The sequence below is a fragment of the Poecilia reticulata genome, chromosome 10, assembly GCF_904066995.2.
Source record: "Poecilia reticulata chromosome 10, P_reticulata-male-v2, whole genome shotgun sequence".
Lineage (NCBI taxonomy): Eukaryota > Metazoa > Chordata > Actinopteri > Cyprinodontiformes > Poeciliidae > Poecilia > Poecilia reticulata.
Genome location: NC_088839.1, coordinates 3379343 through 3518815, shown reverse-complemented (window position 1 = coordinate 3518815; position 139473 = coordinate 3379343). Strand labels below are relative to the sequence as shown.

The window sequence follows — 139473 nt, the reverse complement described above, 5'->3', positions numbered from 1 at the left end:
ATCCCTCTCTCTATACGACGAGAAATGGCTATCCCCCACTGCCCCTCCCCTTCACATCAACCCAAGACTCAGACATCAATCTTTCTCGTAAGCTCATCAATTTCCGAGGGCACCGACAATTGGGCCACACTGTCCCATACCATGGGGCAAGATGATCTGCAATACCTCAACGATCTTGGTAGTTCAGTCTCCAGCTGCAACCGGCTGCCCGCTAATCTACGTCAGTGTCTTCGCAAGGATTTTCCGACTCCTCAGTCCCAGTCCACTCCCAATTTACTAGAACAATTTCTTCACTTCAAATCAAGGCGAATGCTCTCATTCCTACCTTAAACATTATCCTAATGGAAAGTCATAATTTCTCTCTTACGGATTCATCCATGGGTTTTCTCTCCTGCATAGATATTCCAAATTCAATCTATTATCGTCTTCATCTTCAATCGGCTCCTTAAGTCCTAACTCAGTCGACTCACTTGTAGCCAAGGAAGCCAAAGAAAGGTTAGATAAGATCATTAAATTCATTCGCTCAGCAAGCCAAGACAATGGCCTCTCTAAAGCAGATATCACCCGCACATTCAAAGTCTTTTTCATTCACCCAGATTCTGGTGTTTATCAGCATGTCTCAGGAAGGAGCTTCCACTTCAGTTTGCCTCACTTTCGTTCTTCATGTAACCCCGAAACCACTTCATTCTTCTCAACTGAAGGACGTTTCTAATAGTTCCATGAACATCATTCCTCAGAGAAACCCTACATTTTCAGCCAGCGCCCCTCTTGTTCAAGGCTCACTCACCCTCAATTACTCTTGCAAGGGCAAGTTTTCTCTTCTACAATGACTTTCTCTTTCAACCCGAAGACATTCAACTCCCTCAGAGGCTTGGTGGCCATTTCAGAAACAATAGCTGAAGCAAAAGGCCTAAGAATTCTTTTTTTCTCACATTTTGAACTCATCATTATGGCAGCAAAACTTTGGGGACATGAACGGCGTAAGAAGTTTACTCATCTATTCAGACTCATTCAGGTCTCAGTGTGGCATCAGTTCCAGGTCCGAGCAGCTCACATTCCAGTAACTCAGAACATCCTCGATGTTCCATCGTTTCCTTCAAATTCCGACTCTCTGCTTCAGATTCAGAAACTCATTAATCTCCAATTCCACAGTCTTCAATAATATCCCACTGACTCCCCTGTTCCTTTTCTTCAAGCATAATCCTTTATCCACCCATGCTTGTCAGGTTTTCATTGTTATAACATTTAGATATCGGTCTTCAGGGAAGTTAACCGATCAGTTTACTTTCTCTCACCTATTTCATCTCTTTCATCCTCAACCCATATGAGCCCATCTTCACGTTCAGATCAGAAATTCAGCAACCATTTCATCTCAAGGTCCACGCCTCACCTCAGCATCCTGTAATGCAGCCACTTAAGTCAGGCTCAAGCTATTTAAGTCAAGTCCAGCATCTCTCTCAAACCTTATTCCGCCTATTCTTTCACGTAGGAGCCACCACTTCAATATCCATTCAGGCCATCTCCTATAAGACAGTTCAAGTTTTAGTTTGTTGGTCATCACAGGTGTACCTTTCATGCATCCGTATAACCTCGGTGATTTTTCGCAAACCCATTCTTTTCTCATCTCAATTTAAATCAGACACTTTTAGGGCTCTTATGTTGGCTTGGGAATAAATAAGAGGAACCGCCTCCCAAAGACATACCCCCACTCAGAGTGTTCACATCCCAAGCCCTCCGTCATTCTCCCAGACGACCAAATCAAGATCCTCCATCCTCTCATCCCTCCATCCCTTCATCCCTTCATCCCTCAATCCTTTCATCCCCCATCTCTTCATCCCTGTCCCCTTCATCCCTAATGCATTCATAAATAAATCTTTAAACGCATAGGTTTGTGGCGTGGTCCTTGCTAGTGAATTGTTTTCAATGATAACTGTATAGATCATTGTCATGGTTTCAAAGTGTATTTAAAGCAAGGTCTGGCTGCAGCTGCAGTCAACTACAACACACCCCTGTGTAAAACTCATTAACCTACTTAACTGCTAAGTCAGGATGCCATACAAATGTTGATAAGTGTATGATGATCTACGTCATGATTCTATGTTGTTGATTAAATAAAATTATATGGTAATGACGTGTCTGACAGATATAGCCGTGAGTTCGTGCTAAGCGTATGGCGATCTGACAGCGTATGGTGATCTGACAGAACACCATTCTTTGTTCTTGTAATGTTCTGAGTAGACTGCAGTAGCTATGATGATTTTATTTAATTATGTACATTGATATTTTTTAAATTAACAAATAAACAAAATACAAGAACGAAAGAGCATGCAGAGCATGCACATTACTCTTTCATTGTTTTGGTTCAAAGTGACAGCTGTAATGTCTGCCATGGTGTCAGACTGCCTGGCTTCATGTAGCAGGAGAGAGGGTGAGAACAGTCACGGTGAGCTCTTTGTGCTTGGTTACTTCTTGCTTGTTGCTCCTTGGTCAGTGTTCATAGTTGAGCGTTATTTACCATCAGGGCATTGCCTCAATTGCTATGTTTAATGGTTTTGTTATCTTTTTAGGAATGGCATGAGACCACCGTGGATTGTAGCACAGAGATGGAACCAAAGCAGAACAAAGAGTTTGTTAATATCTAGGTGTTTTTATGGCAATATGGATCTTTTAGATCAATTTGAGAAGTAATTTTGATCATATTTCACATTTTATCGGATCATGTAGCGCAGGGCGCTGGTCTTGTTTCTTGACTCGGTCTCGACTTCCCTCGGTCTTGCTCTTGACTTGGTCTCGGACCCTAAAAGTCTTGGTCTTGTCTCGATACACTCTGGTCTTGGTCTTGTCTTGGTCTCGGGTTAGGTGGTCTTGACCACAACACTGCCAGGAGGTTCTGAGAAGAAGTGGTGGTTGGTGTAATGCTGAGAACAAAATCATGAGATTTGTGTCACTCCATTCACTGAGGACTGATTTCTGCATTTTGTCCGGTTCCTGCAGAGCCATAAGGGCTCCAATGACCTCTGGCAGTACTCAGCTTTTAACCTTGTAAATGTTTTCCTTTCTTTATGTCACTGTGTTTCTTCTTCTTGCCGTTTCTGTCTTTAACAGTAACTGACCACAATATTCCTTCATTTTCCCAAGCTTTCTGACCACCATTGAGACCAGTCTGCTTTTCAGTCTGGTTCTGAAAGTTCTGCACCCTCAGTGCCTCCAGCTGTCACTGCAAGGCAATCCTCACTGAGTCAAGGCAAAGTTGGATAGAAAAAAGGGACAAAATTCCTGCACAACCATATGAGCGGCTCCTTCAGAAAACAATCACTTCAGCTTATTTACGCTGAAGTGGCTTCAACCTACTGATTCAGGAGGCTTCTGATTGTATTTGCAGTCAGAGAAACTTTCACCTTCCAATCACTATTATATACTCACTCACTATAACTATATCTGACTGACTGTTATAACAACAATACGCATACACATGGTGAATGTGTACTATGTGAATTCATGAAAGGACAGAGCCTGAACAGAAGCGTAAAGTGTCAAGTGCCATATTGAAGGAAAATTCAATTCCAGGTCACATCACTGAATAAATGCAGAATTCACTGGAACTCCTCTCCTGTCAGCTCCTGTACGATTATCCTGATTGTAGAGTAAGGTTGTTTTTTTTTCTTGCTTCACAATTATTTTATATGCTTTGATTTTTACTGATAAATCTGGTGAACATCTTCCCAGATATCTCCAAGACAATACAGTTTCTGTCCATAGAGCTTATCACGTTCACATTGAATGTGTTTCACGTTCTCATAAGAACAGCTATTACAGTCTAAAACAAAACACAACTCAGAAAAGCTGAGTCACTCTTATCTATGAACCTATGAACACTTCAATGTTCATAGGTTCATTGAAGTGTTTGATTTAGGCTCCTATTTTGTTGATTTGAAAAGATTGCACCCCTCTGAATGAAACAAAAGTATTTCAATGCTTTACAAAGATGCTAAAGCCAAAGAAAATGTTGAAGTGATTTCCAGCCACTGTTTGAAACAGTCTTTTTTTTTTTTACTTTTAGACAGGAGGACCTATTACAGAGTTCATGGTTTAAAACCACAGGTGATGAAGGAATAAGCAGCGAACAGAAAGCACACTTCAGTAATTACAATTACTGACTTGCCCTTGTGAGCCTATCGGAAACCTTCATACTGGACTAAATAAATGCTTTTAGCTTTCCTGCTGTTTCAGCCTCTCAGGTCAGGTGGTTTTACTTAAGAAATGACATCACAAAAATCAGAAAGTCTCAGCGATCAAACCATTCTATCTGGACCGAAGTAAAGTGGACACAGCTTGACACATTCTCCACATCTTCCTCTTGCTTTTTTACCTTGTCTGAATGAAATCTGGCATCAGGATTGACTATAGTTCTTCATATTACAGCAGGTTCTCTCATAGATTACTGATGAACTCATATAAACACAGAAATCCAGTTGGGTTTCATAAATAAAGAGCAACTGAACAATACTGAACAGGGAGGAGTCCATATTCCAGATATTCTATCTGATAATAACTTGTAACGTGTGCTTTTCAGTGATTTTGTAGTTTGTTATTCTGTTGCTATGGTTTAGAAGTAGACTTCTGTTGGCTTGTATTCTCTCCAAGGTAATATCTCTCCTCTACTCTCGTCTTCTTATTTCCCTTTAACCCCTTTCATCACCTTTCTCCCTTTCCCCCATGTTTCTCTCTCCATGTCCCTCCATTTTAAACAAACTGAGAAGCAAAGCGTAGAACAAGAGGCTGGTTTTTACCAGGATGGGTCAGAATAGTGACATATGTAAATCTGCATATGAATAAGCACATTTAGGTCTGGTTCTGCTTTGCATGTTTTAATGCTACACTCTAAAAACTGTTTTGGGCTGTAGTTGAATTTATGGACTTATTTATACCGTAATCTCAATACTTTTGGCTTAATGACAATGACATACTTTTTTGTGTTGAATTAACTTAATAAAAGTTTCACATTTTTAACTTTACGAAACTTTTTACTTTGACTTTACTTGTAACCAGGGTGCTGTGGTGGTGCAGGGGTAGAGCACAACAAACATAAGGAGACCTTAGTCATTGTTGTCGTCCTCCGTCCCTGCGCCACCGCCAGCTACCACCAGAGGGGGGTTTCCCCAGCTCCCTTCCGATGCCCCACCCCACGGGTGTGCCACCACGCACCTGACGATCATCAGATCATCACCAGGAGCTTAAGAGGAGCCACCTGACAACACTTCCCCGCGGTAACAGAAACTAGTAAGAAGGCCTTGCATTGTTAATTCTGCGTGCTCTAACGAATCCATCTCCTCACTCCAGGTTGAACCGAGTCCGAGAGCCGGATCGAATCCGAGACCTATCCATCCGTCAGCTGGACCCGGATTTCTCCGACGAGCACCCTCGGGCTGGTCCCTCTCTCCCTCAGCTCCCCGAACTGGCATCGTTCTGGTTCCTGCTCCCCAGCCCTGACATTTCTGCTCTGCCTCCGGTCCATAGTCCCCCGGATCTGTTTGTTAATAAACCTTTGATCTCGAGCTTTCTCTTGAGTGTTTTGCTGCATGTGGGTTCAGTGTACTTCTAAAACCATGACAGAACACTCTGGCCAAGCGAACCTAACAGACGCACTCAGTGAGACCCTCGCAGAGCAGCATTCACTAATCCAGTCTCATGAGGCTGTGCTACGATGAGTAAACAGCAGAACGTCACGAATCAGCGTCTAGAGTACTTGGCATCTCTACTCCAGAAGCAGAAGCCCGAACAGACGCCCTCAGCGGGTGACAAGGCGCCTCCTCAGCCAACTCCTCAACCCAGTGTGAGTGCCGATTACAGGGCGCCCACTCCGGATAAATTTTCCGGGGAGGCCGGAGGGGTTGGTGGATTTTTACTTCAGTGTTCGCTGGTTTTCCACCGCTCCCCGCCCTCCTTCCCAAGCGACGATGCCAAGGTATCCTTTGTTTTAGGTCTCCTAACGGGAAAGGCGCTCAGGTGGGCGGAGGCAAGGTTTACGGATCCCACAAGGTTTGGCTGCTCCTTCTCAGAATTTGTGGATGAGCTCAAGCTGGTTTTTGGGGACACTACCGATCAAGCAAGTATTTCCCGTCGTTTATGGTCCCTTAAGCAGGGGCAAAGAACCGTGGCAGAGTTCTCGATTGAGTTCCGCACTCTAGCAGCGGCTTCAGACTGGAACGGCTGCGCCCTTAAGAGCGCATTTTTTCACGCACTTAGTGAGGGCATAAAAGACGAGCTGGCTCCTTTAGATGAGCCCAAGACATTAAATGAGTTAATAACTCTCGCCACCCGCCTGGATAACCGAATCAGGGAGCGCCGAAGCCAGAGGCAGGAGAAGCAGCCTGTCAGATTCCCTGGTTTAGCTATTCAGCAGGTGTCCCAACCCGCGCGGCCTGGGGATCTGGCACCCGACCCAGAGCCGGAGCCCATGCAGATTGGCCGTACGCGCTTGACCCCGGAGGAACGGCAGCGGCGCAGAGAGTTAAATCAGTGTCTGTACTGTGGCAAGCCGGGCCATTATATTGCTTTGTGTCCGGTCCGCCCAAACACGAAGGTCCGTCAGTCAGAATGGGGAAACTGATGGGCCGAACCCGCTCACCAACCCCTTCCCGTTTTTTACTCCCTACGATCCTGCAACTCAATAACCAGTCTTTGTCCCTCTCAGCACTCATAGATTCAGGCAGCGAGCAAAACCTCATCGATCAATCCCTAGTCGAACAGTTTAACATCGAAACAGTAAGGCTTCCCGTTTCATTCGATGTTGACGCATTAAATGGGGGGCGTCTTCCCAAGATCACTCACCGGACCCAGCCGCTTCAGTTAGTGGTTTCCGGCAATCATTGTGAGACTATCTCCTTTTTTGTTTTCCCCACCACCCAGTCACCTCTGGTTTTAGGTCTCACCTGGCTACAGCAGCACAATCCCCACGTGGACTGGGTTAACAACCGTCTTGAGTCGTGGTCCGCTAACTGCCTCTCCTCATATCTCCAATCCGCAGTCCAGCCAAGTTCTCCGCCGGCCAGCGATGAGGGGGCGGATCCCGCTTACATCTCCCTGGTTCCGGAGGAATACCACGACTTAAGACAAGTGTTTAGTAAGGACAAAGCACTCTCTTTACCCCCCCATCGCCCTTACAATTGCGCCATCGACCTTCTGTCGGGCGCGCCTCTTCCTTCCAGCCGTCTCTTCAATATTTCTCTCCCCGAGCGTCAGGCTATGGAGAATTATATCAGAGAATCCCTAGCAGCCGGCATCATCAGGCGCTCCTCATCTCCTGTGGGGGCGGGGTTTTTCTTTGTTAGTAAGAAAGACGGGTCCCTCTGACCCTGCATCGATTACAGAGGGCTCAACCGCATTACTGTTAAAAACAAATACCCGCTCCCTCTCATTTCATCTGCCTTTGAACCAGTGCAGGAAGCGGCTATTTTCTCCAAGTTAGATCTCCGCAACGCATATCACCTCATTCGTATTCGCCATGGAGATGAGTGGAAAATGGCTTTTAAAACTCCTATTGGACAGTTTGAATATTTGATTATGCCGTTCGGCCTTTCTAATGCTGCAGCAGTTTTCCAGTCTCTGATCAATGATGTCCTGCGCGACTTCCTGAACGTTTTTGTTTTTGTTTACTTGGACGACATATTAATCTACTCCCGTAATCTCTCTGACCATCGCACGCATGTCCGTCTCGTTCTCCAGCGCCTCCTCGAGAACCGCCTTTTTGTCAAGGCTGAAAAGTGCGAGTTCCACAGGACCTCGATCAGCTTCCTGGGATACATCCTTGAGGCGGGGCGAGTTAGATCTGATCCCGAGAGAATTAAGGCAGTGATTGACTGGCCCACTCCCAACTCACGAAAGCAGCTCCAGAGGTTCCTGGGTTTCGCAAACTTCTACAGACGCTTTATAAGAAACTTCAGCCAGACTGCCGCCCCGCTAAACGGTCTCACTTCCCCTAAGGTTGCCTTCTCCTGGACTGACGGTGCGGATCGGGCCTTTAACAACCTCAAGAGGAGGTTCGCTCAGGCTCCCGTTTTGACCCAGCCGGATCCCCACAGACAATTCATTTTGGAGGTGGATGCCTCAGACACGGGGGCTGGAGCAGTTCTCTCTCAACACGCCACCCCCGACGACAAGCTGCGCCCGTGCGCCTTTTTTTCCCGTAGGCTAACCCCTGCGGAGAGGAATTATGACATGGGGGATAGGGAGCTCATGGCGATAAAACTGGCCCTCGAGGAGTGGCGCCACTGGCTGGAGGGTTCCGAGCACCCGGTCTTAGTTTGGACCGACCATAAGAATCTTGCTTACCTGCAGACTGCAAGACGTCTCAATACTCGCCAGTCCCGCTGGTCGTTGTTCTTCTCCCGGTTCAACCTTTCTATCACTTATCGCCCAGGATCCAAAAACGTCAAGCCTGATGCGCTGTCCCACCAGCACTCTCCGGAGGATTCTGAGAAGGGACCCACCACCATCCTTCCACCTAGTTGCACCGTGGGTGCGCTCAGCTGGGGGATTAGGGATCTGGTGAGGCGAGCTCAACAGAACGAGCCCGGCCCAGGGAACGGACCTCCGGACAAGATGTACGTCCCTTCTAAGGTACGGTCACGTTTAATTAAGTGGTTCCACACCTCCAGGTTCGCCGCCTATCCTGGAGTCAGCAGGACGATAGCGCTCATCTCGCACCGCTTCTGGTGGCCCGCCATGCACAGGGACATAAGGGAATATGTTCTAGCCTGTCAAGCATGTGCCCGCAACAAGCCGTCTCATCGCCCGCCGGCCGGCCTTCTCCAGCCACTGACCATCCCAAGGCGCCCCTGGTCACATATTGCAATCGATTTTGTAACGGGGCTACCCCAATCCCAAGGTATGACCACTATACTCACTATTATCGACCGCTTTTCGAAGGCTTGCCACCTTGTTCCTCTCAGAAGGCTCCCGTCAGCATTTCAGATGGCGCAGCTGCTCGTTAAACACGTTTTTCGCCTACATGGAATACCTACGGAGATCCTGTCTGACCGGGGACCGCAGTTCACGTCACAGGTATGGAGGCAGTTTTGTCGCGCCCTTGACGCCAAGGTGTCACTCACTTCAGGTCACCACCCCCAGTCCAATGGCCAGGTGGAACGCCTCAATCAGGAACTCAAAGCAGCCCTCCGATGTGTCTCTTCCTCCAACGCTTCCGACTGGTGTAAATTCCTGCCTTGGGTAGAATATGCCCACAACTCGCAGGTCTCCACGGCAACAGGACGATCCCCCTTTGAGGTTTCGTTGGGTTACCAGCCTCCCCTCTTTCCGGAGGATGAGAAGGCCATCGCTGTTACCTCGGTGCTTCAGCACATCAGGCGCAGTAAACACATCTGGTCCTCCACTGTCGCAGCTCTCCAGCGGACCGCCACCCTCAACTGCCGCTCGGCCGATCGGAGACGGACGCCCGCGCCCCAGTACCTACCTGGGCAAGAGGTATGGCTCTCATCACGTGACATTCCTTTAAGATCTGTCTCTAGGAAACTGGCTCCCCGCTTCATCGGCCCATACGTCATCGAGTCAATCATCAGCCCCACGGCCGTGCGCCTCCGTCTCCCTCCCAACCTCCGAGTTCACCCCACGTTCCACGTCTCCCAGATCAAGCCTGTCATCACTAGCGCCTTATGCCTTCCTGCCAAACCCCCTCCACCCGCCCGGGACCACAAAGGAGGTCCGGTCTACACAGTTAGCAGAATTATGGACGCCCATCGCCGGGGACGGGGGTGGCAGTACCTTGTGGACTGGGAGGGTTATGGTCCCGAGTACCGTCAATGGGTTCCCCCTTTCATTTATTTGCGATCCTTCCCTGATCGCCGATTACCACTCATCCCTGCCATCCCTGTCCTGACTTCATCTGGACCGCCGGGAGGCGGTCGTTAGGGAGGGGGTGATGTTGTCGTCCTCCGTCCCTGCGCCACCGCCAGCTACCACCAGAGGGGGGTTTCCCCAGCTCCCTTCCGATGCCCCACCCCACGGGTGTGCCACCACGCACGTGACGATCATCAGATCATCACCAGGAGCTTAAGAGGAGCCACCTGACAACACCTGAATCCATCTCCTCACTCCAGGTTGAACCGAGTCCGAGAGCCGGATCGAATCCGAGACCTATCCATCCGTCAGCTGGACCCGGATTTCTCCGACGAGCACCCTCGGGCTGGTCCCTCTCTCCCTCAGCTCCCCGAACTGGCATCGTTCTGGTTCCTGCTCCCCAGCCCTGACATTTCTGCTCTGCCTCCGGTCCATAGTCCCCCGGATCTGTTTGTTAATAAACCTTTGATCTCGAGCTTTCTCCTGAGTGTTTTGCTGCATGTGGGTTCAGTGTACTTCTAAAACCATGACAGTCATCAAGATCGCAGGTTCAATTCCCAGCCTGATGACTTTTGCCGCATGTCTAGTACCACTTTCCTGTCTAAATAAAGGTCACCTGAGTGGAAAAATAATTAAACAAGAGATAATTTATTAGTTTACTTCTTTATTTGAAGTAAACTAAATTATTGGAGTAAGACTATCTTAAATTTGTCAAGTTAAATCAAGTTGGATAAACTTCACTGAATTACTTGTTACAATTCAATGAAGTTGGTTCAGCTATTTTCTTTTTCCAGTGTACATCTACTACATGCTTAGATACACTGCTTGTGGTTCATTTAGAATGAGAGCAGGAGTCAGAGCAGGTAACAGGAAGGCTAAACAGATCACAGTAAAGCTGCTCTGCTTTATCTCTTTACATTTTCAACCTTTAGCTGTCCTACAGACAGACTGTCCACAGTGAAGACACTGTGGACAGTCTGTCCACAGACTGTCTGTGGATGGACTGTCTGTCCACAGACAGTCTTCACTGTCTGTGTCTTCACACAGACAGTGATGACAGTCTGTCTTCACTGTGGAGAAGACAGAGACTGCTTTAGAGATGCAGATCATGCTAACTGTGCTAATAGTAGATGCTAAACAGATTGAAACTTCAGTTTTTACATTTTTAATTTTGGTTTTAAAATAATAGTAAAACTGTGTGTGACACCAAATATTTTCTCACATATTGTATTGAATGAATGGTTAATGATAGGAAGGCAAGAAAAATACTTTAATTGCTGTTCTATTTTCTATTTCATATTTCTATAAGGGTTCCAGCAGTCAAAGCATTGCACATTTTCAATCTTCAGTTCATAGAGGAAATTTTGTTCTTGACTTAATTTTTAACCTGACCTGGTGTCAGCTGTGTGGTACTAGAGCTGAACAGCTGTTGTCCACAAGTGGCTTTTTTCTAAGGTGTGTTTTTTCTGTGTGTGCCACTGGCTTTAAAACAAAAGCTGTTTCGTGAGGCCGGTGCTGGGTACAAACATAAGAATGAATCAGGAAGGAGTGGAGGAAGGGCCAGACAGATCAAAGTGTGAAACAACCTGATGTAACTAAATCTCACAAACCATTTCACGTGAGTCTTCTCCCACTCAACCTCTTACCTTTCATACCCACACCTCTTATTTCCCTTCACACCCTTTGTTCCTAACCATTCATCTCTTGTTCCTCCTTCCCTTTTCACTCCGTCTCCCTCTCCAGTCTCCAAATGTCACGCTGAACGTCTCTCCCTCTTTATCCTCCTCAAGATGTCCTCCGCCTCCTCGCGTCTTCTTCTCGTTACCATTTTATAGGCTTGTTAGTTCCACTTGAAATGCTAAATGACAAACAATCTAAACCCAGTGAGCCGCTACCTTGCTACCCTCAAAGAACTGCAGAGTCGAAACAAACAGGATGTGAGCTGAAACACTCACACAGTCTGCCCACACCCTCCCACTTTAAAGCCTCGTATAGGATTTGGACACTTAAGATATGCATGAGCTGGTAAATGACAAACGCCAAATCTATTCCCTACCTTGGATTCATAGGTGGAGGGGAGAGTGAACTGGTTGGAACTCTGTTCCTGTTCTTCTACTTTCACATTTGGACCTTTCTGTCTGAAGTGCATCTGAAACACTCCCAGAAATACACACTTCCTTATGAGCAGAAACATCTTTTCTAAAACAGTCTCTGACTGGAAAACCCGTCACATTAATCAGCGTCTCTAAAGCTTCCATTAAGACTAATGGATTAATGGCTGAAGAATACATTCTGTGTTTGCTAGTCGAGTCAAGGGGATAAGATGCAGTTCTAAAGAGTAAACTAAAATCCTGGCAAAGGCAGACGTCCAAGCTTCAGCACACACACACCCAGAACGCACTGCTTGGCCATCAAACATCTGCTGTTACTGTCTCCATGTAGGCTCAAGGCTGCGGTGACTACTGCTCCGTGCTATCAGTGTCATCGGCACCCTGCGTGAGTGTAAGTTTGGAGTGTGTGTTTGTTTTCTGTGTGAGTATGGGGGGTGAGGGGGGTGAGGGGTGAACAAATATGTCCTTTTGAGTCAGAGGCTGCAGAGCTAATATTGACCAGCAGGTCAAATTAAGCACAGTGGCGACGGCCGCAGAGCACAAAGAGCCAGTGACACATCTTATCACCTGGATGAATTAACCTCCGTCTGTCAGACCTGTCACCCACACGGCATGGCGGGTGGAGGGGGGGCACTCCATACACAGACATGCTGCAGCTGTGCAGGACCTGCATGAGGACCAGGCTTCAGTTTTATTTTATAGGCTGCTCTTTACCCTTGCTTCATCTTTCTCATCACCACATGCAAATGACAGCAGGGGATAATCACTTCATCTGTTGCTAAATGGGCTTTTCTTATATATTTATTTAGTTATTTTTAACCTGGCCGTACACAAGCCAAGAAAGAAAAAACACAAAATGATTACCAAAATGCAATACAAAACTAGTACAGAGATAGAGAGACAATACTTAAGTTCCTGTCAATGGCGAGAACACAAAGTGTAGACTGGACAAAAGTGTAGGTAGAAGCACAAGGTCATTATACTTTCACTGCGTTATACATAAAGCATCATCAAAATAAAAGTAGCAGAATCTAAAAAACAAAGCCAGATTTGCACTAATTATACCATTTTAACCTGGAAGTTGTTGCTTTAAAAAAATATTGTAATAAATGAGCCTTTAGGTCAGGGGTCCCCAAACTTTTTCCTGTTAGGGGCACATAACTTTTCCCTTCTCTGGTGGGGGCCGGAGTCAGTTTGTAACAGAAAAAGTGTGACGATTGCAGGAGTGCCTAAATGTAAAAATGTATTGTTTCCAGAAAGCTCAATCAAATAATCTTCTCTGGGTTCTTCACAAAAAAAATCCAGGAAATAACACTATGTATGAAGTAAATACCGTATTTTCCGGACTATAAGCCACACACACCCCAAAGTTTTTTTTTTTTTTTTTAAACAGTAAACATACACATATAAGCTGCACCGGACTATAAGCCGCAGATATCTCTGCCACTCTAGATTTTCCACAGCAATGCAGCAGCAGCAGAGGGGGGCGGACACCCAAAATTTGAGTCATAACAGGTCAATTGAATATCACATTTATTACGGTTGAAAAAGAAAAAATTGCCAAGTTTAGATTTAACAGAACTGATTACCGTAGTTTCCAAACGGTAACTGTAACAGTAAAAGTGCTGATCCTTCGTGTTGCTACTAGCATGTGCTAAATAAAAATGGGCACGTTCTTCTTCTTCTTTAGATTTCAACAGCAGCTTGCATCCATTATTGTTGCACTACTGTCATCTACTGGATCCTAATATCTATACCTCAAATTCTCATAATGATCCCAGTATTATTTAAAATAACAAAAAATCTTCTTTTCCCCCTTAATGCTAATTAACTGATCAACAACATTCTCAAATTTCAATTCCCTATTAAAACCTAATTCCATTTAAATGGGCAATTTTTTCTTTTAGTTCCAATTTTGACTTCCAATGATTCACTTCCTGCTAAAGAGCCCCCTGGTGATTGAAGAAAAATGTTTATATAAGCTGCACTGGGCTGTAAGCTGCAAGGTTCAATGCTTAGGAAAAAAGTAGCGGCTTATAGTCTGAAAAATACAGTATAGACTGTAAGGAATTAGTCTTCTGTTTTCTCTGACCCATAAGTTATAGCCTGTCTGTAATCCTGACCTGGACTGTGACTAGGAACAAACTACATCCAAAAGTCTTTAAATGATATTAGTTTTTCTCTCTTAACAAGCCAGAGAGGTGTTTCTTTGTGTACTCATGAAGTGTAAGGGAGAATTGAGGTGTTAAAACAATGTGTCTAACTTGAGTAACATATGTTATTTTTAAGATGTACGCAGTGGACATGGAAACACCACAATTTGAGTTTTTAAAAACCAAAACCTGATTACTTGTGTATAACAGGTGCAAACACAATGTAAAAAAATTTAATGTGTGCAAAAAACAAAAAAGAAAATAAAATAAATAAAAAATCAATCAAAATGTGCATGTTGACCAGGTTGGGTTCCATGTGTACAATGGGAGATGTTGCTTGTTGTTCCAGCACAGACCGATGGTGAGGGGACACTAGAGTTGAGCATAGATGCAAAGCTATGAGCGTCAGCTCTTCTCATTTGGGCTGGGACAGAATATTTCAGAGATTTTGCATTCATCAAAGACCAGAGTATAAAACACCCTGTCACCAAGACCCGTCTATTTCAGTCTCTGCGTTGTCCTTGATTCCATTTTCACACAAGATGCCACAAATTTCGACTCCCCAACATTTGTGAGGAAGCAGTTTTTCTGTTTGTGTTTCCTTAATGAGTGAGAGGGAAAAAGTGAGCGTTATTCTCAATCAGAGTTAAGAGTCAAATGGATAATTATGACACAATTCACCATCATTCAACTACTGCACCCAGTTGTCCCAGTGTCAGGTATGATAAGCTAATTGGAAAACAACGAATGTGGGAGGGTTGTGTAATGGGGAAATTATTAAATTACACCAAAGCTAAATGATTTCTTCCATGAAGGATTACCTCTTTGCCTCTTTTGTCCCAAAATCTATTACTGTAATTTCATGATGTCTACTTTATGTACAGACTGTGTATTTATTTTAATATGCTGTTGGAATTTTGAGGTCGAATGTTTCCAGCTGCCTGATATGGAGGAATAAAAACGACATAATAAAAAAAATAAAAGAATAAATATATAAATAAAAGAATAAATGTATATGTAATATATAAGAATAAATATATATTTTGATAAGAAATAAAAGCATAAATATATATTTAGTTTTTCCTTTTCCTTACACATGAGTTTCCGTCAAATAATGTATATATTTTCTTTTTCATTTCTCCTAGACATGCGTTTTTGTCAATTGTATTTCTGCTAAGTGTGGTCAAACAGCATAGCAATCATGTCAATGTGAGTCTGTCCAAATCTCAACTTTATCAGTGTTGCAAAAAAACAGTTTGATGTGAACACCGGTTCTGAGCTCTCCAGATGCCTAAGAGTTGAAAATTCAAAATGCAACCTGAAACCGGTAACTTGGAGAGCGCTGCAAATGGATGTACATGGGCCTATCAGGATAACAAATTTTGGTAGACAATAAATTCTACCCGGAAGTTATTGTGATAAACAATAATATTGTTGTTTGGAGACCATTTTCAAGTATTGTAATGGTAATGGCATGATAATAATGCAAGGACTCACCCTTTAAGATCAAGAAACCATCATTTCTGGCAAAAATTTAACACTGAAATGAGAAGACATTTTAAATATCCAAAATAAATGAACAAAACATCAGAAACAACAAATAAAAAAGACACTGTATACAAAATAGTTCTCAAAATAAGGGGCTAGTTGAGACCAAATCACCAGACTGTAGACATTTTGCTATCCGGAGAGAGCGAGAGAAAGAGAGAGAGATAAAGACAGAGGGAGGAAAAAACTATTTTCTAAATGGAAATTATGGAGCTCATTTTAATTTATTATGTGATTAATTGATTTATTGCTTATTGTGCCAGGCTTAGATGTACAGAAACAAAATCCAAAGACACAGTTCAGGTGTCCAGCTCAGGCCAGTCGGTCTCCAGAGTCAGGCACTCAGCCAAGGATCATCACTGAGGTTCAAGGATCCATGATGGAAGTCAAGAAGGTGAACAGGAACTTACAGAAGACTCTGTAGGGTGACTGGGTGGGCCTGCAGCCTGGTGGGAGTCCTCTGATGGGCTGGATGGGCTGACCGTACTGCAGCTCACTGAGCTGTGGAGTAGCAGAGGGAAGATGAGGGGATTGCAGAACAAAGGTTTACACTTTCTTGTGGTAATTGCAATAAGAGTACATTATAATTTTATGACCATATTCTCACAGTGAGAAATGTCATTTTCCGATATAAACTCAGACAGACAGGCAGAATTCCCAGGTCTGTGTATTATTAGAGCCTTTCTGAATAAATTTGAGGCGTTCTGGGTGTTTTCTAGGCTGGTTCCTGAAGCTGATGTGTGCTCGCATCAACAACATTTTGTGCTCGTTTTGATTGCATTACTTGGACGTGTCACAGCCCTGCTCCCCCGGCTCCTCTGTGTCCCTCTCATACACACACCAGACAAATCAAATTAACCTAAATGCTGCTGAAAAACAGCTAACAATTGGTTAAAGACTACATCTGGCATTAGGTGGACAGAATCTGAGTTAGTAGTGTGATTTACTTTGGCAATGATAAACTTAAAAGTAGAAGTCTGGTGCACCATGTGTGAATTTGTTTAAATAGTAGTAGATCTTCATAGCTTGAAAAGGCTGCGTTTCTTTAAATATGTGGAATTAGTTAGTTAGTTGTGAGTTGGAATATCCAACTCACAACTAACGTCACTGCAGTTGGAAACACATTAAAACCACCGGGATAAGTTTGTTTTAGTCTATGGCCTGTAAAGAACGCACCGAGCGAGCTGAACGGCCAACAATGTCACACGCAGTGACGTTGGTTCCAAAGCTCTGTCTGCCAATAGTAGAGGAGCTGGACAGCTTTCCTTTTTAACATATTGATGCAGCAGAAATACAGCAAACAAAAAAAGACCAAGCAGAAATACAGCAAGCAGAAATACAACAATCAGAAAAGGGAGAAGCAAAAGAAGATAAAGCAAAATATCTATTTTTCTTGACAAAAATACATGTTTTGGGGAAATGAAAAAGAAAATATATACATTACTTGACGGAAACTCATGTGCAAGCAAAAGGAAAAACTAGATATATATTTATGCTTTTATTTCTTATCAAAATATATATTTATGCTTGTATTTATTCCTTTATTTATATATTTATTCTTTTATTTTTAATTATGTCGGCTTCGGTCCTCCATAACCTGACTCAGGGCCACATGCTCGAGTCCAGCTCTCCGGTCTCGCGTCTCCACCCAGTGACCTTTCTGCCAGTTTTTGCATTTTATATTTTTTGTCTTGTGTAAAATTAATTCATACAATCTTCACTGCTGCCACATATTTAAAGAAACGCAGCCTTTTCAAGCTATGAAGATCTACTACTATTTAAACAAATTCACACATCACATAGGTGCACCAGACTTCTACTTTTAAGTTTATCATTGCCAAAGTAAATCACACTACTAACTCAGATCGTGTCCACCTAAGGTCAGATGTACAGTCATGGCCAAAAGTTTTGAGAATGATTCAAATGTTAATTTTTACAAAGTCTACTGCTCCAGTTTTTATAATGGCAATTTGCATAAACTCCAGAATGTTATAAAGAGTGATCAGCTTAACAGCAATTAATTGCAAAGTCAATATTTGCCTAGAAAATGAACTTTATACCCCAAAACACATTTCAACTTCATTGCAGCCTTAAAAGGACCAGCTAACAACGTTTCAGTGATTGCTCCATTAACACAGGTGTGGGTGTTGATGAGGACAGGGCTGGAGATCAATCTGTCATGATTAAGTAAGAATGACACCACTGGACACTTTAAAAAGAGGCTGCTGCTTGGCATCATTGTTTCTCTTCTGTGAACCATGGTTATCTCTAAAGAAACATGTGCAGTCATCATTGCACTGCACAAAAATGGCCTAATAGGGAAGAGCAGCTAGAAAGATTGCACCTCAGTCAACAATCTATGGCATCATCAAGAACTTCAAGGAGAGAGGTTCCATTGTTGCCAAAAAGGCTCCAGGGCGCCCAAGAGAGACCAGCAAGCGGCAGGACTGTCTCTTAAAAGTGTTTCAGCTGCGGGATCGGGCTACCAGCAGTGCAGAGCTTGCTCAGGAATGGCAGCAGGCAGGTGTGAGTGCATCTATACGCACGTTGAGGCGGAGACTCTTGGAGCAAGGCCTGCTCTCAAGGAGGGCAGCAAAGAAGCCACTTCTCTCCAGAAGGAGCACCTTGCCATAAAGCGAAGGTGATAACTAACTGGCTCAGGGAACAAAACATAGAGATTTTGGGTCCATGGCCTGGAAACTCCCCAGATCTTAATCCCATTGAAAACTTGTGGTCAATCATCAAGAGACGGGTGGACAAACAAAAACCTAGGAATTCTGACAAAATGCAAGTATTGATTGTGCAAGAATGGACTGCCATCAGTCAGGATTTGGTCCAGAAGTTGATTGAGAGCATGCCAGGGAGAATTGCAGAGGTCCTGAAGAAGAGGGGTCAACACTGCAAATATTGACTTGCTGCATTAACTCGTTCTAACTGTCAATAAAAGCTTTTGTTATTCATAATATGATTACAATTGTATTTCTGTATGTGGTGGAAACATCTGACATACACACATGAAAGCAAGAGGGCAGCAGATCATGTGAAAATATAATATTTGTGTCATTCTCAAAACTTTTGGCCATGACTGTAGTCTTTAACCAATTGTTAGCTGTTTTTCAGCAGCATTTAGGTTAATTTGATTTGTCTGGTGTGTGTATGAGAGGGACACAGAGGAGCCAGGGGAGCAGGGCTGTGACACGTCCAAGTAATGCAATCAAAACGAGCACAAAATGTTGTTGATGCGAGCACACATCAGCTTCAGGAACCAGCCTAGAAAACACCCAGAACGCCTCAAATTTATTCAGAAAGGCTCTAATAATACACAGACCTGGGAATTCTGCCTGTCTGTCTGAGTTTATATCGGAAAATGACATTTCTCACTGTGAGAATATGGTCATAAAATTATAATGTACTCTTATTGCAATTACCACAAGAAAGTGTAAACCTTTGTTCTGCAATCCCCTCATCTTCCCTCTGCTACTCCACAGCTCAGTGAGCTGCAGTACGGTCAGCCCATCCAGCCCATCAGAGGACTCCCACCAGGCTGCAGGCCCACCCAGTCACCCTACAGAGTCTTCTGTAAGTTCCTGTTCACCTTCTTGACTTCCATCATGGATCCTTGAACCTCAGTGATGATCCTTGGCTGAGTGCCTGACTCTGGAGACCGACTGGCCTGAGCTGGACACCTGAACTGTGTCTTTGGATTTTGTTTCTGTACATCTAAGCCTGGCACAATAAGCAATAAATCAATTAATCACATAATAAATTAAAATGAGCTCCATAATTTCCATTTAGAAAATAGTTTTTTCCTCCCTCTGTCTTTATCTCTCTCTCTTTCTCTCGCTCTCTCCGGATAGCAAAATGTCTACAGTCTGGTGATTTGGTCTCAACTAGCCCCTTATTTTGAGAACTATTTTGTATACAGTGTCTTTTTTTATTTGTTGTTTCTGATGTTTTGTTCATTTATTTTGGATATTTAAAATGTCTTCTCATTTCAGTGTTAAATTTTTGCCAGAAATGATGGTTTCTTGATCTTAAAGGGTGAGTCCTTGCATTATTATCATGCCATTACCATTACAATACTTGAAAATGGTCTCCAAACAACAATATTATTGTTTATCACAATAACTTCCGGGTAGAATTTATTGTCTACCAAAATTTGTTATCCTGATAGGCCCATGTACATCCATTTGCAGCGCTCTCCAAGTTACCGGTTTCAGGTTGCATTTTGAATTTTCAACTCTTAGGCATCTGGAGAGCTCAGACGTGCTTCACTCTGGGGACATCCACTCATACTTTAAGGAGACTCAGTGTGGATTCAAAGTGGATGTCTGTCAGATATGTTCACACGAAGGTCAATTTTCACGAGCGCATACCCATCCTCGGTAAACCGTTCAGTCAGAACCGGTGTTCACATCAAACTGTTTTTTTGCAACACTGATAAAGTTGAGATTTGGACAGACTCACATTGACATGATTGCTATGCTGTGTGACCACACTCAGCTGTAGACATATTAACAAGAGTGCACATTTTACACTCTTCACTGTGACATTTGTTGAAGGTTGCAGTTTTCCAGCTGATCGTAGACTTCTGAGTCGCTGGACCAGAGGTGGGGAGTGTGCACAATATTGGCCAAAGCATTTTTATGCAAAGATTATTTCACCAGAAATAATTCAGTACTTATTACATAGCGTAGTCAGTTCATTAGGCAAAGGTAGGTGGGCTATTGTGCAAAATGTGAGAGCAGTTACATCACTTAGTCTTGTGCCTTCCACCTTCTCAGAGGATTTCTCTCTAGCTGCAAGCTACCCTGAATGACACTGAAAAGTTATCCCCCCTGCAGATTTCCATATTCTAATCACACTTTTAGAAAGTCCTCCCTTCACATCAAAATGCAGCATGCCAAAATCTTTAGTATGCACGCCAACAACAAGTCCCTTGAGAGGAATTACTGAGCCTATTATTGTTGCTAATTGAACAGAGCAGTTTCAGCTAGACGTGTCTCGATACAAAGAGACAAATAGGGGAGTGCAGCCGGCAGCTAAATTAAGGTGGAAAAGATGATGGAAATCAAAAGAATTGCACCAAGAACTGAGCATAAAGTGTGTGAAATTCACACAATATGCTCAGCTAAAAAAAAAGAGAGAAAACACGTTCTTATCCGGACCTCAGTTCTAATTCAGAAGTCAGAGTGAAGCAGATGCTCTTTGCTGGTCAGTGTTTATGTAGTAACATCAGATGTAAAGTGGAGGCGTTGGCTTTTGAATTATTTAATTTCTACACTGGTGAAAAAAATATTTTTAAAAATCTAAAACCAAATAAAGGTTTTTCAAAAGAGAACAGAGGGATTCTAGAACCAGGCCTTCCTGGATTTAAACCAGGAACAGATTCATTTAACAGAACATTTAATTTTAAAACTGTACTATAAATGGCCTTAACAGGGTCAAAGATAGGACAGACTGACAACAAGTGAACAATAACACAAGCAATTATTTTCTTTTGTTGAGTAATTTACACATTTCTCAACTGGTGTTATTCAGTATCTATTAAAATCCTAAACACTATTTTCCTAAATAAAATATTCAGTCTTCATGAATGTGTTTTACGAGTGAAGAATGGTTGATGTGTTCTCATTGAAAGCTGAGGCCTCGACTATAAATAATTAGTAAATGTAAATATTTCTGGTATCTCACAGAGACAAAGTGTTTGATACTACTGCTGGGAAAGTCGATGATTTTATTTTCTTCAACTACAGTGAAAATAAAATAAAAAATTCTGCATGAACAGAAATAAAAGCAAAGTGTGCAATGAAATCACAAAAGTAATCATTACGCTTACACATTTTACCACAAAGATTATTTATATTTTATGCAACGGACCAACTAAGAGTGTTTTTTCCACTTGACAGTCGGGTAGTCTCGGTTCTATTGCAGACCAAAATTGCAACATTTGTTCTAGTTTTACTGTTCCATTGTTTCCGTTTCACACTGTGCTGTGTGAAACGACCCAAGGCCTTTGAGTATCATGTTTACCCCCTCGCCTGTTGCACCAAGAACCACTGAAGACATGACACAAAAACCTCTGAAGACACTGAAAGCGTCCTCATAAAATATTAACAAAAATAAAGCAGTGTCAGATGTTAGCAGCTGCAACATTTCTCTTTCGTCTTTGGTAAAAGACCACAAACCATTTCTCACGCCAGCGCTAGACTCACATGTTTGTTTTGGTTGTATTTACCCAGAATGCCCTGTGCTGTAGTCCGCTTCCTGCTTTTGAAGTAGTGTCCAGTCCACTTGAAGTTCACATATGCATTCCAAGTGCACCAGAGTTCACTTCAACCGAACCCATATGGAGGTTTGTAGTCGGACCAGAGTTCACTTTCTTGGTCCGCCTCAGGTCAGGTGAAAGCACCTGGTGAATGGACAAGTATTAGTCATGTGACTCATCAAAGATGAGTATAAGAAGAAAACCAGAGAAATATGGAGTCACAGTAATGAGAACTAGTTGAAACGAGATAAAGGCATTCTGCTGTGCATCTTATAGAAACATGGAACTATCAGTCACGTACATTTCCACAGAGCTGAATCTAATCTATAACCCATCCTGACCTTTGTAAAGAACACCTGGAATACTTTGAATCTCCTTCAGCAGACTAGAATGTGATCGAAAGAAGGAAATATACCTTTACTAATGTCTAAATCAGTAGTAACATAGAACCATCCCAAATGATTAAATGGCTCTTTCTGAAATTTGGTATTACTTCTACATTCATTTTAGTTGTACAAAGCCGCCTCTGCACTGAATGTGCCTAGTTTTGTAAAGCTATTACTAAAGGGAACAGCCTGTTTCTGTGCAGTGAACTCTGGGAAGGAAGGGGTGGAAAATACATTTCACTGATATCTTATTTATCCTGCCTCCTCCTCTACCTCTGACTGTAGGTGTGTGTCAGGGTAACGGAGTGAAAGCTAAGTCAAGCAGACATCCTTCTATGTAGACTCAGTTGTTGTAAAGCCACACCCTCTCAATCAAGTCCCCGACTGAATGAAATCCTGCTCTAAATTGGCCCTCATATTCAGTAACATGTCACATTCCATAAGATGAGATGCTTCGACTGCTAATTGACTGTCTTTTAGTATGTAAATTTCTAACAGCAGGAAAGTTTTCACTTTGAAATTTTCCTTTAAACTGGAAGAGGTAATTACAAAATATAGGGCAGAGACTGATGGAGAGCGAGGCGGGCCGGGCCTCCAAACATGCAGACCCTGTCATCACAGAGCCAGCTGTTAGGCTGCAGTCAGATGACTCAAGTTGATCTGAAAGTCTTTAAAGAGTTGTCGCAGCCGCGCTCCAACTTGTGTGTATCTGAGCGGAATGAGGATTGAAAAGTGATGGAGAGTGACAGCAGACAGATTGCCGGCGCTCACATCTCACCCTCAGGTGAGACTGGAGAAGACAGATCACCCCCACTGATGTTTAGGCGAAGGAGGCGGAGAGCACAGCTGTGTGTGTGTGTGTGTGTGTGTGTGTGTGTGTGTGTGTGTGTGTGTGTGTGTGTGTGTGTGTGTGTGTGTGTGTGTGTGCGTGCGTGCGTGTGCGTATGCGTGTGGAGGAATGGGGGTGTGTGTTTGCGTGTGTGAGTATGTGTGCAGTGGGAGGAGAGACAGGCACACACACATATATCCTTGTACTTCTACCAAATGAGAACTTTGTATTGACTTCTTCATTTTAGTAACTGCTTTTATACCTAACAAAGACATTTTCTCCAACACTAACCATTACTTACATATTCCTAACCCTGACTTAACCAAAAGGTAATTCACACTTTACCTCTAAATCTAAGTAGTAGACCACAGTAGAACTGAGAAAAAAGTTAGGACAGGAAAATATCCCAACTTTCCACTAATGACCTCAATTTGTGTGTGAACATGATGAAAGTGGTCCCCTATAAGTAGCATATACAAGTACATACACACACACATCCAGTTCTCATGATGTAGTATTTGTTAGATAAATGATCCTTACAAAAACAAGGCCACACACACTCAAACACACACCGCATATCTTTCCATCTTCACAAGGACTTTGCATTGACTTCCATTTATGTTTTGGAACCCACAAGGAGCAGTGGATGTAAGTGTAAGATCCAAGTTTTGGAAAATTGGGCATAAGAAATGCTAAAACACACTCATGCGCACGCACACACTCACACACACGCACACGCACGCACACACACACACACACCCACCCACACACACACACACAACCTACACACACATACACCTACACACACCCCCACACAAAAAACACATCAGCCAGAACTGTCAGCAACACACTCCATGTACCATCTGCACAATGAAGGTGTATGTGTGTGTGAGTGTGTGTGCGTGTGGGGGTGGGTGTGTGCATGTGTGTGTGTGTGCGTGTGCGTGTGTGGGGGTGCACATGTAGGGGTGTGTGTGTGTGTGTGTGTGTGTGTGTGTGTGTGTGTGTGTGTGTGTGTGTGTCAGGCGAAGCCCTGCAGCTCAGGATCTGATGTCACTAAGCAGCTGACAGTTCTTAGCGACAGACTGACAGATTTTCACAAACTAATTTGACTCTGAGGAAGATGACACGAGATGCTCATGAAACTTTTCACATCCTGTCAGTGAAAATGTATCTATACATCACGTGCTGAAGAGTGTCATGATGACGATGATGGCGATGATAAGAAGAAGCTAATATGAAGGTTTTGACACACACACAGTGTGTGAGACCAGCCAGTGAACAGCCAGCGAACGTTAGATCATCTGCATACATTTAAACTTCTTTTTACTAATGTGGTCCAAGAAGTAAGGAAGAAGTCATCTGTTTCTCACATAACTTATTTATCCTAAGCATCAGTCAACCTGAAACAATATAAAGCCATCTTGATACTGTCACGGTGAAGCCATATTTTTGCAGATAAGTTTAAGCGTTCTTTATAATTATGAAAGATATTTCGGTTGTGCTGAGAAACACCATACGTGTGACCGCAGCTGGTCCTGATGCGTCTGGAAGTGTGAAGTGCTCGCTTTATTTTTAGTTGCTTCAATTAACTAGAAGGGAATGACAGAGTACCTCTTGCGCACCACTAACTTCATTTTTACCTTCTTCCACAAAGTTGCTTTGATTTAGAGCAAGTCAGTTTAATCTAACAGTGGCTGTAAGCTAAAAGGAAAAACCAAAAAACAAAAAACAAAAGACGTAATGTTTCCTTTAAAAACATCAACAGTGAGAATGAACATGCTCACAGTAACTGGTTTAATTGGAAGTCACACTTGGGAGATTTTTAATATTAATAAAGTTAATGTGTAAACTCGACTTCCACGCCTCAACCACTCTTCTAATCACCCGGCACGTTCAGTTATTGTTGCTTCACCATGCAGGACATTTACAGGTGAAATTACAAAGCTATTGTATAAGCAAAAATCCAGGCCAAAACAGAATTAGCATTTATGAATCTAACTTTGTAATGTTGTGAACTAAAATGTCAGTGAAATCCGTGCTTGCACATCCTTTGAAACAAATTTTATTTTCGACTGAGCTTGGCTCCAGCTGGTTAAGATACAAAGCAGAAATATCAATAAAGTTATCTAAAAAAGCCAACTTTACATTTTAATATGTAAATATTAAAACTTTACATTTTAATATGGCGGCCTTGCCATTGTTTGTTTTTGCCTCCTGTGCTGTTATATTATGGAGGACATTTTCTGCCATAATCCAAGAGCTCACGTTTTCAGTTTGAAAGCAGGACTTATGTCTTCTTTCAGTCCTGAATAGTGGTGATATTATATCACCACTATTGTTTAACAAGAGAACCTCACTGTTTATCTATGCAGCAGATCAAAGAGTCTATGCAGCTCATTTTTTATGATTAGGACAGCTACAGAAAAACTTTCTGCCACACTTCCTGTGCTCCTCTTCCCAACCTGATTACTTCTTATTAGTTGACAAAAGGCCTCAGGTGAAAAGGAAAAGTCGGAAAAGAGACTGTAGAGATGAGACGGGCTGGCAGATCAGGAGTTCAATGATTCTTCCTGGGATCTTCTTGTCTGATTGGAGCTGGATCACTGTGCTCTCACCGTTTACATACTTTGCACCTCTGTCCCTTCCGCTGGCCCCCCCACTATAGAACAGGTGTCTGCTGTCAGTTTCACACTGACCAGGAAATGAAAAGCTGTGACTTTTATCATCCAGTCTGGTTGTCCTTCTGAAATCTCATGTTGTTACAAGCAAAATTTTTCAATGTGCTTTTCATCTAAAAAAATTTTGGACTTTTCGTTTCTCACAGAAACATGGCAGTAGTGTATCCACATGAATAAACCGTGGGCTGCTGGCTGCTCCGCAATCACTGTCTCCCATTCAGGAGCCATGGCGGTCTTGCTGCGTTGTGAGGACTCACACAGATGAATGCAAACAGAAACCCATTCATCTTTTCAAATGGTTAAGGTTGAACGTTTCACCAAAATCTATTAATTTTTTCATCCTTCTGACACTCCGGCTGTCTTTTTGAAAGATTTTTACCGCTTTTTATCCTCTAACGGGAGAACATGTTAATCCTCCTCCTCGTACCCAGGTTGTTTTGTCTATATGTGTTTATATGTGCTTAAGTGCCAAGGTTTTTTTCTTCCTCTCAAGCTCTGCCCAGCAAAGAGCAGAGTGTGAGACAGGCTGTTTTTTCCCTCTCCTTACCTGATATTTTTTCTCTTATTTTTCCTATTTCAGCCAACTATCTCCCCATCCCATTACCTCCCCCCGTGTTGTGTGATGGATGGTTGTAACTGAAACTGCAATTTTGTTGTCTTTCTGACAATGACAATAAATTCTTTTATGATTCTGAATTCTTGGGGGATTTTAATATTCATATTGATGATGTCTCATCGAAATCATCTGCCGATTACTGAATAGTAAAGATATCAGATAGGAATATCTTTACAACCCAGAGTGATGTAAATTTTCACATAATTGGGTTTTCAAACAGATAATATCCCTGACGATAAAGCAAAGGTGTTACAAAGTAGCTGAAGGACAACAGGGTCAGTGTTTTGGTGTGGCCATCATAAAGGCCTGATCTCAGTCTGAGAGAATTTGTGGGCAGATCTGAAAGGTGTGTGTGAGAAAATTGTTCTACAAACCTGAGTCAGACCAGTTCTGTCAGGAGGAATGGGCCAAAATTCCAGCAAACTGTTGTGAGAAGCTTGTGTTTGGATAGCCGCAGGGGTGAAAGTATGGGGAGTACGGTCGGGTACTGTGTACCCCTAAAAATTTTTGCAGGGTTACACGGTATCTACAAGAGAGAGGAGTGTCTGTCTGCTGTAAAGAATCAATGGGTTCACTGTGGAGCTGTGACTGATTAGTTTTTCAAGAACAATCAACAAACGACTTAATCAGTTAATAAAAAACTTTTTCCCATTTCATATAGCCGCTGTAATTTCTGGAGGTTCAATAAACGACAAACTTGGACTAATTATCTTGTTAGTCTGTGAGTAGCCTATATGTCATTTACAACAAACATCAAACACGGTAAAGATGTTTAAGTATTTAACAAACAAATGGCTTCTACCGCAATAATTATGTGAAATTAAATTAATTTAAAAATAATAGTTTTATTGCTCTCTGGCTTCTTGCTTTGAGCTCAGAGTCTGAGAGGCTTTCACTCTATCAAAAAATTTTTTTTGGATCTTATTTAGTGGAAATATTGATGTTGATGAGACTTTCTCCAAAATGATAACCTTTTCCAACCTTTATAGCTCCACTGTTGAAAATGAGAAGCTAACATTCACAAATGACAGTGAAATAAAATCCAGTCCAACATCTGGTTTGAGGTGATTCCTAGAACCTGTTGGAGGAAAAATATCCCAACTTCAGAAGATGTGCTTTTAACTTAACAGAGCTCTGTGGTTCCTCCTGTCAGTATGAGAGTCAGGATGAGGAGGCGCCATGTTAAGCTGTGTGAAGCCGACACCCCACCCACGTCAAAAAATCCAGCAAATAGTCTGAATGTTTGGTGCTCCGTTTGTGCAGGTTTGTGCCATTAAAATTTTAGTTTGTGCAGCTTTGGTTTGTGAGATATTAAAAGTTATAATTTTTGTTATAAAAATTAAAATTTTGGCCGATGGACTGGAGATATATATATATATATATATATATATATATATATATAAAGGACCCCCTGGATAGCCAAAACATTTGACTCAAGTAGCACAGTTTAAATGCAGCTCTACCAAATACTGAGGATAAGTTTGTGGACCTCTGGTAAAAACCAACCACTTGTTTGAGAAATGATGGCTTGCTGGTGGAGTGAACTCTGTTGAAGTTTTAACAATTGGATATGATTTTACCCAATCACTAACTGTTGGCACTGATGTATGTAATGCATAATCTCGATTGTGGAGGAAGCTAGGCTATGAAACGTAAAGAGAGAAGTGCCAAGCCAAACAGGATGACTGCCAATGAGAGCTGCAGGTTAAGATATTGTTAACAGCAATGAATAGTCTGCTACATTCCTCTTGATTCAACGTAAATAGCTAAATATCTGGAAGCGTGACCAACACGGACTGAACGGCTTCCTTCACTTCCTCCACTGTCACTGTTAAAACTACAGACAGACTACAATTCTAAAACAGACCATAAAATCAAAAACATTGTTCAACATTCCTCCTTCTGTTTGCTGATTAGCCGGGATGAAATACATCCTGAGAAATCAAGCTCAATGGGTGAAATCCCAGGTAGAAAACTGAAGGGAAATGAAAATTGAGCAGAATTTCATCGGAAGTCGATGGTCAGGCAAGTAAACCTCTACATTTGAAGAAAAACTAGAACACATCCTGACATTTCTGGCCTCTGAAGGCCGACTCTAAAGGCAGACTATTCTGCACATTATGTTGAAGCCCTCCTTTTCTAATTAGCCCCCAGAAGCATCTGAGTAGCTGTTTTAACACTTCTTGTCTACTTTCCTTGAAAGCATATTGGATTGTGAGCACTGTGAGAACACAGGTGGCCGGCAGCTCACTGATGTGCCTGAACACGCCCAGACAGATGGAGCTGCTGCTGCTCTGCTCACATGTTGCTTATCTGGTTATGCTTTATGGAGCTTAGTGAAGGTTTAATCAAGAAGCATCTTCAGGTTACTGTAGTTTTATATTCTCTCTGCCTCTGTCCTCTCTCTGATTAATTCACATCACAGCTCTCTGGGTGTTTCTTCCTCCATCAGAGTTTAGTAAATCATCAATAATTAATTAGTCCATAGTTCACATCACATTCCTCCTGATTTTAAGCACTGCTCTTCTTTCCAACTCTTCTACCAGGGGAGGCAATCATCAGTGACCCTGCACTTTTTTGATTGTGCAACTGAAGGGAAATAAAGAATTTCGTTTCCTGCTTTAGTTTCTCCTGATTAGACTGTGTCAACATGGGGGTGGAGGGAGGTGGGAGATTTGATCGAAGACAAACCGTTTTTACAATACATGTCCATTGAAAGGCAAATGAACTCCTGCTGATGATCCCATGTGGAATCCCACAGCACATTTACCACAGCAGCAGACCTAGACTCATACTTAATATAGTAGCTATTGATTGGATAAGGGGGTCCTTTAAACACCCTCTAATCATCACCACCTGATGAGCAATGTGTCAAACAGATGGATAGAATATTGACACATCTCTGCAAAATTAGGAACTTTGCCAGTTTTGTGGTCGGGAGCAGGCAGGTGTGTGTTAGTGCCATGCCAAGACAGGAAAACAGCAGCAAATGCCAGAGAGAAGCAATTGTTACAGTCCATCTATTTGGTAGGAGTGAAAGAGTGATAACTGTATTTGATGGATGTCATTCCATAGTGAGAAAATGTTTTCACAAGTATAAAGAAAAATAAAATAAAACAGCTGCTAATCTTCCAAGTATAGAAATCTGTTTTGGGACCATTTGTCCATTGGACATTTGGACAAATGGTCCAAATGTCCAAATGGACCATTTGTCCAAATGGACCATTTGGACAAATGGTCCCAAAATCAGACGGTGTGATGTCCAGAGATACTGCAAAAAAACAGCAAAAATCACAAGACTCCATCTTACACTCTGAATAACTTTAAAAAACAATAGAACAAGACTGAACATGTTGGGGATAATTATACGAACTTTCAGGAGAAAGTTTCTAATCTTCTAGGCAACATGGCTGCATAAATGGTTTACAAAGCTGCATCTGAACAAACCATAAAATAACATCATTTAGAAAAACTGGACCGAAGAACTTATCTATAAGAGACTATGACATGTCTGCTGAATTTCAAACACAGCAAATGAAAGCGCATCATCTCAACTGTACAACCTGGTGGTGGAGAAGGTATTATTTGGCCTCCTTTGGGCATTCTACAGTCACTGGCTGTGTTCAACTTGGTTTTTTAATAAAAGCTAACACAGACAGAAGGTGTCTGTGTCAGACCTGGCAGGCCCAAATGTGTAGTGAGGGTCTGCTGGGAACGTCTGGCGGAGTCCCCTGTGAGACGGAGCTTTAACTCCCATCTCCGGCAGAACTTCGAACACGTTCCGGGGGAGGTGGGGGACATTGAGTCTGAGTTGACCATGTTCCGTGCCTCCATTGCCGAGGTGGCTTATCGGAGCTGCGGCCGCAAGGTTGTTGGTGCCTGTCGCGGCGGCAACCATCGAACCCATTGGTGGACACCTTCGGTGAGGGATGCTGTCAAGCTGAAGAAGGAGTCCTACCGGGCCTTTTTGGCCTGTGGGACTCCAGAAGCAGCTGATGGGTACCGGCAGGCGAAGCGGCATGCGGCTCGGGTTGTCGCTGAGGCAAAAACTCGGGCGTGGGAGGAGTTTGGAGAGGCCACGGAGAAAGACTTCCGTACGGCTTCGAGGCGTTTCTGGTCTACCATCCAGCGTCTCAGGAGGGGGAAGCAGTGCAGCACCAACACTGTTTATAGTGGGGATGGTGTGCTGCTGACCTCAACTAGGGACGTTGTGGGCCGGTGGGCAGAATACTTCAAAGACCTCCTTAATCCCACCAACATGCCTTCTGTGGAGGAAGCTGAGCCTGGGGACTCTGCGTTGGGCTCTCCAGTCTCTGGGGACGAGGTCGCAGAGGTGGTCAAAAAGCTCCTCGGTGGCAGGGCCCCGGGGGTGGATGAGACCCGCCCGGAGTTCCAACTCTGGATGTTGTAGGGTTGTGTTGGCTCACGCAACTCTGCAATATCGCATGGACATTGGGGGCAGTTCCCCTGGTTTGGCAGACTGGGGTGGTGGTCCCCCTGTTTAAAAAGGGGGACCGGAGGGTGTGCTCCAATTACAGGGGGGTCACACTTTGGTAAGGTCTATTCAGGGGTCCTGGAGAGGAGGGTCTGTCGGATAGTCGAACCTCAGATTCAAGAAGAGCAGTGTGGTTTTCGTCCTGGTCGTGGAACACTGGACCAGCTCTACACCCTCAGCAGGGTCCTGGAGGGTGCATGGGAGTTCGCCCAACCAGTCTACATGTGTTTTGTGGACTTGGAGAAGGCATTCGACCGTTTCCCTCGGGGAGCCCTGCGGGGGGTTCTCCGGGAGTATGGGGTACCGGGCCCTTTGATACGGGTTGTCAGGTCCCTGTATGACCGGTGTCAGAGTCTGGTCCGCATTGCTGGCAGTAAGTCGGGCTCGTTTTCGGTGAGAGTTGGACTCCACCAAGGCTGCCCTTTGTCACCAATTCTGTTCATTACCTTCATGGACAGAATTTCTAGGCGCAGCCGAGGTGTTGAGGGGATCCGTTTTGGTGGCCTTAGGATTGCATCTCTGCTTTTTGCGGATGATGTGGTCCTGTTGGCTTCATCGGAACGTGATCTGCAGCTTTCACTGGAGCGGTTCGCAGCCGAGTGTGAAGCGGCCAGGATGAGGCTCAGTGCCTCCAAATCCGAGGCCATGGTCTTGAGCCGGAAAAGGGTAGAGTGCCTTCTCCGGGTCAGGGGGGTCGTCCTGCCTCAAGTGGAGGAGTTTAAGTATCTGGGGATCTTGTTCATGAATGAGGGAAGAAGGGAATGGGAGATTGACAGGCGGATTGGGGCAGCGTCTGCCGTGAAGCGGGCGCTGTACCGGTCCGTCGTGGTGAAAAGAGAGCTGAGTCAAAAAGCGAAGCTCTCGATTTACCGGTCAATCTACGTTCCCACCCTCATCTATGGTCATGAGCTTTGGGTCATGACCAAAAGAACGAGATCACGGATACAAGAGGCCGAAATGGGTTTTCTCCGCAGGGTGGCTGGGCTCTCCCTTAGAGATAGGGTGAGAAGCTCGGTCATCCGGGAGGGACTCAGAGTAGAGCTGCTGCTCCTCCACGTCGAGAGGAGCCAGTTGAGGTGGCTCGGGCATCTGGTCAGGATGCCTCCTTGACGCCTCCCTGGTGATGTCTTCCGGGCACGTCCCACCGGGAGGAGGCCTCGGGGAAGACCCAGGACACGCTGGAGGGACTATGTCTCTCGGCTGGCCTGGGAACGTCTTCGGGTTCCCCCGGAGGAGCTGGAAGAAGTGGCTGGGGAGAAGGAAGTCTGAGCCTCCCTTCTGAAGCTGCTGCCCCCACGACCCGACCCCGGATAAGCGGAAGAAAATGGATGGATGGATGGATATTACTTAGAAACTGTGGAGTAATCATTACTTTTACAAAGTTAGAGCATATTTAGAAAGTCCAGAGAATACTTATTTAGACTTATTTGGCAACCCAGAACAGGGATTAGAACAAACTATTTTTCCAACACAGAAAAGGAATTAGACCAGAGGATACTTACTTATACTAACCTAGCAACCCTGAACAGGAATATCTAGTTTCTATACTTTGGATCAACATTTTAGATTCTTTAGCTTCTTTTTTGTTCTTTCTTTTGGTTTGTTATTTTGTTTGTGTTTGTATTTAATTCATGTAAAACACTTTGAATTGCCTTGTTACTGAAAATTTGCTATATAAATAAAATGACCTTACAGAACAGCATTCTGCTGATTCTGATTGGTTAACCGGGATGCCAGTCTTACCTTGGTGTTTGCAGTGCATTTTATTGGCTCTAACAAGTCCAGGGAGGTTTCACTTACTGATTTTGAATCAGCTGCAGTAGAGCTGTGTTTGTTAAGGCAAAATGGGTAAATTACGATTAAATTTTCAAAGTGAAGATACAGTGTAAAAAAAAGGTGTTTCTAATTTATGGTAAAATACCGGCAACTATGGATGCCACAGAATTCTGGAATCACAGACTTTTTTTGCAATGTAGAAAAACAGCTGTCCTGTTGATTCACTTTTCAATAAAGGCCACCAGAACTAAAAGTATGTACTGATTGTTTTGTACGTGTGAAAATTAAAATGGAACAGATTATAGCAAACTGACTATTTTTGAATCTTTGCCTGGATCTTCCACAATAAAACTGTTCTACATTTTTTATTCACCTTGTCAGAGCCAGCCTTTGCAGAGATAAAGGTCACATAAATGAATGTATTCAAACCTGAAGCCTGAGTGTACCTGAAGCAATGCTGAACCTGAAGCAATGCTGGGAAGGAGAGCAGGTCAAAGTTGGTCTGCAGTGATGCAAGAGACTGAGAAGGAATGTTACTACTACAGAAGTTGATTCTGCAAGCTATTGAATCATCGAAGTTTTTCTAATTAATGGTTTTCCACTTTGGGCTCATCTTAGTTTAAGGGATAACAGTGCATAGTTTTCTACACTTGAGGTTAGGTTTTAGTAATGGTAGTGCCTGGTAAAGATCAATTTTAATTTATCTAGATCAATTTTAATTTATCCCGATACATAAAACCTGTCAAATTTGGAGTGGGATGGGGGGTGTACTCAGTGGCGCAAAAAGTGGGCATGCAGCGCATGCAACGCATAGGGGCGCTGCACCAGAGGGGGCATCAAAATCCCGTCTGGAGGGGGCAGCGCACTGATGATGTGTTTGCATACACTTGAGCGCCCTTACGCTCCTTCACCTTGCGCCCATAACGATGTAAATGTAGCGAGTTTTACCTTTAATGTACCTTCGTGTCTGGGGAGGTGGGTAGAGCGAGCGTATGTTGTGTACGCATCCATCTGAGAAATGTAGCTCGTCAGCTCCTTCACCTTCCTTCACGTACCTCCCTTCAGGTAGGGGGTGGGAGGGTCGCTGATTTATGATGTGTTCGCATCCACCTGAATAATATGTAGTTGCGACCCTGGGTGTACCTTCTCTTCCCAAGACTGGATGTCGTTACCACAGCATCTCTGTGCATAAAACGGTTAGAAATGCACTCTAAAGCGCGGAAAGAACAAGATCTGAGAAAAAGAACTTTCAGAAGTTAAAAGTCAACACTGTCAAATCCATTTAAAAGGCCTGCAGAACAGATGTAGGTGCTGCTTTGTGAGCAACCAAGGCCATGAAAAAAGAGCCCAATCAAAACACCAAACACACATTCACAAACATGTCGCATTCTCTCATCAACTAACCAACACTGACTCACCTCTTGAGGGAAATTACAGGGCCAGCACACAATAGACCCGTATGTTTGTGCTCAGTGACAGCAATAAAAAAGTGTTGATGTGAACCTGTGGCATAGTAACTTAGCAACGATCTGAAAAAAGCAGGAATTAAAAGCCACACACACACACAGAGACACGTAAATTTAAGCCCTGTATTAACTCCGCTGGGATCCTGGGGGGGTCAATAAAATGCCCTGAGACCTTGATGCAGATCTGATTGTCCTGAGAGTGGCCTGGTTACTTATCCGCTTGCATGGAGATAGGATACAGTAATTCAGTTAGATCCCAGATAGTTCAGATAAAAGTCTTCTGCTGGGAACAAAACAAGCAGCCAGCTGTGGCAGGAGGAAGCACCCAGTTCTCAGCTCAATGTTTCCCTCCTGCTTCCTCCTTCACTTTTACTTCTTGTCTGTCTTTGAAAGACTGTCTTACATTTTACAGATGAACTCTGACTTATCCTCACTGGCATCTCTTCCCTAGTTTTACAACAGAAAGTATCTCACTGTGAAGACATTATTTAAATAAATCTAGAATAGTCAGGCATTCAGTCTCCATGGCTGGCTTACTTTCTGCACATAACATCCCTTTTATTTTAACTGCACTCTAAGAAATAATCTTGTAAATTTACAGTAACATACTATAGACGCCAGAAGTTTACTGTAAATGCACAGTAGCTGTACCGTAATTAATCCTGACAGCAGATTACTGTCAATGCAAGTACGACACGGATACTGTGAAAGAACGGTAAACTTCTGGCGTATATAGCTGCCAGAAGTTTACCGTTTTTTCGAAAGAACGGTAAAATACTGGCGTGCAGAGGGGGGAGATGGGGGTGCTTGAGCACCTGAACTTTTTGCTCCTTGCCCCCAAGTGCCCTTTTGGTCAAATTATTTTATTATTTTTTTTATTTTTTTGGTATTATTATTTCCTAAGCTCTCTTCTGACACATAAAAACATGTGCTAAAATTATTTGCTTTTGTGTTTCTTTTTTGTATAACAAAATAAGCCTTGTTACCTTTGACCTTTTGCCCGTGACGCATGAAGCAATTGCCTCTCGTGCAGTGCGATAAGGCGGCTAACTGCGGAGCTCAACGTAGCGAATGTTCCAGATTACAGAACAGTTTTTGGTGAATTAAAAAAAAACGTTTTGGTGAATAAAGTGAAGTATTCAGATGACGGAAAACGTTGAAGTATCGTTTCTGCTTCCGCTCAGAGTCGCGGTTTAAGCAGAGAGGTAATGAAATACAACAGACACTGACAGGCCTCTGCGTCTGCCTTTCTCTGAAGAACTACTGAGCAGGAGGAGACAGGCAGGTGAGGAGAAACTGTTCTTATCTATCGATTCAATATTTTTATCATACAGACATTAGGCTGTTGTTGTTGTGCTATCAACTAGCTGCTAGCTAACGACTTTGCTAGCAAAGCTAGTGTTGCGTTACTTGTTACATCCAAGTGGCATTGAGCTTTTTTCCGTTAAAATGTGAAGTTCAGGGACTTAAGATGGCGCCATAAAATCCAAGCAATAACGTGACTTAGTGTCTGTTGTCACCCATCAACCCCTCCTTTACTCGCACGCGGAGCTCCAGACATGCGCAGTGGTTTCCTCTGAGCGGGAGATGTCTGTCTAATCGATAATAGCTGCATAAATCAGAAGATATGGCAACATATAAAATCAGCAGCGCTTCGCTTTGACAGACTTCGTCCAACTTTTAGCATCACTTGGAAGGAAAGCTTAAAGAAAGGTAAGCTCCGTGGACATGATGCTAGCAAAGCTAGCTCTACAGAGGCACATGTTGCATCTGATGAAAAAAAGTTGTCACTCATGCGCTGAATTATTGTGTTGACTGAGGTGTCGCATTTATGGGACAACGCTGTTACCAAAGTCTGCAATATAGTGATATAATATTCAGGAACGATCCCATTCTTCTGGACGGATCTTTACTAAGTCCCAAAGGACTGAGGCCTCACTGAGAGCCGTTCTTTGTTCTTGTGTACACTGCAGTAGTTATATATATATATATATATATATATATATATATATATATATATATATATACACACACACACACACACGCATTTATTTAATCGCTGAATAAGTAATAGTTGAATGTATGAACACAGAGCATGCTCATTGCTCATTGATTGATTTCGTCTCCTGTCATGGTGGCAAACATCGCAGTGGGAGGGAGGGTGAGAACAGTCACGGTGCTCCTTCTGCTTGGTTACTTGTTGCGCCGTTGGACAGTTGAACCTTATTTACCGTTAATTGCGATGTTTCAGTTGTGGTTTCTGACATGGGCAATATGGGCAACCGCCCAGGGCGTTATTTTTCTAAGGATGGCAGGAAACCTCTGCGGATTGTAGCACAGCGATGAAAACAAAACAGGATGAAGTGAGTTTTAATTGATATTGGTTAAATATATTTCAGCTCTAACTATTTAATATCTAAGTGTTTTTATGGGAATGTGGATCTTTCAGATCAATCTGAGAACCAATTTTGATAGGTTAACTTAATTTTATTGTGTCATGTAGCACAGGGCGCTGGTCTTGGTCTCGGGTTCTTGACTACAACTCTGCTACATGGCTCCTTGGTTGCATGTCCTCCCCCCACACACCTTCTTTCCATCCCCTTTCAGTTGGATTTCTTTCTAAATAAATGTCACTAGTGAAGTTCATGCTATGTTAGGACAGGAGACCAGATGTTTTCATCCCTGAAATTATGATTCATAGAATCACATATCTAAGTCTAAACTGTTACAGAGAATAAACACAATAAGAACATGTTTAATCTGTGATAGTGTTAATTAAAATGGCACATTTCTGATGTATTAAAATTAAATACGATCGGTTCACTTAATGATATTAGAGATTAGGTATTATTCAGCAAGTACTTTTACTTTTAATACTTAAGTATTTTTAAAAGCTAGTATTTTTTTACTTTTACTTAAGTAAAATGTTAATGTTAATGTAAAATGTTAATGTGGTACTTTGACTTTTACTTGAGTACATTTTTGACTGTGTATTTGTACTTTTACTTAAGTACATTTTTTGAGTACTTTCTCCACCACTGTTCTTTAGTATCGCTTATGCAATAAGGGCGCATCGTTCGTCCAAAACCGATCATCTCCATAATGGATATATGTCCGATCTTCTAATTTCCTTTGCTGCATAATGTACATTGCATTTATTCTGGCGTTGGGTAAATATATCTAGAAGGAGAATAACACTTAAATAATTGTCCAACAAGAATATTAATTTAGAATTAAAAATAACTCACCCTGAATTACCATGATAGATATAATGAATGTAATAAAAGTGTCATTAATGAAGGGGAAAAACTCAATCCAGACTTTAAGTTTAGGGTCTGGTTCGCAGAGTATGAAGTTAAAAATTTTTTTACCCCAATTATTCAATGAAAAGAAAACTAACCTCATTTAAGTAAAATAAAATTGTAATCAAAACTTTTAGAATTGTAATGATTTCTTTAAAAAAAAAAAGTTTTTAAAAAATTAAATAACAAATTTTTGTCTCTTGAACTTAAAAAGTTATTTGTCAAACTTTTATTTGCACACATCATAAATCTTTTGTGATTTTAGGCCCTGCCCACGGCGTCATGTGAGAATCACAAGCAAAACTTTGAGTCACAAACAAAAATTTAGAATAGCATGAAAAGATTTATGACAAGCGTAAATAAGTTTGTTTTGCAAAAAAAAAATTTCACTTCATGAGACAAAAATGTGTGATTTTAATAAAAAAATGTTTTTTAAGCAAAACTGAGTAGGCTTTTCTCATGGTGCCATGCATTAATTCGATTTTCACTTTTTTAGTTTCTTTTTTCTGCAGTTCCACATTAAAGTTTGATGCAGCTCTGCTTTCCTGAATGGACCATCTTCATCTCCACTGCAGCAAACAGGCAGCTCTTTTTTATAGATTACAGTCCACTAAAAGGTTGCATTGTGCCCTTGTTTATATTTTTAATAGTGTCATTCTGTAAAGACAAAATATGTCTGGTGGTCCAGCTCTGATTTACACATCTTGCTAAATTGCGGGTTTGAATATTGCAATACTTTCCTATAACAAAGTAGACCTGCAGAAAGAAATTACTAATAAAATATCTTACATATGCATAGTTGTTTGCTTTATATAGAGATTCTCCTTAGCTTTGATTGTATATCTCAATTTTGTAATTTATCATTGTTTATTAAACTCTGAAAGCTGAGTGGCTTTGTTAATATTCTGTCTTAGAAGGCAGTTAGATGTGCCCTCTTTTTTTGTTGAGCACCTGCCCCTTTAGTGGCCTCTGCACGTCCCTGGTGCAGTGTGCAATCTACATATCTATGCTGTACAGATAGATATAGATATACATCTATATAAACATATATAGATATGTCTATATTGTGCCCAAGCTATCAGTAGAAGCTGAAGTTAGCTTCCAAATGTAGCATCTAATTCAGAAAATAGCTATTAGAAACACATCACACTCTGAGACTGAGCATTTCCACCTTTTCAGGAAGGATCTTTGAAGATAATGAGCTACTACACCTGCTCATTATCATCAAAGGACAAGCAGATCTACAGATCCAGACTGTGTTTTACTAAATGAACGTGGGGATTTCTTCAGATGAACCATCGGTCCAGGTTAGTTCTGTCGGCTGAAAAAAACATTTCTGTTTTAAACAAACTTGGCAATGCAAGAAGAAACCTGATGCTGTTATTCTCCTGTTGATAAAAATGCTATTCAATTGCTTAAGAACAACATTTAAAAGATATAATAAAATAAGTTCATGTTCTTTTTGACAACATGATTTAATGCAGTTTGGTGAATATGATAAACTTCTTTTCGGCTGACTAGGAAAATAAAAATGAAATATTTTCCATTTTAATGATTTTAACAAGAAAAACAAAGTAATTCACACATTAGCAGCAGTCTCAGATCTCTGCCAGATTTCTCTTTGAGTAAATCACCTCACTGAGACACTAATCCTGTGCTGCAGCACAGGCCCCGGGTTATGAAACATTTTTATTAGATGCTTCATTAGAACACGTCATAAGGAGAATAAGCCACATTAAACCAAAAATAACACCACTTTCTGAACTATTCCATCAAAATGCAATCAAACCGTGTGAAATTTAATAGAAGAAAAATTTAGGCATAGCCAAAAAAATAACTAAAAGTGGGGTTACAACAGAATTATACAAGTAGATATTATTTAAAGGGGCAGTATTGTGTTTTCCAATGCTATTTTTTAGTACAATCAATTAACTTTAAGTTCAGTTGTTATAAAAATGCTACATTGCAAAAAATGTCTCTAATTTGCAGTAAAATACTGGCAGTTGTGGTTGCCAGAATTTTACCCTATAAGTAATGTAAAATCAGTATTCATAAGATTTTACCATATAAATACAGTAAAATCCATATTTATACGTCGCTAGGTACACCCGGCATTTTGCGCAGCTGAATGGTTGCCATGGTGATTAAAGAATTTCTCAAACATGCATGAAAGAATTAAAGCAACACTCCAGCTATGTTTTTGATGAGGGTATTATTATAACATGAAACATAAATCTCATCAAAGTACATTTTAAATAATACTGCCCCTTTAAAAACATACAGTATTTATCAGTATGAAGTGTGGCGCTCTGTACCGGTCAGGACTCCATCCTTTAGGATCAGTTCTGGTGCTGATGTTCCAGCTCCACACCAACAGGAATTTATATGCTGTGCACTGACATTGTACACATCTCCCCAGAAGCATCTTCTTTTTCAGAATCAATTGGTTAGGACAACTGTATCAGAGACACGTCCGTCTTCCTTTAGCCTTTTTTTGAAGGCTAAAGGAAGAGCATTCCTTAATTGCTTTCATGCTCCTTTATCTGGTACTGTATGAACTGGAATGCTTTGGAGCAGAGTTTGCTGAAGGAAAGAACAGTAGTGAAGAACTCACTGTCTTTGTTCTGATCAAACATACTTCTTTGTTTAACCAAGTCTCTAATTGGACCTACAGGGCATGTTGAGGTGTTTTTCAACTTCTCCCATATAATAAAAATGGTAAATCAGCTATTCACATGTAAGCATCTCAGTGCATTTTCATCAGTCTGGTTCAACTGCGAACCAAAATCCCTACATTTGTTCCATTTTCAGCTGCTGCAGTTCTGTTTCACTCTGCACTAAGTCCAACAAACCCAACCCTTTGAGCAACCTGTTCTCCTCCTCACCTGTGGTGGCGCTGCACCAGGAACCACTGAAGGAAGCAACACGAAAACCTCTGAAGAAGACACAACTTTCTTCTTCATGAAATGGTACAAAAATGGAGTGGTGTCAGACTTTAGCAGTTGCAGGATTTCTCTGTTTTCGTTGGCAAAAGACCACGAGCCATTTCTAAAGCAAGAATTAGATACAAATGTCTGTTTTGTCTGCATTTACCCAGAATGCTCTGTATTGTAGGGATGGTCTAAGGTTTGCTTGGCATTCACATGTGCATTCAAACGACACCAGAGTTCACTTGAAGTGAACCCAGAGTGAGATTTTTAGGCTGTTTTCCACATCAGAGTTTGGTTCACATTCACGCAGATGAATCAGGAAACAAACTGGAGTCTGATTAAAGCAGGCTGAACAGGGCTGGTGTGAGTGCACAATTAAGCACCTAGATGTGCTAGCAACTAGCAGGAAAAAAGTTTTGTCATGGCAGGAATCTGACCACAGCTGTTCATTCAGCACACCTCATAACCACAGCATGCACTGACCGATTTAAAAATGTGTTTGCTCCTTCATTGCTGGTGTAGATCTGCCATTTACCATCGCTCCTCCACTCATAAGTTTATGCAAGACGTTAATGTCCTTTGAGGCTACATGGTAACTATATAATCACACGTGGTATTTCACCAGAGTTAAAGAAAAACTTATCCAAAAAGCTAAATCGGGGCATGTTTTCACTCAACATCAACAATAGTAAGAATGAACATTCATGAAGAGGATACAGGCTGTATCGCCTCAGCATTGATGCTGGAAGTAAAAGCTGACCTGCAGTCATATCTGCTGCTTTGTAAAAACTGACACTGTTAGGGAAACAAACATTGCAGAAACCCAAAGAAACTTCATGACAACAGTGATGACCATTAAGATTGTCATTAATGTTCATGATACATGTCATGTTCATGTCACCCTTCTGATAAAGTGTTACCATCACTTTGGTCATTTTTTGTCACTGATCAATTGAAAGCTAATTTCTTCTGGCAACTTTACAGCTTTAGTAACTTTTATTGTGAACACAATAAGAGAAATAGGCAGGCAGTGAATTGACTTGTTATTCATAGGGACGGATTACTGAGCAAGCCTATCAGGCTCAGGTGCTTAAGAGCTCCAGGGGCCCTAAAGCCTGGGGCTCTGCCCAGAGAATGTACTGTAACATAAACTTATGTTGGGTTTGATTGAAAGTTGTCCATTTGTATTCACAAAGTTCACCAGAATCAGGTCTGTTTTCCCAAAATGTTCTCCCAGAGAAAACTCGTAGATCTCCCCCTTGACAATAATGTCTGGACGATGTTTTATACAACTGCGCCCAGAAGCACACAAGACCATAAACCGCCCATGGGTTAAAAGGGTTATTTTTATATAATATAATATAATATAATATAATATAATATAATATAATATAATATAATATAATATAATATAATATAATATGTGTTAATAGTGCATCACATATAGCATTCCCTGTCTGCCTACAGGGCAAAGAAAAAAGTTCAGGTTCAGAATATTTTTCTACTATCACCCCTGTTTTCATGCTTCAGGCATTCTTTGGGGTCGTATAATTTTCTGGGATCTGTTCGGAGAGCAGCTCTTTACTTATTTCCTGAATGTATCCTTAAACTATCCATTATTGTGTCTCCTTCTCTGAAGATAAAACAATGTTCTTTACAGCTGGTCACCTAAACAACATCCTGTTGCTCATCTGACGATGTGCAACAGGATCTCATCTGATCAGCCTTTGTTTTGTTTTTGTCCAAATGATGATTTGTTTTCTCTGAAAATATTCTGTGCTTCCTTATCCTCCTCATAGTTAGACTCCATGTTTTACCAAAGTTACCAAAGAGATGGCATCTCCAGGGGTCATGGGGCAAGAGGCATGGTCCATCCTGGACAGGTCAATAGTCCAACACAGGACAACACAGGACCAAACCACACAAGCACACAAGTACCCAAGGCCAATATGGAGGGAGACTAATGAAAAAAAACAAAGAACTGAATTACTAGCAACTTTGAAGAGCATGGTTATGCCATTCCTCCAAGTTCCTTCACTTCATTGTTGAATTATCACATCCCAGATACTTTTGGTCCGGTCTTCTCTTTTTGACTTGTTCAGAGTGTCCATACTCTTCCAACCATGTTTCTGATTTGGGATTATCTTGTTCCATTCTCTCTGTTTTATTCCCCATGACTAGAGGGAGAATCCATGCTGGTATCCATCACTGGCGATGCTGCACAGCTGAATGCCTCATAGGCACTAAAGCATAAAAAGCCAGCACCTATCTCCTCCAGCTTTGCTGCTTTGCAGAGAAGAATGGCTTTGCAGGGAATGGTCATCATTCCTCCAACACTGTGGTGATCATGCAAACAGAGGAAAGAGGCTGGCAGCCTGGTGTTGTCCTGCAGTCCTGCAGCCAAGCCTGCAAATTATGACAAACAGCTCCGTTTCATGGCTCCTTCTCTCTGCAGATGTCACAGAAGTAACACTCCTTCATTCCTTATACTGCTGCCATAACTGTTTGACTGTTTGAGTCATGCGGTAACGCTCATAAACCATCATCAACATTTCCCAGCAAATCAATATGATCTCTGATCAATCGCTCCCTCTGAATCCTTCCATTGATGATGTTCTCCATCAGAGCCAAGGCGCTCCACAATTACACAGCTCACCTTTGCGAGAAACAGCCATGCTGACCTTTGTCTGATCATACTGTACAGACATTAGGCTGTTGTTGTTGTGCTATTAGCTAGCTGCTAGCTAACGACTTTGCTAGCAAAGCAAGATAACTAAAAAGCTTCTCCCCTGTATCTTTAATGATATCAGACATTCCTTAGTATTGCTAATGCAATAAGGGCACATCACCCATCCAAAACCGATCATCTCCATAATGGATATATGTCTAATCTTCTAATTTCCTTCCAAATAAGTTTGTTTTGCAAAAAAGAAAGTTAACTTCATGAGTCAAAAATGTGTGATTTAAATTTTTAAAAAGTTTTTTTTTTATCAAAACTCAGTAGGCTTTTCTCATGGTGACATGCATTAACAAATAAATTTTTGCTTTTGTTTTTTTTTTTTTCGTTTTTCTGCAGTTCCACGTTAAAGTTTGATGCAGCTCTGCTTTCCTGAATGGACCATCTTCATCTCCACTGCAAGTGTAGCAAACAGGCAGCTCTTTTTTATAGATTACTGTACACTAAAAGGTTGCATTGTGCCCTTGTTTATATTTTAATAGTGTAATTATGTAAAGACAAAATATGTCTGGTGGTCTATCTCTGATTTACATATCCTGCTAAATTGCGGGTTTGAATATTGCAGTAATTTCCTATAACAAAGTAGACCTGCAGAAAGAAATTACTAATAAAATGTCTTACATAGGCATAGTGCTATGCTCTATATCAGTGTTTCTCAACCTTTTTTGGGCCATTTTGTTCTTCATTTATTTCCATTTAGTTTCATTTGATTAATATTATCCTCTCTTGGTTTATTGCTATGTTCACTTTAGTTTCTTTCCTGTTGCTAGATTTATTTTATCATTTATTGACCATCAGTAATCTTCACTCATCACTTGCTGCTCCGTCTAATCATCATGTGTTTCACATCATGTGTTGATTTTTTCACTGTTTTTCTCTGTTTTTATGCCATAATTCACATCTAGTTCGTCACTCCGTTTTATGTCCCGCTTCTCCTGTTTCAGAGTTTTGCGCAATGTGGGCGTCTTTTTTTTTTTTTAAGCGGTCGGGAAGAGTATCGATGGGGAAAAGGCAGACTGACATAAACCTTTTAAAACAACGGAAACAATTCTGCATTCTGATTATTGAAATTTTAAAGTGCTGTGTTGTTCCAACACTCCCGTTTCATACCGGACCACTTACAGCACCGTGTTAACGCTATAAAATGAACCCTCTCTATCGTGGTATCACCCATGGAGGGATTTCTTTATTTCTTTATTTAAATTGGCTCATTTTTCAAAGGGATACACAGTGAGGGTATCGTTATTTTAGCTAGCAGGAGAACGGAGCTGCGCCAAGAAGCTAACAGAAGCTAACAAACACTGAATAGAAGAGCTGCCATCGATACCGTTGCAGGCAAGCATGTTTTAATGTTACACAATACAGTTTTACCAAGTTGCTCCAAGTCTAAACTGGTATTGTTGTGCATTTAAGGTGTAAAGTTTACCTTCGACCAAACGCCCCCCAAAGGCATCCCAGTGACCCCCTTTTGTAAAAATGTCCACCAGCGCCCCCTGCCATCCTTTGAACGCCCCCTGGGGGGCGGTACCGCCCACGTTGAGAACTGCTAGAATAGAAGAAGAGCTGCCATCGATACAGTTGCAGCCAAGCATGTTTTAATGTTACACAATACAGTTTTAACAAGTTGCTCAAAGTCTATGCTGGCATTGTTGTGCATTTAAGGTTTACCTTCGATCAAACGCCCCCCAAAGGCATCCCAGCGCCCCCCTTTTGTAAAAATGTCCGCCAACGCCCCCTGCCGTCCTCTGAAAGCCCCCTGGGGGGCGGTACCACCCACGTTGAGAACCGCTACTCTATATGGAGATGTTCGATTGTATATGTCACATTTTTGTAATTTATCATTGTTTATTAAACTCTGAAAGCTGAGTGGCTTTGTTAATATTCTGTCCTAGAATGAGGTTAGATGTGCCCTTTTTTGTTGTTGAGCACCTGCCCCTTTAGTGGTCTCTGCACGGCCCTGTTGCGGAGCTACTTACATACGTGTGATTGCATACACATCTTGATTACCTTAAAAATAATCAAACCTGTTGATTTTCAGCAGGTTTGAGTTGATTTGCTGATCTAACCCTGTTTTCTTCTTTCAGTGAAAATGAAATTACCCCATAGATGCATTTCTTGCGCTTCGGCTCACGGACCAATGCACTACATCTTTATGAGACAAAAACTAAGGAAAATTACTATTTACATTCGAGTGAGGTTTTCACATACTTTTATTTTTATTTTCTTTATTTTGTGTTCATGTTAGCTTATTAGCCCTGCGACAGACTGTCGACCTGTCCAGGGTGACCCCGCCTCTCGACGGGAACATTAGCTGGAGATAGGCACCAGCAACCCTCCCGACCCCACTGGGGAAAAGGGTGTATAGAAAATGGATGAATGGATAGGTTATCTTATTATCTGAGAATAAATGCGGTTCAGTTTTTACGTTTAAACAATAAAATATTAAAATCATGAAAAACATCAGGTTTGATGCTTCTTGGTCTACATAACACCGAATGTAGTCAGACTTCAGTATATTTAGGTGAGTTTTGACACTGTAGTTTGATATTGTCCAAAGAAAAAGTTTGCATGGCTGCCGCGCATATTCATGCCATATTTACGCAAACTTTGACGCAAAACTCATTTTTATACATGCTGACTTGTGCGTAAAATATGGTGCCGCACATTTTTTGTGCGCACGCACACTTTATGCATGAGGCCCCTGATGTTTAACTCCAGCTCCAACTAACGCTGCCCATTTCCTCTCCACGTCCACATCTGTCTGTAAAACCCTGGAATTTCCCTGAACTTCACATGTTAACTGCTCTGAGGAGGCGGCAGGCGGTGTTTGTCTGCCTGTGTGTTCGTCTATCACTTCTGCCATCCCAGCTTGTCAGCTGAGTAGTCCCACAGCTCCTCCTGCGTCCATTCAGCAGACATGCAGCTCCTAATGAAATCTGAGAGAGAGGAAACAGCAAGCTGGGAGCTCTTTGAAATCTTTTTATAGTTGCCGCTGCTTTGTAGACTTCAGTTAGCTTTAGTTCAGATCCACAGTCAGCTGCTTAAAGGAGTTTCTGTTTTCAAGTCTTATCAAATGTTCACGAATTCTCAGTCTGGAATAATCATGAGCTCCCGTTTCCTAATGAATATTCTCAACCTGCTCCTGAGATGATGAAGAGCTGAAATTACATTTATAGAGCTGCAAAAAAAATTTTGTGCCACTGATTAGTTTTTATTTGTTTCCTTGTTTATCACTGCTTAGTGGTGTAATAAGTCTTCAGATTTTTGACTCTCATTAATATGTTAATATATACTGTTTTACAGCATAGTTAGTTTTAGAATTGAAAATGTCTCTTATTATATTGATGTAAAGTTTGATTAAAACGCATTTAATTGCTATTAATTAATTACAGACCCTGTAATTAACTCAATTTAACAATTTAATTTGTATTGAGTCCCAGTACTAAAAATTAAAGATGTAAACATAGAAAAACTGCATTAGTCTCCTTTATTTTATTCAAATTATTTGTAGCATCAGTGATGCTCGCAGCAACAGGAGTAGCCATGTTTGAGTGTTTGCTCTTTGGAAAGCACCTTGTTGGGGCTGATAAAAATCTCTTCTGTTTGTGATATCCGTGTGGTTTCTCTGGTATCAATTCAACTATAGAAATCAAATCAAAGTGTCTTCGTGAAACATTGTTTTTTTTTTTTTAGAAATTTTGGTTCTATGATAAGGTTTATGTTTATTTCCTTCTGGGATTAACAAAGTACTTTGGAATGGAATTGACCCTCTTTACGTGGAGAAGCAGCAGCTCTACTCTGGGTCCCTCTGGCATGACCAAGCTTCTCTCTTGTCTCAAAGAAAGAGCCCGACAGCCTGCAGAGGAAACTCATTAGTATCCATGATCTTGTTCTTCCGGTCACAACCCAGAGCTGTGGTTCCTGTATGACCCTGTACCGGTCATACAGGAACCCAGCAGGACCCTGCTGAAGGTGTAGAGCTGGTCCACTTTTCCACAACCAGAACCAGAACCACACTGCTCTTCCTGAATCTGAAGTTTGTCTGACCGATGGACCTTCCCCCCACCCCCAAGATCCCTATAAATTAAATGTCTGGGTAGTGACATGAGACTTGTGTTCCACACAGTTTGCAGTTTCTGTGCAGACATGTAGCTTTTGTGCAGTGATTGGATGCAGATTTATTCAGAATAAAAACTGTCTTACCTAAAGAAGTATTTTCATATCAAACCACATTTCTACTCTTATTTATTTTTTTCCTGCCAGAAAACAATCAGCTACCTTCATTTCAGTCCAGTTGCATCATCAGAGCCAGTGAAGCTGTGAAAGAGTCAGTCTGAAATGACTGTCAGTCTAATCAGCAGACTAATTTCTCAAAATGAGGGACAGACATGCATTAATTTCTTGGCTTGTTGTGTTGTCAGAAAAGCACACAGCCATCATCAGTTTGCATTAAAATGGCCTCACATGTGAGGAACCTGCTGCTTAGAATACAGCACCTGAAAGAACAGTTTTCCTTTCGAACAGGACTACCTCTTTCTGTGGAGCACACTACACAGTTGTTTTTCCACCAGTGCTCAACCTAGCAACTGGAAGGTGTAACTGTCTGCACACACTGAGAAAAAACTGTTTTTGACAAAGAATGGAGCATAGAAGTTACTTTTGTCCAGGGAAAACATGATGGACACAGACTGAGTTTCTGCTGGACGTGGGAGCAGACAGTAGAAGGCTAAAGCAGAACTACTTTCAGATCTTAACCCACTGAGAACCTGAGCATGACTTAACTCTGTAAATATTGACTTTTCACAAGATTGTGATGTATTTGCCCATAAATGGCTTTGGAACTTATGAAATAATTGTGTTTGTTCTTCTGTATGTCTAACAAACATGTCTCGCCTTTTTTCCTACTTGCTTCTTCCTTGTAGACTTGTCAGGATCACGGCACCCACAGAGTCTTTCAGTAAAGTACAATACTATTGAAAAGCCAATTCTTTTATAAACTTCATCACCAAGGGAAACACATTTTATAGATTCATTTCACACAGATTGATGTTTGAAAGTCCTTTTCTTCTGTTTAATTATGACTTTATGGTTACAATGAATGAAAGCAGAAAAAAACAGAAATGTGAGCTTAATGAAAAGTATGTTTATAACTTGCTTAAATGTTATTATTTTCAAAATGTACTTTTAATCTGACAATCGAGACTCTTCGGGACATGTATGCTAATTTATTGAATATGACTGTTTATCACTTAGCAAGAGGTCAGGAGGTCAGACAGGTCGCCGGTCCATCACAGGAGGAAACAGGAGAACCAACAGAGAACAAAAACAAGGACAACATGCAGACTCAAAACCACAAGACCCGTTTCAATTCTGAGTAGTCCCACAGCTACTCAGGATTGAGTAGCTGTGGGACTACTCAATTCTGAGTGTCCATGACCCACATTTTATTTTATAAATATGGGTCATGGATACAATTGAAGGATTATTTCTTATACTTGTAAACATAATAAAGTTCTCAAGTCAAAGCACCCAGTACAGTAGATGGTTGCTGCAGAACCAACAGAGTGAGCCTGAGTTTCTCTGGACCAGAGGGCATCATGTTACTGTCAGTACTGAGGCTTCACAATGTAACTGAAGGACTTCAGGTCCGCCTCCCACACAGGTAAAAATCACATGACTCATCAAAAAGAAGAAAAACACTAAACCTTACACCTCCAACCTCAACCTGTCATATTTTTGTTGCTTTTTTGTTTGAGAGAGGTGAAAGATTTTGAAAACTGCAAACTGCTGCAGCTGAACTGATATCCCGTCAGACACCGGGCTTTTGACTGTGACTTCATCACATTCTGCAGGATCAAGAGGAAACAACAACTTTAATCCACATTATGTTATGTGTGGAATTATTATGGGAAAAAAATACATCAGATCATTAGTCAGAGAGGACACTCAGTCAGCTGTTCTTCTTTAGAGCAAAAAAATAAATAACAGGCAACAATTTACACATATGATACAAACATCTGTCTTTGTAAAATATGCCTTAAAATGTTGTTGTAATTTATGGCTCATATTTTATCAGATCAAATAGAGGACAAAATATGGAATGAGCCTGGAATCTAAAACAAAGATCTGCACATTTATGCAAATGAATGTTCAGTAATGAGCTGTTACCTGACTGAGTGACAGAAAGCGTGGCTCTGACAGGTGGCAGCACAAACGCTACAAAAGACTGTTTTTTTCAAGAAACTAAATAAACACCGTGTATAAATCTTTCCTCTATTTGACCTGAAAAGACGACAAACCATGTCACTAATTTCTTATTTTTTCTCTTTTTTTTTTTACAAACAAAATCTTCAAACATTAAAAATGATTTGTTGACTGAAAATCTTCTGTTACTTTTTTTTAACACCAATAAGTCTGAAGCATTTGATTTGCATCTGCATCAGATTTTTTCTGAGAGATTTATTATTTCCCCCATCATTCTCTGCAGCAATGACAGTGTGAGAAATTCCTGGATGACAAGAGCAAATTGTAAACCTGCTTTTATTAAGCGTCAGGTTTTAATTTAGAAAATTAGACGTTTTTCTTATATGGCTCAACACCGACATCTTGTGGTTTTGTTTAGCCATTACACTAAGACGTCATCCTTAAGGTTTTAAGAAATACGCTGGATACGATGCATGACCTCAGCAAACATCTGGAGGTGAGTTTGCGGTGCAAACCTCGAACAGGAGTTTCTGTTCTTCACCATAAACTCATCATGACAGAATCAGAAGGTTCCATTTGTGTCAAAAATAAGTAGAAGTTATATGTGTAGATGTTGTTGGTCTATGTCACTGCTATGTGACTTTGGGTGATGTCTATGGTCTTAGTGCTTTATGGATATGTCGATGTTGCATGTAGACGTTGCATATGTAGGTGATGCATATGTTAGATGTTACATATGTCTATGTTGCATATGTTATGGAGGAATTCAAAGGTGCTGAACTCATGAAATAAGAAACAATACACAAACTCCATTCTCTCCGGCTCACAGACAACCAGGAAGACATTTAATGTACATCTGCAGAATCACACATTCCATTTTCATCATCTCATTTTCATCGTCTCAGTTTCCAAAATGTCTTGTCTCCTGCTTCTGGCTTCGAGCATTTATATCGTTTTCAGTCTGCTATTGTGTATTGTAAACCGTCTGACCAATGGCGTTCTGAATCTTGCTTCTGGCTCTGTTTTTACACTGTGTGTGTTGGAAGTTCCAAGAATTCTGGGCTGACCTCGTGGAAGTGAAATCTGCTCCTTCAGAGGACCATTAGTCAAATTGTTAGTCTAAACAAGATTATTTTCCAGTTAGCCTGACTCCTTCACACACAAACCAAGATTCCTCGCTGACTGTTCCTCTCTGGGATTGTTTATTCCACATGTCTCCAATCTGAATTCTTGTCTGACTCTTAGGTCAGATCGACCCAGAAGTCGACACACTACATTCCTTTTCAGTAAAACATATCTTAATATGAATCAACATAACTTTCAACTATTAACATAATTAAATTCCTACACAATGTCTATGTTGTCTATGTGTTCGCTGCATATGTACATGTTGCATGTTATCTGTGGCTGCGTCGCGGTTATTACTCACTGTCACCTTGCCAATTAATCTGCAGTAAAGCAGTGAACCATTCGCAGTTGTTTTTTGATGTAACGTCTGTGATTGGTCAATGTTGTTGGTCTATATGGCAAGACATTTTAACATAAATTCGGTTTTACCACCCTTACATTCCAAATATCTCAAATTGTTTTGTGACTAGACGTTTTAGCGATTTAAGATATCTATAATTATATTTCGACTAGACAAATTAACTATTTGAGATATCTCTAATTACATTCTGACTAGTCGAAATGATGTCAGATTGACTTGTATGGAGACTTCAATTCAAGATATCTATAATGAATTACTGACTATCTGAAATACACATTTCAGATATCTAATTATGATTAGTCATGAAGTAAATTCAAGTTATCTCGCTTTTGATTTTGACTAGTCGTAATTCTAATTAAAGATATCTCGAATTACTCCATAATTCAAGATATCTTAAACAGGGCCGTGCAGAGACCACTAAAGGGGCAGGTGCTCAACAACAATAAAGGGCACATCTAACCGCATTCTAGGACAGAATATCAACAAAGCCACACAGCTTTCAGAGTTTAATAAACAATGATAAATTACAAAAATGTGACATAAACAATCGAACATTTTCATATAGAGCATAACACTATGCCTATGTAAGACATTTTATTAGTAATTTCTTTCTGCAGGTCTACTTTGTTATAGGAAAGTATTGCAATATTCAAACCCGCAATTTAGCAGGATATGTAAATCAGAGATAGACCACCAGACATATTTTGTCTCAACAGAATTACACTATTAAAATATAAACAAGGGCACAATGCAACCTTTTAGTGGACTGCAATCTATAAAAAAGAGCTGCTGCCTGTTTGCTACACTTGCAGTGGAGATGAAGATGGTCCATTCAGGAAAGCAGAGCTGCATCAAACTTTAACGTGGAACTGCAGAAAAACTGAAAAAAAAAAAAAAACAAAAGCAAAAATTGAATTGTTAATGCATGTCACCATGAGAAAGGCCTACTGAGTTTTGCTTAAAAAAACTTTTTAAAAATTTAAATCACACATTTTTGACTCATGAAGTTAACTTTCTTTTTTGCAAAACAAACTTATTTGTGCATGTCAGAAATCTTTTCTTGCTATTCTAAGTTTTTGTTTGTGACACAAAGTTTTGCTTGTGATTCTCACATGATGTCTTGAGCAGGACCTAAAATCACAACAAAAGATTTCTGATGTGTGCAAATAAATGTTTATGTTTGGTAAAAATGAGTTATTTAATTAAAAAATGTATTTTAAACAAAACTTTTTTTTTAAAGGAATCATTACAATTCCAAAAGTTTTGATTACAATTTTATTTTACTTAACTGAGGTTAATTTTTTTTACATTGAATGATTGGGAAACAAATTTAACTTCATACTCTGCGAACCAGACCCTAAACTTAAAGTCTGGGTTGAGTTTTTCCCCTTCATTAATGACACTTTTATTACATTCATTATATCTATCATGGTAATTCAGGGTGTTATTTTTAATTCTAAATGAATATCCTTGTTGGACAATTATTTAAGTGTTATTCTCCTTCAAGATACATTTACCCAACGCCAGAATAAATGTACATTATGCAGCAAAGAAAATTAGAAGATCTGACATATATCCATTATGGAGATGATCGGTTTTGGACGGGCGATGTGCCCTTATTGCATAAGCAATACTAAAGAATGACTGATATCATTAACGATACAGGGAAGAAGCCTTTTAGTTATCTAGCTTTGCTAGCAAAGTCGTTAGCTAACAGCTAGCTAATATCACAACAACAACAGCCTAATGTCTGTATGATAAAAATACTGAATCGATAGATAAGAACAGTTTCTCCTCACCAGTCTGTCTCCTCCCGCTCAGTAGTTCTTCAGAGAAATGCAGACGCAGAGGCCTGTCAGTGTCTGTTGTATTTCATTACCTCTCTGCTTAAACCGCGACTCCGTGATGAAGCAGAAACGATACTTCAACGTTTTCCGTCATCTGACTACTTCACTTTATTCACCAAAACGTTTTTTTTTAATTCACCAAAAACTGTTCTGTAATCTGGAAAATTCGCTACGTTGAGCTCCGCAGTTAGCCGCCTTATCTCACTGCGCGAGAGGCAATTGCTTCCACCTCCATTATGGAGATGATCGGTTTTGGACGGGGGAGAGAGACTATATATACCACCTTCTGTTAAATTTTAATCCGAGTTTGATGGATTAAACGTTATCAAAGCCCGCCCCCTTTAATTACCCCCTCCCCCTCCCCCCATAGGACGTTTGTGACCCTGTGACCTCCGATACCCTTCAGTCAAATTTTAATCGGAGTTTGAAGGATTAATTGATATTAAACCCCTCCCCCCTTCCTGTGACCGGAAATTCCCCCCCACGAACAAAGACTTTAATCATACGGGAACTTTGTAACCTCCTGACCTCCCTCTGTGACCATCTGCTCACCGTTAACTTCTCCCGAACTCTTTGAATTAACCAATAGGAATCATTTACTTGTAAGTGAATAAATAAATATACTATATTCTAAACCATGTTGAACTAGATTAGGAATAATGTACCTATCTCCGGTTTTAAACAGATTGTCATGTTGCGTGTGCATGCGTGTGTATCTGAATGGGGCCGGGGAGTCTTGCTGCGGGTGTGTGTGTGTGTGTGTGTCCTCAAGCATGAGAAACCCACAGGATACGTCAGACATTCCTTCTGACAATAGCTTACAGTGCATTATTTGGTGATAGACAACAGTTTAACTGTTTTACTACAATATTTAGCTTACGGTGCGTTATTTGTTTTTGGATAACAGACTTATAGCTAGGTATGAGGGATACCCTCAGAAGGAAAACAACAATTTAACTGTTTTACTGTAAATATTCAGCTTACGGTGCATTATTTGGTGTTGTTCTGACCTCCCGACCTCTCTTTGTGACCATCTGCTCACCGTTAACTCCTCCTGAACTCTTTGAATTAAACAATAGAAACGGAATCATTTACTTATAAGTAAATAAATAAATATACTATATTCTAAATCATGTTGATTTGGATTAGGAATGTTGTAACTATCTCAGGTTTTAAACAGATTTGTCTTCTTGTTGGGTCTGCGTGCGCGTGTATCTATCATTAAAGATGGAGGTTACGGGGAGAGCCTTTGCTGCTGTGTGTGTGTGTGTGTGTGTGTGTGTGTGTGTGTGTGTGTGTGTGTGTGTGTGTGTGTGTGTGTGTGTGTGTGTGTGTGTGTGTGTGTGTGTGTGTGTGTGTGTGTGCTCAAGCATGAGAAACCCACAGGATATGTCAGACAGCAATATTTAAGGTAGCACGACTAGTCAGTACTGACTGAGTTTGTAATTTCCTTCATCCGTTCCGAAAACAGTCACTTAAATTTTAAACTCTATAGATACTTTTCTGTAACACCTGCTAGTGTGATACATTTCAGTAAAAGTTCTTCATCTGTAATTGCATTTCTTAAAGATATGTGGCAAGTAGTAAACAGGCCTACATGAGGCTATCCAAATGTAACTTTTAGTTTTCTGCAGTGAAAGTGAAAGACAAACTCTAACATCGCTGCCTTTCCAGGATTTGTTCTCGCATCATTGTGAATTCTACTTTGCTTCAGTCTTTTTCCTGCTGTTGAATCAACACTGATCTTCTCAGTGCTTCATGCTTTCTCCAAAATAGTAAAGGTTGGTTGAAACTTAAAGATTTTGTTTTCTTCAACACTTGCTAGTGTGATACATTTCAGTAAAAGTTCCTCATCTGTAAATTTATTTCTTAAGAATATGTGACAGGGACTAAACAGGCCCACGTGAGGCTACTGCTCATATTTATCTTTCAGTTTTCCCCAAAGTTTAAAGTTTTTACACTGCACCACCACGCTCCAAGAGTTGCTCCAACATTTTGTTACCTTTAAAATTACGTACAGCTTTTGTCTCTGACTTATACGTTGTTTGTTTTTTGATACTAATGATTCTTTCCTTCCATCTGTTATCTTACATGCTTAAGTGTGTTCACTAACAAAATATAGTACACATGTAGTTGTTAAGGTTTCACTACTAAAAACTTATAAATGATCAGTGTCAACCATCAGTTGTATTAAAATATTTAATACAAGTTCTATTTATTTAGATTTGATGTTTTGATGTGAGCACTTAGATTTCTATCGATTTATTGAATGATGCTCTATGTAAATATTTATCAAACTGAATGATCATTCAGGTTTTATATCGTTTTTGCTTTCCTTTCAATGTTTGTTGCACAAATTCAAATATATGCTGCAACAATTCAATCAGTGAATCTTAGTGTTTTTTTTCAAGTAGCCCCTCTCACAGAGACTTACTTACATCTTCTGACACCTGGTCCTACTTATAATAACATTGACTTATTATTGCTACACTTTACCTAATAATAAAACATGCTCACTACACAACCAGGCTCCGAGAGTTGGTCACAATGTGGTAAATTGTTTTGTTACCTTTAAAAGAATCTACAGCTTGTGATGCTGTCTGTTCACTAATGTTCACTAACAGACAGTAACTAATAAGTAGCTGTAACTAATAACCTTATAAATGATCAATGTGAAGCATCAGTATGTGTTCAAGAAGATCATATCAGTCAGACTTCGTAAAATATCATGATACTGAAAGGAATCAAAATTATAGTTCACAGAAAGGTAATGTATCCTTTTTAGGGAGCCTAGACTGTATGAAAGGAATGATTGAAATATACTATGAAAATATTGTATTTGCAGAATCCTGATAATAAAACTTCAATTGTGAACTGAATAATTAGATTAGACACAAAAGAATCAACTGTTAATTAGTAATCATACTATGGAAATGACTAGCAAGATCTGAACAAACAAGAAACTTGACTACCTCAAGAGATTTCACTCGTAATGAACCGTCTGACTTTCTTTAGCCCACTAAATTTAATCTTACCAAATTGTTGCCAATGAGTAAACAGGTACTGAGTTTGAAGCGGGTCAGATGCCTCCAGCCGTCTGCTAAAGCTAGACTCCGGCCTTCCTCACTGTAAAATAAAACATTCTGCTTAATAAAAGAGTTCAAGTGAACATCACTTAATTCTCAACAACTTGTTGTTTGTACTCATCTTAAACAAGCAAACTCTTGGATTTAAAAAAGAAAAAAAAAGATGCTTTACAAGTTTATCTATTTACGTTGAGTCTGCAACAACTAGAATAAAATAAAAAGTGAACAATTTGAAAGTGGTGAGAATTTTGGGTGGTAAATGTTTAACATTTTAACATACACAGACATTACTCCATTTCTACTCAAGCAAACCGAGAGGTTTTGAACAGTACAACTATGTCATGTAATGACATGTAGTAAATATATATCTGCTGCTGTAAGCAGAAAGTAAAATAAATGTTGCATTGAATAATATTTTGGATGAGTTTAAGAATATCGTTTGCCAAAATCACACAATGTAACTACACTTGTCTTTTACATGTTGCAGTAATTGAATCTTTTGAGACAATTGGTTTGCATAAATTTAAGTAACTACAACCTATGTTCCTGCTCCACATACGTGGCCTAGCAATTTTCCATTTAGCTTCCCAGTCTGAACTTCTGGACAATGTCTTGATTCAGTCAAATCTTCTATCCTGTATCTCCTGTACTCTGATATTCTACAGAATTCATTCTGTGAAAGCTTTGCTTGCTGGTCTTCTTCATGCTATAAATGCAGTATCTGGTTTCTCTTACTTTAACCGCCCAACTTGCACCTGATTGGCATGTTAGCCTTTCGATTCCCTCCCAGTGAGGCGGTGCTTCACAAAGCAAGCTGTTTCTCAAACTGTTGATCTCCCTCAGAAGACATGGCACCTGAGTTTTAGACACTAGTAGACAGCTCATCCAGCTTTTTACTAAACGGCAATCCTAAAAGTATGTATCTTTAAACTATGAATAAATACATACAATTTTATAATTATTCGATCCAGCGGTTATAGGAGTTTGATAATAATGCAATTCAGGGATTGTTGTTTCTTAATGTCAGTGTTTCTGCTACTGGAGTGAGATAGTGAGAAAACAAGGAATAGGGTTAAACGAGGATTTAGAAATACAAAGATGATAGTTGTATTTACTGCGAGAAAGACTATGACTAGTTATCAGGACAGAATGAGACCTGTAAAACTTTTGGGTCTATACGATCCCAAGGAGAGAACCAGTCATCTGCTCCAACAATTTATTACCCTTCAGGAAATGTTTGGACACAAGGAGCAGGAACATCACAACATCAGATGTATTTTTCATCCTTATATAAGTGATTTAAAACTATTTTTCATTTTTGATACCATACGACAGAAAGCAAAGTTGTGCATGAATGTAAAAGTCAATTATTTTCTTCACTGATAGAAAAGTGTAACATGTTTATTATGAGTAGGATTAACTGAGCTGAAGGAAAACAAAGGAGAAATAAATATTCATTGATACAGAACCAAATCAGGAAATATGAACTTATGAAACTATTGAAACCTTCAAGAATCTTATGTTGTCTACGATATTTAAGAAAATAATACTGAAACCGCACTCATGAATTTCTTTATTTGACTGTTATCTCTAAAATATGTTACTTTTTTATGTTGAACACCAGACACATCTCACCTCTTTCCCACATTTTTTCACTTAGTTCCACGACTGCAGTGGATTTTATAGTTAGTGTTAAAAGCAGCACTGAGTCTGAAGTGATGGAGGAAATTTACGTCAACATGGAGCCTGTTAGACAAACTGCATCTAATCACACAGGTAAGAAAAACGTTACAGATAAATCTAGCATGTACTGCATTACATTTTGCTAAGGTTCAGGTTTTTGTTAAGGTTCGAGCAGCTCCAAAGAGAGGCTCTGCCTCTGTGTGGCTTTGGGAATCCTGAATGTTTTACTTTTGGCTGAACTCATCGCCATCAGTGTACGCAGTGAGTCTTGTTCTAGTCATCTTAAAGATGAGTAACTTTTATGTTTCTGTAATAAAAAATGTCATCGGCTCTTCTGAAATCCAACTGACCAAATAGCAACGGTTTGGAAAGCATAAAGCTTGGTGACTCAAAGTGCTGCAGAGGTGAATCATTACACTGTGTTACATGAGTTTGATTCATTTTCAACAATGGATGCATTTTCATATATCTTATCTTATATCTTTAACATCTCCTCTTTTTCACACTATCTACCCAACAATTTATTGTTTAGTGTTATCTCAGTTTAAATTCTACAACCATAGCCAAAATCATGAAACTATTTTATAAGTCTTAAGTGAAACTACGATGCGACTTCTATTTTAGCAAACATGCTTGTTGATTTTTTTTCCAGCTCATGACATGACAGCAGATTTTTCTGACGTTAGTAACTTTCTGACTGAGCAGAACAGCGACAGCAAGTTTCCCCCCACGAACGCTAACTTTATTGAAACGACTGCACGAGCTGAAGAGACTTTAAGGTTTGCCAAAACTTTGAAAAAATTTGGATCTCATTAACATGACTAAAACCTGTTCCCCTCTGAATTGTAGAGTATAACGAATAACTTTCCTTTTGTGGCTAAATGAATATAATGAACAACTTTTATTTTAATTTATTAAGTACTGTATCATTTGTGTGCTCTAAAAACAACAATGTAAAAGAAACAAAACTTTGGGGGGGTTTTCTTACAGAACGGACAAACCTCAGTTGTTCCTGTTAATTCAGGGGCTGCAGAAGAAGAAAGGAGCAGATACAGTAGAGATTAATGATTAGGATTTGTGTTCAGTGTGATATTATTTACCAACTATCTTGTAGCTTATTAGCATGGTGTTACATAAAACCTAAAGATAAAATGTACACTTGTGACTTATAAAGTAACAATTTCACTGGTTGTACTCTGTGTTTTTCTTTCTTGTTAAAACTCTGACATGTTAAACAAACGTTGGAGGATGTTTGTGGGGAGGATCGGTTCAGCATGAGGGGTTCTGATTGCTTCTTAATGTAACTTTTACTACGAGACTTTATGGAACTCCAGTTGTGTCCATTAATAAAGATACAAAAAAACGAAGGCAGCAAATGTACATGTTGGTTCCACAGGGTTCACCTGAAAATATAGATCAAATCAGACTTTACAGGGTAAAAGTCATTTGAACAGGGGGAAGCACATAAACAAGTCAAGTCAATAACAAGTCAATGACATGATGCAATCTGCATTTTTAACTCAGATAACTTAACTTTTTTTTTTTTTTTACTGACTTAATACATTTTAATTTCTGTACTGTTAAGTAGAATGGAAATGACTTTTTTGTAAATTGTCTCGAGATTACCTATTGTAAATTAGTGTTATATAAATCAACTGAATTGTTTTAAGAAAGGTTACAATTTGCCTAACGGACTGGACCGTTGGTATGGACATACCATAGCCTGGTGTCTTGAGCAGGTATAGGTCACCCCTTGTGATAATAAGAAGCTGTTGTCAGAAAACGTAATGTTAAGTTTGACTTGCGAAGCAATTTTCTAAGACACTAGTCATAATATCCTGTTCAACATAATTAAAAGTATTAAAAGTCTAAAACCAAGCATAAGAATCACCATAAAGTCATGAGAAAAATGCTTGTGAAAACATTCTTGCTCCTGAATCTGGATCAGGAAAATTACAATTTGAAAAAAAAATAAAAAATTCAGCTAATGTGGGTGGTGCTTTAAGGTACAGAGTGACACAACCAAGTGTTGGGGTAGATGGAGAGGAGTTAAGCAAGGCTGTAGTAGCGCTGTTACCAACTTGGTACTTTATTGTTATACACTGCTCAAAAAAATAAAGGGAACACTTAAGTGTTCCCTTTATTTTTTTGAGCAGTGTAGTTTTCTCCAAGTCCTGCTTGAAGAAAGTATCAACATGTGCAAAACTGAGAAACTCTATCGGTCAACCAGCTGGACATTGAACTGCAGATGTATGCCATCTAGTACATTTCCATTTTTTTTTTTTTTGGTTTGAGACAAATATCTCCATCACAGTGTACAGCCTGCCACAAATTAAATTTAAAGATTCACAGGAACGTTACATTTTAATAAATAAAAAAAATTATGCATCACGAATGTATTTCATCTGCCTCATGTTCTTTGTTGGATAATTTTTGTAGCTTGATGTAGTAGTAGTAGTATCATGTAGTGCGATAGTGACAGAGATACTTGATATTTATCATTTATATGGAGGACCAAAACTGACATAATAAAAATTATATATATATATATATATATATATATATATATATATATATATATATATATATATATATATATATATATATTTTTTTTTTTTTTTTTTTTTATTTATATCTTTATTTTTAATTTATTTTATTTATATATTTATCTTTTATTATTATGTTGTGTGTGTGTATATATATATTTTTTTTTTGCTAAAAAATAAAAGCATAAATACATATTTTGATAAATATATTATTCTTTATATATTTATTATTTTATTTATATATTTATATTTATATGGAGGACCAAAACTGACATAATAAAATATATATATATATATATATATATATATATATATATATATATATATATATATATATATATATATATATATATATATATATATATATATATATAAAGGGAACACTTAAAGTGTTCCCTTTAAGTGTTCACTTAAAGCAGGGGTGTCAAACTCCAGTCCTCAAGGGCAGCTGTCCTGCAGTTTTTAGATGTGCCACAGCTACAAAACACTGGAATGAAATGGCTTAATTACCTCCTCCTTGTGTAGATCAGTTCTCCAGAGCCTTAATGACCTAATTATTCTATTCAGGTGTGGTGCAGCAGAGGCACATCTAAAAGTTGCAGGACAGCGGCCCTTGAGCAGTGGCGGAGCCAGAGGGGGGGCCAGGGGGGCCAGTGCCCCCCCTGTCATCTGATTGGCCCCCCTAGTGGCCCCCCCAGATGATGGACATGTAACAGCACCAGGTTATTCCTGTACATTATTTGGAATCATTCTAAGCCAACCTAATATCTAAAGAAGAAAAACAATAATAAATATATCAAAAGAAAATGTATAAAACTTTATATAAGTAAGTCCATGTGATGGCATAAATAAATAGATTTTTATCAGGCACGATACCAGCCTCCTTTATACTCATAACAACAAGCTGAAATTCTTCTCCTGGGTGTTTCAGTTGCTGCGCTGTGGTGCAACTCAAAGGCTAAAGCACTTCATACCTGGTGGTGATGGTAAAACACCAATAAGTTATTTATTGATCCTCCGCAAAAAGAGAAAAAAACGAAGAGGGGCCGACAATGTTCTAGTTTGGAGCAGAGGTGGCGCTAAAGTTTTTTTCGTCCGTCAAAGAAAAAAATAATTTTATTTCCAATTTGTAGTCATCAAACGAAACATTTATTATTTCTCTGCTAGAACGTTTTTGAAATCAGGTAACATTTCACGAAATGACGTGATTAGAAGACGGCAGAACTCTGATCGTTTCCTGATCCCGCATCACTTCCCTCTGCGGGAGAAAAACCCCGCAGAAGCGGATCAGCTGAGCTAGGAGCTCCGAAGTCTCTGGTCCGTTAAAGCGACCAGATCAGAGATGATTCTCTGACTGATATTGTTCTTAGTATGATTAATAATGAGCTCCACGATGTTCTCTGTGCGTAAAGTTGAAACTGTCTGCGCACCAAGTGGTCAGCTGCGCTTCATCACAGTCTGGACAGAAACCAGCGGACTGCTCTCTGTTCTTATCAAGACGAGGGTGAGGAGGGAATCTGACATATTAACTCAGTTAAGTTTTTACTGGTTTTGTTTTTAAAACACCATTAACGTAAGCAGTGTAACTATATATTGTATATTTGGCGTTTGTCATCTCATGTGTGATTAATTGGACCGTAACCGTGGAGCATTTAAGCGCATTTATTGCCCAGCGCTCTGCGCTTGTTTCTGCCTAACGGATCTGCACTTTAATTTCTTTCCTCTCTCAACAGTCAGCTGTTATTCCTCTACATAAACTACAATAAGTAGATCATAACATTCTCTTTAGGTTTTCTCTGTGTGCTGCAAACTCATTAAATGTAAAGTCATTAGAAGCCCGAGCCACCATATGGCAAATAATTCTGGTCCGACCCGAAATATTGTTACCTGTCAAATTACCTGTCACAACAGAGCTTCCTAACCAAGGTGTCCATAACTCATCAACTCGCTGTCAGCTCCCGGTCAGAAAGATGCATTTAGTTCAGTGTCCATGAGATGATATTCAGAAAGGATCTTTTATTTGATTGATTTTAGTTTCCTCTGCGATGAACTCTGCATAAAGTCTATCATGTCTCCATGTGCGCCAGTCAAAGGTGTTAATTATAACATGTCAAATGACAGAGGGGCCTAAAAACTAACCAAATATTCAGTTTGGTTATTTTTTAAAATTATTTATATGTGCACACACACATTTAAAATTTTGCCCCCCCAGAGGTAGTCCTGGCCCCCCCCAACTTTAAAAGTCTAGCTCCGCCACTGCCCTTGAGGACTGGAGTTTGACACCTGTGACTTAAAGGGACCACTTAAGTGAACACTTAAGTGTTCCCTTTATTTTTTTTTTTGAGCAGTATATATCAGGCTGCACAGCTGGTGGCATGGCTGGTTCCTGAACGCCGTCCTGTTTTTCTCCGTCCGCCGCAGTCTTCTCGCCTCCGTCCGCCGCAGTCTTCTCGCCTCTGTCCGCCGCAGTCCATCCGCCGCAGTCTTCTCGCCTCTGTCCGCTGCAGTCTTCTCGCCTCTGTCCGCCGCAGTCCATCCGCCGCAGTCTTCTCGCCTCTGTCCGCTGCAGTCTTCTCGCCTCTGTCCGCCGCAGTCTTCTCGCCTCTGTCCGCTGCAGTCTTCTCGCCTCTGTCCGCCGCAGTCCATCCGCCGCAGTCTTCTCACCTCCTGCCGCCGCATTTTTCTCGCCTCCTGCCGCCGCAGTCTTCTCGCCTCCGTCCGCCGCCTCCGGTCGCTGTTCACCTGTGCTGCCTGGACTTGGTGTTTTTGTCATGGGTCCACTATGTCAACCTCATGACCTACAAACCGCAATTTATGACGATCTGTCCAAGTCATTCTCCATGGGCTCTGGGAACTTCCTCTACACCCGAGTTTCTCCCTTAGCGACCACCCGAGCTGCATGCTAGTTGGACTGCCAGTATCCATCAGCTGCTTCCAGGGTGTCAGTCCAAAAAGACCTGATAGTTCTCTATCTTTGGTTTGAGAGCATACCTCCCTTCTGGTGCCTACGAGCTGATTTTAGGGTTGTCCCCAAAACAGGCACAGAAAATCTTGTGGCCACATCTCCGATAAGCCGCATTGACAATGGGGTGATGTTCTATCCACTTTCTCCAAAATGTGTTCAAGTTCTTCCAGAGGTGAAATTTGAAGCTCTGTTTCACAGATGACTCTGCCAGGATCCTCACAACACTTTTGGGCCTCTCTGGTTTGACTGGCATCCTCCCCCATCATCAGTCAACTTACAACCAGGGGGTGGTCAGTGGACAGCTCTGCCCGTCTTCACCCAAGAGTCCAAGACATATAGCCACAGATCAGATGGGAAACAACAAAGTCTACCATAGAACTGTGGCCATGGTGTCCTTGTGCTATGAGCACATATGGACACCCGTATGCTTGAACAAGGTGTACATTATGGACGACTGTCCACAGAAGTCACATAACAGTACACTACTCAGGTTTAGATCAGGGTGGCCGATCCTCTCAACCACAAGCCTCCAGGTCTCACTGTGAGTGCCCATGTGAGTGTTGAAATCCCCCAGCAGAACAAGAAGTCTCTTGGAGGGACACTCTCCAGCACCCCTCCAACAACTCCAAAAAAGGTGCCCAATGTGAACTGCTACTTGTTGGCTTTTCTCCTTGGTAGGAGATTAGCCAACCTACTGCCTTGCTGGCGAAGCCACTTGGAAACTCGTGACCTTAAATTTCCGGCATTTCTGCTTTCAGAAGGGACGTCCTCAAAAGAAACATCCACTTCTTCAACATCATTGCTTTCATGATGTGGCTCAATTTGAGCATGTTCTGAGTTTTCTTTAGAATCCATTTCTTCTGATGTAGAACACTCAGAAATTCTGTCAAAAGGTGGCACGTAATTCTCCAAATTTAAATACCCCAGGATGGATGATTGCCTAGAGGAAAACACCCTCCTGTTATAATTTTCGGAGAATTCAATGTCATCTTCTGTGAGAATTTCTGAAGAAGATGGTTTTTCTGAAGAATGCTCAGAAACTTCTTCAAAATGTGCCACAACATTATCAGCAGCTGTGTTAGAAGAAGGGATTTCCTTTGAGGCGACATCCGTATCTGCAGCATCCATGCCATCAAAATGGTTTGCGTAATTTTGAACTCTGTCTTCTGAGTTTCCATCAACAGAAGAAGCCTCTTCTACCAATGGATCCTCATAGACCGGTTCTAAATTTATCGCATCTTCCTGGCTGTCACAGCTCGTTTCAACGGCCAGGTCCATTTTGTCAAGGGGAACATCGACACTTGTACAGACATCAGTGTCTGCGTCCCCTGGGCAAGTTTCCAAATGGAGTCCACAGATGTTTTCCAAAGTCACAGGATCTTCATCAGTAAAAGTTGCCAAACTTGTCAAGACACCTGAAGTGCCACTGACAAGGTTGGCAGAAGCGTCCATGTCACTTTGGTCTTCATCTGCGTCCCCAGGGCATGTTTCCAAGTCCAGTTCACATCTGCTTTCAAAAGCCACGCTATCTTCAGGGGTAAAATCGTTTAGAGGTGTCAATACCCCTGAAGCGGCACTGACAAGGTTGGTGGAAGCGTCCATGTCATCTTTTTCTTCATCTGTGTCCTCAGAGCAAGTTTCCCAATTCATTGCACAGATGGTCTCCAAAGCCACGGCATCTTCAGGGGTGAAACTTGTTAATCTCGTCACAACACCTGAAATGCCACTGGCGATGTTGGCGGAAACGTCCGTGTGGCTTTGGTCCTCTGGAATTAACTCCTCAAACCCAAAATATCTCCACCTGATATTTTCTTCGCGGTCTTCGACAACATCTTCCTTATGTTGTCCTAGAAGTTTTTCCACTCCTTTAGAGGCTAAGTAGCCCAGGCCCCAACCGATCGATAGCATCATTTTTAAATTGAAAGGGTGTGAAATTCTCTGAAAGTGGATTCTAAGGCAGCTGTAGAGCAAACTGAAAATTCTTGTATTCCAAATGATAATAATAATCTTTTGAACCTTTATGACATCATAGATGAGAATATTGGTGGCATGATGATGTCAAACAATCTGTGACAGGTTCTTGTTTGTTTTAGTTGCTATGGAAACACAAGGAGCTATGTGTTTCCATAGCAACACATAGCTCCTTGTGTTGCTATGCATGTCTACCATGCAATAAAAAATGCATGGTAGACATTTAAATCCGTGAATGCAAGTCAATAAATGTGCATAAATTTAAGTTTTGTATTTGTCCTGTTTTTCAACTCATACATATGTGTAAAAATCAAAGATTTTACCTATGACAATACCCATAAACAAACAAATTAGTACAAGTGTTTTATAGAATATTTTTTCAGAAGTTAAACACATCAGTCACATTTAGAAACTGTCGCTAAGCCTCTGCTGGATCTACTTTGAATCGTCAGTGAGGAGGATCCCCTTAAACAGATCATATTTTGCCTTAATTGCTTGTTTTGTTCATAAGGAAAATATTTAACATCTAACAATTAGATTTTTTTTTACATTTGAATCAGTGATAAGGATGATGCACCAAGCAGATCAGCCAAATAATTTTATGTTCAATCTCACCTTCTTTATTTATTTTTGTACCTTTTCTCATTCTCTAACATCTCAGCCTCTTTACTGTGTTTATGAATCGCCCCTTTGTGAGATCTCCTGTTTACTCTTAGCACCGCAGCATAAAGTGACAGTCCACCCAAAACATTTTGCTTCTCTGATTGCATTGCAGGACCAGTTAATGTTGTTCTGTCAGTTTAGTTGAGTTTTGTTGCCCTCTACTAGTCATTTTTGAGTAAATTAGTTTTTTTTCCCCTGTTGCGTTATTAAGCATGTTGCGATAAAAAAAAAAACACAATAAAAGTAGCAGGGAGAACCTGATACCACAGTTATGAATAGTTCCCCATTCATTTCCATGAAGCCATCTCATTTGGAACAAACAGCAAATACCTGCAGCAATACTACAGCTGGGTTGATGTAAATATCCATACAGGTCAGCATGTGTCCAGTTTGAGTGAAAAGAGGCGAGTGGGATCTGTGCTGAGGTAAACTCAACCAGCAACACGCAGAGGCAACACGCAGAGGCAACGCGCAGAGGCAACACACAGAGGCAACGAGCAGAGGCAACACACAGAGGCAACGCGCAAAGGCAACACGCAGAGGCAACGCGCAGAGGCAACACACAGAGGCAACGAGCAGAGGCAACACACAGAGGCAACGAGCAGAGGCAACACACAGAGGCAACGCGCAAAGGCAACACGCAGAGGCAACGCGCAGAGGCAACACACAGAGGCAACGAGCAGAGGCAACACACAGAGGCAACGCGCAAAGGCAACACGCAGAGGCAACGCGCAGAGGCAACACACAGAGGCAACGAGCAGAGGCAACACACAGAGGCAACGCGCAGAGGCAACACACAGAGGCAACACACAGAGGCAACGCGCAGAGGCAACACGCAGAGGCAACGCGCAGAGGCAACACACAGAGGCAACACACAGAGGCAACACACAGAGGCAACGCGCAAAGGCAACGCACAGAGGCAACGAGCAGAGGCAACAAACAGAGGCAACACACAGAGGCAACACGCCACAGATTCAGTTTGATAAATATTTACATAGAGCATCATTCAATAAATCGATAGAAATCTAAGTGCTCACATCAAAACATCAAATCTAAATAAATAGAACTTGTATTAAATATTTTAATACGACTGATGGTTGACACTGATCATTTATAAGTTTTTAGTAGTGAAACCTTAACAACTACATGTGTACTATATTTTGTTAGTGAACACACTTAAGCATGTAAGATAACAGATGGAAGGAAAGAATCATTAGTATCAAAAAACAAACAACGTATAAGTCAGAGATAAAAGCTGTACATAATTTTAAAGGTAACAAAATGTTGGAGCAACTCTTGGAGCGTGGTGGTGCAGTGTAAAAACTTTAAACTTTGGGGAAAACTGAAAGATAAATATGAGCAGTAGCCTCACCTGGGCCTGTTTAGTCCCTGTCACATATTCTTAAGAAATAAATTTACAGATGAGGAACTTTTACTGAAATGTATCACACTAGCAAGTGTTGAAGAAAACAAAATCTTTAAGTTTCAACCAACCTTTACTATTTTGGAGAAAGCATGAAGCACTGAGAAGATCAGTGTTGATTCAACAGCAGGAAAAAGACTGAAGCAAAGTAGAATTCACAATGATGCGAGAACAAATCCTGGAAAGGCAGCGATGTTAGAGTTTGTCTTTCACTTTCACTGCAGAAAACTAAAAGTTACATTTGAGTAGCCTCATGTAGGCCTGTTTACTACTTGCCACATATCTTTAAGAAATGCAATTACAGATGAAGAACTTTTACTGAAATGTATCACACTAGCAGGTGTTACAGAAAAGTATCTATAGAGTTTAAAATTTAAGTGACTGTTTTCGGAACGGATGAAGGAAATTACAAACTCAGTCAGTACTGACTTGTCGTGCTACCTTAAATATTGCTGTCTGACATATCCTGTGGGTTTCTCATGCTTGAGCACACACACACACACGCACACACACACACACACACACACGCAGCAGCAAAGGCTCTCCCCGTAACCTCCATCTTTAATGATAGATACACGCGCACGCAGACCCAACAAGAAGACAAATCTGTTTAAAACCTGAGATAGTTACAACATTCCTAATCCAAATCAACATGATTTAGAATATAGTATATTTATTTATTTACTTATAAGTAAATGATTCCGTTTGTATTGTTTAATTCAAAGAGGTCAGGAGGAGTTAACGGTGAGCAGATGGTCACAAAGGGAGGTCGGGAGGTCAGAACAACACCAAATAATGCACCGTAAGCTGAATATTTACAGTAAAACAGTTAAATTGTTGTTTTCCTTCTGAGGGTATCCCTCATACCTAGCTATAAGTCTGTTATCCAAAAACAAATAACGCACCGTAAGCTAAATATTGTAGTAAAACAGTTAAACTGTTGTCTATCACCAAATAATGCACTGTAAGCTATTGTCAGAAGGAATGTCTGACGTATCCTGTGGGTTTCTCATGCTTGAGGACACACACACACACACACACCCGCAGCAAGACTCCCCGGCCCCATTCAGATACACACGCATGCACACGCAACATGACAATCTGTTTAAAACCGGAGATAGGTACATTATTCCTAATCTAGTCAACATGGTTTAGAATATAGTATATTTATTTATTCACTTACAAGTAAATGATTCCTATTGGTTAATTCAAAGAGTTCGGGAGAAGTTAACGGTGAGCAGATGGTCACAGAGGGAGGTCAGGAGGTTACAAAGTTCCCGTATGATTAAAGTCTTTGTTCGTGGGGGAATTTCCGGTCACAGGAAGGGGGGAGGGGTTTAATATCAATTAATCCTTCAAACTCCGATTAAAATTTGACTGAAGGGTATCGGAGGTCACAGGGTCACAAACGTCCTATGGGGGGATGGGGAGGGGGGAGGGGTAATTAAAGGGGGCGGGCTTTGATAACGTTTAATCCATCAAACTCGGATTAAAATTTGACAGAAGGTGGTATATATAGTCTCTCTCGGGGGATGTGCCCCTATTGCATAAGCAATACTAAAGAATGACTGATATCATTAACGATACAGGGAAGAAGCCTTTTAGTTATCTTGCTTTGCTAGCAAAGTCGTTAGCTAGCAGCTAGCTAATATCACAACAACAACAGCCTAATGTCTGTATGATAAAAATACTGAATCGATAGATAAGAACAGTTTCTCCTCACCTGGCTGTCTCCTCCCGCTCAGTAGTTCTTCAGAGAAAGGCAGACGCAGAGGCCTGTCAGTGTCTGTTATATTTCATTACCTCTCTGCTTAAACTGCGACTCCGAGCTGAAGCAGAAATGATACGTTCAACGTTTTCCGTCATCTGACTACTTCACTTTATTCACCAAAAACGTTTTGTTTTTTTATTAACCAAAAACTGTTCTGTAATCTGGAACATTCGCTACGTTGAGCTCCGCAGTTAGCCGCCTTATGTCACTGCACGAGAGGCAATTGCTTCATGCGTCAAGGGCAAAAGGTCAAAGGTAACAAGGTGACCGGCTTATTATGTTATACAAAAAAGAAACAAAAAAGCAAAGAATTTTAGCACATGTTTTTATGTGTCAGAAGAGAGCTTAGGAAATAATAATACCAAAAAAATAAATAATAATAATAAAAAAATTTGACCAAAAGGGCACTTGGGGGCAAGGAGCAAAAAGGGCAGGTGCTCAAGCACCCCCAGCTCCCCCCTCTGCACATGCCTGATCTTAAATGTATTTTTGGATAGGAGATGTAGTTTTGACTAATGAAAACTAAATAATAGATATCTTAAAAGCAAGTAATTACTAGACAAAGCTAAATTAAACATATGTTGAATTGTAATTTTGACTAGTCAAAATTGTTTTTAAGATATCTCTGAATGAATTCGAGATATCTTGAATTACACAGCTTTTCTATTTAAGATATCTTAAATTGACATTCCGACTAGTCAGAATGACATTTCTGATATCTTGAATTAGTATTGTGTCTAGTCAAAACGTCCCTGACTTACGTAGCAATTTGAAAGTTTAATAAAACAATGAAAAATAGAGAAAACGAAAAAAATATGTTTGAAAATGTGCTACTTTTATGTTGAAAATGGTTTGACAATAGCAATTTTAGCTTTTCAAAGCTGTTTTTAAGTACATTCAGTTGGTCGGAAATGAATAAAATTCTTTGCAGATATCAGAAGCAGTCTAATAGTTTATGAAGTTTTACTATGTCCGCATTTCCAACATTGTCAAACTTGTTTTAATTTGTGGCATTTACTAACAATTTTGTGCAGGAAACGTAAAATTCTGCAGGCAACTGTTTGGAAACCACAAAGGGGCTTCTCTTCGCCATTAATAAGTGTTGAAGTAGGTCATATATCAAAGAGTTTATTAGATATTACAAAATCTAAGACTTTGGTCTTTCAATATGAGTGTTTTCAAAATGCTTAGATTTCTAACTTGTATTTTCTTCAGGGATTAATTTATCGCTCCCTCCTCAGGCGCTCGGAGGGTCACTTAGGGACTGTTAACAAATGTCCGAACCTAACACTCCTCACAAATAAATGTAAATAAATGCCTTTCAACTGACACGAGACACACTACCCTCTACTGAATTTTTAAGTAATATATTTTAAAATATTGTAATATTAAATAATACATTGTTTTCTTCATGAAATAGTTTCCAGGTCATGTGCCCAATTGACTCAAAATCGGGTGTGAAATTGTTCTGCTAAAGTGTGTAGGTGAGGCATACTCATTCTTACTCCATTTTAACCCTTTTTTAAATTTACTTTAGCAATTTTTTGTCAGTAATTTAGTAAATTTATTTTTTTTAGTATTTTTTGTCACAATTTAGTCCAAATTTAGAAAATTTTGACCAAAAAATTGCTAAAAAATATATTTACTAAATTCTGACCAAAAAAATAGCTAAAATATAAAAAGGGTTAAAATGGAGTAAAAAGGAACGTGCTTCATCTACACACTTTGGTAGAACAATTTCACGCTGATTTTGAGTCAATATGTCACATATCCCAGAAGCTATTGAATAAAAATACTACATTTTAACAAAAAAAAAGAGCTAAAATGGAATAAAAGTGACTGTGCCTCATCTATACATTTTAGCAGATCCATTTCACTCTGATTTTGAGTCAATGGAGCACATGCCTTGGAAGCTATTGAAGAAAACGTGATATTATTTAATATTACAATTATTTAAAATATTGAATATGACTTAAAATTCAATACTCAATAGTGTGTCTCGTATAACCACTTTTTTGTGTCAGTTGGTCACAAGGCAAGGCATACATTTGTCAGGAGCGTTTGGTTCGGACATTTGTCCCTAAGTCAACCTCTGAGCTCTTAAAGAGGGAGCGGTAGATTAAGAAAATACAAGATAAAACTCTAACCATTTTGAAAACACTAATATTAAAAGACCAATAATTTTGCAATATCTAATAAACTCTTTTATCTGACCTACTTCAACACTTATTAATGGCGAAGAGAACAGGCAACAGCAACACAGACCAACGACATGAACTAACGAGAAGGACAAACAGAAAGGGGCGGGGACGTCTCATATCTTATTTGGAAATGGGACCATTGTAATCCGGAAGATTTCATATACTTCCGTTTTTATTTTCTTTTGAAATTAGTGATATATTTTCACCTTTAGGAAGGAGTTTCACTCTCAGAATGTATTTGAACTTCTCTCTTTTTTTCACTCCAGCGCAGCTCACAGTTTTTAGCATGTACTGCTTGAACTGCTTGGAGTAAAATGGATGTTACAGAAGTTACATCAAAAAACAACTGCGAAGGGTTCACTACTTTACTGCAGATTAATTGACAAGATGACAGTGAGTAATAACCGCGACGCAGCCACTGACATAACATGTACATATGCATGTTGCATAGTGGACACACATATGTCTTCACTATGTTACACTATGTTAGTGGAGACATAGTGGAGACATATGTTGCATATGTGTTCACTAACATAGACATATGCAACATAGACATATGCAACGTCTACATGCAACATCGACATATCCATAAAGCACTAAGACCATAGACATCAACCAAAGACACAAAGCAACGACAGAACAAACAACATCTACACATGACTTCTTCTCATTTTTGAAACTAATGGAACCCCATATTAACCTGATTGGTAATGTATGCCCTGCTTGCTGCATATGTAATGCATGCTTTAACCCTTTAACGTCCTGTGGGTTTACTGGAAGCTGCCACGGAGCCCGCGCGCCGTGTTGGCGGTGGAGGCCCCGCCATATCGTGACCCACCAATCAGCAGAAGGTCTGCAGGTGAGCAACGGGAAGACACGTGGTGTGGTTCTCCACGGGAAGAGTAACACAAACACGGTGGGAAAGATGGAAAACAAGTGCAGCCAGGTGAGTTTTGGCGCTCTGCAGGCCGCAGATTCAGCTCGGTCTGTGGCTACTTGGAATGTCCGCAAGCATGTAACAGGGAACATTAAAAGCTGCGTGTTGCCTGTCAGGGTTGTTACATTGTTTTAAGCTGGGGCATTCCCCGTTCACTTGGTTTACTCACATTGATGCAGTGGACGCGTCTGTCTGTCTGTTACGTTGTTAAAGTGTTTGCTTGTTTTGCTGCGCCTCTAATCTAAACACGCCACCGCCTCGCAGGTACTTTGGGCTCAGTGCTGACAAACATGTATGATGATTTATTTATTTAGATAGATCTGCTGTTGATTGTAGCGAATTTACAGAACTTCACACTTTTATTACCCCAGAACCAGCCTCGATATTCTCGAGAGGGTACTGGTGTTTTCAGCTCTAGCTTAGCCGTAAAACTATCGCTATCAAGTTTTGTTGTTGCTTTAGCGCGGTAAAATGTTTTGTCCGTGTCTTTTAAATTGATGTAACTAAATACTTTCTATCCTTGTAAAATAAAAATAATTTCGATAGTATGTTTGATTAAACGTACACCTGATTTTAATTACGACCAGCTGCTGCTCTGTGGCGCCACCTCATGATCAATTTTCGGTACTGCCACATGTTTAAAGTTTTCGCTCCGTGTAAAGTTGCATCGGATTAAAGAAATAGAATTAGTTCAGTAGCTCAAATCTAAAACGTGTTTATTATAGGTTTATCCCACCCAGTGGAATATGTTTCTGTTGATGATGTGAAATATTAACCTCAGCCCAGTTAGAAAGACCACCGTCATGTTTTGGGACTGTTGGATGAAGCTGAAGTACCCAGGCAGAACCCATGCTTGTATGGGGAGAACGTGCTAACTCCATGACAAGAGACTTCAGGCTGAGATTCAAACCCAAAACCTTCTTGCTGCTAGTTGATAACTATGCTTTTGTGCAGCTGCTTAGCTAATAAAAACAACAACAAAAATCCAGGTTAGAATATTAAATTAGTCATTTTTAATATTGATCGTGTGCATACTGAAAGCATGTCCAGGTACTGGGCAAGACATAAACTAAATACTGGTTCAGGGCTCCCTTTGCATGACTTCCTCCATCAGTGCAGTATGACATGAAGGAGATCCGTATGTGGTTCCTCTGAGGAGCAGTGGAGGCCCTGGTTACTTTATCAACTATCAGTCCACAAGTTCTCTGTAGGTTTAATGTCAGACTGAATTGTTGGCCTCCAGGGTCATTGAAGCATCCTTTGGTACCGGTACCTTTGGCTGTGTTGATTGGTACCATGTTCTGCTAGAAAATCTAATGAGCATCTCCAAAAAGCTGGTCAGCAGAAGGAAGTATGAAGAGCTCTAACGTGACTGTGTCAGGCCAGTGGCGCAAAAAGTGGGTATGCAGCGTATGCAACGCATAGGGGCGCAGCACCAGAGGGGCGGTGCGCCAATGATGTTTTCCCATACACTTCAGTGCGCCTTACGCTCCTTCACCTCGCTCACATAATAAGGTAAATGTAGCGAGGTTTACCCTTCGCGTATCGTCGCCCTGGGGGGGGGCGGGAGGCGATTTATGTTTTCGCATCCACCAAAATAATATGTAGTTGCGCCACTGTGTCAGGCTGTGGACCTGAGAAAACCCAGTGGACCAGAACCAGCAGGTAACATGGCTCCCCTCCAATGACTGTGGAAACTTCACTCTGGACCCATAAACATGAATTCTCTTCCTCTCCCAACTAGCAACTTTACTTGTATCTGAAAACAGGACTTCAGACTATTAAATAACATCCCAGTTCAGATGTTTCTGATGTCCAGAAAGGCCAGGAATGGCCTATCAAAAGAATGTGACGGCAGTAGAACATGTCCTGGATACGTCTGTGTGAGGTGGATCCTGAAGTTCTGACTCCAGTCTGCAAGCTGTAAACTCCTGGTCGGGGTTTACTCCACAATCCTCTCAAGACTGCTGTTGTTAAATGTTTCCTGTTGGTTGTTGAGGTGTTGTGAACAACGCGGTCCTGCTGTGTTTTGACTGTCAGGTGCAGAACATTGAGCGAGTGCAAGCTCTGGAAGCCTGGCTGGAAACGACCAACACCAGGCTGACCCAGGTTAATGGCCAGAGGAAGTACGGAGGACCGCCTGAGGGTGAGATGCACAGCCACACTGGGACACCATCATATAAACGCATTAGGCATACAATGCTGTGAAAAACTATTTGCCCCCTTTGCAGGTCTCTGCTGCTGTTTTTGTCTCTACTGAAAGTTTTACATCATCAAATTTAAATCAGACAGAGATGGGGTGATTAAACCAAAAGATACATTTTTAAATGAGAATTTTATTCATTAAGGGAAAAAGTTATCCAAGCCAACCTGACCGTATGTGAAAAAGCAAACAACCTAAACCGTTGTTCCACCCTTAGCACCAACAACTGACATCAAGAGTTTTAATGAGACTTTAGTATCACTGAGAAATGTTGACCCTCTCTCCTTTACAGAAATGTTCAAATTCAGCTATACTGGAGGGTTTGGAAGTATGAACAGTGTGTTTTAGGTCACTCTGCAATGTCTGAGTTGGATTTAAGTCCAGACTTTAGCTAGACCCCCTTAAAAGCTGAATTTTGTTTTTTGTTTTTTCTAAAGATGTGCCAATCAGGTTTTTTCCTGCCGATACCGATCACATAATTTTTTTTTTTTTTTTTTTACCATAAACACTACCGGTTACATTATGTGGGAAAAGGAACCATGAATTCACCTTAATTTAGACAAACTTGTTTTTAATAACTTTTTCCAAGAAGAAAACTAAACAAAACAGGCATTGTGCAAATTGTACTGCTATCGGTGATACTATCTTTAACAGACTGATAACATACGAAGGCTCTGAAGAGGCTAAATAATGCAAAGAGTCAAAATAAAACCTCTCAACATTGCCAAAAGATTCAAGTATAAAACTTAACATTCAAAGGCAAATACAGGTTCCATTACAATAAACCAGAGGTCCCCAAACTTTTTCCTGTGAGGGCCACATAACGTTTCCCTTCTCTGGTGGGGGGCCGGAGTCAGTTTGTAACAGAAAAAGTGTGACGATTGCAGGAGTGCCTAAATGTAAAAAATATATTGTTATCGAGAAAGCACAATCAGATAACTCTCTCTGGGTCTTCACAGAAAAAATCCAGGAAGGATTATAGTCCGTATTTTCTGATCTATGAGCCGCACCGGACTATAAGCCACAACCCCAAAGTTTGTTTTTTTTTAAACCAGTAAACATACACATCTAAGTAGGCCTGTCACGATAACAAATTTTGCTGGACGATTAATTGTCTAAAGAAATTATTACGATAAACGATAATATTGTTTCAAGACCTTTTGACACTGATTTAATGGAAATGACTAATAATACATGCAATTTCCTGATATTTATTTTCCAAAATAACACGTAACACTGGAACTGATGAACTAAATAAACAAAACAACCAAAAACAAAAATAAAATGGATTCTCAGTCTCCATTAACAAAAAACGTACTTGAATAAAAACTAAACGACATAAAGCCAAAGTGGAAATAAATACTGCATTCAACCAAAAGAGTGCAGATTATGAAGTCTGTATACTATATTGCCCTTCAGTAATCACTAGATTTAAATAGAGAAAACCGACACATCCAACTACCTAATGCAACAGTTCACACCCGACTGGGAGCTTAACGCTGAATGTGACAGGTAGCCAATCAGAAAGCGCAGATTCTCCTCCTGCTTTCTGAGGGGAAATTATAGAGGGGAATCCCAAACAGCTGACACGGCGCAACCCTATGTGGAAGCAACATTAATATTTATTTAACGTTTCGTGCAAAGAATATAGAAATGACAAAGGGAGGAGTTGGAGCCAAATTGCTACTGCAGTTGATGAACCCGGTAGGTTTTCAGCTGTTCTTCGTTAACGTAGCATAAATAGGTAATAATTATTTTCATTCAGCTAGAACTTTATGCTGACTCTATAGCCACATGCATCACAGGTAGATTCTAGTAAAGCATTGATTAATGCCTGATTTTAAAATTAGTTAACTGGACTTGCAGCCGTTATTTTGTGCCCATGTGGCTGGACACCACACGGCACGACGAACCCGATTGAACCGTTATACCTAGGATTTCTGTCGGCTAATGTGTCTCTCAGGGTTTGAAAATGGGCCGACAACTCTAATGTGCGCTGGACATTAGACTAAGGAAATGAGGAAGGGAAGGTCAGTGGAGAGCACCGGAGCTGAGCCTCTTTTCATTCAGCGTCATCAACATAAAGAAAAAAAGGCAGGAAGAGACGATAAAGACGATAATTAAAATGATCTCGATAGGTTTTTTTATCGTCCGATTAATTGATTTATCGTTTATCGCGACAGGCCTACATCTAAGCCTCAGATATCTCTGCCGGTTTTCCACAACGATGCAGCAGCAGCAGAGGGGGGCTGACACCCAAAATCTGAGTCATAACAGGTCAATTGAATATTACATTTATTACGGTTGAAAAAGAAAAAGTTGCCAAGATTAGATTTAACAGAACTGATTACGGTAGTTTCCGAACGGTAACTGTAACAGTAAAAGTGCTGATCCTTCGTGCCTGCTACTAGTATGTGCTAAATCAGTGGTCCCAACCTGTTTATTACCGTGGTCCGGTCAAGAAGTAGCAGAATGACCTGCAGTAGATACAGAATAACCACACTGTGACTCAAACTGCTATTCATTTAGCCTCTGGAAAGGTAAATAGAGCTGGTTAAACCAGGAGAGGCTGCACAATATATTGCTACTATAATGTCACCAGGAATCAATATTGTCACAGAGAACTGTTTGGAGTGGAAACATTTTGTCTAAAATGTTTCTAAAAATGGGAAGTTACTGAGTTGGTAACGATACAGAGACTACTGTTGATTGCAAAGAGCAGACGTGACCTGGTGGACGGGTCAGTCAGTCAAACCTCTATAAGTCCCCGAGGGAAAGGTAGATAACATTGGCTTCATATGCAAATATGGAAAATCACACAGCAGGTCTTGATGCTCAATTAAATTTTTATAATTTTTTTTGCAAAAAGCTAACTTTTTATTTTTTTTATTTTTTGTGTGATCGTGATGAATTAAATGCATCCACAATCAGATTTTGGTCTGAACGGTTTGCGAGCCCAAAGTCCATATGTGTGGAAGAACGAGGTAGATGTCAGTGCTCTGTTTACAGAGGTAATAATGCTGTGGATGGATTTTAAAGTTATTCAGCCATGGAGCTGATACAAATTGAATTTTTTGGGGGGGTCAAAGGATCAAAATTGGGCTGTTTATTCTCCCATGAAAAAGTGATGTGGGTTGCATTTGCCTGATGTGTGAACGTAGCCCAAGTTGATGAACTGGGATCACATGCTCCACACTGAATATAACCTCCTCCTGTTAACACACCTTTAGCTGGTTCTTTCTGTGTGTGCAGTTCCCCCTGGAATGTAGCCAACTGTTTCTAATCTTCATATTTATCCTGATGGGTAGCAGTGCATCTGCCACTGAGCCTCATAGCCCTCCTGTCTTGTCTTCTTGGTTTAGGGTGGAACGGTCCCACCCCAGGCGAGCACTGTGAGGTCTTCATCAGCCACATCCCTCGGGACGCCTACGAGGACCTGCTCATCCCCCTGTTCAGCTCTGTGGGATCTCTCTGGGAGTTCCGCCTCATGATGAACTTTAGTGGCCAGAACCGGGGCTTTGCCTACGCCAAATACGGCACACAGGCCCTCGCCACAGAGGCCGTCCTCAAGCTGAACGGCTACATGCTGGAGCCTAAGTGTTACCTCTGTGTCCGCCGCAGCACGGAGAAGAGACACCTCTGTATTGGAAATCTGCCAGCTGCCACTAAACAAGAAGACCTGAAGCAGGTTAGGTTTGTCTGTTGGGAGTGACGTATTGAATTTACTACACAACTTATTAAAACTGAAGAACGGGATGCAGTGATCAGAAATTAATTTATTCAAATTATGTACCAACACACAAAATCTTCTGGAAGGTAACGGTAGCAGACTGGTGTGTGTGTGTGTGTGTGTGTGCGTGCGTGCGTGCGTGCGTGTGTGCGTGTGTGTGTGTGTGTGTGTGTGTGTGTGTGTTTTCAAGGTGCTGCGGAAGCTGGTGGAGGGGGTGGAGAGGGTTTCTCTGAAGACCGGTCCTGGCATAGAGGGGGTCTCTGCTGTCATTGCCTTCTCCTCCCATCATACCGCGTCGATGGCCAAGAAGGATCTAGTGGCAGGTAATCTAGTGACCAGTCCAGCTTCTAGTCTTTCAATGATTTAACACATTTTGTCATTCTACAGGAATTCATACCACTTCAATTTATTCAGTTATTATTTGTGTCTTGCTACAATTACGTTTAATTTGTTTCAGTTTGTTTTAGATAGATTAGCACAGCACTGTGCCAAATTGTGATGGAAAATGTTACTTGATTTTTATTTATTTTATTTATTTAATTATTAAAGCTCCAGTATGTAACTTTTATAAATAACCTGCTTTTTACATAATTGTTAAGACGGTCTCAATATCCTGACAGTTTGTTATAAGATGGATAATCTGTGAAAAGTATGATCTCCTGCCTGAGATATTATTCCTACCTGAAGAAATGCAGTGATGGCAACCAAAAACAACCAATCAGAGCCAGGAGGAGTAGCTGGACACTATATGTAAAAAAAAAAAAGAATCTAATACAAGTTACATTACTAAAGTTTTAACAAATGTAAATCTGAAAGGTTTTCTGTCCATTTCTATTCATGTACCGTAGTAAAAACCAGACCCTGGTTCTGACTAGGCTTCGTACAGTCTGGACCCTCGGCTATTGAGAAACTGTCACAGTGAGAAACTTCTGCTGATGTTTTAAATGATTGTCTGATTTTTACCCGATCACTAACGTGTGGTCATGTGAGGCGCTGTAAATTTCCTGTTTACAGCACAGGAATCACCTGTGCTGTAAACAATGATCCCTCACTGTGAAGAGTGAAGTGTTGAGCTGAATGTCATCTTTGCCAACAATGAATTGCTTCAAACATCCCTCTTGTTCCAAATTTAATAGCTGTATATTTGCAAGCATGTCCAATACAAACTGAACATCGTCCTTCACGTCATCTGCTGCCTTTGCTAAAACCAAAGAAAGAGCACGATTCGAAACCAGGCAGAAAATTAACCTCATCGTTCACAATTTCTTTTGGCTTTTCTAGCAGTTCTCCCCTGAAACAATGAATCATTTTCCTTCCATGTCAGTCTTGTTTTCCTTTGTGTCATAAAAATCCCAATAATACACAATACATTGTAGTTTTAAGATGGGTATAAATACTTTGTAGGGAGGCGTTTGTGGTTTTTCTATGTGTGACAAGAGCTGTAGTAAAGTCCGATAAACACCTCTACTGTGTGTCTAGAATTCAAGAAGCGATTTTCATTGGAGATTTCCATCAAGTGGGAGCCAGGAGAGAACCCGAGCCCCAGCCAGACATGTTCTCCTCCAGCCCAAAAGATTCTGCTGCAGCCATGCTTCGTGCCCTGCAGCCAGGCCGTCTCTCACCCTTCAGCCCCGCCACAGCTCCGGCCTGCTGCTCCGCCCGTCTCTCCAGGGTTCTGCAGGGCGGTGGGGGAACCAGTCTCCCCCCTGCACCCACACGCGTGTTACCCCCTCCCAGCCTCACACCACCCCCAGCAACACATGGTCTGTGCGCCGTCCCCAGTAATGCTCCTCCATAAGGTTTGCGAGGCCAACGGGTTTGGCCAGCCGTTCTATGAGCTACACTACAGTTTGGCCAGACCAGATGGTTTCGTTAAATTTACCTACAAGGTTCTGATCCCCGGCATCGGCAGCGCCTTCAGGGGGAAGGTCATGGTCCTGCCAGGACCCAGTGTCAGAGTCATGCTGGAGGAGGCTCAGCGGGCCATCGCCCAGCAGCTGCTGCAGAGGATGTTCCACAACCAGCAGGCGGCCTGAACACGCCACTGGCTTCCAGCTGCAACGTTCCTGTTTCACATCTATGTTTTACTGACAACAAAAAAGATTTCATTCTGCGTCATTTCTTCTTTTCTGCATGTTTTTAATAGTGTTAGTTAACTTGTATGTCCAGTTTGAGTTTAAAAAGTTTGTTTGCATGTTTTTTTTATAATGTTTTATTCTTGCTGTGTTCTGAGTTGCTCATTTTAATAAAAATGAGATTTGCTTAAAAAAAAGGGTGGTGTTTTAAAATGTGCAATGAAGAATTAGGTCCTATGTTTTGTTTTTTACTTAGGAGTAGGGTTTCAAATTCTCATTTCATGTCGCATGAAGATCATGAAGGTCTTCAAGTGGTCGGTAGTAGCAGAATGTATTGATAAATCTTAAAATATTAAATCTATTTTTGCATTGAATGAGGCCTTCTAAAAATTAACAACCTTTCACATGTAAGTAGTTTGGCACTGTACACAACTCATTTGATTTGACTGATAAAATGTTCAAGGACACAACTGTTATCTTGAAGGTTAAAGGTCGTCTAACCTGACCTGAAAGGCCAGGTCTGGCCTGCAGGCTTTGAGTTTTCCAGACCCTTCATGATAAGTTTCTTCCATTACACCCGGTGTAATGGCCTCTCCACAGCTGGAAGTTCTGTAGAGCTTATATCCTGCAGCTTTACGATGCATCACCTAAACCCCCTCATCAACATTCGTCCAGCTCAGAGTCCTGGTGAGGAGGTGTTCATTAGATCCAGGTGTGTTGGATGATGGATGTATTGAAAAGCTGCAGGGCTGGGCATCCCAGCCCTGCATTTCAAATGAAACGTAAAGCTGGGGTCAGAATGTCAAATCGATCTTTATACAACTGCTCTAAGGTTATACTGAAGGAATCCTGACAAAAAAGTTGCTTAGTTGGTAGTTTTGTGGTTTTTAAATCCAGTTGATCAGGAAAGTGGTCTTGGTGAGTAGGTTACTGGTTGCCTGAATATTTTGTAGGGAGCCAGAATGTACATCCTCTTTAGTTTGTACTAGTTGTGTGCTAACAGCATGGTCCTTATGTGTATTGGTTCTATGAGTTTAACATGAGGTTCAAGACAGGTTGAGATTTGAAACATTCAGATGAATCACAGAATAACTAGACATGTAAAGACTCAACCGATGATCAGCCCTGGACTGACCCAACGAGGGCTGAGCACTGGAACAAGTAGGGACATGAGACCAAGAAGACCAACAAAGACCCAGTGATGAAGCTACAATCTACAATTCTAATTGACTGTTCTTAGACTCCAACCACTGAAGTCAGACCTCAAACTGAAGCATGGTGGTATGCAGTGGGCACGTTTATCATATACCAGAGATCATGGTTAAAATCCATCAAAACAATGGAAGAGGTCATGTTGCTTTAAGCTGCAGAGGAAATGATGCCAAAACCCCCCAAAAAATTAAGAGCAGACTGTTTGGAGTGACCCGCCTCCCTGGACTTTAAATGTAAATGAAGTATGAATTTTTCTTCATCAAAATTAAGTTTCCTCCATTCTTTATATTTTTCATGATTATATTTGAAATATGTTTTCAGTGGACTTATGAGGATGGAAGTATAAAATAGGGTTTACCAGTCACAGCCACGAGGTTGTGCCCAGATGTGGCCTGAACACCTGCTGAACAGAATGACACCACCCTGCCCTCTAATGGACAAGTACAGTAACTCATTGGCAGATTTCAGTTAGAACGCTTCCATGTTTTTAATAGAGATTTGAAGCATGCAGACAACAGAATGAAATCATGTTTATTCAAAGCAAAGCAGTTCTGATGGAAATGTGTCTTCTTCTAACATGAATGGAGGTAAACTCCTGGTTGCTAGGCAGAGTTCCTCCTGAAGAAACAGCTTCAGACCACAGTGGTGCTTTCACTATGACGTGTTCACCAGAGCACACAGCTGGACAATAGACACGTAGAATGAGTAAATGTCTGGATACAAGCTGAAGTCAGAGTATGTAATATGAGCTCCATGGCAACCTGAGGTCCCCTCAGCAGGTCAGTCATGTTGTCCAGGCAATTAAGCAGTGTGTGTGTCTGCTGCCCACATTAACCAGGCCTGCTCAAACATCCATCAGGATCTGTGGAGATTCTGTACACAGCAGAGTGCCGGCTAGGCCTCAGAGGTTCTCCTCTTGATCTCTGTGATGAGGTCAGAGCGGGGCACGTCCACCTGGAGGCAGACCCAGGAACAGCAGCTGGTAAATCACAGAAAGGGCTATTTAGCTGTAGCCAGAGGCTGTACTGACGGTAGCTACCTCCTCTCTGCTGGCCACCACACGCAGCTTCACCACGCCATCCTTCAGCTCCTGCTCTCCCAGTATGGCCACCAGAGGGATCCCCGTCTCCTCACACAGCTGCAGCTGACTCAGCAGTTTGGGGTTCTTCTTGTACATCACCTCAGCCTACACCCACACATACACACCATGAGCTTCCTGTCAGGAAAACTCATGAGGCTGCTAGGAGATGTTAAACAGCTCAAAGTGTCAGCCAACCTCCATTTTCACCAACTCAAATTTAAGACCTTAAGACCATAAAGAATGGAATATAAGACTTGTGTCACATCAGAAATGTGCAAAAGAAAACATTTTATTATTCATAAGAATAGAAAGCTGTTGAGGAAGAAATTGTACTTTTTGTGAGATTAACTATAGATCTTGTGGCATTCTTGTGTTAGTTGAAGACTAATTATTGACATTCCTTTTAATATTTTGCCCTATTTGTCAACGCAGCTGCATCTGTGGATCTCTGTTTGGTTCCAGGTTCCACTCCTTTTCTCCTCCACTGTAATTCTTCATTATTAATCATAAAGAGAACTTAAACATTGTCAAAACTAAATCCTTTCATATCCAGTATTAATGTAACTAATAATTATATTATGCTTTACAGAACTACAAGAATGATTCATGAGTGAGTGACAGATGAACAGATGCACATTGTGCAGAGACTCAAACTTCTGCCTGACAGAAATGTCCATGAGAAAAATAACTAGATAGATTATAGAAGATTAAATAATTCTGCCACAACAAAATTTAAGATTTGTGATGAACATGTTTAGAGGCCAATGGGAAGACATTTTAAGATCTTCAAATTGGATGTGCAGACACCCTGCACTACTTGGTTTTGGTCTGGCACATAAAATCAAATGATACTCTCTCACACACACACCTTAATGCCAGCATTCCAGAGCTCAGTGACCAGTCCGAGTCTCTCCTCCAGCAGGTTTTTCTGAGCCGACGCCACCAGGACCTGGACCTCTGTGGTCCGGACCTTCTCTGCTGCCGCCTGAACATTAGCAGCAGAGTTAGTGTGAGCATGAGCGGTCATCAGCAGCACATTCCAGCCCACCCAGCTGCAGGCGTCACCTCAGCCCTCTGCTCCATGATGGAGAAGATCCTCTCAATGCCGATGCTGACCCCAACACACGGCACCTTCCTGTTCTTGGGGTCAAACATGCCCACCAGGCCATCATAGCGCCCCCCTCCAGCCACGCTCCCCACGCTGACGCTTTCCTCAGACCCGTTTTGGGCATCATTGGACGCCGGGGCCACTGGAGCCACCCCAGCCTGAGTCAGCACCGCCTCATAAATCACTCCTGTGTAATAATCCAGCCCACGGGCCAGGCTGAGGTCAAACACGACCTGAGGAACGACAAAGAAAATAAAAATGAATAATGTAGCCACAGAGACAGGATGCTGAGAGACAGAAGCAGAGCATTTTGGGATGCCTGACCTTGTCTGTGACCTGGAAGAGCTGCAGGTAGCTGAACAGAAGCTTAATGTCAGACAGGCCAGCGCAGGCCTGCTTACTCTGAGACATCCTGGGGTCCTGCAGGAGGCGCTCTGCCAGGTCCATTCCCCCTGAAACACACAAAAACTCACTCAGGAACTGCAGGAACTCACTCAGGTAGAGTTCCTGCAGGACGGCGACAGGCCCTCAGGCCCCCAGGCCCCCAGGCCCCCAGGCTCCAGCCCTCAGTGTTTTTTCCTCATCAGGTACATTGTTCTTCCATGTCAGACAGGTTGGAGCCATGACCATTGAAGATGTGTTTTGTACTTGAAACTCTTCTCTTGTTAACATTAGCAAAACATTCTTGCATCTTTGGGACAAACACTGTCACTAATGAGTCTCTGTAATTTCTACTATTGAATATAGATTTTATGACCATTACATAATGACGTATTGCTACAAAAAACAGGGCTTGCCTCCTAAAGGTGTAGGGACTGCCACCTGCTGGACGTGTTAGCCGACTCACCATGCAGGCTGACGTATTCCCCAATCTGGTCTGCAGCCTCCTCAGATAATCCCTTCTCATCCACCATCTCCTTCCTCACTTCCTGCCAGGGCAACTGCAGGAGAAATACACATGCATCAGCGCTGAATGATGGCAGACAGACCGAATATGCATCTTGGTTCATCTCACCAGTAAGACGAACCTCCACCCACACACTACATGCAAATATAGTTACTAGCAGAAGAACAGCAGCCAGCTAACCATGACTGTAGTAATTGTTTATGCTGATGATTAAATCAGATTAAAAAAATGCCAGATTTTGCAGATTTTTCATTTAGCCACTTAAGCCTGTTAAACAATATCAGAAATAGAATAAAAGAGGCAAATAAATAATGTAAATTATCTTTAAAGACAAAATAAGCGTTTCATTGTCTAAAACACTATTGCTTAGTATTCCTTCAGCGCATGCTTTGTCAAGAAGAGGTCCAAATGCAAAGCAAACAGCAAAATGAGCTGCAAACACATGACTGATGCCAACTCCAAAACACAAAGAACAAAAGCTACAGAAAAACACTGCAGCTCAGGAAATAGGAGCAAAGGCGTAAATTTTGCAATTACGGTAGAAACAGCCAGTATGAAACACTGCAAACTCGCTCCACAAAACAGAAGTGCTCCAGAGCAGTAGGGGGAGTCAACCAGTAAATAGACTAGGAACACACCCTCAGTAGAAAGGTGGGGCACGATGGCAAGCGCCTGGTGGCCGGGCTTTTACCCACATAGCCCGGCCGGGCTCAGCCCGAAGAGGAGACGTGGGTCCCCCTTCCAATGGGCTCACCACCTGTCGGGTGGCCAAAGGGATCGGGTGCTATGTGTTACGGGCGGCAGCCGAGGGAGGGGACCCTGGCGGTCTGATCCTCGGCTGCAGAAGCTGGCTCTTGGGACGTGGAATGTCACCTCTCTGGTAGGGAAGGAACCAGAGCTAGTGTGCGAGGCTGAGAGGTTCTGGCTAGAAATAGTTGGCCTCACCTCAACGCATGGCTCTGGTTCTGGAACCAGTCTCCTTGAGAGGGGCTGGACGTACTTCCACTCTGGAGTTGCCCACGGTGAGAGGTGCCAGGCAGGAGTGGGGATACTTGTTGCCCCCGATCTCGGCGCCAGTATTTTGGGGTTAACCCCGGAGAACGAGAGGGTAGCCTCCCTCAGCCTCCGGGTGGGGGAACGGGTTCTGACTTGTCTGTGCTTACGGGGCGAACAACAGTTCAGATTACCCACCCTTTTTGGAGTCCTTAGAGGGGGTACTGGAGAGTGCCCCCTCCTGGGGACTCCCTTGTTCTACTGGGGGACTTCAACGCTCACGTGGGCAATGACAGTGAGACCTGGAGGGGCATAGTTGGGAGGAACGGCCCCCCCCCGATCTGAACTCGAGTGGTGTTCTGTTGTTGGACTTCTGTGCTCGTCACGGATTGTCCATCACGAACATCATGTTCAAGCATAAGGGTGTCCATATGTGCACTTGGCACCAGGACACCCTAGGCCGCAGTTCGATGATCGATTTTGTCATCGTTTCATCGGATCTGCGGCCATATGTCTTGGACACTCGGGTGAAGAGAGGTGCGGAGCTGTCCACTGACCACTACCTGGTGGTGAGTTGGCTCCGGTGGTGGGGGAGGAAGCCGGTCAGACCTGGCAGGCCCAAACGTGTAGTGAGGGTCTGCTGGGAACGTCTGGCGGAGTCCCCTGTGAGACGGACCTTTAACTCCCATCTCCGGCAGAACTTCGAACACGTTCTGGGGGATGTTGGGGACATTGAGTCTGAGTTGACCATGTTCCGTGCCTCCATTGCCGAGGCAGCTTATCGGAGCTGCGGCCGCAAGGTTGTTGGTGCCTGTCGTGGCGGCAACCCTCGAACCCGTTGGTGGACTCTTTCGGTGAGGGACGCTGTCAAGCTGAAGAAGGAGTCCTATCGGGCCTATTTGGCCTGTGGGACTCCAGAAGTAGCTGATGGGTACCGGCAGGCGAAACAGCATGCGGCTCGGGTGGTCGCTGAGGCAAAAACTCGGGCGTGGGAGGAGTTTGGAGAGGCCATGGAGACAGACTTCCGTACGGCTTTGAGGCGATTCTGGTCCACCATCCGGCGTCTCAGGAGGGGGAAGCAGTGCAGCACCAACACTGTTTATAGTGGGGATGGTGTGCTGCTGACCTCAACTTGGGACGTTGTGGGCCGGTGGGCGGAATACTTCGAAGACCTCCTCAATCCCACCAACATGCCTTCTGTTGAGGAAGCTGAGCCTGGGGACTCTGCGTTGGGCTCTCCAGTCTCTGGGGACGAGGTCGTCAAAAAGCTCCTCGGTGGCAGGGCCCCGGGAGTGGATGAGATCCGCCTGGAGTTCCTTAAGGCTCTGGATGTTGTAGGGTTGTGTTGGCTCACGTGACTCTGCAATATCGCATGGACATCGGGGGCAGTTCCCCTAGATTGGCAGACTGCGGTGGTGGTCCCCCTGTTTAAAAAGGGGGACCGGAGGGTGTGCTCCAATTACAGGGGAGTCACACTCTTAAGCCTCCCTGGTAAGGTCTATTGAGGGGTCCTGGAGAGGAGGGTCCGTCGGATAGTCAAACCTCGGATTCAGGAAGAGCAGTGTGGTTTTCGTCCTGGTCGTGGAACACTGGACCAGCTCTACACCCTCAGCAGGGTCCTGGAGGGTGCATGGGAGTTCACCCAACCAGTCTACATGTGTTTTGTGGACTTGGAGAAGGTGTTCGACCGTGTCCCTGTGGGGGGTTCTCCGGGAGTATGGGGTACTGGGCCCTTTGATATGGGCTGTCAGATCCTTGTATGACCGGTGTCAGAGTCTGGTCCGCATTGCCGGCAGTAAGTCGGGCTCGTTTCCGGTGAGAGTTGCACTCCGCCAAGGCTGCCCTTTGTCACCAATTCTGTTCATTACCTTCATGGACAGAATTTCTAGGCGCAGCCGAGGTGTTGAGGGGATCCGTTTTTTATGTGGCCTTAGGATCGCATTTCTGCTTTTTGCGGATGATGTGGTCCTGTTGGCTTCATCAGATCGTGATCTGCAGCTCTCGCTGGAGCGGTTCGCGGCCGAGTGTGAAGCGGCCGGAATGAGGCTAAGTGCCTCCAAATCCGAGGCTATGGTCTTGAGCTGGAAAAGGGTAGAGTGCCTTCTCTGGGTCAGGGGGGTCGTCCTGCCTCAAGTGGAGGAGTTTAAGTATCTGGGGATCTTGTTCACGAATGAGGGAAGGAAGGGAGCGGGAGATCGACAGGCGGATTGGGGCAGCGTCTGCCGTGAAGTGGGTGCTGTACCGGTCCGTCGTCGTGAAGAGAGAGCTGAGTCAAAAAGCGAAGCTCTCGATTTACCGGTCGATCTACGTTCCCACCCTCATCTATGATCATGAGCTTTGGGTCATGACCGAAAGAACGAGATCACGGATACAAGCAGCCGAAATGGGTTTCCTCCGCAGGGTGGCTGGGCTCTCCCTTAGAGATAGGGTGCGAAGCTCGGTCATCCGGGAGGGACTCAGAGTAGAGCCACTGCTCCTCTACGTCGAGAGGAGCCAGTTGAGGTGGCTCGGGCATCTGGTAAGGATGGGCAGGGAAGTCTGGGCCTCCCTTCTGAAGCTGCTGCCCCCGCAACCCGACCCCGGATAAGCGGAAGAAAATGGATGGATGGATGCTTCTATTTCCTGTGACTGCAGCATTTTTTGTTTGCATCATTTTTCTGTTGCATTTGTGTTTTGGAGTTTGCAGCTTGTTTCGCCCTTTGCTGCATGTAGTTTCACCTGTCAGCCACCATATATCTGCAACAAAGGATGCATCTGCAGCTAAAGAAAATCCTTTTGATACTCTGCTAGACCTAAAGCAGTGTAGAGCTGATCTGGTGACTATTTTTGGATTAGCCAATTAATAATTGCATAGCAAAACATGCTTAAGAGATTTTCTGTTCAGAATCTCAACCAGGTAAAGCTCAAACTCCCACTGGGTAGAACTCCTCCAGTGGCAACACAGGTCATGGCAATAATTAAGCAGCCTTAATCGCTGCTCTGAGTGTGTTGTTCTTTCAGCAAATGGCCTTTTTTGACCTTGTATAGTCCAGTTAACAATTAATTAAATAATCAATCAATAAGTAGTTGATTATTTCAATAATCGATTAATGCGATTAAGGGTTCCGCCAACAAGCCTTCTCACCTTATCCAGTTTGTCTACCGTTGAACAGATGATGCGGAACTTGTCATCTGGAACTCCACAAATAGCAAACATCCCATCCAGGATGCGCCGGTCATTGACCTGGAAGTGAGGTAAGGGATCAGGAAGTGACATCTACTGGGCGCTGAGCTGCAGGCAGAGACTGACCTTGATGCGGAAGTCTCCGAGCTCCAGCTCACTGAGGATCTCATGGACAATCTTCAGACACTCTGCGTCTGGGATCATGGCGTCGTACTGACCAGCGATGTCGAAATCCTGAAACACACACACATGCATATAACATACACCACGCTGCAGCAGCCCAGTGCAACACACACCCTCGTCTGTGACAGGAGAACTCACACACTGATAGAACTCTCTGTAGCGGCCACGTGTCATGGCGGGGTTGTCACGACGATAGACCTTGGCGATGTGGTAGCGCTTGATGTTGGTGATTTTGTTCATGGCCAGGTAGCGTGCAAACGGCACCTGGAGGAGGGAGTGTGAAGGACCTCAACCTGATTCATCAGCCTAAACCTCTGATTGGCTCAGAACGCCCACTAGCTTCATGATAGCGCAGAGTTCAGGGGTCAGGATACAGTGAGGTCGTATCTTAGCGATAACAGCTCTCCTCCCTGGTCCTTCAGGTCGTAGATGAGCTTGGAATCTTCTCCATACTTCCCCGTCAACGTTTCCTGCAGGGACAAGGATGAATAACCTCCATGTTGGAAACAAGATGAGCTCAGAATCATGACTCCAGTTTGAGACACACACTCACCTTTAGCTCAAACACAGGTGTGTCAATGGTCTCCGCTCCGTGGCGTTTGAAGCAGCGGGTGATGGTATTGAAGACTTTCTCTCTGATGGCCATCTGCTTCGGGTTGTAGTCCCTGGTTCCCTGCATCACACCCAAACATGTTGTCAACATTTCATGTGCAAGATTCACATTTGACTCTGCTCAACTGGAAATGCACCAATCAGACAGCCAGGTTTACTTTGAACACTGAAGACCTGTGTTTCTACTCATTTCTTTAGGAAATGAGTAGAAACTAAAAAATACAATCATTCAAGCCAACAATTTGTAATTTATTCCAGCTTTTTTTTAATTCAAGAAAGTTCAGATAATAATAAAGGGGAGGGCTGAGAGTCATCAACTGGGATAATCTAGTTATTGTTTTGTGTTTGGTGGATTTTAAAACAATGTTATGTGCTATAAAACTTAGAAAAAAAGGCATTTATCAAACACAGAAATCTGCTTTTGATTCAAAGAAATCAGGCCTCTATTTTGTCTACTTGTCTCTACTTTGACAAGTACACATTTTTATGTCTACTTTGAAATTATAAAAATATACAACTTATCACTTTTTATTTTAAAAAAAAATCTACCGTTGCATATGTGTAATTAAAAAAAACATTTTATTTCTATTTTTAAATGTAGAAAACAATACGACTTTAGCATGGAGGATATTTCGGTATTGAAGTAAATAAGACCACATTGTTCAACCTGATGGGAAAAATCTATCTAAAAACTGTTTCCTGTTACTTTTGCATTTTTTTATTCAAACTAAATTTAAAAATATGAGTTGGTTTTTCAACATTTTAAGATAAAATTATTCAGAGCCATGGTGGAAGCTCCAAAGAGCTACTGTGGCTCTGCTGGTAGCCGACCCTGTTGTAAATTATCAGAAACAGCCATTGGTGGCGCTATAGACCAGCCTATAGTTCAGCTCACACAGTTTCAGGATAACCAGACTTTTACCTTTGGTGTTTTGAGCACAAACTGATGTTTGCCATCATCTCCTCCTCCCAGCCGAGCCTTCAGATCAAGCAGTTTGGCTACTTCTTCATCAATCTACAACACACACACACACACACATAGAAAGCGAAACATATTACACTACCTTGTCTGGTTCCACAATGAATAAACTAGAATATTCTGCAATGCAGACAGGCCTACCTGAGCCACAGTGATACCAGAGGCAGAACGGAGCGGTTGCAGATGGAGCACAGTCCGAAACGGTGCCAGACCAGAGCAGACACGAGCAAAGGACAGAGGCAGCATGGTCATCCGACACGGGAACAAAAAATATGAAGGGAAAAAAATGTCCAGGCAGTGGGAAAGGTAGAGTTCAAGAGTGTGTCATGGGAACAGCATTCCCAAGAGAAAATGAGGTGGGTCCGATCGCCCGCAGGTGGTGAGGAAGATGGTGGAGGTCAAGGGTCCGGCAGAAAGAGGTCATCCAGGGCCAGGCAGGAAGAACAGGAGAAAAATGGTAAGCAACCCTAGCACTAGGGAAGGGCGGGGCATCATCATCATCATCACCACAGCGTGGAGGACAGAACATGAGATGTAGCAAGTCAATCAAAAATGCAGCCCCCGTACACAGTCACACACACACAACTTATATCAGGCCTGACCACAGCTACAGTCATGGCCAAAAGTTTTGAGAATGATTCAAATGTTAATATTTAGAAAGTCTACTGCTCCAGTTTTTATAATGGCAATTTGCATAAACTCCAGAATGTTATAAAGAGTGATCAGCTTAACAGCAATTAATTCCAAAGTCAATGTTTGCCTAGAAAATGAACTTTATACCCCAAAACCCATTTCAACTTCATTGCAGCCTTAAAAGGACCAGCTAACAACGTTTCAGTGATTGCTCCATTAACACAGGTGTGGGTGTTGATGAGGACAGGGCTGGAGATCAATCTGTCATGATTAAGTAAGAATGACACCACTGGACACTTTAAAAAGAGGCTGGTGCTTGGCATCATTGTTTCTCTTCTGTGAACCATGGTTATCTCTAAAGAAACATGTGCAGTCATCATTGCACTGCACAAAAATGGCCTAACAGGGAAGAGCAGCTAGAAAGATTGCACCTCAGTCAACAATCTATGGCATCATCAAGAACTTCAAGGAGAGAGGTTCCATTGTTGCCAAAAAGGCTCCAGGGCGCCCAAGAGAGACCAGCAAGCGGCAGGACCGTCTCTTAAAAGTGTTTCAGCTGCGGGATCGGGCTACCAGCAGTGCAGAGCTTGCTCAGGAATGGCAGCAGGCAGGTGTGAGTGCATCTATACGCACGTTGAGGCGGAGACTCTTGGAGCAAGGCCTGCTCTCAAGGACGGCAGCAAAGAAGCCACTTCTCTCCAGGAAAAACATCAGCGACAGACTGATATTCTGCAAAAGGTACAGGGAGTGGAATGCTGAGGACTGGGGTTAAGTCATTTTCTCTGATGAATCCCCTTTCCGATTGTTTGGGACATCTGGAAAACAGCTTGTTGGGAGAAGACAAGGTGAGCGCTACCACCAGTCTTGTCTCATGCCAACTGTAAAACATCCTGAAACCATTCATGTGTGAGGTTGCTTCTCAGCCAAGGGAGTCGGCTCTCTCACAGTCTTGCCTAAAAACACAGCCATGAATAAAGAATGGTAGCACAATGTCCTCCGAGAACAACTTCTCCCAACCGTCCAAGAGCAGTTTGGTGATGAACAAAGCCTTTTCCAGCATGATGGAGCACCTTGCCATAAAGCGAAGGTGATAACTAACTGGCTCAGGGAACAAAACATAGAGATTTTGGGTCCATGGCCTGGAAACTCCCCAGATCTTAATCCCATTGAAAACTTGTGGTCAATCATCAAGAGACGGGTGGACAAACAAAAACCTAGGAATTCTGACAAAATGCAAGCATTGATTGTGCAAGAATGGACTGCCATCAGTCAGGATTTAGTCCAGAAGTTGATTGAGAGCATGCCAGGGAGAATTGCAGAGGTCCTGCAGAAGAGGGGTCAACACTGCAAATATTGACTTGCTGCATTAACTCATTCCAACTGTCAATAAAAGCTTTTGTTACTCATAATGATTGAAATTGTATTTCTGTATGTGATGAAAACATCTGACATACACACATGGAAACCAGAGGGCAGCAGATCATGTGAAAATATAATATTTGTGTCATTCTCAAAACTTTTGGCCATGACTGTACCCAGAAACACCTGCAGATATCTTCAAAAAGCCTGGAGCAGCTACAGACAGCAAACATTTACTGGCTTCTGATTCTGTTTATTAATATACATCTATTCCTGCTCTAAGGCTTGGTAGATTGGACACAAACGTTTAGGATTTAAAACCGTTTGATTTACAGCATAATGGGTACAAATTAATAAAGTCCACTTGACAAAGTAACACAATAATCATTTCTGCTAGGTGCAGAAACTCTGTAATGCAGCTTAACAAGAGTGAAACATGTTTGTATGCTGCTTCCAGAAATATAGTGTTCCATGTTTAACAGTTAACATATGAGTTTTAATGGAACTGCTATGAGTTCAGCTTCTTCAACACTAGCAGCATTTCCATTGCTCATAAAATAGTGCAAATTAGAATTCCAAAAATATATTTGTTTAAATGTACAGTATTATGTGTTTTGCAGGCAAACAGTGTCATTTTATAGCATAATCAAGTAATAATGTTACCTTCAGAAGTTATACAAATATGACATAAAAAAATATGTTATTTCCCAATTTAACACCTTGAAATTGGGACTCTCTAAAAAAATCGTTAATCACGCTTCTTCATTAATGAAAACATTGAAATTGTGAAATTGTGTGCTTTCAACATTAACAAAAAAAACTACAAAAAAAATTCTGATTTAACTTCGAGCAGTACAAAAAATGTGCGTCTCTTTAGTGTATGTAAACTTCTGGTTTCAACTGTACATATGAGGATCAGTCAGCCCAGGATAGCGGAGTTTTTTCCCATTTAAAGGAAAAGCGTGATGAAAAGCGTTAGTACATCAGCAGTCTGTTTCAGCTCCACCGTTTCCATGGAACAGACAGAGAAGTTCAGAGCAAAACAGCAGCAGATAGGAGGCTCTCCTTCAACAACATGGAGGACATGTTTGACTCATATATATGAATGAAATTATGCCGTTATTGTGTCCTGGTGTTTCATTATTAACCTGCAGGGTTGTCGGGCAGCTGTGAAGGAGGGGTGAGGATAAATCTGCGGTAACAGCCACATCTTATTGCATCAGCTGTGGCTCATTAAAGTAAATATGTTTAAAATCAAAGCGGACTTTTAAGATAGATTGTTAGTTTTAGTTTGAAGCGCAAGACGTCTGTTTAAATCCCCCAGATGTCACCGTGTTAGCGTTAGCCGCTCCAGCTAGCAGTAAGCCGGTTAGCTTAAAATAGGGGAAAACACCGGCTTCTATCGCTTTTTCTATCAGACAGGAACACAGTTCCGGGAGTTTTCCTTTCTGTCGCACTTATGGATTCAAAAATATGCAATTAGTTGCCAGTCTGTCCAGTGAAGGCCGTGGTTGAATAACAGCGAAGGTTGAAAAAAAAAGTGTTTTAGAGCATGGTTTTCCATCCGGGCTAAACATTGATGTCAGTGAATGTGGATGTCTGTTCTGTGAGTGATGTTATTGATGGAGAGCTCCCTTTCCTTTCAGCTCTGAACTTCACTGCATGTTGTAACCTATCCAGCCATGATGGGAAACTAAATGTGGGGACTTACCTGCTCTTTGCTCGCCTTTTCGGATTTTAGCTTCCGAACGACTTCCCCCTGGACTTTAATGGCCTCGTGAATCTGAGCTTTGTCTTCCATGGCTTTTCATGAAGGTCTACCGGAAGCAAATCACACCGCCTGCAGCGTGGAGCTGTGCAACGGCTGTCAAAATCCTGTCTGGGCGAGAAGGACCTCGCTGCAGCAAACAGAAAGGGGCGGGGAGGGACCACTGTCAGCTTCTTTCCTTATTTGGAAATGGGACCATTGCACTCCGGAAGTGAAGGTGGCGCTATTTCCTATATTATCCGCGGCCTTCCGTTTTAATTTTCTTTTGAAATCTGTGATATAGCTTCATCTTTAGGAAGGAGTTTCTCTCTCAGCATGTATTTTAACTTCTCTCTTTTATTTACTTCAGCGCAGCTCACAGCTTTTAGCAATGTCCGTTGCTTTCGGTATACTTCTAAATCTGCTCCTTTTTCGCATCTTTTCGGGCCTGCTACTGCCTCTAGTGGCGTGGTGGTGGTAACACAACTAATATAAATACATTACTAAATCAGAATACTAAAGTCTTTATTATTTATAATTAATTCTCGCATAACTGGAACCGCAAAAGATAATGTCCCTCACAAAACACCATACCTTTTAATTTTCTTAAGGAAGTAGAGCTAATTAAATGACATAAACAATACCTGAAAGTGGTTCCAGTTTCACTCGATGGCCAACCTGTTGAAACTATGGCACATTTTAAATACCTTGGATCATTCCAGGACAGTCAGGTCAGCTTTGCTGAGAACACTGGCTACATTTTTAAAGAAACGTCACTCTATCTTTTAAGAAGACCCAGTGATCTTGGGGTTACCTAACAAGTGCAACTCGTCCAAAACCTCGAGTTAGTTAGAGGTAACATTGGCTAACATTACCTCTAGTTAAGTAATGTTAACATTTTAACAAGGAATTAAAATGTTAAAACTTAAAAATTTAACTTAAGTTTTAAGTCATCTCAAGTTTTAACTGTTGAGTGCTTTAGCTTTTCATCTCCTCGGCTGGTTTGGTCACATGAGCTGCAGACTAACTGACAATCTTTTAAGAATACTTGGAATAGCAGGAAAAATAGTAGGTAAATAGTGGTGAAACCAAAAACAACTCTGTCTAAACTGTTTAGAGCATCCATCCTCTTTATTTGTCAGTTTGAGCTCATGAAGGCGTTACTATGTTCCTCTGGTAAATATAGAACATCTATTAGAAGTCATTCACTGACAGTTCAATAATTATTCTTAGCCAAATTATGATAACATTTAGCTGTAGCATGCTAAGTGTTTTACTTGATGCACAAATTGTTGATATTAGAACGGGATCATCTTCTACTTCACCTCCACTTACTGCGCTAACGTCCTGCCTGGAGGAGATTAAGACTTGGATGAACCATAACTTTCTTCAGCTGAACTGTTCCAAAACCGAGGCCATACTGATCGGAACGCCTCACCAGGTTCAATCCTCGACTCTAGTATTTCATTCTCTGGACAAGACATTCCCATTCCCTCCGTTGTTACAAACCTTGGAGTTCGAATGGACTCCCATCTGTTTTTTTTCCAACCTGTTTTTTTCATCTTCGCAATATTTCCAAAATGTGTTCATCTCTCTCCCGTTCTGATGCTGAGACCCTCATCCGCGCCTTTGTCTCCTCCAGGCTCGACTACTGTAACTCGCTGTTTATTGGAGTCCACAGAAAACACCTTCAGAGGCTTCAGTACATTTAAAACAGTGCTGCCAGGATCCTAGTGAGAGCTGGTAAATTTGATCATATCACACATACTCTTTACAAGCTTCACTGGCTTCCTGTAATTTATAGGGTTCAGTATAAAATTGCACTTATCACCCATCATTGTCTATATGGAACCTCACCGGACCTCCTTACTTCGCATTCAACTTCTAGACCCTTACGATCCCAAGCCTTTAATTTTTCTCCTCCTTCCTCGATCAAGACTAAGGACTATGGGTGATGGAGCATTTGCTGTGGCTGCTCCTCGTCTATGGAACTCTCTCCCGGACTATTTGAGAGTCCCGCAATTATTGTCCGATTTTAAAACTGGCTTGAAAACGTTTCTTTTTAGACAAGCCTACTCCACTTTTAAATTACTGTCTTTTTTTTTATTATTGTTTTTGATTGTTGATTTTATCTGTTTTTAGCTTCACCATGTAGCACTTTGAGATTTTTATTAATGAAAAGTGCGCTATAAATGAAATTGATTATTATTATTATTATTATTATTATTATTATTATTATTATTATTATTATTATTATTATTATTATTATTATTATTATTATTGTTCTATTAACTAGTTTTATTTTATTGTTTTAGAGTCAAGGAAAAATTTCCACCTTGGAAGATCAAATAGTTTAATCATATTTTTTCCTATATATAGGACTCTACCAACAAAACAAAAATGTGAATTATTGCTTGTTTAACAATCCTGGTTATTTGTCTGTGATCCTAATTAATTTGTTTATTATTGACTTTTTCTCAATTAAACTTCTTGTATATTTTGTATATGGTATTTTTATTGTTGTTGATAATGTTGTTTTCATGTCTTATTTCTTTTTTTCCTCCTATAAGTGATGGAGATATGTAGATATTATTTGTAATGTATAAAGGTGTTGTTTATGTCACCTAATTAGGTTTACATCCTGAAAAAAATATGGCATTTTAGAAGATAATTTATCTTTTTAATAGTAAATAATAAAGATTTTGTGGTATTCTCGTACTCCGGTTTCTTCCCACAGTCCAAAAACATGACTGTTAGGTTAATTGGCCTCTCTAAATTGTCCCTAGGTGTGAGTGTGTGCATGGTTGTTTGTCCTGTGTGTCTCTGTGTTGCCCTGCGACAGACTGGCGACCTGTCCAGGGTGACCCCGCCTCTCGCCCGGAACGTCAGCTGGAGATGGGCACCAGCAACCCTCCCGACCCCACCAAGGGACAAGGGTGCAAGAAAATGGATGGATGGATGGTATTCTCATTTAGTGACATAATTATTTTAGTTGCGTTACCACCTCCATGCCACTAGAGGCAGGAGCAGGCCCGAAAAAATGCAACTAAGAAACAAGATTTAGAAGTACACCGAAAGCTACGGAAATTGTTAAAAATTGTGAGCTGCGCTGAAGTAAATAAAAAAGAGAAGTTGAAATACATGCTGAGAGTGAAACTCCTTTCTAGAGATGAAGCTACATCACAGATTTCAAAAGAAAATTTAAACGGGAGAACGCGGATAATATAGGAAATAGCGCCCCCTTCACTTCCGGAGTGCAATGGTCCCATTTCTAAATAAGGTAAGAGACTGACAGTGGTCCGTCCCCGCCCCTTTCTGTTTGCTGCAGTGAGGTGTACTTGGTCTTTGCAGAGAAAGGCGGAAACACTTGCAACAGCAGCTTCCGCTCCGTATTTTCAAAACCAAATACTCCACTGTGTAGGTTTGCTGTATGGAGGACTGATCCTGCCAAAATTTGCAGTAGGCATCAAAATAAATGGCTTGGTAAACTAATTTTTACCACTGTCACATTTTATCAAATTGTTTACTTTTCAAAATTTGCCATACATTTTATTGTATTTAGTTTTTTTATTTGCTCCCTCCTGTTTTCTCCTTTGTCCATTTATTTAAAGATTTATTTTTTTCTTTGCCTCATGTTCTATTTTGTTTTCTTTCTGACTCTTTCTCAGAGGAAAATTGGGAAAGAATCAAAAAAGTGGGCTGTGACTCAGAGGCTAAGGCAGCATCGTGGGAACAGATTCAGAGTTGGTTTCTTTCCTGTCGATCAGCATCAAGATCCAGTGTGCTGGCATTGAGTATGCACTATAGGACACTACATTTGAACTTTTGTAAAATTTATGATGGGTATTTTTGGGGTTGTCTATAATATGACTCTGTGGGATGCATAAGTGAAGACTCTGTAAGACAGACTTAAATACTGTAGGCAAACATATTTAATTACATAGTAAGCAGGTCCAAAATTTAGGGATTAAGTTAGTCAAAGTTTAGAGACCATCAGATGGAATAAAGCCAATAAAGTCTCCCCCAATTCTGGTGTCTCTCTCCCTTTTATAGGAGAGCAGGGAACAGTCAGAAAGAGAGGAATTGTGTAAAGTAACTAAACAGCAAGTATTTGAATAGAACAAAATAAAGTTATCTGTGTGCAGCAAGTAAAACTGGTATGTTCACATGAAAGTTTTTGTTTGTTAAATTACTTCTTACACTTTAATTTAGCTGTAATGTTTTGAAATCATTCTTATCTATATTTGGCAATTTAGAAATACATCATGTCACAGATGACCCACTTCTTTCTCTAAAAATAAATGACAGTGATTCTTGAGAAGTGGAACAATATGGGTTTAAATTTTCCCACAAATTGTTTTTTTATTATTATTCCTCAAGCTTATGTATACAAATATGACAAATAATGTTTTGGAAATATAAAGATGCTAAGGTGCAGGCTCCCAGCTGCAACATTTTTTGAAAATTACATTTTTAATCGACCTGACCCAGAACTTTGTCATCACCATCTGACAAAAATAAACACAAAATAATTTTTTTAATGACCCTATTAGTGATATTTTACTCAGTTTTACAGACAAATGCTTCTCAAGAAAGAAAAAATAATAATTTAAAACAAAAGCCAACATAAAGTTCATCTGATGGAGTTGACAGTGCATAATGGAGTTGACGCAGAGCTGAAGGTGGTGACAAACTAGTGAGTAAAATTAAATACTTGATACATGTGAAGTAATGCCATTTATGTAAAATACATTAAAATGAATTAACTGCACATTTAAGTGAGATTTGTCAACAATTTCACTGAGTCACAAAAACTGATGGAGTTGACATCTGACAGAGTTGACAAAATGCCAAACTACCTCAATTTATATGTTATTCTGAAGAAGGCCTTATTGTAGCTCATCAGGTCCATAAAATCTTTACATTTTACCAAAATTAAGCTTTTATTTCACAAAATTTCATCAAAGTTTTGTAAATTGTCAGTTATGGAGTTGACACATCATGGTTGTGACGAGCAACTTAAGAATAAAACAGAAGAAAAAACTAAAGAATAACATATGCTAACCAGAGCTGCCTAGCCGTCTTACAAAAGAAGAGAAGGGAAGTGGTCATGGGGTCCTCAGAAGTTCTGATGCCCCCCAATAATGCCTGTTCTTTTTACATTCTTTTTTTGTCTGATGGCGTTGATAAAATCTTGGGACAAATTTCAATGGACTTGGAAAATATATAAAAAATATTTTTAATTAAATTTATTGATACTTTTATAATTATTTATCTGAATACTTAATTGTCATAATATATTATCTTAGTATTCCTTTATTTGTTTTAAATTATTATAATGTATCAAGTTCTGCTCCAGGACAAGGGATTTTACAGACACCATCCACCTACTACAAAGTTTAAAATGAAAAAGACTCAGCAAAAACCAGGAAAACACTGAGAATCACTGATGAGCAAAATCTGTGCAAAATTCGTCCTGCTAGGACTTTAAACTCCATTTGAAAGGCGATGTTTTCCTGTTCAAACAGGGATCACAGTGAACAAACATTCAAAGTCCAAACCAGTGCAGTTAACAAGCCTGTCTCTCCAGCTTTTGTAAGTATGTCTGTAAACTTTATTAAGAAGCTAAAATCAGATTAAATATAATTGTGTTGAGTTTAATTTTCTATTAGAGAATGGTTGAAGTAAAGCCTTTCATTAGAGTGTAAGCTGATGTTTCAGAGCCCAGCAGTGGCTCAGGACAGGAGAACTTTACTGTGGAGATAAAAAACTTATGAAATGAGTGACTTCCTGCTATCCACGGCTCTGACTCATTGAATTGTGATACCTGCAACTCATTGGTTAAAGCTCTACTGTTTCTGCTCTGGTTCAGTCCATGTCTACAGCTCATCAAGTTTCATCAGTTCACATGTAGATTAATTGTTCCTTGATTGTCTCTGCTTTGAGCAGCTGTTGGCTTAACTCCCTCACTGGAAACTCTTTTTGGCTTTACATTAATAATGATCTAGAACCCAATTTCTACATACAACACCACCTTTCATGCAGCACGGTGGTGTGAAGAATAACTGCTCTTATTTTCTCTGCAAGAGAGGGCCTCTTGTTGTCAATGTTCTTATGTCAGTGATGTATTAATTTTATTAAGCATTTCATCATTTTGAACATTTACTGATCCTGCATTTTAGAGTATAAAGTCACAGAGCACCTTTTTGATTCTAGTTATTCCAGTATTAACAAACGTCTCATATTGTTGTGTTCCTAACAGTCCACAGACTTACCCTCTGACAGGACAGGAGTAAATCCACACAACATGGAACTGTCTCCTCCTCCCATAGGGTTAGAAGCTGAGAGTGCAGCCCTTTTCACCACCGGATCCCTTCACTTCCTGCATGAGCTGATCTCCACATTTGATGAGGAGGTGGAGAAGGTAAAACAGCTCACAGGCCCTTTATGGGCTCAAGGAATGAGCAGCTTATCTTCTTCTTCTTCAGATCCTCCAACTGAGAGTGTCCAGAAAGGCTCACCTGGATCTTTCGGGTGAACTCCCAAATTTCCTGGAAAGCACCACACACATAAGAGCAGACCCAGACTGGAGGGTGCTCCCGGTCCCCCCCAGGCTGAAAAAGAGGCATGTGGACATTGGAGACATGGCTCCCTGTGATACCGCACGCTTCATCAGGGCTCTGTGGTCTCCAGCACAGGGCATACAGGTAAAGAACCTTCACCACTTTCATCACACAGCGGTTTGAGGATTGCACTAAGCAAGTGAGGGTTTCTTTGTTATTTTTGATGTCTTGTTCAGTATGCAGTATCCAGTTTTTATTATTATTTCCATGTTTAACATAAAAACACAATGTGCACCCATCACAAGCAGCACATATGCTCTTCAACTGTGTGGTCAAGTTTGTGGTTGTAATGTGAACTGAAGGATTTTATGGGTCAGACCAACAGACACAAGTACACACATGTGAAGTGGAAGGAAAAGGTTACATGATTTTCATCTTTAAAAAAATAAAATCTGAAAAGTGTGGTGTGATTTTTTTTGTTCACTTGCCTTTAACTCTGACACCCCTAAATCAAATCAAGTGCAACTGGTTGTTTTCAGAAGTCATTTAAGAGCAAAGTGTCGAAGATGAACAGCAATAGTTTGGGTTGTTAAACCTGTAGGAGAAAAATGGAATCATATTGTCATCATGTCATAAATGTTACGTTTCCTGAGATAAATATGTCAATAGTATGATGGTAACATGCTGCTGCCACATTTATTTAGCTAAATATTTAGTTCCAAAATTAATATAAAAAAATTATTTAGCTTTAACCCAAGTATTTATGCTATCTGAATATTCACATTCTAGTCAAATATTTAGCTCAGAGCTAAGTATTTAGTTTGGAGCTAAATAATGCTTATGAATTGACATTTAGCAATTATTGGTAATTAGTAGTAATAAATTGTGAAAATATGAGTTAAATAAATGAACGCTGTTATTTTTTCTCTTCTGGCTAGTACACTGAATAACTGCTATTAATTTTTGACTGTGTAACTTTACAGACAGCAGCCAATGAGAGCAGAATGGCTCTCAGACTACACAGCACCATGTGCTTTAGAACCATGTGGAGGAATCAGTGGCTATTAAAACGTAGTAATATCTATTTTTGAAATTAATTAATTATTTATTGAATCTGAAGTTATTGCCCTTTTTGACATCTATTACCGTGAACACAAACCTTTGGATTCAGAATGCTGAAAGCAATTAGCAGAAGATAAACCTAAAATGAGCAAACAAGTGGATGTTTGTTTATCCTGCTGCAGATCTGAAGTCAGGCTTGACGCTCTGATCTGAAACTCATCTCTATGTGTAAAATTCACACTACGTGTGTTCAGCTTTATGTTCTCTGCACAGATGCACACATTGTGGCAATATCTCAGTTCACTGATGGGTCCTCTAAGTGGGCAGTTTTTGTTCATGAGCATTGTTTAAAAAACTAAAGCTGCCAACATTTCCCTGGTTATAACCTTTAGTTGGATGAAATCTTCTTTTCGCTTTTCTCAGGTTGACTTTGATGATGGGAACTGCCCAACGTTCCACAACCAGATCAAAGGGATTCACAATGTCATTCTGGCAGTGAACAACCGACTCCCTGGTGAGTGTCTGACTTTACAGCCATGTTCATTTTGCATTACAGTATTTGCTAGAGTAAAAAACAGAACACTTGTTCTGATGAGTCCTGATGTTTTTGTAATTCTCTTGTGGGAATGCAGGGGCCCCACACATCTCCCGGGCCCCGGTCCTGATGCTGCGTCCCCGGGCCTGGAACATGGTGGAGCACAACATGATGGTAACATGCTGCTGCCACGTTTATTTATGCTCCATAAGGTTACTTTGGCTGCATGTATGTCACTTAAATCACCCAGCATGGCAAACACAAAATGATTGTTTGCCATGGGCACAGTAAAGCTGAGGGGTTTGGAAGTCTTCATGTTGATATTTACTGAAACCAAAACCATCAGGTGGAGGGAAAGGAAGCTCCTGGTCCTCTGTTTGACTTTGGCCTACTCATGTATCACTGTGGAAGGACACTGCTTGAACACCAGAGTGGACCATTTTTCTACCTGTCAAAGGTAAAGTCAAAACCACAAACAGCCTTCCTGTGGCTGTTACATGTCAGTATCTCAAACCATACGCAGCTTCACAGGTATAAGGAGACATATTCATCTGCTTCCATCATAAATACGCTGTTATCGGGAGATTTCAGGATGTTTCCTCTCTGAAATGACTTAAACATAAATGGAGCATTTTTTCACAACTACAGCAGCTGAATGAATCCGATTGGTATCAAAGGAAAGCTAAGACATGTAAGAATAAATTCTATGGCGGCCCAGAATGGTCAACAAAGTATAAAAAGCAAGTTTATAGTAACACGAGAATGAATTCTGTTGTGACTTTTGCGCTTCACCCTTCCATAAAAATAATCTGGAACACTGCAAACACTTTAAAGAGAAAATATTAAGTTTATTAAGATGGTGGAGATTCATGGCATTTAAAGGGGACATAATTTTTATTTTCATGGAGCAAACAGCTCACTAACAATAAGGCCAACTAATAATGTCCATCAAGTTTCTGTAACCCAGTGATGAATTCACATGAAATATATAATTAGAGCCAAACGGAATACTTTAATTATAAATCATTCAAGGTAACCTTGAGTTCTAGATTGATAAATATCAAATAAAGCAGTCACTGATCATGTCCACAGTTATTCAGAGCTAATTTTTAACCAAACCAACAAGTGTGAAGTTTATTCAGATTAATTCAGAATGAATATACAAAGTAATCTTAAAGACATTATTTGCTAAACCTGGAAAACTTTCTCCAGGGATATTCATCAGAAGAGGAGCCTTTATTATGGTGGCTGATTACAGCCTAATGTTTGCAACACAAGAAAAGAAATTAACCAATGGTTTGTGAAGAATTTTAGGACCTTGAAAGAAAAAGATTCATGGGAGCTTTACAAAACAGCCTTTTCTAGCTTCCTGCAGCAGCTAGCAGCATGTGGTTTTAATGCTAAAGGTATTACAGCAACATGTTTTATCAGTCATTTTTATTTTGTTGCTTCACTTTACTTTTGGCACATATAACGACATCTTCATACGGTTCATTGGTGGGATGTTTGCATGTTTCAGTTTTGCCCTAACTTTCAGGTGGAGAGCCTGGTGGAGGCCAGGATGTGGAACAACATCTTCACCTGGACACAACAGAAGGTCTGACTCCAAAAAAATAACTTTTAATAAGTCATTAGGAGATATATGTTCAGTTAAAGTTTAACCGAACACTTTAACCGGAGTGTTCGGTTAATTTTCTTTCCGAAATAAGATTTGCTCTTATTAAAGCAATCCATGTTATTTTTAATAAGAGCAAATCTGACATTAGGACAGAAAATACAGCGGCAGTTAGAGGTCTGGTCTAAATGACAGAGCAGAAACAGTGTCAGTCACACCTGAAATTAATATCAGCTCTAGGCCACCTTGGAAATCAAATTCACTAGAACGGGCTTTCTTGAAGCAAGATTGATTTTCATTTTTAAGGTGGTGAGATAAAAATAATTCATGGTGTCTTTTGAAGAACACCTAACATATTTTACATCAATCAGGAGGAAATCATTTTTCAGAAATTAGGAAATTGTTTTCACTCTACCCGGCTATCTTCTGTGTTGAACTGCAGACGATAGCCGGGTTGTTTTAGGATTATTAAATGGAAGTGTTCCTTCTGGGTTTGTGGTTGTCTGTATGAATGTATGTGTGTGCGTGTTTATGTGCAGCTGGGTCTTCCACTGGGCTGCATCAAGGCGACGGTGCTGATAGAAAACGTGTTGGCAACGTTTGAAATGGAGGAGATTCTCTATGAGCTGCGGGAACATTCAGCAGGGCTCAACTGTGGCATCTGGGATTACTCTGCTTCCTTCGTCAATAAGTTCGGTGAGCCCCATGTGTTGCCTGCTACTTTAACATAACCAACAGAGCACAAGGGGTCACAAGGGGTTACATCCTGCAGGTCATCGTCAGGACTTCCTGCTGCCGGACCGCAGCAAGTACGTGAACATGGAGAAACGTTTTCTGCGGAGCTACATGGACCTGCTGGTTCAGACGTGTCACAGACGGGGAGCGCTGGCCACAGGAGGCATGGCTGCTCCACTGCTTCCTCACAGCCAGCACACACACGCCTACAGCACAGTGCTGGACTCTGTGGAAAGGTACAAACAGCACAACGCCACAGCTTGAGGCCTTTCCTCTGGCTCTGTGTGAGGCTGCATCATCAGGGAGTTTCAAACACAGGAGAAAATGCAATACACACACATACGCGCGTGCACACACTGATGAAGTGGTTTTACAGAGGAGGTGTGAGGACAGTTGAGCTCATTTTTATTAAAAAATGAACAAGCTAGAAACCCATAAATAATTGTTATCGTTTGTAACACAAAGTTTATAAATTTTTGTTTTAGGGAAAATTATTTTTTCTTATATGACACAATATTACTTTCTCCTTCAGTGTTTTCCAGACAGTTTTCTATTAAACTAAAAGTTTTGTATCAGACACACCAGTTGCTAATTTTGGCTTTAGTGTAGCGGTTCTCAACGTGGGCGGTACCGCCCCCCAGGGGGCGTTCAGAGGACGGCAGGGGGCGCTGGCGGACATTTTTACAAAAGGGGGGCGCTGGGATGTCTTTGGGGGGCGTTTGGTCGAAGGTAAACTTTACACCTTAAATGCACAACAATACCAGATTAGACTTTGAGCAACTTGGTAAAACTGTATTGTGTAACATTAAATCATGCTTGGCTGCAACGGTATCGATGGCAGCTCTTCTTCTATTCAGTGTTTGTAGCTCCGCTCCGCATCAGTTCAGCGTTACACCGGCTGATGACGCTGCTGTGATTCACTTTGTCTGGTATTTATGTAGGCTACATATGTTTTGGCAGTTCTGTGATCATGTCAAAGCAGCAACTTATATTAAAAAGTGTTTTATTTCCGTTTGAAAGCTGCCCGCTTCCATGGAAGGACAACAGAAAATCACTCTTATAAACATGTAATTACTAAAATCACGATACCCTCACTGTGTATCTCTCTGAAAAATGAACCTATATAAATAAAGAAAGAAAGAAATCCCTCCATGGGTGATACCACAATAGAGCGTTCATTTTATAGTGTTAACACGGTGCTGTAAGTGGTCCGGTATGAAACGGGGGTGATGGAACAACACAGCACTTTTAAATTACAATAATCAGAATACCGAAATTGTTTCCGTTGTTTTAAAAGGTTTATGTCAGTCTGCCTTTTCCCCATCGATATGTTTCCCGACCGCCCTGCACCTTAAAAAAAAAACAACAAAACAAATTGCGCAAAACTCTGAAACATGAGAAGCGGGCAAAACGGAGCGACGAACTAGATGTGAATTATGGCATAAAAACAGAGAATCCGATGCCGAACAGTGAAAAATCATCACATGACGATTAGGAGGCGCAGCAGGTGATGAGTGAAGATTACTGATGGTCAATAAACGATCAAATAAATCTAGCAACTGGAAAGAAACTAAAGTGGACATAGCAAAAAACCAAGAGAAGATAATACTAATCAAAGAAAACTGAATGGAAATAAATGAACAAAATGCAAGAATAAACTAAGAAACTAAAGTAAATACGGAGGAATATGGCAAGACCTTTCGAGCAATAATTAATACAGAGGACTATGGCAAGAATAAACAGACACCATTTCCAGATAAAAGGTAAAATAATATTGTTGAAGTGTCATGGGCAGGAGCGCAACTACACATTATTCAGGTGGATGCGAAAACATAAATCGGCGCCCCCCCACGAAGGAGGTAGAAACATACTCTCGCCTCCCCCCAACCCCCTCCTCCAGATGCCGATACGTTTAGGGCAAAACTCGCTACATTTACCCCGTTATGTGCGCGAGGTGAAAGAGCGTAAGGGGCGCTGAAGTGTACGGGAAAACATAATCCGTGCGCCGATTCAAAACATCTACAATAATGATAGTAACATTAATAATAAAATAATAGTCAGTGCAAAGTAGCCTACAAATTCTTTGGTGGGGGGCAGTGAGAGACCTGGATAAAGGCTGGGGGGGCGCTGGGCCGAAAAAGGTTGAGAAACACTGATATAGTGGATCTCCGGCAGACAGAAAGTGTTTAGCAATGGCCAAAACTTACTTTACCAGTTCTTGGCCATTTATTTTGTTTATATAATAGGATTTCAACATTATTTATGATCTGGTTATGTTAAAATCAGAGTTGCTACGCATTAAAAGCATGTTTGGGGGCAGGTGGCTGACAATGAATAAGTAAGTGGTTCATTTTCTGCTCCTTGTTGGTACACACTAGATGCATTTTTGAAACATGGTGATGTGTTTTGTTGGAAGAGCTGGATTTTACCACCTGTTTCTTTTCATGTAATTCCCATAATTTAATGCAATAGTATTTTCTAGAAAGGACTTTTTTTTCTTTTTAATGCAACTCTTCTGTCTTTTGGGTAAATATATTCAGTTCCTCTGTTTTTCTGCTCTTCAGGCTGAAGTTATTGGAAATCAAGGCAGGTGTTGATGGCTTCATGGTGTATGACATGAATTTGATTAAACCCATGCAAGAAGTGAGTACCTCATTATACTGCTTTAGTACTGCAAAAGGCAGCTCTCAGTAGCTTTTGTTCTATAAAAAAAGACCATGATTTGATTTCAAAATTTCATTTCCTGTTTATGTCCCACATATCAAATTCAACTGAAAGAGAGAAAATTCATTTAGTTTTTATATCTAAATATATTTAATATCTAGAAATTATCTAATTCTGCAATTTCAAAAAAGATGTCTGCTCAAAATATCAGAGTACATCACCCAAAGAGTAGCACCACTTTAACATATTTTTACTCAGGTAAAAGAAGTTACAATCCCCCAAAAATGACAAGTAAAACTAAAAAAGTATTTGATGAGTAACTGATTAGCAGATTAGAACGTATGATTTAATATTTCACAATGATAACAGATAAAAATATAAAATTATTCGTAAATTCGATTAAAGACTAAAATAAAGCAAATGATTCAAATATATAAGATGATTACAAACTGAGCAGAAAAATTAAGAAACTACAGCAGTAAGTGTTACATAAGTGTATGGTACTGCCAGTGACAACATGGTGCTTACTGCATCTTCTAGATCTATAGTTAGACTGTGTGTTCTTCAGTTTCTCACAATGGGTCCAGAAACTTTACTCAAGTAAGAGCAGTGATACTTCATTATACTACTCCTCAAGTAAAATTAACCCTTGTGTGTGCAAGGACTGAGGCAACTGATACAACTGATATGGGTGTGTGCTCGGTTGGACCCCATTTGTAAACACAATGGTTAAAAACTACAGTGTAGTGAACATCAGCAGAAAAGAACATTGTGGATTGGCCTGTACAGAGTCCAGACCCAAATTTGACAGAAAAATTGTGAGGGGGGCTGTGGAGTAGAGATGACCTCTGCAAGCTACAGTAGGAAAAAAAAGTTTCTTTCCAAAACTGCTTTGCACTCCTCCCCCTTTCTAGATAAATTTTGTGCTTCACTTGAATTTTACAGCTTATCTGTCACAGTAGTGATGAAAAAAGTTGGGAATGATTTATCATGGTTTCAGGTTGTTACATTGCAGTAAGTTGGCATCTTAACATGAGTGGTGATGTTTTTTTTCCTCCAGCTGTTTGAGCTTCACACGGAAGGTGACAACCAGCTCAACCGGCTCCGGGACGATGTCAGCGTGACTCCTGAGGACCTGCTGTCCATGCCCTCTGTTAGTGGAATCAGGGGTTAGATTGGAGACTGTTTGGAACAAAGTAGCAAGAAGGTTCAACAGCACATGATTTGTTTTTGTCTTTTTCCTCAGGGAGGAGTCACTCTTTATGGGCTTAAGTATAACATTGCAGTGGGTGTCCTGTTTATTAGTGCATGGCTATCAGGTGAGAGTCATACACCAACACTTTGGGCAAAAATCCTGAGATGCTTGCTCTCACTGAGGTGCACCATGTTTTCTGTCGAGTCCGGAACCACCAGGAGCCGTTCCCTGCTAAAAAGTGATGCTAAAAACTTGCTTAGCATAATGAAACAATTTTAGAAACTCTGATTAACCTTTTTATGTTAGTACAGGGCTATAAGAGGACTGTATTACTGTAAGAGGACCATAGTGCTGTTTTCCAGGTAAAGGCCATTTTTTCTACAGAGGCCAGGTGGAAGACTCAGCCACTGCAGAGATTTCTAGATCCCAGGTAGGTTCCAGACAATCCTCTCACGATTCAGTAAATACATCACAGATGGTCTGATATAGAAAATTACAGGTGAACAGAGTTCAAACAGGAGTGGTGGAAGGTTGACATGTCCAACAGAACCTGCTTTCAGCCAAACACATAAACTGAATGAGAGACTGCAACACAGATAAAACATGTCTGCTTCTTTTAGGGATCTGCAAACTCAGGTAGACTAACAAACCACACATCAAAATGAATTTCTACTAACTCCAGCCCTGGTGACTTAAACAGGACAGTGACACAGACAACTGAAAAAGATCCACAATATGTCCCAACAGTCAATCAGGACCTCAGAAAATGTTTGAGTACCTTTGGGTAAAGTGAATGAACAGTTCATATATTATACTTTTTGTTTGTCTGATTTTATGAAGTAGAACTCACCAAAGAACTCTAAGAGAGTTCTAGTTTACAGCCCAACAGTTCTACTTCTTTTACTGAGAAGGTCCTGACTGGCATTAAAATGGACCAAAATAAAAAACAGAACTATCTACCAGTAACAATGGACAAAATGATTCTTGAACAGAAACTAAACTGGACTGAGTAGGATGAAGTAGTTCTGCAGAACAGCTTTTAACTTAGCAAATGGCTATGCCAGGTGTGGCAGTGGATCCGACACCAGGCTCGACTGGAAGATGACAGCAGGGTGGTGAGCAGGCAGCTCGTCACTGAACTCACCAAGGAGCTCAGCACTGAACTCGGCCGCCTGTGTCCCTCTGAAAGGTAAGCATGCTGCAATGGAGGACTTGGGCTTTTCTTCTCCTAAATTGCTCTCATCCCGTAAAGTGTTTTATCTGCTTTAGGACTGAACAGAGGTTACACACGGCAGCAGACATGTTCCTGGAGGTGGTTCTGAAGAGACATTTCCCAGAGTTCATCACCTCTTACCTGAACTTGGACCACACTTTTCTCACCTCCCAGAACCTGAGAGAGGAGGAGAAGGCGGTGGAAACAGGAAGACAACGAGCCAAGCTGTGAGGGGCAGCCAGGAACAGAGTGATGGAAAACCAACAGACCTAAAAGTCATGACATGTATGGAGTTAATTCTGTGTAACACAATCCTTCAGAGAAATGTGGTAATAGATTTCCCTTACTAGTTCCGCTTAGGCTTTCAAATTACTGGTCAGAAAATGACTCCAATTCCATAATAATAGAGTGAGACTCTTCATACAACAAAACAACGTGAAGGGCTAAATTAGCTAAAAGTGATAGGTCGGTACATTAAAATGTACAGTATTTAATCAATGTCCACAACCGATTCTGAATCAGTCTCACAACTGTGAATACCAAACTAATATGTGATCACCTACAAGTTTAACTGTGAGCTAACAGCAGGCTAAATTCTATCAAAACTGAACTTTAGAGAATCAATGCATGACCAGACAGCAGAGGCTTCACTACCTAAACAAGATTAAAACACACAGTTGTAGGATAATAATAATCATGGCTGCTAATTAATCCAGAAATAAAAAGTTCTGGTTCTGCTGAAGGTTTCTTCCTGTTCCAGGGAAGTTTTTTCCTCTCCACTGTCGCTAAATGCATGTTCAGTATGAGGGATTGTCAATGACTTGATGCAGTCTGCTGGGTTTTCTTAAATTTCATAATTTGAATAATAAACATAACTTAATCTGTTTGAGATGGTAGTTGTGAATTGGCGCTACAGAAATAAACTGATTATATTTTCTTCAGAATAGGATGTTCAGATTTTCTGATGTCTACCCTTGGAGGGTTAAGTGTTTACTGAGGATGTTGAGCCAACTGAAGCTGTTGGGGACCAAGTTCCTAAAGTTCATGCCTGTTCTGATCCATGAAAACGTTTGGACCTCCTGCTCTGCAGCCATGAAGCCTCATTTCAACTCCTCTGGAATTGAAATGACCTGGTCAGAGATCAAGTATTTCTATGCCTGGGGGATGCAAATCAGCTCCCAGTTGTTGTAAAAACCTTGTTGCCCTGGTTATGCATTACAATTGAAAGTTAGAATAAAAAGCAGATACCTTTCCAGTTGCACTACATCCAAAACCACAGGGAGTAACTGTCCAAACATGAAAAACCTCAACCCAAAAACTGACGAACAAAACTAATGCAGCAGAGATGCTCCAACATACTCCCATCACTAGAGGTGCTGTTGTATTCAGTTTCAATGCTCACAAACTCATCACCACTTTGCTTAGAAATGACCACAGGCGGCAAAAAGCAGCAGCTGAAGGAACAGGAAGTGAACATTCAGGCCAACAGTGTGACTGACCGTTTGGTCTTACTGCTTCCTGTTCCTGCAGCAAAGCATGACCAGCCATCTTGCACTCCTTAGCCCCCCACCACACACACACACACACACACACACACACACACACACACACACACACACACACACACGTTTTGCAAACAGTTTTATTAATTCCTCTGTCAGTTTGTAATATATAAATTACTTTTAAAAACGTGAGAAGCAGATGCACCTACAAGAAGAACTTGGCATGAAAACACAGGTATTCTAGAAAACCTAGACTGTGTTCACCAGGCCACTCCAGCCAGCCAATGACCACACTTCCCACAATCCTTTGCCTCCCAGTGTAAATATATCAGTTCTTTTCTGATGCCATGAACTGGGCAGAGCCTTTTGTGTTGTTTAAAAAAAGTCTGATGGTTCTGTTCCCTTTGCCGTCCATCCTGGGGTGCTCAGTCCAGCAGGTCAGTGCAATGTGTGGGTGTGGGGGGGCTGTGGTGGTGAACTAAGGCGTCTGGCAGGGGTCTACCCCTCTGATCCCCCCCATTCTTCCCCCTCTCCTCACATTTCATGTGCGAGATCATCGTGCTCTCCTGCCGACAGGTCGCCGTTGGCGCTGATTGTGGTGCTGTTGTCTTGGTAACCGGGGGGCTTGAAGGTCAGGGAGTAAGGGTAGATCTTGTGGCAAGTGGCACGGTAAGACTCGGCAGCTTTCTGCTGAGCCTCGCCCAGCTGGCCGCTCCTCAGAGCCTCCAGCACCTCGGAGCAGATCTGAGGACAAACAAGTCGCTTCAGTTACCATGGCGCTCACTGTGGCGCCCTCCAGTGGTCAGATGACTCACCTGGATGCTTCTTCCAGACAGAGGCTCGGCCAGAGCTGTTGCGATCTCACAGGCCATTTTATCAGAGGACGGCTCCAGGTAGACCATCATCTTAGCAGCTGCAGACACAAGGAGACAAGGGTCTGAGAGGTGCTTCTGGTGCAAACGTTGCATAGAACAGAGTCCAGAACAGATTCAGTTAAATCACAGCCACATGCTTCTTCTTTAAATCGGCCAAATCATGTTTGTCTTCCCCAGGGAAGACTGAAGCACAGAAACACATGAACAAAAACAGATGGAAAAAAAAAAACGTTCTAATAAAGAAGAATATATAGAGGAGACTTAACATTCATGTTGACACTGACGGTGATAGCCTGAATGTTGCTTTCAATGTTGAATTAATTTGGGTTTACTCAAAGAATTCACAGTCCTACCTACTCTTATCTTATAGATCTCTTAACTTTAGATCTTGTTTTTTTGCCTCTAAAAAACGACCTGATTGGACGCTGGAAAAGACTATTGTTCTGTCCAGGTTGAGCTAAAAGGAGTTAGCCTTTCAGCAAAGCTATTCAAGCCTAAAATAGCTACATGTTAACCATGTAGCTGCAGCACAGAGGCTAACGCCAATGTCAGCTTCTACAGTCACATTTCTACAGAAGTTCCATGAATGATCAGGAGTTCCTGAAACTCTGAAAAGATGAATGGATTGAATAACACTTTGCTCTGACCTGATGGTGGAAAAACCTGAATAACAGATTAAAAAGTATAAGAATCTTTTTTGTAGAGCTCTTATTTGTATTTAATCAAGAATTTAACTGGCAAAAAGGGGTCTTGAATTGAAAATGTTGCTTTTTTTTGTCAATATATGGTTTGATTAAAATGCAATAGTGATTAGTTAATGACAGCCCCTTCAATAAACTTTTAATTGAGTCCCACCACCAGTAAAATATTTTTTACAAGATGCAAAGACATGCAAGACAGCAGAAACTGTTGCTTTCTTGTAAAGCTGTCTTTAGTTCTCAGCTCGGCCTCTGTATTTCCTGTTCCAAATTAGTCTTTAGCTTCCCAGGTTTTTATTCATTTTAGTAGTTTTGATATTGTACAGTCCCAATGTTTTCTTGAGAAACACGGTGCAGTGTGTAGCTCCTCCCTCTGAGGCGTACCTACCAGCCAGCCGGTGGGGGATGCAGCTGGAGTGTTGGCTCAAGTAGTTCTTATTGAAACTCTGAGGGTTGCTGTCTCCAAACAGCCTGGAGATCTCCTGCTTCAGCACAGTCCTCACCGCCTCGGCCAGGTCTGCGCTCTCACTCACTGCGAGCAGCAAACACTGAGCTTTAGTCACCTCTGGAAGGACCGAGAGCTGAACACGGCCAGCAGTCACTTTCTCACCCTTCTTGAAGAAGCGCACTAAACACTGGTGCAGCCATGGGTCGGAGGGTTCTATGGCCACCGCTCTCTTTATCGACTGCAACATCAGAAGGTACTTCTCTAGGAAGAAAAGAACGGACAGACAAGTTATGGTGCAGGAAAAAACTTTTGTTTTCTCAGCTGAAACACCTGGATCAGTTGCTCAGTTTCCATCTAATTATTGTGCTGATTTTAGATAAACTTTTAAGTTCAGTGTGTTTCTATCTACTGTTTGGAGCAAATCAACCAGGCTATGTCAGATGTTGATGACATGTACGGCTGTAATAAACAGATCGTTGAGGTTGTAAACTAGAATGGACCACACATGTCAGAAAAAGTCTTTCCCTCTGAAGGGGATAGATTTCACAGTCCCAGCAGTGGATGAGAAAATTTGCTACATTGGAACATACTCTGTAAAAGTGTCTCTATCTATACTTTAGTGCATTAACTCTACTTCAGGAAAGCCAAAAACCTTTTTACATTCATGTGAGCGTAAAGATATTGCAAAATTGAGAAAGTTATTTTGAATTCTGCAGTTTCCATCAACCTTTTCTAGTGCAACACTGTAACATGTAGATAAACCAGGTTACAGACAGAGTGGCAAATGCACCGTGAAACCAGCTGGTGATCAGAACCACTCTCTGTTCTCAGACATGTTGGCACAAACGCACACCATGTGATGTCGCCTCTGCTTCTAAGACAGCTAATAAACAACTGATCACATGAGACTATATCCTGTAGAACCTCTTAAGCGAAATTTCCCTAAATCTGTTCAAAACTATATCAGCAGGTCAGAGTTTTACAAATCCTGGGGATTGCTCATATAAGTTACAGTCAGTAGGTATAGGTCAGTAAAGGGTCAGTACATTTATTATATAGTTATTACAGAACAAACTGAGAAAGGTTTAAAGGCTGAATTAGTCACAGCAGTTGGACATATTTAAACAGAAATGTCTGACTGCCAATCTGAAGTTGCCATGAGGCAGCAGATCCCATCCCTCCTCTGAGCTGCCAACCTTTTCTGAAGTAGATCTCAAAGGCTAACAGGTGAGTCTCGATCTTGTTGCGCACCAGGTTCTTCAGAGGGATGAGGAACTTGACTGCTTCCTCCAAAGGGTTCTCCGGCTGGGAACACACAATCAGAACGAGTTTTTATTATTTATTTTTATACTCCAAAAACATTCCTTCAAGCTGATAGAACACAAGAAACCCTGGACCCACCTTAGCTAACTTATCGGGTATTATCTCCTCCTTGGGCCCTCCAATTTCCTCATCATCATCCTCCTTTTTCTTCTTCTGGTTCTTCAGCTGCTTCTCTTTCTCTGCATTCTTCTTCTCCTCCTCTAACTGAGCCTTCTTCTGCGCTCTTCGCTGTTTGTTCCGCAGCTTCTTCAGCTCCTTGTCTGTTAGGTTCTCTGCATAAAGAGAAAAGTTTCATTTCTAAGTGTTTTATCCCCACACCCAGCATGTAGCTCTCTACTAAAGCCAGATGAGACGCGGCATCAGACCTGCATCTGCCTGGCTCTCTTTGTTGTCATCGGCCAGTGGCCTGTCATGTAGGTCCAGGTAGATCTGGATGGCGGTGCGAGCAGCTTTGTAGTAGAAGGGGTGCTGTCGCAGGACGTCCTCCAGCTTCAGCAGGTCCACGTAGGAGCGCAGCGTCATCTTCCTCATGCAGTAGGTGTGGAAATCAAACTGGTCGTCTGTGATCTCCACAAAATGCTGAGACACACAAGGAGAGGACAGATTCAGAGTTCCATGAATCCAGCTGGTACGCTGACAAACCAGAACAATGCACCAGATTAACACATTAATAGATGTAGAACAATTAACTGTTCAATCCGGAAAATGAAGCAATTCTGACTTCTAGAATAACAGGAACAGCAACCGAGCAAAAATTAAACATGCATGGTGGTTTTAGATTTCTTCACAACAACAGACGCCTGCGATGACAGAGTGAGCAACAAACGTACCCTCTCGATCTCATGACACTTCTTGAGGGCCTCACCGAGCTTGTTCATGGCCTTGTAGGCTAAAGCGCACTCTGTCTGGAACCACATGCACTGCATCTCATTCAGGTTCTCCACTGCAGATGTCCCCTCCTGGAGACACAAGATTCACAAACACAGGAGGTGAATGAAGCCTGTTAGAAGAGAAGCCTGTTAGAAGAGCAGGCTTCTAACAGGCTTCTGAATCCAGAATAACACTCTGCACTTACTTTAAGGGCCCACAAGTCCATTCAATTCAATTCACAATTACTTTATCCCAGAGAGATATTACATTTTCAAAGAGTCATTTTGATGGTGACTTAATGGACAAGATCTCCAGTAGAAGTCAGTCTTGCTGCAAATCTGAAGAAGCCTCTGACTGAAGTATATTGCTATATGACAGTCTCATGACTACCATGACAGGCTAACAGCTCAATATGCAGGCAGCAGAGACAACTGACCAGCTCTGCTGATCAACCTCATTTGCTTTTGCTGCTTCTTTTAAAAATCTGCCTGGTTGTGTGGTTAGAACGCCGAACAGAGAGACAGACTGCTGAGGAGTTTTGGGCTCTATGTATAGTATTGGTAACATCTATTATGACCTGCAAGCTTAAGGAAAACCAGTTAAAATGTGTGATTGTTTTGATATGCTAATTAGCCATGTGGTCAGGTCGCGTTAACGGAATATTTTCCGTATTTGACCGGTTATTTTTTTTAAACGACAGGAAAATTTAAAGCCCGTTGGTCATTTGACAGGTTACAATTAACACCCTTTACGCAAAGAGTTCATCGCAGAGGCAACTAAAATCAATCAATAAAAGAATCCTTTCTGAATATCATCTCACGGACACTGAACTAAATGCGTCTTCTGACCGGGAGCTGACAGTGTGTTGAAGAGTTATGGACCGGAGGCTTTGGAGCGTTAGGAAGCCCATTCAAAACCTTTGGTAGAAATGGCGTGTTTAGTTTCAGTCTCCATTACATACAGAACAGAGAAAACTAAAGAGAATGTAATGTTGAATGAATTTAGAGTCTAAACAGGAAATAAATAAAGGTGCAGAAGTTAATTAGATCCATGCGCAGTGCGCTGCGGCTGCACAACCAACGCGGATGCGGCTCCGCCGCTGCGAAGAATTAAACTTAACTCATCCTGTGATTTCAACAAATGGAGCTGAAGACGTTACCGTCCAGCATCCAGAAGGAGAGCAATGCTCAGAAGAGCGGCAGACACAACATCTGTCCGTTTTGGGGAAGAGAAACCATGCAAAAAAACAATAAAAATCCTTGCACGCCCGGACCGCACAGGGTATAAAAGAAAAGTTCAATGGATTGGTTTGGACCAGACAGATCCAACTGCCCGATGAATCAGCGCAGATTTCTCTGCAGATGAGAACCAGGAGGAATTCGTGAAGCTGAGCGTTCAGACCACAGCGGGTGAAGTGATGTAATTTAAGTGGAGTCGTTTAATTTAATTTATTATAAGCTATTGGGGCCACAGTCAGTGGTTTTTGTCACTATGGAGAAAATTTTAGATGCATTTATCTGCTTTATGTGTGATGGGATCTGGACTCACGGTTCAACTGGGTGAATATTAGCTAAATCGCATAAAAAATGCGGCTAAATAGCCGATGTTAATGTGATTATAATTTGACGGGTAAAAATAGAACATAACTGATTATTTAAAATCTCGTCGGTCAAGATGACTGAGAACAAAAAAGTCTAGCGCGACCTCTGCATCTGGTATAGAAAAACTTTACATTTATACATTTTAAACCTTTTAGACACTAAAAATACAAAGTGAATGGGGAAAAAAAGGAGTTCTTACAAGTCTTCATTACTCCAGAGCAGGAGAATAAAGACGATAAAACAACAGAACTATGTATTCAAATGAATTCATCACAGTGGTGTTACTACTGTATTTACATCCTCACTATCCATACCAACTACCTACACTATTGAGCTTAGTTTAACTGTAGTGTCCATGCATGTCAGATACCTATTAAAATGCTACCACAAAATGAATGAAGTAAACAAAGTATTGGCATAATTAAGGACTCAAGAACATCACTGAATGCATATGGATCATTTTCTGGGAAGTCATGACCTTGTGGAGCAACAAATGTAGTGACATCATAAACAAGAAAACATTTTGTAGCAGATAGAGAAAAATGAACAAATATAACCCAAAAAGAACATAAAGATATCTAGGCAGCACAAGAAGAAAATACTTTTTTTGCAATCCCAGACACTCAAATTTAACAAAAAATGTATTTAAGGGCAAAAGAGTGGATTTTGCTTGATATGTCCACTTTGACATTCACACCCTCTTGGCAGCAGGTTTGTGTCCGACACTGCATGTGGCTCTCTACACTCTCAACCCCCACAGTACTAAGCCTAAAAGTTGTTTTCTTGCACAGAAAGCTCCTAGCATCAAATGAGTTGGAAACAGAAGTGAGCCAGTGGCAAAAACCAAAGTCATACATCCAACTGGAAATACATCTGCATGATGGATTGAAAAAAGCTAGTTAGCTAGCCACCAAGGGTGTACAGCAATCCCTCACTATAACGCGGTTGACCTTTCGCCGTCTCGCTGCTTCGCAGATTTTTTTGTGCAGTTTTTTTCACAGTGCATTGTGTTTTGCATCCTGAATGGCTAAACAGTCTCCGAGATCCTGGGTGCCAATAACGTTACGGTATTTAAATATAAGTAATACAGATTGGCCATTCAGGAGATGAAAGCTGAAAACTTTGAATGCTGCTGGAAAAATCTGTGGCCAGAGGCAGAACAAAACCTGACCGGAGGCTCGCTTGACGAGATCCGTCGCTCTGCCGTAGATACAGCTGTGAATCTGGCGGGGCAGCTTGGAGGAGACGCTTTAATGACATGACTCCGGATCACACTAAGGATTGATGCACACACACACACACATCCACTGACCTGAAAACAGGTTTTGTTCTTTGGTTTCAATGTAGAGTATTTAATTATGCTGTATAATAATTGTAAAAACTAAAGGTAACTACTTCATGGATTTCACTTATCGCAGGTTATTTTCGGAACGCAACCCGCAAGAAAAACGAGGGATCACTGTATTGGTGGTAGCCTGAACCGCCTCGAGTCACAGAACACAACCATCATGTTTACGGTTACTTAAAACTTTTGCCTGACAAAAACCAAAACCCCCATATACTATATGAGATTACATAGATCTGCCACGACAAAATTTAAGACTTGTGATTAATATATACAAGGAAAACATGCATCTTTTTCAGGATTAAGGAGCTTTTTAGGATGCGTGGACACCCTGCAGTCAGGATGTTTTGGTCCCTAAATCCCTTGAGACAGGCTATTCTTCCAGCCTAACCACCTTTAGGGAAACAGTGACCAGTGTAAATGTACCCGTGTAAACTTGGAGCACATCTCCTCTGCCTCCTTTATAAGGCTGGCCTTCAGCATGTACTTGGCACACTTGGAGTTGATGAATCGGTCGGCAGTGTCCAGCGCCTGGGCCTCGTCCATCCATCGAGCCGCCTCCTTGATGTTGCCTGCATGCTACGGATCAGGCCAGACAGTTAGAGGAAGTTGTGTCGTCCTGGTGCCGCATGTCACTCTGAGTGCAGCGTCATACCTTGTAGATCTTGGCCTTGACCAGGAAGAGCTCGATCAGTGTGGGTGTGCTGTCGATGGCCGTGTTGATGTACTCCAGTGCCAGGCTGGCCTTGCCGATGAAGTCATAGTGCTGGGCTAAGAAGTACTGCACCCACAGGAGGGTGGTTGGAGGCTCCTCCTTCCCATCATCTGCACACACGCATAACACACACAACTCCTGCATTTAGAGACAGCTAGAATGACACCAATCAGAGTAATGCATTAGAACATATAGAAACACTTACCACCTTCACTAAACATTCGACTGCTTTTTAAACAGCTTTCATAGCCAAGTACTAATTCTTCTATTATCATAACCTGCATGCCCCAAAAACATAAAAAAACAAAAGAAAAACAATAAGTTAGCACTACCTAAAATGGAAAAATGAACAAAGTACGTTAATGAATTCATACTCAGCCAGAAACTTTCCAGCAGAACGGTTCTGCTAACCTTTTCTCCGTCTGTGTACAAGGATTTGAGCGTGGTGAAGACAGGAGGGCAGCCTTTAGTGAAGTTCATCCTCAGATAGATGTCCAGACATTCCCGGAACTTCTCCCCTGACCAGAACGACAAACAGGAAGGAGACAGGAATGTGATGCTGGAATGGCAATATGGAGTCATCAGCCCAAAATACCACACCCTGTCTGATTCCACAGGAGAGGATCTCATTGACCTGGAGCCAGGATCTTCAACTTAACCACCTGATCCTTCTCCTGCTGTTCTCCACCTGAGAGTTTCTGTAGTGCTAAAGTTGATGTTTGCAACAGGGGGAGCTGCTGCAGCCACGCTGATATCAGTATGACCCAAAGACTGAGCTAAGAGTGCTAATGGAACAGTGTCTAGCAGCAGGCTGTCCTGCGTTTACCTGTGAGGAAGTTAAGAGGCAGCCTTCGAGGAACCAAACCTCTGGGAAACTTCACCCAGGACTCCTCATAGATCTTCTGGTGCTCTTCTACACTGCCTGAAGACACACACACACAGACACTTAATGCTAACATGTTAACGCCGTTTGATCTTTAGAGTTGTTTTTGTTCATATTACAGTGCTTCTAACACTGCACAGAAGGTAGTTTTCATGCAAGAAACACACTAAGAGGATTTATCGTGAATTGTGAGGAAACACTAGACTATAATATATGGAATACAATACAGTTTCCAGGGTTAGCTCGAGAAAACCTACTAAAGCCCTGTAGTTTTTTTTTACTTCACTTAAATCCTAATTTAGTTATCTGCCAGTGGGTAAGCTATGCAATACTGGTCACATTTAAAAGCAAATCAATAAAAAGAGATATTATCTAAAATGGATAATAAGTTTGTCTGCTTAACTAAATATTCTGATGGTACAACATTAAACTATTTACAGTAGTTAACTTTCTTGTTTACCAAAATCCTGCTGTTAATTTGTAAAGTGATGCAGTGTTTTGATTTGCTGGTTGTGATTGAAAAATCACAATCACCATTCAGATGATAATGATGATTAGCTGGTGATGACTCATTTACTTGCTAGCGTAGACACCAAGCCAAACGTGTGTGAAATGTAAATGTATAACACACACATTACTGACTGTTCACAAAGTTATATCTGCTCACATCAGTCTCAGGTAGGTGGCACAAACAGAATGTCATACGCAGAAGGTTGCTTTTATGACATGCTAACATCCAGGCTAGCTAGCACTCTGCTAGCCAGCAGTGGCTCCGGTAACGTAAACAATGTTGGCATGGTGATGTCAGCTGACCCAGTGATGAGATGGGATGTGAGATATGATGTGAACAGAATTCCAAGACACAGATTTAGGATTCAAGATAAAATATCTGTAAAGAGTAGAGAGGCCTGGAGTAATTGGCTCATGATTGGACTAGGGCAATTTTCAGCTTGATTGCAGACGTGACCTGGTGGGGTTATAAGTCATCCTCTCTAAATACAGAGCAAAAGAAGAATGGAGGAATGCAAGTATCGGCCAATCACCAATCTCCCAGAATGAAGGAAATCACAGCAGATTCATTGGTGCCCCTCAGTTTATAATTATCCATGCAGAGAGACTTTTCATTCTAATGGGAATTAATTCTTGCTATATGTTGTGTGCACCTGGTTTCAAGGCGTTCTCCAGGCCCTTGTAGTAGGCCCAGTTCTCTGGGTTCCTCTCCAGAAGTCTTGTGTAGATCTCTGAAGCTTCCTCTGGCCTCTCCAGCTTCAAAAGCAGCTCTCCTACAAACACACACATGTTCACGCCGCGCAGCTGTGTGTTAAGAGCCTCAGCAGCCTTCAGATGGGCTCCACTGTAGCCTGCAGAGGCAGCGTGCTCACCTCTGGTCTCCTCCACAGCCAGCTTGTCACACATCTGCTTCTCATAGCTGTTCAGGTGCTCCAGTGCCTCTTTGTGCAGGCCAGCTTCCCTCAGAATCTGGTTCTGATACAGCAGCAGCTCACTGTACTCATAGTCCACCTTGTCTGGAGACGTCTGGACATCAACACAAACACAGGGGAAATATTTCAGCCTGTACAGAACCTCCTGATCGCTGGTTATGATAGTGTTACAGCCCCTGGCCTCTTGAGGCTGTGCAGGCTCATTTTGTTATGCAGGTTCAGCTGTGAGAGCACACCTTCCTGATTGGCTGCCTGAGTGCTGCAGGAGAGCAGCTACTCCATTGGACCAGCAGAGGGATGGCAAGCCAATCAGACGTTGATGAGGCTCAGATGTTCCCTATAAAAGGCTCCTGAAAGCATTCTTCCCGACTTGCCAGTCAGTCACTGCTCTCGCAAGTGACTGTCACTTGCGACATATTTTTTCCATATTTTTGTTCAAAAAATACATATTTCCAATGCATGACTCAGTCATGCATTGTGTAGTGATGGGCAAATGAAGCCTCATGAAGCAATGAACCTTTCCAGCCCTTTGCTTTGCAAAAAGGTTCGTTACTCGATGCTTCATTCATGACTCACTAGTGACATCTGCTGGTGAAACTAACAGCCTGGTCACTCAGTTGGATCATACTTCCAAAAATTAGTAAATGCAAAGTTTTCATCAAACTCATATTTAGTAACAAACTCATATTTAGTAACAGGAGAATCAATGAAACCATATTTAATTGTCATATGTTTTAATTATTAAAATAATAATTAATTATTAAAATGATTTGTAGCCAATCTAATCCTGGTTTATGTTGAACGTCAGTGGTTGTGTTGGGTTTTCTTTTATGTCAGGCTGATTTGACCATAAAGACATTTGATGTTTTAGTGTCTTGGGAGTGCAGTGCATGTTGGGGCGTTCACTTTTTCTTGAATTTATAATTGGCTTTGATCCCTTATATATGGCCAGATATTGAATTTTAGTTCTGCAACACCATTAAATCTGTTTCTGCTGTGAAAGACTGATATATCTTTGCTAATCAAACTACAAATAACAGTGAAACTTTGCAGAAGGTGAGAAATTGGGAGGTGGAGGGGTTAATTATTATCTAAGAATAATTTTATTGTGAGGATAAAATCAAAGTATTCCCAGATGTCAGAGATTTTCCTCTTACTGGCTCCATTTCTGACAATTAATCAAGTTTACTTCTGTAACACATTTCAGCAACAATGCAGTTCATAAAATCACCAAAAATATAAAGTCATAAAAAAAAATCTACAATTGAGAAAAGCAGTAACAGACATTACATTTTGATGAGTGCCATCATCTATACACATCAAATATGTTGGTCAATGTTCATTTTATTTTGGCCACTGAAGACAAATATTCTCCTCTGCTGCGAGACCAAAAGGACAACAACCCATGATGCAGCACGGCTCATCGCGCTTTTATTTTGAAAACCGACACGCAAAATGAAGCAGTCACGTGACCCATGCAATGCGAGGCCTCGTTTGTTGCCAGTCACGTGGTTTTCAGCAAGACGACACAAGCCTCGAAGCCTGGATTCAGATAACCCATCACTAGCATTGAGACAAGCATTGTGAAAGCAGTGACTTTCTGTATGCATTGCATGGCAGGCACCTATTATTTCTACACCCAATAGAATGTCTCTTTAATATTCTTCGTTATTCTTCCGTTACCGTTTATGCGACCCATACCGCTGCGTGCACCCCCACAAAAATGGTATCAAAACGTTCAGGTTGATCCCGAGAAGGGAGCTACTTTTAGTGGGATTCTGAGTTAAAATTACATATATTGAGAAAAACGAGCAAAAAAACGAGGCCAAGTGTCTCACAGAGTCAGTAATCTTTCTGAAACACACACAGCACAGTGGATTTCTGACTCAAACTCTTTTAAACTCCCCCTCACGGGCACAAATATTGCCCTATTGGTCTCAAAGGTGGTCATGACATTTCTCATAATTTTTCAGTGTGAATTAAAATCCTTAGTATGAAGGTTGAAAACTTTCTAGAAAAAAACAATTATCCACTGTCTTTATTTTTTTTTATTTCGGACCGTGAGTGAGAACCACATGTGCGAAGCTTACAGTCGTCAGTCTCGGACTGAATTTCACTGCATGAGGTTCAGCCATTAGCTGTCCAGCAGCTCAATTCAGCCCCAGTGTACCTGCTGGGTTTTCCGGAACTCCTCCACGATCTTAGCTGCCATCTCAAAGTCTTCCAAGAGGTGATAAGCGACAGCATAGCCAATCCATGAGGCCCGCTGGCCAGGACGCAGCTGCAGCAGCTGGTAGCGGGTCTCCTGCAGAGAAACGCAGGTGGTCAGCACATCATGCTCCTGCTGGGCTGACCAACCAGGCCTCCCTCACTGCTGGGTCCTGGAGTTCTCCGTTTGTAGTCTCTCCATCCTACCATTACCCTGCAGCTGATTGTTTGACCTGAACTGTCTTACTAGAGAGCTCTGTCATTGAAATGTTTTACAATCAGTTTGAAGTAGGTTAGACACTGTCCACCGCTGACAGTGCCATCAGCCCCTTGTACCTGCAGGTATGAGACTCTGAGCAGTGTGTGTGTGTGTGTGTGTCTCACCCTGTAGCCCTCCAGGTCCCTCATCTGAATCTGCAGCAGGGACAGGTCTCTGAGAATCTGCAGGTTGTCCTTGTCCCACTTCAGAGCGTTGCGGTAACACTTGATGGCCTCGTCATATTTCTTATCAGAGCGCTGCAGCAGGCCGTAGACGTGCCAGCCTGGAAGGAGTCTGAGTTCAGGAACAGCACCGATCAGGACCGAGCCCTGGTGAGTGTTAGTCAGTCAGAGGAGAGCCGGCGCCCTTTCTCCTCTGAGAGCAAGGTGAAGGATACAGACATGGCTCTTCAGGTCGTTGCGCAGGCCTCGTCTCACCAGATCGTAGGCGTCCTCCTTCTTGCCCAGACAGTTGAGGGTTAACCCCTTCATGGCCAGCGTCTCTGCAGCCCAGAGTCAACCAGAGTCAGCGTTCATATTACAGGGATAGAGAAAAACAGCCCAAACATTCTTATTGAAACACGATTCTGTCTGTCAACTGTAGTTTAATTAACAAACAGACTACATCTGATATTACCATGACAACAGCTAGATGAACTGGCCCTCAGCAACACTACACATGGTGAAGTAAGATTTGATTTGGTGGAGTCCAGTCATGTTTTCATAGTCAAGTACTAATTAACGTATTTGTGGTATGGCCATAAAGCAACATCATGAAGCAACAGCTGAACTCTGAATATCTGAATAGACTAAAATGAACTGACTGCTCTGGTGGTCTGTTACCATGATGGCAGCAGTTCACAGGTCTGATGCGGTCAGTGGTCCAAACATCCATGTTAATAAAAAGAAGGGAATTCATAAAATAAGCTAGTCTGCATAGTAGCTTCTTATGGAATTCCATTGGCTTCTCATCTCCCTTCAGTAATCTGTGTGGGATTTCTCCCATTTCTTTATATTCCTACGGTAGAGTTCCTATGTAATCAGTAATCATTGAACAGAAGGAGAAGTGAGCGATGTTGTTGATTTTCTGGCAGCAGAGGAAATGAAGGAAACCGTTCAGTCCGTGTTGGTCAAGCTTCCAAATATCAGATTAACATTAAGAACTGACAAGTTCAGATCAGGTCTTCTCACTTCAGTGGAGAACGGTTGTTTACAACACAGGCAATTTCCAGTAAGCTTCAGAGCGTCAAAGTGGCACATTACATTCATCACGGCCAAACGTTAGCAACTGGGAAAAATTTAAATCCTCAACACTGTCCACATCTCCAAGAAGCAAACCCTGCGCAACAGTCGAGGGTCCCAACCGTCTGAACAAACCAAAGTGTAGAACAAGGTCTTACCCAGGCTAGAAATAAGCTGATTTTTCCACTTAAGTTTAATATTTATCTTAGTAGGGGTGCTGTTGATTACAGCTGATTGTTTTTTTTTATAACTGACACTGTCAGGTGTTAAAAGGTCACAACACACTTTCAATGTGTATAGTGACAAAGGCACCAAGTTAACAGTGGGTGACTATTGTTAGCATGGCCTGATGGGCTGGTCTGTCTCAGCCTCCAACAGCAGAGCTGCTGATTTTCAGATCTTTGGAGGCAGATAAGATCGGCCATCAATCTTATCCTACTGCTGTAGCTCTAATGTCAGGCATGAACACACAGCAGGTCACCTTCTGGGGAGATGCTGTATGTGTAGCCCTGACTTTAAGCTATCCCACACATTATTTTAGCTTTCTTTTCCCTTAACATGTCCCTCATTCTGTATTACTACAAACATCTTCCATCATGAGGTGCAGCTGCATGTGATCAGGGCAGGAAGTGTTTACACTGGTAGCAAATCACAGCAAGAACATCTGTCCCTTCAGCCTGGGTCTTTCAGAAAGAAGACCCAGGCTAGATCTCGTTTCTGACAGACAACATTTCTACCAATAGTGCCACTGTACAACCGAGTTTCATAGTTATTAAAAAAAAATGCACACACGGACAGAGACACAAAGGTGTCTGTGCTCTATTTTTAGTTGCCGGAGAGAAAGAAACTTTCAGTAGATAACAAGAAGGCTGACAGAAGAACAACAAAGTTTGTTAGTGTTTTTACACCTGTCATGGAACATGACTCTGCAAATGTTAGCAGCTTTTAGACAATCTCAGAGTTAAAGGTAAAAGGAAGAAAAGGGTCTCTCTTACCTCCATGTTCTGCAAATTTGGGGTTGCTCAGGATCTGTTTGCAGAACTTCAGCCCGTTTCTGTACTGTTTGTGTTCATAACACCTCTGGAAGGAGAGAGAGAGAAAGAAATCACAGCATGCCGCCATGACAGTTCAGAGTTTTCCTCCAGCTGTTGCTGACGGGAATAATCCTCATCCTGATGGGACGGAGATGTCAGCACATCTGGAGCAACGGTCCAGTTCTGCTGTTGAGTTTTAATTCAACTCTAAACTGTTTTTTACCATTGGTTAGGGGAGGTGCATCAAGTTGGAGTTTCACTTAACTGACTTCACTTCTCTGTAACAACAGTGCTAAACAGAACCACAACACCCCGCTGCTCTTCAGCGTCACTCATGAGTCAATAATCCAACTTTAGGCGGACAAACTGCCGCAGCTTTCCTCTTTAACTTGGGCATGGCTGTCTTGTGTCAATACACTTCGGCCCTATTGACAGGTCAAAAGACATCTGCAGCATCCCAGAATAACCATCCAGCGGTGCTGTTTCTCTCCTGCTCTATCACAGCTGATGGTTAACAGACTTCAAAATTGCTGGGCTCCTGATGAGTTAGCTACCTGCTCTATATGTGCTACAACGGGCCACTGATTAGCACTGCAATAAGCTAACGCCAAGTGCCTACCAAAATCCTTTTGAAGAGAGCATTCTCCTTCTGCGGCAGAGTCACTGAGGGCATGGCGGTGGTTTCCTACTCCACTGTTGGTTTGCTCATGAACGATACTCCTTTAGAAACAGAGATACTGGACTTTTTCGGGACCTTCAGGCTCCTCTTTCTCACGTGTTTAAGCCGAGGCCCCCCTTCCGAGCAAAATGGCCGCTACGCTTCTCCTCCGGGTCATGTTGAATTCCCGAGTTCATTCCTTACAAGCCAGCCGGTGTGAAACCTGTAAGAGATGATGAGCGGCGAAACTAGGAGTTTATTATTCGGCCAAAAATAATAGTAATAAAATAAATTTATATATATATACTCCAGACTCGGATTGCATAAACAGATATGTACATATCTATTTATACAGAATTTATCTGCAGAATTATCGGAATTATTTATTACATTTAAAACAGCCGTTTCTTTTCGGCATCGACACAATCCCATTTTGTTCACATCAACAGTATGGTTATGCGGTGGTCGTTGTTAGCAGAGCGTGCTTCGTATACGTCTGTCTTGATAGTGTGATGGAAATTCAGTGCAAACTCCACCTGCCCGGCGCGCCTCTCTTCACGCAGACTGTTAAATAGTGCATACCCACTGCTAACATTCAATAGTTGCAACCATAGACATTTGTTTGTCTATGGACATTTGTCATTGACACTTGTGAAAATAATTTCTAATCCCATGGCTTTTTTGTTCTCTGGGAAATTATTTTTGATGATAAATACAGAAACAAGCATAAAAATCAAAACATCTACAATAGTGATAGTAATATTAATGATAAAATAATGGTCAGTGTAAAGTAGCCTGCAAATTCTTTGGTGGGGGGCGGTGAGGGACCTGGATAAAGGCTGGGGGGCGCTGGGCCAAAAAAGGTTGAGAAACACTGTTCTAGAAGATCAACATGCGTATCCATGTATTGGCATGGATTACCAATACAATGGTAATCTTAATGGTACAGTGTTGCCATATGACAACATCACCATTTTAACAGTTTATCATTATTAAATGATCAAATACAGCACAATAAATGACAGAATAGTGAACTTACTTCATTTATTGTTCAGTATGTATTTTTTTTCTGGTCAAAAAATGTCATAAAAATAATTTTTTTCATGATTTCTGAGGAGTCAAATGGTGAGGCTCCTCCCTGTGAAGAGGTCTGTTGAGAAAGGTGTCAAACCTCCCCCCAGAAAATTATGTGACAAATTTAAACACTGCTATTGCTTCTCTTAGGGTCTCATCTCTCTTTCAGTGCATTACATTGTAAAATTCTGTGTGTGGTCTTCAAGTGATTTGTTGCCAAATGGTAACATTAATACCATAGAGGGTTAAAAAACTGTAGCATGCAGCTCTGAACAAGGATGAAGCTTTACTGATGGTTTTATGACATTTAATTTCTTCAAAAGCAAAATCGTCGTAACAATATAATCCACTTTACAATGTTTCAATTTACATTACTTTACGAATATGACAAATAATCATGTTAACAGACAAAATACATTAAAAGTAAATACATTTTACAATCAATACACCTTGATTGTAAAAAGGTGTATTGACTTTTTACAATCGTATTGACAGCCTCTCACTCTTCGGAGAGGTTGTCAGTATAAAACAATGTTTCTTGCTCCGTGAAAAACAACTAACTGCTGTAATAATTGTTGTACTTACTGTAACTGCTGTAACTTACTAACATCTAATTTTGGAGAAAACAAACTGTTATACAACAGCACTAGACAGAAAATGCTAAATCCAAAATTAAACGTGCAGCTCAAAGCAGAAATCAAAATTACTGGCAAAATAAAACACTTAAAATTTTTCTGTAATAAAAACACTTCTAGTTATTTACAGTCGTTTTTCATTTCTCGATTCCAAAGATTTTGCGTTATTAATATCAAATATGTAAAGAAAGATAAATTAACCTTTCCCCTACTTTGTTTTTGTCTTCAACAAATAAATATTTGTGGCAATGTCATATTTTGTGTTTTTGCCAAATTATATTATAAATTATGCACAGTCCTAGGAGACTAAAAAAATAGTCGCCACTTTGTATTGTTCCTTATATGTTTAAGTGTTTGTTCTTTATTTTTCTCAAAGAAATAACCCGGAAAGAAAGTTACTTAAAAATCAAAAGCAAAAGTATTATGTTGGAAATAAAATATTTGATACCGCAATAGATATTTTATTTTTCTGCTTTTTTTGTTTGTTTGTTTGTTTGTTTGTTTGTATGTCAGCAATACCAAACAAAATATTTCAAATGTTCATTAAACCCTTACCTAGTTTGTTCGAGTTTTCGGCGCTCTATGAGTCAGGCCTTCCAGGCTTTGAAATCCATCGTAGTCGACAGTAACTCTCAGGCAGGCGGAATTAAACCCAGCACCGAGGCAGCTGTCAGTGCTAAAATGACGTTCAGCCGCTTGTTATCTCGAGCTGTTCTCGTTAACAGGGGTGAGTTAGTTGCAGCGTGGTGTTTAAGAATGACTGAAGTTTAATGTGGTTCTTCTTAATTAAAACACCGAGGTTGTTCTCAAGCCTGACCTTAGCTTAGCATTAGCGCGTCGTTTTCTCACGGGTGACTTCTTTTCTCACTGCAAAGATTAGAATTTAGTGGTAACCGTGATGCATTTATTGCAGCTAGTTTAACCACTAAATAATGAAAATCCCGGTCCCGTTGTTTCAATCCTATCACAGCTGATCTTTCATTTCATTTGCTGTTATATCTGCTGGCTTAGAGACAGATTAACTACCTAACAGAATCTACTGATCAGGATGTATTGTGTTATTAATGAACTGGGTTATATGTAACTGGACATTAGTTGAATTTTGATTGTATTTTCTGAACGGATTTAGAAATGGAAAGTACATCCACATTTGATTGCACCTATATAAACATACACAATTTAAGTTTAAATCTTATTAAAATAAATTAAGTGGCATCAACAGATAATTTTATTACACTATGCACTGATCTCCTTTACATTGTTCAGAACTGCCAGGCTGTTCCGCTTGATTTGGTTCTAATCTGATTTATCATTTGTTCAGTCTAGTTTTCTAACATTTTAAATGCAGTGTTTTTAATGGTGGTCAAAACAAAGGTCAGACCAACTCCCCATTCAGGTTGCTTCTTTGTTTACACTAATTTTAAAGATGTCTTGCTTTCCTAATCCCCAAAACCTTTTTTCTGTGCTGTCTTCCCATTTCGTGGTAGTGTTAATTGTTAATTAAAAGCTGTGTGTGTGTGTGTGTGTGTGTGTGTGTGCACGCGAGAATTCTTTCAGCCGGATCCAGATCAGCCTTCACTAGCTCCAAGATGGACACAGCCAACCCCAACTGGCTGCAAGTGGGTCTTGCATTTGGAACATCGGCTTTTATCTGGGGCCTGGTGAGCACCAATGTTTGTGCACTAAGAGACAAAAGCTGGCATGGAAGCTACAGGTCCTTCTAAAAAAATTAGCATATTGTGATAAAGTTAATCATTTTCCATAATGTAATGATAAAAATTAAACTGCCATATATTTTAGATTCATTGCACACCAACTGAAATATTTCAGGTCTTTTATTGTTTTAATACTGATGATTTTGGCATACAGCTCATGAAAACCCAAAATTCCTATCTCAAAAAATTAGCATATTTCATCCGACCAATAAAAGATAAGTGTTTTAATACCAAAAAAGTCAACCTTCAAATAATTATGTTCAGTTATGCACTCAATACTTGGTTGGGAATCCTTTTGCAGAAATGACTGCTTCAATGCGGCGTGGCATGGAGGCAATCAGCCTGTGGCACTGCTGAGGTGTTATGGAGGCCCAGGATACTTCGATAGCCTTAAGCTCATCCAGACTGTTGGGTCTTGCGTTTCTCATCTTTCTCTTCACAATATCCCACAGATTCTCTATGGGGTTCAGGTCAGGAGAGTAATGCCGTGGTCAGTAAACCATATACCAGTGGTTTTGGCACTGTGAGCAGGTGCCAGGTCGTCCTGAAAAATGAAATCTTCATCTACTTATAGCTTTTCAGCAGATGGAAGCATGAAGGGCTCCAAAATCTCCTGATAGCTGCTGCATTGACCCTGCCCTTGATAAAAAACGCAGTGGACCAACACCAGCAGCTGACATGGCTCCCCAGACCATCACTGACTGTGGGTACTTGACACTGGACTTCTGGCCTTTTGACATTTCCTTCTCTCCAGTCTTCCTCCAGACTCTGGCACCTTAATAAACAATCTTCCTCAGGGTCTGTTCACCTCTTCTCGTTGTGCAGCATTTTCTGCCACACTTTTTCCTTCCCACAGACTTTCCACTGAGGTGCCTTGATACAGCACTCTGGGAACAGCCTATTGGTTCAGAAATTTCTGTGTCTTACCCTCTTGCTTGAGGGTGTATGATGGCCTTCTGGATAGCAGTCAAGTCAGCAGTCTTACCCATGATTGCGATTTTGAGTAATGAACCAGGCTGGGAGATTTTAAGCCTCAGGAATCTTTTGCAGGTGTTTAGAGTTACTTTGTTGATTTGATTTGAGATAGGAATTTTGGGTTTTCATGAGCTGTATGCCAAAATCATCAGTATTGAAACAATAAAAGACCTGAAATATTTTAGTTGGTGTGCAATGAATCTAAAATATGAGTTTAATTTTTATCATTACATTATGGAAAATAAAATAATTAACTATTACAATATGCAAATTTTTTGAGAAGGACTTGTACATGATAGTGACCGTAGATGAGAATGAGACAGGTCAAAAAGTGATGTACACGTAGTAAAACGTAGGGGTGCACCAATAAATCAGCTCTAATTTCTAAAATTAAAGATATCAGAGCTGCGTCTTTAATTTTAGGAGACATGATTAGCAGATACTTAAATGTGAAACTGATGTGATCTACCTCTGTGATCAGCCAGACCTTTGCTGCAGAAATTCTTTGGAACCTTGGTCAGATCTGTGCCTTGTCACAGTTCTGTCTCTGAGCTCATTGGCCAATTCCTTCCACCTCATGATTCTCATTTGCTCTGACCTGCACTGTGAGCTCTTATATAGACAGGTGTCCCTTTCCTAATCAAGTCCAATCAGTTTAATTAAACACAGTTGGACTCCAGTGAAGGAGTAGAGCCATCTCAAGGAGGATGAGAGGAAATGGACAGCATGTGAGTTAAATAAGTGTCAGCAAAGTGTTTGAATACTTATGACCATATGATATTTCAGTTTTTGTTTTTTAATAAAGTTTGCAAAAATGTCTACATTTCTGTTATTTTCTGTCAAGATTGGATGCCGAGTGTACATTCATGATATATAATGTGAATAATGGTTTTTGATTTTAGCAAATGGCTTCAACCAAACCAAGAGTGAAAGATTTAAAGGGTTCTGAATACTTTCCATTCTCACTGTAAGTGGGAGCCTTGACAGACCCGCCCATTGGGTCACGTCTGCATCTATGTGGTTAGCAGCATTCGCCCCACTGTTGCTAACTTGATAACATTGTAGCTATATTTAGAGACTTTTCAGAAATAAAAAAAAAATCTTTATCTGCGAAATTTATAATCGTTGGGTCAGGCTGTCTAAAGAGTGGTGATTGGTCAGAAGACTGCAATTGGTGCACACCCAGTGGACTTCATCACAAGTCTTACAACTTCCTGGAAGTCAATGTGTTTTTAAAAACAGTTACTTCCAACATACTGGTCCTGCAAAAAAAAAAAAAAGGAAACCTATATATGTAGGAAATAATCTATGAAGATGAAGGATTCTGCAAAACTTTTGTTTCTCAGTGAATGACTTTGTGTCTTTCACCCACAGCTCTTCAAACAGCACAGCACAGATGTTCACAAGTACGAAGTGAAAAAAGGCCTTCTGTGATCTCTAGGGAAGGCAGGTGAGCATGGTGTGAATGCTGCTGTTTATGTCTTTATATCAGTGTGAGGACCTCTGGATGCAGTGAAAGGAATCCTGATGTGTTGTTTCTCTTCTCTTACAGGAAGAGTTTGTATCCTCTCTGTTGGACACATCTGCTTCTATTCCATGTAACCCCCCAACCAGAACTCTGTAGAATACAAAGAAATACGATAAATAAATGTTAGGTGTGAACTGTGGAGTCCTGATTACTTTGCGTATGTAATTAAGAAGGATTTGACTGACACCAGGACGTTATGTCTGTATTCACTGTTACATTTCTATTAATCAACTTTACACTCTTATTTCTGCCCTGTGTTAAAGGATGTAGTCATGTCTGTGATGATGCATGCTGGGAGCTTTTATCTGAACAAAGACTTTATCTGACATCATTAATTCATTTCACAGTTACTCAAAATCACAGTGGAGAGCAAAGGTGGATCAACTAAGTATTGACTCAGTGGGGATGAATTCAAATGCACTACACACTTTTCAGATTTTGAAAATCATGTGTCACTTGTATTTACTGTTATGTGATTCTGTGAGTTGATTGTCACTCAATATTGATCTACAGTGTGGTTTGTGGTTCTTATGGTACAAAACATGAACATGCTGCAAATGTTTGATTTTCATAGTTGACAGTGATTAACATTTCATGTATGAAACTGTCATCCAAATTGAAAACAAAATTCAAGTGTTCTCCTTGACTTCATCTACTTCAACATGAGCTTAAAAGTATGACAAATTCTTCTTGGTTTTACTGGCGGTTGGCAACAAACTGTTAGCATTACTGCCACTTACTGGTATGGAGTGTGGTTCGTGATTCATTCTCTCTCTCCCTCTCCCCCCATCTGTCCATTATAATGGACATATGTGACATATGAAGCTTATTTTTTGTTCCTCCTTTGAGTTGCCCTTTATGGTCCTACAGTACTCTTTAGAGGACATCCTGGGCTTTCCAGTGATGTGTCATATGATAGGTTTGCATACCGGGACGTTCCTTTTTTTCCTAAATCAAAATGGCCTACCTTGCAGAGACCACATTTTATGGAAAGGGGGTAGACGAGTCAAATATTTTTTTCTTTTGTTATTTTTGTCATGATAATTATTTATATTCTTGTTAATTAAATACCAATAATATTTTGACCAGTGAAAACAATTGAATAATTTCTGTTTAGAAATAACAAACCTTTATGAATGTCAATTGTAGTGGACATCAGGACTATTTCAGTGTATTTAATGACTCCACATTGTTGTAGGAGAAAGATGTGAAAGAGGATTCTACACAAGATAGTAGAGGGAGATTCAGATCTGGAGTTGTCAGATGAAGATGAGGATAATATCAGCCTCTGGTAGGAAACTTCATCAGATCCAGGACAATCTGATGAAGAGACAGACTCATGGTGCTTTCACACCAATTGCGTTACGCATGTCAAAAACGCACTTGACACTTCAAATATGACACGTGTGTACTTTTGGCGCATTCATACCAAAAGCGTTTTAAGCATCAGGTGCACCTGGTTTACATTCATAGTCTATGTGGAACATCATAACAACGATTCAAATCGTGCCACCCTAGGTGCTCGGAACGCTCCACCACGGCCCTCAACTCACCTCCACATAGACTTTGAATGTAAACCAGATGTGCCTGACATTCAAAACACGTTTGGTGTGAACGCACCATCAGAGCCAGAGAAACTGTGCTAGGTGGGCCAGAATTAATTTGTATGTTTGTCTAGGGCCAGGCATCTGTGATGGGAATGTCCATTTCTTGATTCTGGTCGACATTCGATGACAGCTCAACATTTGGTCATAAATGATCCAAATGTTGGATCTTTAGGACCAACAGTTGGTCCTAAAGATCATGGACACAAGTTTAGTTTTTTCTTTGTTTGACCATCAACTGCAAATATTGTTTAGGTCTTTCCCATAAATGGTGGAGGCCATCACCACAGGTTTATTGTCAAACCACTTTGTGGCAGTCAGCTAAGATGCTCCCTTCTGTTCACAGTGGCCCATCTTCTGGTAATTGGTGTGGCTTTGGGATTCTTTGATTCATCATAATGGTTCCAGTAGCTTGAAGATCCTTTGAGAAGTTTTCAGAACTAGAACTTATTCCTCATCATTTTCCTGCTTATAACTGGCACTTTTGATTTTTTAGTCCAGAAGATTTTGACTCTGGGAAAGCCAAGATAGGCCATGTGTGCTGATATTCTGACATTACATGAACAAGAAAGTCCTTGTTCATGTAATTTATATTTCTATCATGTTCAAAATAAATAAAAAATAAACAATTAAGTAAAAATAAATAAAGTCTTAATTTCTTGGGCAATAGTGTTTAGCAACACCCCTGCAGTTTGCAACTATTTTTGTTTTCTATTTCAAGTAACAAGCAATAGACTGCAATCAGAAATGGATAACTTCTGGTTACTAAATGTATTTTTCAAATTTGACCTATTGTTGGGTTAATGTGATTCATTAATCAATAATCTGTACATTTTTAAATTTTTTTGAATTCTGTCATAATTTAGACTGAAATCATCCGGATGTCCACTACAATGGACATGCTGTGAAATTTAAATAAAAAAATCTAAAAAAAAAATAATAAAATGCTACGGTGTTCATTTGGTTCCATAAGAAATCACATAAATACAGAAATTGGAAGACACTTTTTTCCTTCGGTTCTCAGGAAACTATATATATATATAAATATATATATATATATATATATATTCAACCAAAAGAAAAAGGTAAATATATCCTACCTTTACATATAAACACATGTACACACACACATACATACATATACATACTTATGCACAAGTAGAATACCCATATGAATGGGTATTCTACCCATCTCTGCCTTGCGACCTGTCCAAGGTGGCCCCGCCTCTCACCCGGAACGTTAGCTGGAGATGGGCACCAGCACCTCCCGACCCCGCTGAGGGACAAGGGTGTAAAAAAATGGATGGATGGATGGATGGATGGATGGATGTCCAAATCTCAAGCTTTTCACTCTTTCTTCCTTTCTATTTCTTATTCCATTTCTTCTTTCTCTTACAAACTTCTGAATTTTATAAAACCATCTTCCTGTTTTTTCTTCATCCCACCTTTTTTGCCAAACTTTCATCAGTTTCTCTTTAACAATACTCTTTCCTTCAGATTTACTTGTTTTAACTATAAAGCCAATAGGATTGTGAACTGCCCTCTTTGCCGTTTTATCTGCCCTCTCATTTCCATCTACTCCAATATGCACTGGAACCCACACAAATATAACTATCAAACCCATATTTTGTATTCTGAATAATGTATGAAATATTTCTAATAAAATGTCTGTCCTACTATCTGAATGATTATATTTTAAACTTAATAATACAGAGCTTGAATCTGAACATATTATTGTTTTTAATGGTTTTATGTTTTCTACCCATTGTAAAGCTAATAATATTGCCAGCATTTCCCCTGTGTTTACTGATAATCCATCTGTAATTAGTTTTCATATTTTTATATTGGATTCTGGTACTACAAAAGCTATTCCTATTCTTTCAGTTATTTTTGATGCATCTGTATAGATTTGAATATATTGATAACTGTTTAAATATAATTGTACTGAATAACTATCTACAATGTAACATTTATCTTGTTTCTTTTCCATTATTGACATATTTATTGTTGCTTCTGGTAGAATCCCAGGTAGTATAATTGATATTGGTGTTGTTTGACTAATTTCTAAACTATAAATTTTAAATTCTTTTATTTTTTTTCAATTGTCCATCCAAAACTTCTCATTTATTTCTTTTCTTTTTCCCAATATGAATTTAAAATTTCCCAAGTTGGATGTTCAAAGTTATTTCCTTGTAAATGTAACCAATAATTTATTTCTAGTTTTGTTCTTCTTAAATCTAATGGCATTTCTCCCATTTCTATTTCTAATGCTGCTGTTGCTGTGGTTTTAAATGCTGCAGTACATAATCTTAGTGCCTGATGTTGGATAATGTCTAATTTAACCAGATGTGTTTTAGCTGCTGAACCGTAAACTAAACAACCAAAGTCTATGTTGGATCTTATCATACTTGTGTAAATCTGTTTTAGTGATTGTCTATCTGCTCCCCAGTCACTGCCAGCCAAGCATCTCAAAATACCTAAGATTTTCTTACATTTATCAACAACTTCTTGAATATGTATATTCCATTTTAATTTTTCATCAAACCATAGCCCTTAAAAATTTTTACACTTTACTTGCTCTAATTCTTGGTTATATAATTTTAATTTTATTTCCTTGTTTACTTTTTTCTGAGTAAATATCATTACTTTCGTTTTATCAACTGAAAACTTAAATCCCCATTACAATGCCCATTTCTCTATTTCAATAATAACCTCTTGTAATTTTTTTACAATGAAATCTAAATGTTTTCCTCTTTTCCAAACAGCTCCATCATCTGCAAAAAGTGAACAACCAATTTCTTTTTCCAATATCTTTAAATATCTGAAGGGTGGGCTAATACACCCTTCAGATGGGCTAATACATATATATATATATATATATATATATATATATATATATATATATATATATATATATATATATATATATATATATATATATATATATATATATATATATATATATATATATATATAGACATATATATATATAGACATTCGCTGAGCACATCGTCTGTTGAGGACAAAGCCTCAACAGACGATGTGCTCAGCGAATGTCTCAGGCAATGGGGAACAGAAGACAAGGTGCTGGAAGTACCATCATGGGAGGACAAGCCCCTACATGGGATGTACCACCGACAAATAACTGAAGTGGCTGATGTCAGGAAAACCTACCAATGGCTGGAGAAAGCTGGACTCAAGGACAGCACAGAGGCTCTCATCCTGGCCGCCCAGGAACAGGCCCTAAACACCAGAGCAATAGAGGCTCAGATCTACCACACCAGACAAGACCCAAGGTGTAGGTTGTGCAAGGAGGCCCCTGAGACAGTCCAGCACATAATAGCAGGGTGCAAGATGCTGGCAGGAAAAGCATACATGGAACGACATAACCAAGTGGCGGGCATAGTGTACAGGAACATCTGTGCAGAATATGGACTGGAAGCCCCAAGATCAAAGTGGGGAACACCCCCAAAAGTGGTGGAGAATGACCGAGCTAAGATCCTGTGGGACTTCCAGATCCAGACAGACAAGATGGTAATGGCGAACCAACCGGACATTGTGGTGGTGGATAAAGAACAGAGGAAAGCCGTTGTGGTGGATGTAGCAATACCAAGTGACTACAACATCAGGAAAAAGGAGCATGAGAAATTGGAGAAATACCAGGGCCTCAGGGAGGAACTGGAAAAGACCTGGAAGGTGAAGACCACAGTGGTGCCTGTAGTCATCGGGGCCCTCGGGGCAGTCACCCCCAAACTGGAGCAGTGGCTCAAACAGATCCCAGGAACAACATCAGACATCTCAGTCCAGAAATGTGCAGTTCTAGGCACAGCCAAGATACTGCGCAGAACCCTCAAGCTCCCAGGCCTCTGGTAGAGGACCCGAGCTCAGAGGATGAAACAGACCACCCGCGGAGGGTGAGAAGGGAATTTTTTATTTTTTTTTTATATATATATATATATATATATATATATATATATATATATAGCTCAATAGGTAAGTCACCAGTCTTCCACCCGGGAGACCCGGGTTCGAGGCCAGGCTGGGGCAAAAAGTTACAACGGTGACATTGAGCTGTCAGTGTGGGTCCTTAGGCAAGACCCTTGGAGCTATATAGCCTACCTCATACCATGAGAGACACAAATAAGCACGACATGCCGGCTAAGACGTCGCCCGGCCAAACAAGGTCTGCGTCAGGTGCTGGGGGACCAGAGCACCCTGATGAAAAATGGGCTACTGGAACAAGACGGAAATGGGCGAGAGGTGAAAACATGGATCTGTTGGAATGCTACTACTCAAGTAATCCTAGTCAGCGGGGCTACATGCAAAGACTGTGGGAGGAATGGTTAGCTCGACATCCCCAGTCAACACTAACTGCCAAACAACTAGTAGCTCAGTGTTCCAACATCCGCAAACGGCAACTGCTGTCACAACTGGAGATTGACGAGGTACAACACAAGTGCTACGGGAAGGAGCCAGGATGCCAGGTCAGAAGGGAGTCAACTACAACTCCCTGCCCAACGGGAAGGAGCCAGGATGCCAGGTCAGAAGGGAGTCAACTACAACTCCCTGCCCAGAGACTGGGTATGTAGCCCCAGTAATGAACGAACAATCTGAGCTGAACGAGGCAGCAACTGACCTGAGAGAGAGAATCATGGCCCGAATGAACACCAGACGACCCCGACGCCAATTACAGTGAAGTACTGAGTGAAGTACCATAAGAAAGTCTCATTGAAGATGTGAATTCGGCATTGAGAACGATCCCTACCAACACCATAACAGAAACCAATGAGCTGATATACAACTCAGCATCAGTGATCCTTGAGATGCTTGGTTATAAGAGCAACAATGAGACCCAATACCCACCATGGAAAAAACGGTTAGAGGCTAAGATCAAGATAACAAGGAGGGAAGTGAGTCAACTGTCAGAGCTCCAAAGGGGTGCAATGAAAAGATCAGTACCCAAGAAGTACAGCCAGATGCCCATACCAAACAAAGGCTCCAAGCCTTGGCCAGCCGCCTAAAGAGATACACGAGAGAGAATGAAGCCAGGAGGATTAACCGGCTCTTCGCCACCCAACCAGCTAAAGTGTACTCTCAATGGCAGGGTAATAACAACAGAGCAGACCCACCCAGGCTGGAGACTGAACAATACTGGAAAGGCATATGGGAAAGGGAGGCGTCCCACAACAGCAATGCACAGTGGCTAACCTCTCTACGAGAGGACCACAGCAACCTCCCTGAACAAGCCCCGGTAACCATCACTGTGGCAGATGTATGAAAAACTGGACAGCACCAGGACCTGACATGATCCATGCCTACTGGCTTAAGAACTGG

At 41.2% G+C, this 139473-nt stretch overlaps 6 protein-coding genes across 10 annotated transcripts; 3 read left to right on the top strand and 3 right to left on the bottom strand.

The window, feature by feature from the left end:
* Positions 1 to 62588: 62588 nt before the first annotated feature.
* LOC145553226 (uncharacterized) lies at positions 62589 to 64908 on the bottom strand. The gene is made up of 2 exons (XM_081612006.1): positions 62751 to 64908; positions 62589 to 62612 (listed from the first exon to the last, which is right to left on the bottom strand). Exon 1 carries the CDS (start codon positions 64882 to 64884, stop codon positions 63625 to 63627), a length of 1260 nt encoding a protein of 419 aa, XP_081468132.1. The 5' UTR covers positions 64885 to 64908; the 3' UTR covers positions 62589 to 62612; positions 62751 to 63624.
* A 6061-nt stretch (positions 64909 to 70969) lies between these two features.
* dnd1 (DND microRNA-mediated repression inhibitor 1) lies at positions 70970 to 80263 on the top strand. Of its 3 annotated transcripts, none has more exons than XM_081611338.1 (5): positions 70970 to 71861; positions 73980 to 74085; positions 77505 to 77830; positions 78063 to 78195; positions 79352 to 80263. In XM_081611338.1, exons 1-5 carry the CDS (start codon positions 71685 to 71687, stop codon positions 79906 to 79908), a joined length of 1299 nt encoding a protein of 432 aa, XP_081467464.1. In that variant the 5' UTR covers positions 70970 to 71684; the 3' UTR covers positions 79909 to 80263. The 3 variants fall into 3 exon arrangements, with proteins under 3 accessions (XP_081467464.1, XP_081467465.1, XP_081467463.1); XM_081611339.1 differs by having other exon boundaries at positions 70970 to 71948; positions 77972 to 78195; positions 79352 to 79811; XM_081611337.1 differs by having other exon boundaries at positions 70975 to 71948; positions 79352 to 80258.
* Positions 80264 to 81676: 1413 nt separating this feature from the next.
* hars (histidyl-tRNA synthetase) lies at positions 81677 to 94126 on the bottom strand. 2 transcript variants are annotated; one of them, XM_081611335.1, is made up of 14 exons: positions 93889 to 94125; positions 90327 to 90658; positions 90129 to 90221; positions 89148 to 89267; positions 88969 to 89064; positions 88733 to 88858; positions 88538 to 88645; positions 88373 to 88471; positions 84196 to 84289; positions 83673 to 83800; positions 83306 to 83581; positions 83109 to 83225; positions 82199 to 82345; positions 81677 to 82113 (listed from the first exon to the last, which is right to left on the bottom strand). In XM_081611335.1, exons 2-14 carry the CDS (start codon positions 90435 to 90437, stop codon positions 82054 to 82056), a joined length of 1575 nt encoding a protein of 524 aa, XP_081467461.1. In that variant the 5' UTR covers positions 90438 to 90658; positions 93889 to 94125; the 3' UTR covers positions 81677 to 82053. The 2 variants fall into 2 exon arrangements, with proteins under 2 accessions (XP_081467461.1, XP_081467462.1); XM_081611336.1 differs by lacking the exon at positions 90327 to 90658 and having other exon boundaries at positions 93889 to 94126.
* On the top strand, positions 93336 to 110395 carry ugl (ureidoglycolate lyase). 2 transcript variants are annotated; one of them, XM_081611334.1, is made up of 15 exons: positions 93336 to 93415; positions 100187 to 100348; positions 100413 to 100631; positions 101973 to 102063; positions 102182 to 102258; positions 102431 to 102541; positions 103622 to 103681; positions 104239 to 104395; positions 104472 to 104670; positions 106999 to 107077; positions 108159 to 108251; positions 108345 to 108417; positions 108656 to 108723; positions 109358 to 109482; positions 109563 to 110395. In XM_081611334.1, the coding sequence occupies exons 2-15, from the start codon at positions 100232 to 100234 to the stop codon at positions 109735 to 109737; spliced, it is 1644 nt and encodes a 547-aa protein (XP_081467460.1). In that variant the 5' UTR covers positions 93336 to 93415; positions 100187 to 100231; the 3' UTR covers positions 109738 to 110395. The 2 variants fall into 2 exon arrangements, with proteins under 2 accessions (XP_081467460.1, XP_081467459.1); XM_081611333.1 differs by lacking the exon at positions 93336 to 93415 and adding an exon at positions 99384 to 99519.
* Positions 110396 to 111130: 735 nt separating this feature from the next.
* Positions 111131 to 131560, bottom strand: LOC103471157 (N-alpha-acetyltransferase 15, NatA auxiliary subunit-like). The gene is made up of 21 exons (XM_008419985.3): positions 131477 to 131560; positions 126570 to 126831; positions 125912 to 125996; positions 124073 to 124177; positions 123801 to 123958; positions 123379 to 123513; positions 121149 to 121302; positions 120930 to 121049; positions 119710 to 119805; positions 119295 to 119401; positions 119089 to 119161; positions 118824 to 118993; positions 118595 to 118747; positions 115183 to 115311; positions 114718 to 114931; positions 114431 to 114624; positions 114226 to 114334; positions 113192 to 113290; positions 112970 to 113113; positions 111824 to 111921; positions 111131 to 111752 (listed from the first exon to the last, which is right to left on the bottom strand). The coding sequence occupies exons 2-21, from the start codon at positions 126621 to 126623 to the stop codon at positions 111543 to 111545; spliced, it is 2607 nt and encodes an 868-aa protein (XP_008418207.2). The 5' UTR covers positions 126624 to 126831; positions 131477 to 131560; the 3' UTR covers positions 111131 to 111542.
* On the top strand, positions 128884 to 132669 carry ndufc1 (NADH:ubiquinone oxidoreductase subunit C1). Its single transcript, XM_008419984.3, has 4 exons — positions 128884 to 129044; positions 129875 to 129978; positions 132382 to 132457; positions 132560 to 132669. Exons 1-3 carry the CDS (start codon positions 128900 to 128902, stop codon positions 132439 to 132441), a joined length of 309 nt encoding a protein of 102 aa, XP_008418206.1. The 5' UTR covers positions 128884 to 128899; the 3' UTR covers positions 132442 to 132457; positions 132560 to 132669.
* Positions 132670 to 139473: the final 6804 nt, after the last annotated feature.

What these genes read in the sequence shown, in the direction of transcription:
- dnd1 (XM_081611337.1), top strand. Translation starts at nt 71,685, where the DNA reads ATGGAACCCCATATTAACCTGATTGGTAATGTATGCCCTGCTTGCTGC. An exon ending in TGGAAAACAAGTGCAGCCAG is followed by an intron (nt 71,949 to 73,979) that starts GTGAGTTTTGGC and finishes TTTGACTGTCAG; the next exon opens with GTGCAGAACATTGAGCGAGT. An exon ending in AACAAGAAGACCTGAAGCAG is followed by an intron (nt 77,831 to 78,062) that starts GTTAGGTTTGTC and finishes TGTGTTTTCAAG; the next exon opens with GTGCTGCGGAAGCTGGTGGA.
- ugl (XM_081611333.1), top strand. Translation starts at nt 99,433, where the DNA reads ATGTTTTCCTGTTCAAACAGGGATCACAGTGAACAAACATTCAAAGTC. An exon ending in CATTTTTCTACCTGTCAAAG is followed by an intron (nt 102,542 to 103,621) that starts GTAAAGTCAAAA and finishes CCTAACTTTCAG; the next exon opens with GTGGAGAGCCTGGTGGAGGC. An exon ending in CGCCTGTGTCCCTCTGAAAG is followed by an intron (nt 109,483 to 109,562) that starts GTAAGCATGCTG and finishes TATCTGCTTTAG; the next exon opens with GACTGAACAGAGGTTACACA.
- ndufc1 (XM_008419984.3), top strand. Translation starts at nt 128,900, where the DNA reads ATGAGTCAGGCCTTCCAGGCTTTGAAATCCATCGTAGTCGACAGTAAC. An exon ending in AGCTGTTCTCGTTAACAGGG is followed by an intron (nt 129,045 to 129,874) that starts GTGAGTTAGTTG and finishes GAATTCTTTCAG; the next exon opens with CCGGATCCAGATCAGCCTTC. An exon ending in CGGCTTTTATCTGGGGCCTG is followed by an intron (nt 129,979 to 132,381) that starts GTGAGCACCAAT and finishes TTTCACCCACAG; the next exon opens with CTCTTCAAACAGCACAGCAC.
- LOC103471157 (XM_008419985.3), bottom strand. Translation starts at nt 126,623, where the DNA reads ATGCCCTCAGTGACTCTGCCGCAGAAGGAGAATGCTCTCTTCAAAAGG. An exon ending in TGAGATCTACTTCAGAAAAG is followed by an intron (nt 113,291 to 114,225) that starts GTTGGCAGCTCA and finishes TTTTCTTCCTAG; the next exon opens with AGAAGTACCTTCTGATGTTG. An exon ending in TGTCTGGAAGAAGCATCCAG is followed by an intron (nt 111,753 to 111,823) that starts GTGAGTCATCTG and finishes GTTTGTCCTCAG; the next exon opens with ATCTGCTCCGAGGTGCTGGA.
- hars (XM_081611335.1), bottom strand. Translation starts at nt 90,437, where the DNA reads ATGACCATGCTGCCTCTGTCCTTTGCTCGTGTCTGCTCTGGTCTGGCA. An exon ending in CACCTGTGTTTGAGCTAAAG is followed by an intron (nt 89,065 to 89,147) that starts GTGAGTGTGTGT and finishes TTGTCCCTGCAG; the next exon opens with GAAACGTTGACGGGGAAGTA. An exon ending in TCGGAGACTTCCGCATCAAG is followed by an intron (nt 88,472 to 88,537) that starts GTCAGTCTCTGC and finishes CCTCACTTCCAG; the next exon opens with GTCAATGACCGGCGCATCCT.
- LOC145553226 (XM_081612006.1), bottom strand. Translation starts at nt 64,884, where the DNA reads ATGATGCTATCGATCGGTTGGGGCCTGGGCTACTTAGCCTCTAAAGGA.